Here is a 144,179-nt window from a genome sequence, read left to right on the forward strand (position 1 = left end):
ACATCATGAAAGGCTTTTACAACCGCAAGGGTTCTGTCTATGTGGATAATCTTTGACCCTTTATGTGTTACATCAGGCAAAGGAAATCAGTTAAAAACAGTTGTAGGCGAAGGCAGAGTGTGGCCATTAAGAAGTGCATGTTTCTCTATAGCTCAATAACTTCTCTTGGATTGGAGGTGAGAATAATGAGTGCAGCCAATCAGAACAAAAGCAGGTCGGCAAGAAACCAATGGGAACAGCTTTTGCTTTGGTATCAGTTGGTGGTCCTGACCCTGGCGAACAGCACAACTCAGCGCAACTGAGCCCTGTTCTTTGGGATTTTGAAAGGCTGCGTTTTGATTTCAACTCTGAGCCAGTTTAGGCTTGGAAGAACACACCTCTGGGGAAGAACTTGGTCTTAAGGTCATTAACATGGGAACTAGGGCTTGGAGATAAGGACCGGAAGAGCTACTTGAGGGGTGGGGAGTGACTTGAAGATGTAATGGCTACCTCCTTCTTTATATTAGAATCTTTGCGACCGGTAGCAAAGAAGTATAAAGCAGGGGGCAAAGGATAAAGTCTGTTCCCGAGGCTATCTCAGACTTCAGGAAGTCTTAGGTTAAGGCTAGCTATAAGGAAAAGCGAAAATAACTCAAGTCCTTCCCAGGACCATCCCATACATTTATGTAGGCTACGCCTCACACAGGACACCAATTCAGTGGGGCTTCAGGAACGGAAGTCCAGCCTGTTGTTATGACAAGCCACGTGCCTGTTGCCAGGCTTCATGGCCCCAGGAAGAGGTACTTTTTCCTAATTCAGTCAAAGACATCACACGATCAAACCTCAAATCTTTTCAAGTCTTAAATATATATATATATATGGTTTACCCCGTCCTCACTCCAAACTGATATGATGCAATTTTCCTCAGTCTCTGAGAGAGAGAAAATAAATGAGTTTTGAAGCCGGGGTAATGGAGTGGAATCCCAGAGGGATTTGCACTTGTGGGAACTGAGGAGTGTGATGTTTGTCTTTGCTTCTTTCCTCTTAAAGATTCCACTCCACCCGCAGTGTATGATGCGCTTGTCTTGTGCCCCAGACTGTGTTTACAACCTGAATGGAAATCAAATTCTCAGGCTGGAGAGATGATGGCTCAGCGGTTAAGAGCACTGACTGTTCTTCTGAAGGTCCTGAGTTCAAATCCCAGCAACCACATGGTGGCTCACAACCATCCATAATGAGATCTGACGCCCCCTTCTGGTGTGTCTAAAAACAGCAACAGTGCCGGGCAGTGGTGGCATATGCCTTTAATCCCAGCACTTGGGAGGCAGAGGCAGGCAGATTTCTGAGTTCGAGACCAGCCTGCCTGGTTTACAGAGTGAGTTCCAGGACAGCCAGGGCTATACAGAGAAACCCTGTCTCAAAAAACAAAATCAAACAAATGAAAGAGAGAGAGAAAGAAAGAAAAGAAAAGAAAAGAAGAAAAGAAAAGAAAAGAAAAGAAAAAAAAAGAAAGTCAAAATTTCAGTCTTAGCCTTTGATCAGACACACACATGATCAGATCATCTCACCACAAGAGCAATACAATCACTGTCCACTCCTTCCTGTGTGTAGGTAGCACCATGAGGATAAGACACCAACATAAGTGTCCCTGTAAATATTCCTGGAGCATGAGGGAGAAGGAGAGGCATTGATGTGCTCAGAGTTGAGCGTGCTACCCACCTTAGATAGGTGGGGTGTAGATGAACCGGATCCCTGCAGGTCTCATGGTCTTTTTTTTCTTTTCTTTTTTTCCTTGTTCTTCCATGTCACAACAGAATAGTCTGCCATAGTGCAAGGCAGCCCTGGAAAAGCAATGTCAAACAACAGTTTTTCTTTTTGGGCAACAAAAAGTGGCAGCAAGCCTGACTTACTCTGTGGGAGGCCAGCGGATTACTTTGTGGTCCAGAAGCACTTCATAATTCTCATATGTGCCACGATTGTTTTGGGAGGTAAGTCGCTAGGCTAGCCTCTCCTCTGTCCTTAGAACCTTTTCTTATTGTAGGAGGTCACAGCGTCATCCAAAGAGTAGCCAGTGGAACCTCAAGATGGGAACGAAGGCCGTCCGCACAGCTTCATTTTTAAGGAGCTCTTGTGCATATACCCATTGCTTTACTCAGTTACACTGGCTGAGCATGAGAGGCTGGCTAGTACATTAAGAAGCACGAGACTGGCTGCCATCATGGAGCTCCTTCAGGGGGGAGGTTGGCAAACAAATAATCATGAGGCAATGTAGTGCTAAGTGTACACAGAGAGAGAATGACTGTTAGGATTCTCCAGTAACTGATGCTGCCTACATGACCAGGCCTACCCTGATCAAACTATCTGAGATAAGGGGAGACAGCTCGTCGAACAGACAAAGAAGACAAACAAACAATCCACAGTTTACGTACTCAATGTCAGTAATCTTGCGAATTATGGCTTCTTTAGCTTTCATCCTTTAATGCCAGCATTTGGGAGTCAGAGGCAGGCAGATCTCTGTTTGAGGCCAGACAGAGCGAGTTCCAAGATACCCAGGGTTATACAGAAACACCCTGCCTCAAAAAACAATTCCATTTTACTATATGTATTGGAATGTTTTTCCTGCATGTATGTCTGTGTACCATGCACATGCAGTGCCCACAGTGCCAGTAGAGGGTATGAGAGTTCCTAGAACTGTGTAGTTATGGCTACTTCTGAGTTGCAACAACTGCCAGTGCTGGGGACTGAACCTGGGTCCTCTGGGAAATCAAGTATGCTCAACCATACTTGGGATGGCTGGAGCTATCCCTCTAGCCGCCATTATGGCTTTTGGTGGGATTTCTCTTTACTCCACCCACTTTGCCTGCCTAGAAAAAAAAATTAAAGAAGGTTTTGTAAATAAAGGCCTCTGGAACATTGATCACAGATTCAGCAGGTGTACCGAATGGTATTCATAGAGATAAAGTAGCCCAGTCAATGACATTCCTATGATGAGAGTTTCTAGGTCTCTGGAAAAGAAAATTTACTTGGGAAGAACTCAAGCTGGTCTCAAAACTTTTCTGGACTCAGGAAAACTACCAAGGACTAAATATTGAAACGAATGCACGTAAAGAGTATCTTCATCTTAATATTCATCAGGGAGTGGAACTGCTTTGTCTGGGGACTTTTAACACTCAGTAATGATGTTGGTTCCTGTCAGTACCCACAGCAATCGGATGACCATGAGCTTTGATAACTCTAGATACACCCAGAGGGTGTAAAGAAATGTGGCCAAGGGCATTGCAGAAATAGTGTGAAAAACCTTCTCATCACCCAGACTTAAGCATAAGAAATATTCAATAATTCTTTACTGATTTGGTTCAAGCTCAGTCTGAGAGGCAGGAAGTACTGAATCTAGGCTGTCAGTGAGTCTTACTTTCTGTCATCGGTAGATGCTGGTAGAGTGATTCTAATATGTTCCTGGGTGCATAACTGTGAGGCGGGTGAAGCCTCAGTATTGTCCATAGACTTCTGTGAGGGATGCCCATCATATATGTACCTTATACTTCACAAACTGCATCTGTGGGCCAGTGAGCTTCAGGAAGTGAAAGCACACGACACACAAGCCTGTCCCAGAGCCCACATAAGGCATGTAGAGTCCTTGAATTTCTACACACAGACACACATCCAAATACATTTGTAATAGATAGTATTAACTCTTCACACACACTATGACTCAGAAAAAGTTGAAAATTAAATAACCAGGCTGAATGTTAATGACATTCTTTTGAAAATGTAAATAAACATCTCTTTCAGTAAGATAGATGCACACACACACAAACACACACACATACATATGTAATGGGTTACAGTATAGGTTGACACAGGTATACAATGTATACTGATTGAATAGGGGAATTACTATTTTGAAACTATAAATTATATTTTTATTTTTTAGGGTTTTCAAGGATGGTTTTAAAGAATTCTGAGGTCTTTGTCTTGATGATTCTCTCTGTGTCGGGATTTGTGACAGGGCGACTGGCTTACCATTTTGTTGAGGTATTGTATACATAATACATTAGAGAGTAAGTCAAAGGTCAAACACCTCAAAGGAGGTCCAATCCCAATATGCAAGTTTTTCTTTTTCTTTAGTCCTGGGGATCAAACTCAGGACCACACACATGCTGGGCAGAAGGACTCTATCAATTACAATCATCCCCAACCCTATGGAATTAAAAACATGTGAACAGATGTTAAAACAATTTCATACAGTGCTGAGCAATTTTGCAAAGAAAGACACGTAAGTTAGGAAAGCTTCAAATGTCTTGGAAGTGAGACAGGTCATGTGCACTGGCAGCTTCCTTGTCATTCTTCTCTAACCCTTACCCTTTCTGTCTTGTGACTCCATCTGAGCTCCTGTTCCTTTCCTTTGTGGATGTTCACTTTAAACATCTAGAGGCTTGATACAAAAGGCAGCACCTCTTTCCTCTTAAGATTTCTTTTATGTGTACGGGGTGTTTTGCCTTCATGTCTGTAGGTGCATTGCGTGCATACCTAGTACCCGTGAAAGCCCAAAGAGAGTGCCAGGTCCCCTGAAACTGAGGTTACAGACTCCAGTTAACACACAGTTAGCCTCTGTGCGTGTGTGCAGGGAACTTCACCTGGTCCTCAGTAAGAGCAGCAAGTGATCTAACTACAAGGCAATTTTTCCAGCCCCCATAGCAGTTATTTTCATGGTAAAGCATGTTTTCCTCTCTCTTCTCTCAGATTAAATATGATACATCTACCACATACAACATAGCCACAAGAAAAATACTCCTTCATTGTCTCAACTTATTAATGCCTGGTCTTAACAGCAATGCAATGTGCATTCACAATTTGTCTCCACTCAGTGTTTCAGTTTTTAAAGATGGGAGATAATAGCTATAGATATTTATCTAGGGCTGTGAAAAACCTATCAGTCTCCCCAGGTCTCACCACCCCCACTAGCTAGCATCATTTGAGAGTTTACTGTGTGCCACACATATCTTTAAGTGCTCTGTAGTAATGACTTTACCAACTCAACAATCCTTGAGTTGGACCATTCACTCTTGCAAGGTAATGATAGTGCCCACTTTACAGGTGAGGAACAGAGGCACTGAGAAGTTAAATCCTGCAGTTGTTAGATTGGAATGGTCTAGAAAACACTTTCAGAGGAGAATAATTACAGCACTTCACACCACTGCATTTTCTATTACTTTATGTACACCGTTCACCATCCATGCTCTATATAGATTATATCACTATCTAAGCATCATATATCTTTACTGACTAACTGGGGTTTTTTTTTTTTAATTTAAGCATATCTCTGCAAATCTACAATTACCTGGGCAAGAATATTTAATAGACATATTAAACTAAATATCTAATAGCCTAATTAAAATACTTTTCTGTGGATTGGATAACATTGTCTCAGGTGACACCAACGGTAAGGGATATAATTTCTACAAATGCCAATTATAGGTTATAATAATATATGTACATAATATATATGCAATGTTCATGTCAAATAACATATCAGAGAAGATCAGTTTGAAAGGAGGAAAGAATAGAAAAGAAGGGGCTGGAGAGATGGCTCAGTGGTTAAGAGCACTTGCTGCTCTTGCAGAGGGACTAGGTTCAGTTCCCAACATGGTGACTCTCAACCCTTTGTAATTCCAGTTCTAGGGGGGATCTGACACTTTCCCCTGGCCTCCTGGGGGGTACTGAAGGCATGTAGTGCATATGTACAGATGCAGCCATAACATTGGTACCTATAAAACTAAAGGAAAAGTTCTTCAAAAGGAGAGAAGATGTATTTGGGCTCCTGGTTTCATACTTTCCGGTCCTTGGTTGGTCAGCTCCACGGCTGTGGTTTGTGGGGAGATGGAGCATCATCACCATGGTGGAGGATGGGGCAGAGCAAGGCTGCTCACCTCATGACAGAGAGAGTTAGAAAGAAATGGGTCAGGACAAGATACGCACTAGAATACCACCTTAATGACCTTCCATTCAGCACCCATACCGGAAAAGCCCAAGGCCAGTATTTGCATTCTCATGATCCAAGCATCTCTCAACAGCGCCACCTGCTGGAAGCAAGCCCTCAAACAAACCTTTTCAGGGCGGGGCCCACGCTTCAAAACCACCGCAGTAACAGACTAATTTTTCCTTGCATTTGTTACTTTAGGTGCACCAAATTGTCTACCCTCTTCTAAAAACACCAAGCTTTTCACTGTATTGTTATTTTTTACCTTTAATTGTATTTATGGCTGCTTTGGATGTGGACTTTTATATAGTCAAGAACGTGTTCTGGCAGGTAAGAAAACATTTTAAAACAGCCAACCATTTCTGCTCTGTAGAACTACTAATTTGAAAGAGTTGCAGGGTGGGGCAGGGCAGGGCAGGGATGGGACTAATGTTTGCTGAGGCACCCGCCAAGTTTAAGATCCAAGTAAATGGCATCTCAGTTTTGCCTGTGAGCCACTGAGGCAGAGTTTACCGAGGGTCGGGAAACACTTGGGTCTGGGTTCTGGTCCTAACCCAGTTTCATCTTGACTGTGTCTTCTTTTCGTTGACGGGATGGTTGTTAATTACCTTTTCTCTTTTTCCTTAATTACACTTGTTGCACTATTTTATTTCTGTTTTCAGAGAACGTTTCCCCCCATTTTTGGTTTAACTGTTCTTTCTAGCATCTTGAATTAAAATCAATTGAATTGTAGCGTTTTAATGGTACTTTGCCTACGCAGGGTGTAATTTTCACCCCCTTTACCTGACCTCATGTTTTATCTTTTAGTGTTTTAATTATTACTGAATTCTAATTTTTAAAAAGCTTTTTGGGGGCGGGGACACATTCATTCTTTTGTAGTTATGTAGCCTTGGCTGACCCTGACCTTGATATGTAGACCAGTTGACCTTGAATATACAAGGTTCTGCCTGTTGGGGTAAGGCATGAGCCACCATGCCTGCAGAGTACAGGTAGTGGTGCAGTAACTAGAGACAGGCAAGTAACCTGTGGAATGCTGATTTAGAGACCTTTGGGTGCTTTGTATCCATAAACCTTGTACAATTCTATGTCACATTAAAAATGATAAAGTAATGGCGAGAGCATGACCCAGTCGGTAAGAGACTGGCTGCTCTTCCCGAGAACCTGGATTTGGTTCTCAGCACCCACACGACAGCTCACAACCATCTGTAACTTCAGTTTCAGGGGATCTGATGCCCATTTTTGGTCTTTGTAGGACCCGGTATACAGGTAGTATAAATGCCACAGATATACATACAGGTAGAACGCCTAGTCTGCAACATAAAGAAAAAAAAAAAAAAAACAAAGTTAAAAAGAATAAAATGGTGACTATGACCAACATACATTGTGTATACGTGTGAAATTCTCAATGAGCAAATTTTGAAAAAAATGTTATATTATTAAAAATAACACAGTAAAAGAAATCTGTAATACCAGATATGGGTCTTAACGCAGTCAGGTTCTCTTTGGATAGACGTAACACGGTGTGGTGACTTGGTTCACAGGTCTTGCTCACAGGACTGATTAGTTTTGGCACGGCGTTCGCCATCATTTCCTACGTGGTTCTGAAGCTCAACGGGCACTCGTGGGATTTCCAGTGCTGCATGCTCTTCAGCATCACTCTGTGCATCATAGACCCTCTTCACTCGGTGAACACGCTCAAGACGATCGGTACGCCAGGCCCCTCCCCTCGCTTTGAAGATGGGAGGCTATGCCATTTCCTCTGGGTTAGACTCTCCTTGCCTGGTTTGCGGATTCAGCAGAGTAGGGCTGAGTGCTTTATTTTCTCAAGGAGTATCAGACTCTGAGTACGCTGGTATCGAACCCTGTCCCTCAGAGGTCATGTGGGGTGGGGGAGGCATCCTAGGACTTTACATCCAGATTAAAAACCATTAAAAAAAACCAATTTCCCTTAAAACAAAAATTATAACTGTACTACCTTAGGAATAGCAATAACAGTAATAGTGATGATAAGAATAGCTCAACTGTATATTTTCAATTAATATTGTTTTAAGACCCCAAGGTAAAAAAATTAGCCAGGTCCAGGTTTTTAATAATGATGATGATGATGACGACGATGTCAGTTAATATGATCATTTTGGGTCCCCCCCCCCCCAGTGTTTATATTAAACAGCCACACTTATTTTATTCTTGAGACAGGGTTTCCCTATGTAGCTTTGGCTTACCTGAAGTTCACCATATAGACCAGGCTAGCCTTGAACTCAGAGAGCTGTCTGTTTTGGCCTTCTGAATGTGGCCTAGCAGTTGCTTTTTAGAATACAGGGTTATGAAATCCTGTCAATTTGTGTTTGTATTAGGCTGCATAGTACACCACCATAGATCATAGCTTCTGAAGTTTGGGGTCCATGCGTCTAAGTGAAAGAAGCCTAGGGGTGGTAGGCACACCACAAACTCATCAAGGCTCACTGTTCTAGAGCAACAGGAGCTCGAGTAGTTACCTTCTGAAGAAACTAAAAAACAAAACCAAAAGCAAAACTGGGCAGAGGACAAAATACAAGACAAAGAGAGTTATCCAATAGTGGACATCAGACAGTGTAGGTCAGTGGGTCTCGAGAGATGGGGAGAGGGAGGAGAGAAGGAGAGAGAGGGAAGGGAGGGAGAGACAGAGACAGACAAAGAGACACACAGAGAGACAGAAACAGAGACAGTCAGACAGACAGACAGACAGGCAGGCAGGCAGGCAGGCAGACAGACAGCATAGCCCTTGCTTTAGCTTCTCATCTGGAGAGTCTTTGGTCCTGAGATGGAGAGAACACTTAAGGTGGAGCCTGGAGGTCTCCTGAGAGTTGAGCAGCTAGCTCCAGGGCAGGAAATCTGAGAGGGGTAGGGATATCCATGTGGAGATGGGGGTAGGGAGGAGGTATGGGATGTGGAAAAGTGGGAGGGTGGACGGGAGCGGGGGAGGGGATAAAATATGGAGTGTAAAAAATAATTTAAAAAAAGAAATGATAAATACTTATGGGGATAGGTTTATTAAATTGATTTATATATTCCATAATTTTTAAAAAGGCCTGTATAGTTAAAAAAAATCCAAAAATACCACTGGGTCCCTGTTGTGTTTGTGGGTTGTTTTGTCTTCTACTGCTGGGCATGGGGTCTGTCCTTAAGTAGGGTTTGCATATCTAGTGAGACTCTCTTGGAGAAAACAAACTTTTTCCCCTTTGAAAATAGTTGGAGATAGTTTTCAAAGGAAAGGTTTGGAGTGAGGGTTCTGTCTACTTCCCCTCTCAGTGCTGGGGTTCCTTTTGGTTTAGACCTGTGGAGGTCCTGTGAATGTTGCCACCGTCTCCGTGAGTCATGGGCATGCTGGCCTTGTGTCTAGAAGGCCTTGTTTCCTTGGTGTCCTCCACCCCCGCTGACTCTTTCTCTCTTCTGCCTCTTCTTCCACAAAGTTCCCTGAGTCTGGAGGATCTGATGGTGACATCCCATTTAGGACTGAGGGCAAAGCGATTTCCAGACAGTCTAATATTGGCTCTGTCACATGGTCATCAATAATCACTCTTTCGAGGGCTTAAATGAAAGAGAACAAGCAGAGCAAAAAGAAATAAGAAATGTACAGTTTGGGGGGGGGGGAGAAGCTAGGAAATGTAATCTTGGAGCCCAGGCTTGTGCTGAAGCAGAGGCCTGATGAGAAAAGAGAGTGGAGGCCTCAGGGTGAGACCCCCATACACACACACACACCGCAGCTAATCCTGCAGTTTGTGAAAATAAAAAGTTAGAGGGATTTTTATGGTCCTAAAAGCAATGAGGAATTAAAAGCTTATGCAAGATGTAATTCAAGGAAGAGGCCAGGCTCTATTCTAACCAGGCAGCTGAAACTTGGCAGTGTTGGCCATGTGTTTCTGACTTTAGAGCCATGAAGGATACATAACTAAATGGGTTCTGGAATTGTCCTCCAAGATTAAGGAAAGCCGGGCTGGTGAGATGGCTCAGTGGGTAAGAGCACCCGACTGCTCTTCCAAAGGTCCAGAGTTCAAATCCCAGCAATCACATGGTGGCTAACAACCATCCGTAAGGAGATCTGGCGCCCCCTTCTGGAGTGTCTGAAGACAGCTACAGTGTACTTACATATAATAAAAAAAAAAAAAAAAAAAAAAAAGATTAAGGAAAGCCATGGAGGATAGGCAAGTGGCAGGGGACTCCCTGCTTGGAGTCCCTGAGAGATCTGTTGTTGGAGTCCCCAAAGTGTAAGAGGTCCCAGAGCTGTGGAATACTTGCCAAGGAGAGCTATATACAGGGAGTGGAACCAACCCAAGAGAGCAAGTGTGCTGCAGTCAGCAGTGGTGGTTCCATCTAAGCCCTTTGACATCGAGGATGGAGCTATAGGTTTCGGAGTTTGCCCTGCCAAGGTTTGGTCTGAATTTGGTCCAGTATTTCCACACTATGCCTCCATTCTGCCCTTTTGGTAATATGTAGTCGGTGTCATTGTGTGTTGGAAGCACATAATTTATGTTTATATTTTATAGGGGGTTACAATTAAGAGATTGTTTTGCATCTCAGCAGAGACCTTGGATGTTGGATATTAAACTGTGTTGAGACTGCAAAAGACTGTGGGGACTTTTGAAGTTGGACTCAAAGCAATTTTAAAAAAAATTTTGAGATGGCCATAGTATATTGGGGCCAGGGTGTGGAATGTGGTGATTTGGATGAGAAACGTCCCCTTAGGCTCATTTATTTGAATATTTGGTCCTCAGTTAGTTGGACAGTTTGGGAAGGATTAGGAGGTGTGGCTTTGTTGCAAAAGGTGTGTCACTGAGGGGAGGGTTTTGAGATTTTAAAAGCCCATGCCTTTCCCAATTATCTCTCTGCCTTGTATTTGAGGGTCAGGTGTAAGCTCTTAGTTACTGCTCCAGCCCCATGCCTGCCTGCCTGCTGCCATGCTCCCTGCCATGATGGTCATGGACTCTAACCCTCTGAAACTGTAAACCCAAGATAAACTCTTTCTTCTATAAATAGCCGTAGCCGTGTTGTCTTATCACAGCAGTAGAACAGTAACGAAGATACAGACTGACTAGAAAGGGGGAAAGGAGAAGGCCAGTTGAACATTAGCATTTATTTTTCTCTGCTTCTTGACTCAGAACAGGAAGCCCCATATAGCCCTGCTATGAATTCCTCATTGTGATGGATAATATCCTCAAACTGTGAACCATATTAACCTTTCTTTCCTTGATTCTCTTCTTTCTTTCTCTTTTTAATATGTGTGTTGGAGTGTGTGAGTATATGCATATGTAGCAAGTGTGTGCAAGTGCCTTAGGAGGCCAAGAGAAGGCTTCAGCAACTCTGAAACTGCAGCTATAGGTAGTTGTGAGCTATCCAATTTGGGTGCTGGGAAGCAAATCCAGAGAGTTACAGACAGTTGTGAGCTTCCATGTGGGTGCATTTTGAACCTGGGTCCTCTGTATGAGTGGTCAATGATCTTAACCACTGAGCCATCTCTCCAGCCTCCTTAAGTTGTTTCTTATCAGGTATTTTCAAACAACAGTGAGAAAAGTTACTGATTAAATTAATTAAAAGTGCTCCATTGTCTGGCTCTGAGCTTACCCTGTTATTCCAAAGAGCCTCATGGAACCCCTAGAGTGTCCTGCTTCCCTGTGAAGGCCTTCAGGGGACACCAGGAAAGGCCAGCTTGGAACTCACCCCTACCAATCCCTTGCCAATTGGGTCCACCTGGGGCACAGGCAGCAGTGGTGAGCTGAGTGCTACCTTCTCACTTCTATTGTCTGGATCATGCCTTCCTGAGAAGTCCTGATAGCACCAGGATCATCCAGCCCATACCGGGGCCAGCCAGATAGCTACAGAACAGTATGAGAACACAAGCCACAAGAGCCAGGCACCACCAGCCCTGGGTATACCAGGCTACAGCAAGCCCTGGGTATACTAACACAGTCAAAGCACGAGAAGATGACCTTCAATCCAAACTTACAAAGATGATAGAGGCCTTTAATTAATACATCCCTCAAAAAAGTACAGGAAAATACAATCAAACAGGTGAAGAAAATAAATAAAATTGTCCAAGAACTGAAAATGGAAATAGAAACAATAAAGAAAACATAAATTGAGGCAATCCTGGACAAGGACAACCTAGGAAAGAGAACAGGAACTACAGATGCAAACACTGTAGTATTCCAACAGAATACAGGAGATGGAAGAATCTCAGACATAGAAGATACCATAGGAATAAGTGATACATTGTTCAAAGAAAATGAAAACTAAAAAGTTCATGGTAGCCGGGCATGGTGGCGCACACCTTTAATCCCATCACTTGGGAGGCAGAGGCAGGCGGATTTCTGAGTTCGAGGCCAGCCTGGTATACAAAGTGAGTTCCAGGACAGCCAAGGCTACACAGAGAAACCCTGTCTCGGAAAAAAAAGAAAAAAGTTCATGGCACAAAGCATCCTGGAAAATTGGAAAACTATGAAAAGGCCAAACCTAAGAATAATAGAAATAGAAGGAGAAAATTCCCAGATCAAAAGCTCAGAAAATATCTTTAACAAAAATCATAGAAAACTCCAATGAAAGGGAGTAACCACACTCAAGAAAACACAAGAAATAGATAAGTCCACACCAGCAAAATCAAAAGAAGAACACACACACACACACACACACATAGTACTACCACCAACATCAGGATAACAGGAACTAACAACCATTGGTCGTGAATATCTCTTATCATCAATGGACTCAATTCCCCCAATAAAAAGACACAGGCTATCCGAGTGGATGTGTAAACAGGATCCATCACTCTGCTGCATACAAGAAACACACCTCAGCAACAAAGCTAGACATTTCCTCAGAGTAAATGGCTGGAAAAAGGTTTTCCAAGCAAGTAAACCCAAGAAATAAGCTGGAGTAGCCATTCTAATACCTAATAAAATAGACTTTCAGCTAAAATTAATCAAAAGCGATTCAGAGGGACACTTCATACTCATCAAAGGAAAAATCCAGCAAGAGGCCATCTCAATCCTGAGCATCTATGCCCCAAATGCAAGGACACCCACATTCATAAAAGAAACATTACTAAAGCTTAAATCACACATTAATAGTGGGAGACTTTGACACCCTACTCTCATCAAATGTGAGGTCACTGAGACAGAAACTGGAGAAATCTCATGCTAGCAAAGTAACAGCACAAAAGCAAAACAACAACAACAAAACCTCTGGAACAAAAAGAAGGAAACACACCCAAGAGGAGTAGATGACAGAAAATAATCAAACTCAGAGCTGGAATCAATAAATTAGAAAAAAAGAGAACAATCAAAGAATCAACAAAAATGAGAGTTGGCTCTTTGAGAAAAATCAACAAGACAGACAAATACTGGGCCAAATGAACTAAAAGGCATACAGACAGCATCCAAATGAACAAAATCAGAAATGAAAAAAGGGACATAACAACAGACCCTGAGGAAATTCAAAGAACCATATGTCTTACTTCAAAAGCCTGTACTCCACAAAATTGGAAAATCTAAATGAAATGGGTGATTTTTCTAGGCAGATATCATGTACCAAAGTTAAATTAAGGTAAGATAAAGTATATAAGTTGTCTCTAAAAAATTAGAAGCAGTCATTAAAGTCTCCCCCCCACAAAAGCTTAGGGCCAGATGGCTTTAGCATGGAATTCTACCAGACTTTCAAAGAAGAGTTAACACCAATTCTCTTCAAACTATTCCACAAAATAGAAACAGAAGGAACACTGCCAAACTCATCCTATGAGGCTACAGTCACCCTGATAGCTAAACTACACCAAAAAAAAAAGTCAACAAAGAAAGAGAATTTCAGACCAGTTTCCCTTATGAATATTGATGCAAAAATACTCAGTGAAACACTCACAAACCCAGCCCAAGAACCCATCAAAGACATCATCCAGTATGATCAAGTAGGCTTCATCCCAGGGATGCAGGAGTGGTCCAATACATGACAATCTACCAATGCAATTCACCACATAAACAAACTGAAAGGAAAAGGAAAGATGAGCAAGCCAGCGGCTCAGGCAGTAAGAGCCTGCCTCCACGGCCTGTGCTTCAGGTCCTGCTTGAGTTCCTGATCTGACTTCCCTCCATGATGGATTGTGATACTGAAATGTAAGCCAGAGGAACCTCTTCTCTCCAAATTGCTTGTAATGGCAATAGAAATCAGATCTGGACAGTAGCTTTAAATCAGCGCGTTTACACATGGCAAACCCTGCAAATTAGACTTTTTCTTTTTCTGTTTTTTTTAAAAAGAAGATCTAGAAACCTAGCCCTAACATATGCCAGACAAGAGCTCTACTTCTTAGCTACATCTCCAGCCCAGATGAGGTCCTTGTTCGTTTTGGGGAGCTGGAGTACTGACATACCATTGGACATGGGGAATACAAGAGGCTCAACTCAAACTTCGAGAAATGCAAACCACAGGGTTAGTGGAGAAACGATTTCTATGCAAAGAAATGGCCAAAGCACTTGAAGACACAACAGTGGGAACTATCCAAAAGTAATGAGAGAAAGAGACTGGGAAAAAACAAACTTTAATAAACTGTGGGACAAACACAGGGGATCCAATACATGAGTCCCTAAAGGTGGTAGACAGAGCAAAGGGGATATACATTTGAATAAATATAAAATTCTAAATTTTGTAAAAACCCCAAGGTTCAAATATCTCGAAAAATTCCCAAGCCCAAGAAAAACAAAGCTATACCACAGCAAATCAAAATAGAATCCTTTAAAATAAACTATCCAGTAAAAACAAACAGACAAACAAACCTCAATAGCCCCCAGAGGAAATGTACAGATATTTACTATATAATGTGAGTACAAGGATTAGAGAAAACTCGTTAGAAACATAAAGATGCCACCCAGAAGGCAGCACAGCAACATTTTTTTTTTTTTTTAGTGCATTAGAAGAAAAAAAAAAAACAACAAAAACCCAAACCTGTTAGGTTAGACTTGTACCTCGGAGTATTTTGAAGTGAAGATGAAATACAGGTTTTCTTAAATACTTGGAAGTTGAATGGCTTTCTCATTTGCCGACATACACCATAGAAAATGCTAAAAGAACCCGCCAGGCAGAAAGACTGTGTCAGGTGGAAGTTTAGATGTGGAATTTGATCTACCAAAGCCTCTGGCAACCGCTAACCTATTTTTGATGTCCGTGTCTGTGGGTTTGTCTGCTCTGGACATCACGTAAGTCAAACCATACAATGCAACAGTCATTCTTTATCCATTGTTAGATCCAAGTTCCTTAGCACGTGCCTGAAACTACACATAATATGGAGTCCTAGACATCCTGCTTTGCCTCATAGCTCCACATCTATGATAAAACTTAATTCATAACATAGCCTCATTAAGAAGATAAAAAGAGTGTCTAATGACAAACAAGAAAAGTATAACAATATGTTCTAATTAGTTACTTAAATCTTATGAGTTGTTTATTTCTGCAGTCTTTCATTTTCTACATTGGGATCGCAGTTGGCCTCAGAGGACTAGACCGATGGAGAGTGGGGTCACAGTTACCACAGGACAGTGTGCGTGGCTTTTGTGACTGGCTTCTTCCACTTATAAGGTTCTCAAGGTCCTTCTTGCTGTAATTAGAGCAGCATTTAGTTCCTTTCTGGGGGCAGGGGAATAGTGTCCTGCTAGACTAGGGGAGCAACCTCCTGCATACATGTACTCATTAGCTGACAAGCACCTACTTGTGAACAACTCTGAACATTCATGAACAAACATCCACGGAATATACTCCCTGGGTTATAGTTTACATCTCTCTCTGTCTCTCTGTCTCTGTCTCTTTCTCCCTTGAGATAGGGTTTCTCTATGTAGTTCTGAGTATTCTGGAACTCACTGTGTAGACCAGGCTGGCCTCACATTCACAGTGATCCTCCTGCCTCTGCTTCCCAGTTCTGGGATTCAAGGCATGCATGCCAGTGTCCGGCTATTTTGCACTTTTCTAAAATGAGCTTCTTCTGGACTCTGCTGTTTCTTCAAGCTAAATGCGGTGTCTTGAGCTTTGTCTCATTCAGAAGCTTTAAAATGTTTATGGCAGGGTGGATAGATGGCTCAGCAGCTAAAGCATTTGTGTAATGTCAATAGTTCTGATCCTGCAGCACCTACTTCAAAGCCAGGTAGACTTGGTGGGTTACCTACAATCCTAGTGTGGTGGCAGCAGAGACAAAGACTCCCTGGAGCCAGCTGACGAGCCAGACGAGCCCAAACAGCGATGCTTTGGGATCAGCGAGAGACCTAAGTGATGGGGAGCGTGACTGAGGAAAGTAGTTAATATCAACCCCATGCCTCCCTCACATGTGTGACTGCATAAAGGCAACCAGACACAGGTATATGCAAGCATAAGGTAAAAGGAAAGGAGCAAACATTTGAGGCAGTGGGTATCAAAAGGTTGGCTTTAGTTGTCATCTCAATGATTGCCTACATAAATGAATTGATAGAGCAAAACTCAGCTAGATGGTGCTGACCCACTATAATAGTTGCCACTGTGGGCGGCACTATTCCCTAGGCAGGGAATCTTGGCCTGTGTAAGTTTAGAGAGAGAGCTGAGTACAAGTAAGTCTGAACTCGTGGATTTCTCTCTGCCTTTGATAGTGTATGTGAAGTGACTAGCTGTTCTAAATGCCTAGTGTCTCAGCATCCCTGCTAGGATGGACTATAACCCGGAACTGTGAACCAAAGAAAACCCTTTTTCTGGTAATTTGCTTTTATCATATAAGTTTTTGGTTTTTGTTTTTGTTTTTTTTTTCATAGCAGCAGAAGTGAAAGCAGGACAGGGCAGTACCAGGGTGCTTCTGTTATATCCTTTGCCACTGAAAAGTCAGAAGGCAGAATAGGAAACTTAAAAAGTGTTAGCTGGCTCCTCCTTCCTCCTCCTCCTTCCTCCTCCTCCTCCTCCTCCTCCTCCTCCTCCTCCTCCTCCTCCTCCTCCTCCTCCTCCTCCTCCTCCTCCTTCTTCTTCTTCTTCTTCTTCTTCTTCTTCTTCTTCTTCTTCTTCTTCTTCTTCTTCCAGGGTTTCTCTGTGTAGCCCTGGCTGTCCTGGAACTGGAACTCACTCTGTAGATCAGGGTGACCTCGAACTCATAAATCTGCCAGCTTTTGCCTCCCAAGTGCTGGGATTAGAGGCGTACGCTACCACTGCCTGGCTGGAAGTGCATTATTACAGGAGAAGAGGGTGCATAACCAAAACCAAGCAGAGTTCCAGGCTACTGGATCAGTCCCTGCACTTGACTGCTTCAGCAGCAGTCCCAGCTCCAAATGCTTCAGCAATCAGAAGGGATACGCTAGAAGCATGAGAAAGAAAGAAAGAAGAATATAAGCTTCATACTGTTGAGCAAGTCCCAAAATAAACATGAATAAACTGTCATACACGAGTTTTAAATACAGAGAAGCCTAGAGTGCGGTCTTGGAAGTTGGATTCAGATGTACGGGAGGGCTGGATAGCAATGGCTGAGGGTGAATGGGCAGTGCATGTGAGTCAGTTGGGAGAGTGATTGCCTAATATGTGCAAAGCCTTGAGTTCAACTCCCAGCACTGGATAAACCTGTCCTGGTTTTGCACACCTGTAGCCTCCCCCAGCCTTGAGGCTGATTCAGACCTCGCTGTCAGAGTATGAGACCACCTGGGGTGGAGCCTTCCGACCTAGATGGCTCTATTGTTCTGTCACCTGCAGCTGCTCTTCTCCAAGATACTGCTACCTGCTGAGAGGTCCTGAGACATTCTGGAGACAGCATCAGGCAGATCGCCTACAGACTGGCAGATAGATCACCTACAGGCTGGCGACAGGCATCAAGAATGGATTGGCGGGGGCCTCCCCCCTTTATAAGCACAGACTCTTAGAAAACTTGGGGGCCTTGAACAGAAACATGGCTTGGCCTTCATTATTTCTCTCGTCATTCTCTTCCATACAGCTCCTGCCTCCCACTCAGGAACCCAGTTAGTGTGGCCACAGGTGGCTACACACACCCAGTAGGAGAATTAGAAGTTCAAGGTCATCTGAGTTACATACTACAGCCAGGGATGGCCTCCATGGACTGTCTACCTACCTGGAAGAACTCGAGACTGGGGAACTGAAGAAATTCAAATTATTCCTGGGGATTGCAGAGGACCCGAGCCATGACAAGATTCCCTGGGGACGAATGGAGAAGGCTGGTCCTCTGGAAATGGCTCAGCTGATGGTGGCCCACATGGGGACAAGGGAGGCTTGGCTTCTGGCTCTCAGCACCTTTCAGAGGATCCACAGGAAGGACCTGTGGGAGCGAGGACAGGGAGAAGACCTGTCACTCCAAATAATGGTCTATGCCTTTTCGAGAGCCAATCAGCGTGCCCTTTGGATGTCTCTCCCGATGCTCCAAGAAAAGATCTCCAGACAACCTACAAAGACTATGTCCGAAGGAAATTCCGGCTAATGGAAGACCGCAATGCACGATTAGGCGAATGTGTGAACCTGAGCAATCGTTACACTCGGCTTCTCCTAGTAAAGGAACACTCAAATCCTATCTGGACACAGCAGAAATTTGTAGATATAGAGTGGGAACGCTCCAGAACCAGGCGTTACCAGACTAGTCCTATCCAAATGGAGACCCTCTTTGAGCCAGACGAAGAACGCCCCGAGCCACCACACACAGTGGTATTACAAGGGGCAGCGGGGATGGGGAAGTCCATGCTGGCCCACAAAGTGATGTTGGACTGGGCCGATGGGAGGCTCTTCCAAGGCCGGTTTGATTATGTCTTCTATATCAGCTGCAGGGAGTTGAATAGAAGCCACACCCAGTGCAGTGTACAAGACCTCATCTCCAGCTGCTGGCCGGAGCATGGTATATCCCTTGAAGACCTCATGCAGGCTCCTGACCGTCTCCTATTCATCATTGATGGCTTCGATAAACTCCATCCTTCTTTCCATGATGCTCGGGGTCCCTGGTGCCTCTGCTGGGAGGAGAAACAACCTACCGAACTCCTCCTCGGAAGTCTGATTCGGAGGTTGCTTCTGCCCCAGGTCTCTCTGCTCATCACCACACGACCCTGTGCACTGGAGAAGCTGCACGGCTTGCTAGAACACCCTAGGCACGTGGAGATCCTGGGCTTCTCCGAGGCAGCTAGGAAGGAATATTTCTACAGATATTTCCACAACACTGGACAAGCAAGCCGGGTGTTAAGCTTCTTGATGGACTATGAGCCCCTCTTTACCATGTGTTTTGTTCCCATGGTGTCCTGGGTGGTCTGCACCTGCCTAAAGCAGCAGCTGGAAAGTGGGGAGCTTTTAAGACAAACACCTAGGACCACCACAGCGGTTTATATGTTCTACCTTTTGAGCCTGATGCAGCCCAAGCCAGGGACTCCAACCTTCAAAGTCCCAGCCAACCAGAGAGGCCTGGTCTCTCTGGCTGCAGAGGGCCTCTGGAACCAGAAGATTCTATTTGATGAACAGGATCTTGGGAAACACGGCCTAGATGGAGCAGATGTGTCCACTTTCCTCAACGTGAACATATTCCAGAAGGGTATCAAATGTGAGAAATTCTACAGCTTCATCCACCTGAGTTTCCAGGAATTCTTCGCAGCCATGTACTGTGCACTGCATGGCAGAGAGGCGGTGAGGAGAACGCTGGCTGAGTATGGCTTCTCGGAAAGGAACTTCTTGGCCCTCACGGTCCACTTTCTGTTTGGCCTCCTCAACGAAGAGATGAGATGCTACCTTGAGAGGAATCTCGGCTGGAGCATCTCCCCTCAGGTGAAGGAGGAAGTGTTGGCATGGATCCAAAACAAGGCTGGAAGCGAAGGCTCCACCCTGCAGCATGGCTCCCTGGAGCTACTCAGTTGCTTGTATGAGATCCAGGAGGGGGACTTCATCCAGCAGGCCCTGAGCTACTTTCAAGTGGTTGTAGTCAGAAACATCTCAACAAAGATGGAGCACATGGTCTGCTTGTTTTGTGCACGGCACTGCAGCAGTACAGAGGTGCTTCATTTGTATGGGAGCGCTTATAGTACAGGCATGGAGGATGGCCCACCAGACCCTTCAGGAGTCCAGACTCAGTCCACATGCTTGGGTTGGAGAGGTGGCTCAGCGATTAAGAGCACTGACTGCTCTTCCAGAGGTCATGAGTTCAATTCCCATCAACCACATGGTGACTCACAACCATGTAGGAGATCTGACGCCCTCTTCAGGCAGGCACAGGTATATGCAGCAGAGCACTCAGACATGAAATAAATACAATTTTAAAAAAAGAAAAAAAAGAAAGTGTTAGCTGGAATTGTCTCAGACCCATGCCCGTTACAATGGTCTTCTTTTTCTGTTTTTTCCCCCCGTCACGTTCTATCTCTTCTCTGCTTTCTACGTGAGAGCATCATTTCCACGCTCGACATTAAATGACATCCTGTTTTTCCTTTCTCAGGTATTTCTAAGATGTACACGGATATCATCAGAGGGGAGTCGTTGATCATTTGTAGTTTCACATGCATTTTCTTTGGAATTTTTCGAGGTCACTCAACTGACACGTCCATGTTCAGAGGTAAGATCATTGGTGTTCTGTCTGTATACTTCCTAAGATTACTGTTGAAACGAAAGTGCATTTGTCTCTTCATCTTTCTCTATACATTGCTCTCTGATCAATTAAAATGAGAAGTGAGGTAAACAAGAAAATATAACCATATTTGCATTTTAGTGATTGCTGAAATGCCAAGTGTGTGTTGGATTGATCTGTAATAGGCAAGCTGGGGTATATGGGAGGGATGGAAAGAGGAAAGGGAAGGAGGAAATGATATAATTTTACAATCTCAAAAGAAAAAGAAAGAAAAGAAATAATTAAAAAGACCCATCTCTTGTCCCTCAGCATGCATACACACATGGACAATTGCATCATCCAGTCCAGGTTATCCCTCTAGCTGGGATCAGCATGTATCTCAGTTGGTGGATGCTAAGAGTTGTGCGTGGTCTTAGATCTGAGGGTGAAGGCAAACAACTAATGCAGTATTGGTAAAACAATCCTAGAGGGACAACAGCCAGATTTGTGTGGCTAATGGTGCCTGGGATGCAGAATACATTCCCCTGACGGGTTTCTAGATGTTTCGTTAGTAGCTAGAGAAGAATGGCAGGAATCAGCACAGCGTGAGGGGGAGACATGAGCCCTGGGGACACATTTGCGGTAGCTGCAAGAGGGGGTAGGGAGAACCAAAAGCATAAGGAAGTGTTGGTGGAAATCGGGTAGATAATTTTAAAATGGCTTATTAGCACACATTCATCATGTAACGGGCTTTGTTATGCTTTCATGATGTGTTTCAATCGTATCCACTTCTGTTAGTCTCTCCTGTCTCTTTCCCCACACTCCTTGTTCATCTCTGCAGTCAGCCCTCCTGTCTAATGCCTTTCTGTGTGTGACCTAAGGAGTTTCATTGGGATTGTTTACCAGAGTGTAAATGGGGGCTCGCTTACATCCCTGGGGAAGTCTACATTAAGTAGATTTATCAGACTCTCACAGGGCACTCTGCCTGGGGAAGAATAGGCCCCCTGTTTACAAACCAAAGTGCAGTCAGTAAAAAACCAAAACAACACAGACAAGCCAAAACCCAGATGGTTAACTCACGTTTTTCTTTCTCCCTTTTCTCTCCTTTCTTTTATGTTTAGAGTTACACATAATCATCGGACTCAGCTTTGATATCTTTGGAAGCACCGTATGTGGCTATTGGTGTACGAGAGTCATTCAGATTATATTGACCGACCTGTTTAGCAACACACTGACGAACGTTGTTCTCTGTTTCTCACTGGTGTACATGACGTTTTACCTTGGTAAGGCAAACAAACACAAGAACTGCCATCCTACTGGAGAGCCTGGCAGTCCTGGTTTGCCCTGCTCCTTTTCCCTGCTTCATGTCTTCCTCCTCTCTGTTACCACCCCCGCCCCTTTGTGTTTTGCCATATCACCTCTCTGTCAGATCTAGTTCTCTCCTGGCCTCTTATTATAACCTCTTGTCTTTGCGCTCCTATGTCTGGGTACTCTTAGCCCTTTGAGTACCCTTTCTCTAACCCTACAGTAAGTCCATGGCAGTGCCCTAGAAGCGGAATTGACATGGAGTTGTTTCTGTTTGGACTCTTGAGCTGCTCACCCCATAAAATGGGAAAAGTTGGCGAAGAAGTTCCCGAGGGCTTTCCAAGCTCGTCATCCTTCACTCACTAAACTAAAAGGTCCTTTCAAATAGCGATCTTTTCTTGAATCTAGAAGGTGGGAAACGAGAGTGGGGAGATCAAGAGTGCTTGTGTCTGGAAGAGAAGCTGGGGCATCGGGTAAATTGCAGGAGTAACTGTACCCAGCCCCAGTGGGCCTTCCGTTAGTTCAGTTTTGTAAAATTGGGTCTTGAGGTGTTTCAGTTCCCAGGAACCATATTAACTATGACCAAACTGCTTTTGCTCCCCTCATACAGTGGAGCAAAATGAAGATCTCAGCTGTCTTTTACACCTCTAGCTATGGAAAGGCAGTTTTCTTTTTCCTGTAGATATATCGCCACCTAGTGGTTGCTTACTGCCCTGAGCCAGTCAAACTAGCGAAAACGTTCACGGAATGCGCGTTTCCTTCAGCGTTATTTCTTTGCTCCTTTGTGAAAGTTTTGTGGATGCCTTACTTCATTCTTTCCACCTCCCGACCAGACTGTGAGTCTCTTGAGTATGAGTGGTGCTCATAGTCAGCTCTTCACTCGATTAGTTTTTCCTCCTTTCAGCCAAGCTTAGAGTTGGTCAAATCCCCGACAGTAATTTAATACGTGCTGATGGAATGAACCAACATTCCCTCTCAGTGTGTTTTTGAGTAGACAGAATCCAGATATACTCCGTCAATCAGCAACGTTGGGAAATACTTAGCTTCTCTAAGCTTGTCTCTTCTTCTATACAATCGGTCTAATAATACTCCATTTGTGTAAGGCACTGCATGCATTAATGAAGCTTGCTATGCTTGTGAGCCCCTTGTGTACACAGCTCCTCCCACCTCCTTCTGAGTGACAGTTGTTCCTGGAGGGGGGCGGGGCGTGTCTTTCTCCCCAATCCCAGACACTTGTTTTTGAGCCTTTGCCAGCTCCCTACTGGGTTCAAGACAGGGTGGCTCATGAATGCTGGTTCATTTCTTCTTCCTAATAGGAATGGAGGTGTTTGCAGCCAATGCTTGGTGCCCCCTTAGACAGATTAAATGGATGATAGCCGGGGGCAGAGTGCCAGGACCGGGTCGCAGCAGAAGGCGTTTCAGCCTCCCTTTCACGTTAGAGGATTCCCATCCCCCACACACACACACGTTTTCAAGTTGGGATGGGACTCTCACATAATTAACAATACAAGTTCCTTATTTTCACTTATCAATATAACCAAAAATGTTCCGTCAGTTTGGTTCAAGTCATTGAAACACAAACATTTGATAAAAATGTGTGAAACACAAACATTTGATTAAAACGTGTTTAAAACTCAGCAAGAATATATATGATAATATATAAACCAAGATTATATATATCAGACAAAAATAAGAACTAGCATGTACTTACTCATTATAAAAAGAAACTGGAAATAAGAGTTTGACAGTTGTCCCCTATCAAAACATAAAGCAAAACTATTAGCTTTACTCGACTTGATTGTTGAAGTTAAATTAGATAGGAAAGTGCATATATATATAAAGTCCAAAGTGAAGTTAAGTGAATAAATAAATGAAAAGAATTTTGATAAGCGGTAGACCAGTGGATTAAAATCAGTACTATAGTAGTCACAACAGTGGTTAATACTGGAATCACAAGAGTGGCCATCCACTGCCATGCAAATATGCCGAGGAACATATCATCTAAGTTAATGCTTGCAATAAGGATGTGAGGTGCTATTCATCTCACTTAACACCTGCTTTGCAGATTTGGGGGACATTAATGGAGAAAGGGGAGGTCACCTCCCATAAGCAGCGTGCTGTGCCCTGTTTGAAAGCTCTTCCACTGCTTGCTTGGATGTTCTTTCTCTTCCTTTCTGTCTACTGTCACCCTGGGCTCCTTGGAGACTCTGTAGCCCGGCACCTTTAGTATTTTTGTGTTCTAACATTCTCCCTAGACTATGTTTCAACATTTAGAGCCCAGTGAATTGCCAATTTAGTCTGGGAGGGAAGGGCAAATGCTCCAGGAAGCAGCAACTCCTGGCCCACGCAGCACAATGTCCCAAGGTGCTGAGCGGAGATTACGTCATTTCTTTTCCCACTCGCCCTAGCCTCAGTGATGATGTAGGATTGGCAAACTGGGTCAAATCTGCTCTGAGCTAAAAACAGCTTTATGAAAAGAGCAGAATCAAAGAATAAAATCTCATGGAGATGAAGATTATTTGAAGTCTAAAGTCTGTAGTATTTTATTGGCTAGCCAACCGTCTGCATGTTACCTCCGGCTTCTTGCAGCATCATAGCTGAGGAAGGTCCCATGGCTCACAAAGGCTGGGTGTTTATTCTATTGCCCATCTCAGAAGAAGCACTGCTATTCCCTGAGCTACAGCATTAGGCCAATCCCTTGAAGCAACTTTCTAAATAAGAAACGCTACTTTCACCTTTCCTACTCTTTCTTTCCTCAGGGCGCATCAGTGTATAGATTTAATCACATTTAAATTTATTTCACTTTCTTCTCTCCCCAGTGGAATATTTCGGAATGTCGGGCATTGTTGCTTTGGTCACGGTAGGCCTGAATTTGGATTCTTTAAGCTTTAAACCGAGGATGGAGTTCATCATTACTAAGTGAGTTTCCTGATGTGCATTCAGTCTAGATTTCAGAGAATTTTAATACTTGGCCGATCTTGTCTTTGAGGAGGCTAATACAATTCTATTTATTTACATATTTCTATCTTTAACGTTTCAATGTGCCATCAGTGATCAGCATTATCGATGTTGTCATTCTGAAGAAAGAATTGGTGGTTCAGAGACAATAGTGCCTTCTCTACGTCACTCCGATAGACTTATACTATGAATTGTTGGGTTTTTTTTTTTTTCCCCTTCACATCCACACTTGGGTGACGCCATCGTAATGTGTGAAGGAAGGAAGAAGGAAGGAGGTCAGAGCGAGATGCATCACCAGCAAAACTCTTACCTACCCTTCCCACCTGGTGTTGGGGGTTGGGGTGGAGGTGGGTGTGGGGTTGGGGGTTGGGGTAGGTGTGGGTGTTGGAGTGGGGGTGGGGGTTGGGGTGGGTGTGGGTGTTGGAGTGGGGGTTGGGGTGGGTGTGGGTGTTGGAGTGGGGGTGGGGGTGGAGGTGAGGGTGGGGGGTGGATCAGTGTCTTCTCAGACCAATGGATTAGGCCTCCTCTCAGAAACCATGCAAAATCACAGACAGTAAGTCGAAATCTGCCAAAGAAATTCTCATCTCAAATGAAAGCAGATGTGGACAATAAGCCTTCACTCTAACTTTTCCCATTAAAAGTTGTTCAGTGTAAAGGCTGTTCTGAAATAATTGTTTTAAGCATTTAAATTATCCTGTAAAGAATAAATACCTGTGATGGAGGATGGCACCTTTTTTTTTTTTTTCTTTTGGTTTTGCAAGATGAAACAAATTTGGCACCTATAACTTTTGTTCCTTTGTTCCTTTGATGTGTTTGTGAACGAAGCTTGGGACTAACTGGTTTATAAGGCTTGCGGATTAGTGTAGCAACTGCACTTGGTTGTTGGTAGTGCTGCCTTTCAGTAATTACTCATTACTTACTGTAATTGGTCATTCCACTTGTTTGGTCTTTTAAAAAAGATTTATTTGTTTATTTAATATGTATGAGTACACTATAGCTGTCTTCACACACACCAGAAGAGGGTATCAGATCCCATTACAGATGGTTGTAAGCCACCAGGTGGTTGCTGGGAATCGAACTCAGGACCTCTGGAAGAACAGTCAGTGCTCTTGACCACTGAGCCATCTCTCTAACCCTTGTTTGCTCTTTCACTTACGCCACTATCTTTTCCTGCCTGCTATGTCCTGACTGTTGAATTTGAAGCTGGTGGCAATTCGAATAAGATATTTCCAAGCCAAAACCAAAACCAAAACCAAAACCCAATAACAACAAAACCCAAAAGCATGCTATTGTTAAATGGTATACCTGCTTATATTAAAAACAAACAAAAAACAAACAAACAAACAAACAAACAACTTACTAGGCATTCTAAACTTACGTATTTTTGGATCCTACTATTTGCAAAGGGATTGTTGGACCCTATGGAGATATTTTTAAAATCCTTCAATTCCTCAGTTATTCTATGACAGTTGAGAGGTAAGAGTTGGGACCTTAGCCGGGCGTGGTGGCTCACGCCTTTAATCCCAGCACTTGGGAGTCAGAGGCAGGAGGATTTCTGAGTTCCAGGCCAGCCTAGTCTACAAAGTGAGTTCCAGGACAGCCAGAGCTATACAGAGAAACCCTGTCTCGAAAAACCAAAAAAAAAAAAAAAAAAAAAAAAAAGAGTTGGGACCTCAGGGCCTCCACTCCTTTCTTTCTTCATAGGAGCTCTGAGTGGCTTGAATCCGGAAATTGAAATAACTTGGAGAGTCACACCATGTGCTGATTATATCAGATAATGCTTTATCACAGCTAGAACAGGGCTTTGTAATGCTCCTTCCCTAGGGTAGATTTTGAGAGCCATTTTTGAGGAGACAGGCTTTGGGGCTGAACAGCTTACTTCACCAGTTTAAAGGGGAAGTCCTACGAGAGGGAATCGAGAGGAGGCGGGGTTTGAGATCTGTCTGTTGATGAAGGATCTGGCTCCTCCGACTCAAGCCAGCATGGAGAGCATCATAGATTTTTCCCAGAAGCAATCCAAGAAAAATCGATTGCTTTTCCTTGCTTTACTGTGCTGGGATAGCATTTCAGGAACACAGAAGAGGTCATGTCTAACCAGAGTGCGTTGGATGGAGAACACAGGAAAAGAACCGGGTTTCCAAGACTTGTAGGCATTCAGCAGATTGAAAATCAGACAAGAGAGATTTTTCAAACTAAGGGGAGGAGCATGTGCCAGTTCCAGCAGGAGAGGTGGCAAGGAAGTATTGGGTCATTATCACCCATCAGGTACCCCGGGGCCTCTTTGCAGCCCACCCTTGGTCTGGGCTTTGCAATGTCAGCTCCAGTACTAGGTAAACTGCAGGCTAACCCCAGAGAAACTGGTACATCGCCAGCTTGGGGAGAGCTTTTAATTCTCCGCTTTGCTCTTTTGTTGTGTTTTGAGAGGCATCCCATGGGTTTTGGTATAATGAAGATAATGATCTGAGTATCTCAGCCTGACAAAACACCTTTTCATGTTGACCGTAACTGTTACGGAGACCACAGCTTCCACTGAGATAGCGGTGATAGGTGTAAAATGGGTGCTTTCATGTGAAAAAGAATAGATCTTAAAGTCCATTGATTATAATGTGTTTTCCTTTTCATCCCTCCTAGGTTCTTAATAATGTGCTCATCTGTATATGAACACTTAATATACGCTTTCTTTGGCATTGTCATTGGCTGTGGAGAAATCAAGTATTTCAAATTTAACTCCGTAGTTTTCACTGTGACTTTATTCGTAACAGTGAATTTTGTAAGGTAATGATTCTATTTTAGTTTCTTTTGCTGGGCTTAGATTATTGTTTTTGTGTCTATGTGCATGTATGTATTTGTGTGTGTGTGTGTGCATGTTTGATTTTATTTTGTTGAAGACTCATTTGTTTCAAGTGATCTGAGACACAATATACATATTCTGTTGGCAAAGATCCCCTGAAGGTAGATTCTGAGGGGCTGGAAAGATGGCCCGGGGGTGTAGAGCACCCACTGCTCTTTCAGGGGACCTGGATTTATTTCTCAGCACCTATAAAGCAACTCATAACAGACTGTAACTCCAGTTCCAGGGGGATCTAATGCCTTCTTCTGGCTTCTGACGTCAGTAGTAATGCATGTGATACACAGACATACATGCAGGCAAAACATCCATGCACATAATAAAATAATGAAGAAAAAGAAAGGTTATATTCTGAATTTTGTCATAAGATCCTATTGAAAAGTGACTATAAAATAAGGAGAAACACATTGAAGTAAGTATAGAATTCTTTTCTGGTTCTCTCTCTCTCTCTCTCTCTGTATATGTAGTGCATGTATGTATGTATGTTTTATATGTGTGGGGGTGTATAGGTATGGGGTGATGGGGTGTGCATGCACACACATGTGTGGGAAGGCTGAGGTTGATTTTGAGGCTCATCTCTGACTCCACCTTGCTTACTGAAGCAGTGTCTCTGAATGAAGGCCAGGGCTCATTGAGACATCTATTCCCGTAGCCAACCCTGGGAATTTCCTGTCTCTGCCTCCTAAGGCTGGAGTCACTGGTCGCCCCCCACACCCACCTGACATTTACTTGATTTGGGGGGATCTGAACTCCAGTCCTCATATTTATTTGGCAAGTAATTTTACCACTGAACAACCCCCCTCCCCAGACCTAGTGTGTGATTCTGTAGGCGCTAAAGAAAATTTTGTTTGGTTAAGTTTTTTAGCATGTCTATAATAATTTTTATTTTGGTCTGATCAGCTCCTCTTCCAGCTTCTCAGTCATTTTATTATTTCGCACAATAGATAAATTTGTCAATATGCTTTGAAGAAATGTCCCTCCAGGAACTTACTCCCTAACCATACACTATAATATACACCAGAATATTAGCGATAAATTTTTATTCGTGTGTAGAACCTCTCCCACTGTACAGATCCTATACTGTACACAAAACTGGGATTAGCCCGGTGGTTTATTGATAACTATGCTGTCTTCTCATTCCTGGAGACTTTTTTTTTTTTTACATTCTATGCCTATTTTTTTTATTAGATATTTTCTTTATATACATTTCAAATGCTAGCCCGAAAGTTCCCTATACCCTTCCTCCACCCTCCTACCCTACCCATCCACTCCTGATTCTTGGCCCTGGCATTCCCCTGTACTGGGGCATATAAAGTTTGCAATACCAAGGGGTCTCTCTTCCCAGTGATGGCCGACTAGGCCATCTTCTGCTACGTATGCAGCTAGAGATATGGGCTCTGGGGATACTGGTTAGTTCATATTGTTGTTCCACCTATAGGGTTGCAGACCCCTTCAGCTTCTTGGGTGCTTTCTCTAGCTTCTCCATTGGTGGCCCTGTGTTCCATCTTATAGATGACTGTGAGCATCCACTTCTGTATTTGCCAGGCACTGGCATAGCCTCATATGAGACAGCTATAACAGGGCCCCTTCAGCAAAATCTTTCTGGCATATGCAATAGTGTCTGGGTTTGGTGGATGATTATGGGATGGATCCCTGGGTGGGGTAGTCTCTGGATAGTCTATCCTTTTGTCTTAGCTCCAAACTTTGTCTCTGTAACTCCTTTCATGGGTATTTTGTTCCCTATTCTAAGGAGGAATGAAGTATCCACCTGTTGGTCTTCCCTCTTCTTGATTTTCTTCTGTTTTGCAAATTGTATCTTGGGTGTTCTATGTTTCTGGGCTAATATCCACTTATCAGTGAGTGCATATCTAATGACTTCTTTTGTGATTGGGTTACCTCACTAAGGATGATATCCTCCAGATACATCCATTTGTCCAAGAATTTCATAAATTCCTGGAGACTTTTAAGTGACAGCTAGTGCTGAGTACATGATTTTAACCACAGACGACATTCCTGTATGAAGTGCGTTCATTTGTTTGTACTGTTTCCTGCCCACAGGCTGCTTACTATCATTTTAGTGAGCCCAATTTTGATGCATTCAAGTTATGAGTATGACTGGCGTTGGGGATTCGTCATCGCATGGTCTGGGATCAGAGGCGTTTTCAGCTTACTCTTGGCTCCCGATATTTACAATATTTCTCGATTTAAATTACCAGCACCACATATGGTAGGGAAGATAATCATGCGTTATGATTATTTTATTTACTCATTATTACTTATTTTGTAGCACACTGTACCCAATCTTAAAGTTAACCAACTTTGAGTTAGATTTAAAAAAAAAAAAAGATGCACTCTTTCCATTGCAAAAGTGCCTTGTCAGAAAAGTGCTTATGTTGACAGTGATGAGGGGCCAGCGTTCACATAGCAATTATTATTAGGGCGACTTGGAGACGTGATTTTCAACCCTGCCTTCATCATTCACTGAGCCTCAGCTTTATTTATTTATTTATTTATTTATTTATTTATTTATTTATTTATTTATTTATTATATGTAAGTACGCTGTAGCTGTCCTCAGATACTCCAGAAGAGGGCATCAGATTTCGTTATGGATGGTAGTGAGCCACCATGTGGTTGCTGGGATTTGAACTCTGGACCTTCAGAAGAGCAGTCCGCGCTCTTAACCATTGAGCCATCTCGCCAGCCCGAGCCTCAGCTTTTAATGAGGATCAAGACGATGCTCTGTAAAACAGCTGATGCTTAATAAATGCCCTGTGAGTTTTACTGAGCACACAAATGCCACCTTTTCCCCAATAGCTATCAGAAAGTGTGACAATAAAATGCCCCGGTGTAGAACATTCAAATCTCTGTGTAGCTGCTAGAACAAAACCTGAGGTGCTAGGTAAGTGTACCCAGGAAAGGACGAGTCTATACATTGTTGCATAAAAGACATCCTTTAGTCTTCTGACTCATTTAAAAATGTTTGACTGTAGCCGATATAATGACACATGACTTTGACCCCAGCAGTTGGGAATCAGAGACAGGTAGATCCCTGTGAGTTTGGGGCTAGCCTGGTTTACATAGCAAGTTCCATGACAGCCATAGCTTTGTAGAGCGACTGTAACAAAACAAAACAAAACAAAACAAAACAAAACAAAACAAAACAAAACAAAACAAAACAAAACAAGCCTGGCTGAAGATATTGTGATCTGCAGTGGAAAACAATACTTGGTTTCCTCTCTTCTTCCAAATCGTGGACAAGCCGGTGGATAAGTCTTGTGACATATAGTGCTGTAGCAGACACCCTAGGCATGGGCTGGCAGCCTTAGGGGCACTTCATTATTTGTTCATTTGCTTCTGCAGCGCTGGGGCTCAAACCTAGGACCTCGCATATACTAAGCAAATGTATTACCAATACCCTAGTCTCTGGACCTCAGTATTTATGACAGTGTGGAATGAGATAGAAAAGTTTCTAGACTTCTCCAGGGCCAATTTTCCACAATATACCCATGGAATATACTTCAATTTTTTCTTGGAGGGAACAAACCGCCACCGTAGCCACCTTCTCATTTGCTGAGGGGTCTGGAAGTGAGTGTCAACAGTCCCTGATGTCTCAATGGCTCAGTGCTGGCCTGGGATTTTTTTTCTCTTCATTGCTATTTTGTTCCTGCACCCAGAGGTCCATAGAGAAGACATATATATGTATTTTTTTTTGAGATTAACTGTCAACCCTTTTCATTTTGAACGTGGGGAAATCAAAGTAAAGAAGATGGAAAACTGTATTCCTCCCCTAGGCCTTTTGTAAGACTTTAATCTGTGGCCTCGGCCTGGGAATTAATTTGGTGTTGAAGAAAGTCTGAGTTTCGCAAAGACATACTAACCAAGAACTTACCCTCCTGGATTCTCGTCTGTGAAATGAGTTGGCCTCAAGTGTGAACTTTTAACTAACCTCTGGGCATCATTTTTACAGTGTTTTCTAAGTCTGCACGATATTAGGAATCCCCTGAGTTGCACTCCAAGCCTACAGTCATGATATAGTCATGATAGGTCTGGGAGTCAGAGGTTTGACAAGCACCTCACATGTTTCATTAGTTTGGGGAAATGTTTTGGAGGGGATCTCGTTATTAACTTCATTTCCTAGTAAAGAGTCCTAAGCTATGCTCATAGGGGTTACCTGGCTCCAGGGCTCATGGCTAACAGATGACAAAGCTAAGCCGACAGATGTGTTTGTCTTTTTGTTTGCTGTGGCGTTTTTTCCCCCACCATGCAAGTGGCCACAGCCTTGCTGACTAGTGTCCTTATTCTAGAATACACATCATTTTTCTTTTTTTTCCTCATTCAAACAAAAAGCTAATTTCTGCCCTAGTGTACTATGACCAAACAGTGTCCACAAAATGACCCCTTTGTTTTTAGCTTGTTGGAAACAAAATGTAGGACTATAGATTGAGTTAGAATTTTGCAGGTGGGTAAATGAACATTGTTCTTTCCTGGAAAAAGTATTTGATATTTTGGCTATAATATCTGTATGTTTTGTTTTTAGTTTATCTTCTATATACAAGTACTATCATTATTGACAACAGGAATAAATTCACATATGATGCTTCGTTCAGCCAATACGTTAGGTAAAGTATATGTGTTATTCAGAGGTTTACTGGGAAAAATGCAAATAGAATATTAATGCAGGGTTGTGTAGAGGTTGCTTATAGATCTCAGGAATTGACTTAAAATGAGTTATTTTCGTTAATGGATTGTATATTGATCATTAATTGTAATATTGGTTCATATAATTTAGTAGAAACCAAGTGAATAGAGCCTTTAAAAAAGGATGGGTCTTTTCCTTCCACCAAGGCGTCTAGACTAATGGGATGTGGGGACTGGAGGATAAGCAGCTTGTCTTTAAGGACACACCCATCATTCCTGTGCATCCGCCAGCGGTTAGAGCTTAAATACATGAGACACATGAGTGACAATACCTGGATGGTTTTAGTTTTCCGACCTGGCCATCTTTTTAGTCAAAGTCAGGGATTCCATTGGCAGAAGAGGAAAGGAGAGAATGGTGTTGGGAGATACTTCACAAGTTCTACTAAAGCTGCCTAACTCCAAAAGGAATTGAATCTGCAGACAAAAATATACTGTGTTAGATAAAATCACAAATGGAAACATTTAATAATGTCTAAGTGGAATTTGAAACTATTTAGAATACAATACATAAGAGCAGTGACATAATAAATAAACATGTCAGGTAGAGAAATTCAGAATAAGCTCATTGGTCAAGGGGAGGAGAAGGAAGCCAAGGTGGGTACTCTGCTAAGGCCTTCACTACTTTTTTTTTTTTTTTAAACCACAGGTTTGTGTGCTCTCTCCCTCCCAAGACAAATGGCTGTTCGAAATGCCATTGAACACATTCAGGAGACTATACGGAACACAATAACTTTATTTAAGACAGAAAAAATTTTGACAAACGTTAACTGGAACGTAGTAGAAGAAAAAGCAAAAATCGAATACAATCCTGTGAGTTGATAGTCTCACATTCCCTCTCTGGGTCTTCCTGTCTGTCATGACTCAATATTAAAAAACATGATTCTGGGACTGGGGAGATAGCTCAGTGGGTAGAGTGCTTGTCACACAAGCATGGGGACCTGAGTTTAATTCTCAGAACATACATAGAAAAGCCTGATGTGGTGGTGCCTGCTTGTGGCCCCAGTGCTTCGAGGTTCACAGGACAGCCACGTAGCCTACGCTGTGGGTTCCTGCTTCCATTGATAGACACTGCATCAAGAGTTGAATGTATATAATTGTCAAAGAACAAAAATCCCCTTAAAAGTCAAACATAAGCAAAAAAACTAAAAGAAGGTGAACGGCTATTCTGAGGAAGGACATCTGACCTTTAACCTCCACACTCATGAGCACACATGTGCACACACGCAAACATCTCTGTACATGCACATACACACAGTCCTGATTCCAGTTACTGTTTGGTTTTGGACCCCGGGACAAGGGACTGAGGTGCATATTTTAGATTCCAAAGCAGTCCTGGCTTCCAGGTTCTCCCAGCATCCCTCAGTCCCCACCTGGCACACCTTGACCCCAACCTTGAATTTTCTAGCCCAGGGGCTGGGCTGCCCTTCCTCCAGGTGTTCCTCCCTATATAATCCAGACATTTTGGTCTCTCTCTCTCCTTCTCTTCTCTCTGTGCACTCTCCCTTTCTCTTTCTCCTCTTTCCCTAATCCTTCCCCATGGCAACTCCTCTGACCTCCATCCCTGGGGCCAGTGAACTCGCCTGAGAGCAGCTTCCCAATAAACCTGCCTTTAGTATAATCTAATCTCGCCTTGAACTGGCCCATTTCACCGGTGGCATAGGAATAACCTATCACTAACTAAACGCTGTAAAACATGTACTAGCTTTGCTGTCCTGGTGAGGCAACTTCAATTTCCTCCCTAAAAAGAAAGTCGTTATGATTGATTGTCCTTTCTATCAGATCCAAGAAGAATGGACATTTCTTAAAATGAATTGCAAACAATGATCTTGGCCAAGATAATACTTCAAACTGGTTAAGATCCTGAGAGAACTTCCCTGTGTGTTATAAAATGCAGAAAACACTGGCTGATGTATAGAATAGTGGAGTATAGATGGGTTTGGAGGATAGGTGGAATACTGAAAACAGCAGTGTCGTAGAGAAGCATATCACCCAAGTTACACGTCGCTCGCCAGTGCAGCGGTTCTGAGTCGGTTACCGAAAGCGTCTTTAAGTACAGTGTTTGCCCTGTCTTTACCAGTTTTACTTATTTTTGACTTTGTTTCTTCAGATTTTAAAACAGACTCACGTTCAAGTTTCCCACAGTCCCCTCAGTCCAAAAGAGGAGTCCCCAACCGATGAAGTTTTAATAGAAGAGGCCAGATTGCATGTAGCTATAATACAAATGGTTGGTATCATTCTAACAGTCTTAATTACATTTATTTTTGTCTTACATGCCTTTAATCTTTAGGGTTTTGAGGCGATTAGAAAACCCTTTTGTCTCCTTATATAGTCGATTGACACAATTAATGTTTGAGCTACAGAAATTTATTTATTTATTTATTTGATGTGTGTGCATGCATGCGTGCACATGTGAGTGTGTGTGTGTATGTGCGCTCACGCGAGTGCGTGTGTGTGTGTGTGTGTGTGTGTGTGTGTGTGTGTGTAAAGGCCGGAAGTTGATAATGGGTGTCTGTCTCAGTTGCTCTCCAACCTTACTTTTGGAGACAGTGTCTCTTACTGAATCTGAACTCACTGTTTTGACCAGGATGAGAGCTGGCAAGCTAGCTGCTCAGTGAGTACAGGCACATGTCACCTAGCCGGGAGATCTGAGTTCTAGTCCCCGGTCCGCTTAGTGGAAGGAGAGAGCCAGTTCCCACACATTGTCCTCTGACCTCCTTGTGCTCACACAAGCAATAAATAAATGTAAAAATAACTAAATAAAACTGTGAAAAGAAGCATATGTTATATGTATGCTTTGTTTTTTTGTTTTGTTTTGTTTTTTTCTTTTGAGGCAGCCCAGGCAGGCCTGGCACTCATGACAATCCTCCTGCCTCTCAACTGCTGGGATTACAGGTGTGAGCCACAGTTCTCCGCCATTCCATTTGTCTTGATCCTTTGTAATTTCTATTTAAATATAAGTGTATAAATATATGTAAGTATGTATAAATATGAAATGCTAAAATATAAAACCTGTTTTAGAGTAGCTTTGAAAAGCAGTGTAACGATGGTACCCTTGGAGTAGAGGCAGCTCGAATATTAATCGGTGCCACCAAAAGTTACTGCCCCATCCACGGAAAGTAAGTGAGACACTTCTTTAATTGATATTTCCCAAATGGAATGAATGTATCACTATGGAAAAACCGAGAACTGAATGTCTGGATTAACCAAGCTGTCATTTCTGCTATCTGTATCTGACCTTCTGTTCACCCACCCATTCACTCATTTACCCAATAACAATTTTTCTTCTTCTCCCTCCAGCTCCTTTTCTTTCCCCTTCTTCCTTCCACCTTCTCTCCCTCCCTTCCTCTATCTATTCCCCTCTCCCTTTCTTTCTTTCTTTTTTTTATGCTGGGCCTTGAGCATGCTGGGTAAACTCTCACCACGGTCTGTATCCCTACCCTACACTCGTCTTGTTTGAATGGCCTCTTTCCATCCTGCCTCCCCTCTTCATTCGTCTTATAACTTTGGAGATGAATCTGGCTTAATTAAGAGACAAGAGAATCCATGGATGAGAATCTACATAGCTTTGCTTGCTCTTATGATTATTTTGCTTTTATATCATATTCACTTTATTAGAAAAGGTACAGAAGCCTTGTTCTCGGACTGCTCTCCGGGGATGGCGTGAGCTCTGGAATACTTGGCCTAAATGACGCAGTACAGTCTGGTGGGAAAGGTTCAGCATCTTAGACATGTACCAGTATCTGGTCCCCATCCTGACAAGCAGTGATGAATGGACACTCTGAGACAAACCTGTGAGACAGTGGTGACAAGAACAGCCAGGGGACATTACTATTTCAACAATCTGGTGCTTTCTGAGGGAGATCTACCATTGGCCCAGGATTGCATTTGGGAAAGTTGGGACATTCAGTTGCTTTAGGGTTGGGCAACATGAAACAACAAGAAACTTAGTTCCAGAACTCCAAAGGGGACAGTCTGGAGCGGCTTTAATTACGTTCTGTCTCAGGTCAGGATAGATCTAGGAACAAGGACACAGGCGTGTCAGGCTAAAAATGTCACTGAAACGTGACCATGGTGGACAGGTGAATAGGTGCAGCAGCTAAGGGCTGAGTAGGCTCACATTGAATTTGCATATCTTTCCCCCTTTTAGTGTCCCAACTGAAACATATTTTTAATAATATTTATGTGCATTTTTCTTAGATTCATGAGTATTTCTGATGTTTCAACTTATGTGAGAGCTAGGAGTTGGCTTATAAAGTTTAAAAACATGTTAACTTACTTGGAATATCACAAAGAAAGGATACTTTTCACTGTACCCGGGTAAGTATTAAGAACCTTTAGTAGTGACATACACAACATTTTAGAGTAGAACACCCCTCCCTTAAAACTAAGTTTATATCAGATATTTACAGGTTAAGTGTTGACTGAACAGTGTGTTTGCCTTTTCTATTCTGTCTTAGCAACTTCATTGATACCCTTGTTAAAGAAACTGCTAGCATCTTAGGGCTCGCTTATATACCATGTTGTGTACAGTATTCATCCTGGTAGAGGACTGAGCCAGGGTGAGTGATATCCACGATGGGCTAAATTTAGCTCTGTGTAACTTCATCAATAGAATAGTGTAGTCTGTTTTAATAATATAGCATTGATGTCTAAAATTAAGGAAACATTAATTAACACTACCTTAAGAATGCCTGTTACTGATTTTCCAAAATGTTATAAAATACCCACTTTTCTTAGCTTGGGTAGATTTTTCTCTTTCCTATGTAGACTGTGAACTTATATATAATTTTCAGAGCAGGAAAACAACCTTTTTTCCTCCCCAACAGTAGATTTCAAAACAAGAACATACTGGGAATAGTTTTTGCTTTCATCCATTGAATACATTGAAAGAGAACATTAAAAAACAAATCAAACTCCTAGCATCGTGACACATGTTCAGGAACACTTACCACTTTTCTTGTCTCTGTGAGGGGACACTGGACATGAAGCAACTCAAGGGAGAATAATTTTGGCTCAAGGTTTGAGGAGGCATAGGTCACCATGGCAGAGGAAGGATGGCATTGGGAGAGTAAATCTGTTTGCTCATACCTAGGTAGAGATGATTGTCTGTCTATCTGTCTGTCTGTCTGTCGTTTCCCTCCTTCTCTCCCTCCTCCTCTCCCTCCTTCCTGCAGTGTGTTTATGATTGCAACAGCCACATCATATCCTGAAGCTAACTCTCTACTACACTCTTCTTCCTTTGGTTCCCACAACCCTTGCACCCCTCTTCCGACGTGCTCCCTGGGCCTCAGAGGCAGTGACATAAATGTCCCCTTTGAGGCCAAGCACTCAGCTGTGCCTGAATCTAACCATTGTGACCAGTTGTGAGTCCCTGCTTTGAGTGTGGCCTGCTGTAAAAGACGTACCCCTGACGGGAGTTCGCTGTGCTAGTATATGGGTATACGCTTATATATTTGGAAGCCAGTTTTACTGTCCATCTGACAAAACTTCAGCTGACAAAAGTTCCGCCATAAGAATTGTGTGCTCCTCAGCCATGGGCGTTTGGCCCAGCTCCACTTTGGCAGGTATATATTGATTTATTACATACATTGATGGAACCATCCTCTTGTGCTCCTCTATTATAATCTCTATATAAAGCATGCCTGTTGTTGCTATTGTTTCAGTTATTCTGAGACAGGGTTTCTCTGTGTAGCTCTGCCTGTCCCGGAACTCACGGTACAGACCAGGCTGGCCTTGAGCTCTGTTATCTAGCGCCTCTGCCTCCTAAGTGCTGGGACTAACAGTGTATACCACCATGCCCTGATGTATGTTTGTTATTTTTACTTATCTTCTCCATATTATTTCTAGTTTAATTTGTTTAGACAGATGTTGGACTTCTCTCCTTACTGGTTATACTTTAAATGATCTGGTATTTTATTTGGTCTTTTTCTTTTCCAGGAATAATAAATTTCTGATTTTTGTCTATCACATTATAATTTCAGAAGAATTTGAATATGCAACATATGTTGTAACAATAATGTATATTTTCCCCATGATCATACATTTGTGGCCAATTGCAAGAGAGTTAAATGTATCGGCACTGACATCCATAAACTACTATTTTATGTTTTTATATACATTAGAATCAGCACTGAAGGTACTGTGGAAAATAGAAATACGTTGTATAAAAAGAATACTTCAGATATTTTTGAATCCACTTTTGCTACTTTATTATACTTGATACCAGAAACTGTTTGTTATTACAGCTGGTGGGATCCTGGGATGTTAACACCCTTAGTCTGAGCCTTGGACATCAACTAAGTCTCATAAAAGTAGAGAGACTTTCAAGGAGTAGGTGAAAAAAAAATCTCAGATATAGATACCTCCCTTAAATTCTTCCTGAAATAATGCAGAACATCCCCATAATGCATTGTATAAACAAATACAGATGAGCTGGCTTGAGAGCCACATGTCAGACCAGATAGCTCGGTGTGACCATAGTTTATCATGCCTCATTATTAATATAGTCTTACAGCAAACTTGTTTATTGCTTTTAAAATTTTGAATCACATTCAATGTTATGATGTGGAAAATTAATAGTTTAGGGGGATTCCAGACAAATAGCTTAAAATTCAGCTTTTATTATACAGCTCATGGGGCTGGAGAGATGGCTCAGTGGTTAAGAATGGGCACTACTCTTGTTCAGGGTCCAGGTTCAGTTCCCAGAGTCCACACCGAGTGGCTCACAATTACTCCTAACTCTAACTCCAGATCCAGAGCGCCTGGTTCTCTCTTCTGGGCTCCCTGGGCACTTGCACACATGTGGTACACACAAACACACACTCAGGTGAACATACACACACACACAAAGAAAATAGCATTTAGAGAATAACTCATTTCTAGTTGACTTACAGTTTTAAGTCTTTCCTTCTCCCCTCTGACAATACATAGCTGTGACGGAGTAATAGATACTCTTTGTTTTTTTAAACAGGTACTAATTTTAAAAAGGAAATATTTTCTTCAGAATTGGAATACTTTGGACTTTTTTATCATAGTCATGGGAATCACGGATATACTGTGCATGTACTTCGTCAAGCTGAGACCAGACAGCTTGATTCTCATCCAGTTTACGGTGGTGATAGGATATTTAAGAGTGATTAGGTTTCTTCCCATCTTCAAGGTAAGGCTTCTTATACTGAAATGCTGTTTCCCTGCATGGTTTGCTAGGCGATTTACTAAGTTTCACTGCTTTGAGAGACACAAGAGAGGGGGAGTTGCTTCTTCCAGAATGTTCTTTGAATAGCCACCTGCTCGTTTGCCCCTCTCACTCTTTCTGCCGTTACTTACTTCTTGCCTTCACAGAGGGTTTTCCAGTCACAGCAGAGACTGAGCGGAGACTGGAGCTCTACGCCCCAGTTTTACACCTCATCCTTTTTGCTCTCTTTCATCAGCCTAGTTTTTTTTTTTTTAATTTTCCTTCTATTTATTAGTGATGCCCATTTAGTGTTCATCAGAAATGCTCTGCAGAGTTGTATATGTAAAATCCACTTAAAGGGATAATTTCGATGCTATGGTATTTGCCTTTGGGGTTGAGCTGAGAGCTCACAAACATTACACAAACTACTAGACATAAAGAGGAGTAGTGAGGCTAACACAGCTTGGTAGAACTTATAGGGACAATCAGTTTTTATGTAGATGTCTTGTGCACATAAATGCACAAGAGAGGGTTTCTCTGTGTAGCGCTGGCTGTACTGGAACTTGCTCTGTAGACCAGGCTGGCGTTGAACTTGGAGATTCCACTGCCTCTACCTCCCAAGTGCTGGATTAAAAGTATGAGCCACCTCGCCCAGTGCAAGATAATTATTTTAGAAGTAATATTCTATGAAAAAAAATTAAAGATGGAAAAGGTTTTAATGGTGTTTTGTTGTTTGTTTTTAAGATTTATTTAATGTGAGTGCTCTATCTGCATGTACACTTGCATGCCAGAAGAGGGCACCAGATCACATTATAGGTGGCTGTGGGCCACCATGTGATTGCTGGGACTTGAGCTCTGGCACTCTGGAGGAGCAGCCAGTGCTGAGTCATCTCTCTGGCCCCTTGGTAGGGTGTTTTTATGTAAGCCAAATTGTTGTGTGACTTTTGGGGAGAGATGTTAAAAGAAATCGTCTGTACATTTCAGATCGGGAATCCATGACAGGCCAAAGCAGTGATTTCAAGTGCCCCTTGGCAAACCTATGAGTTTTGGGGGTTTATTTAACAGTAATGTGGGCAAAGGGTTTCTTACAGAGATGTGGGTGAATCAGAGGAGGCAGGTCCGTTTCCTTTCCCTAGCATTCCTTACTGTTATATAATTTTGGGAAGAGGCCTTGTGACCCTTGTAAGTTTCAAGGACTTTCTGATTCTTGTGAGTGGTTTACGTCCTGAGTCTTAAAGAGAACTTCCTCCCGAATAGAATGTTTCACTTTAGGGGAGATTGTTAAACAACAGAAATCTATTGAGAATGCGTCCAGCAATTCTCTATCAGTTAGCCCTGTGTCTTGTACTACCTGACCAAAATCTTAACAAAGAGTATTTAAGAAATTAACATTATTATTATATATTTGGATTTTTTTTTAATTAAGCATTCCCTCTTTGCCAGGAACTGGGGGAAACACTTTATATAACTTATCCAGGTAAGCTCCTTGTGAAGTAGATATGACTTCTACATAAAGTTTGGTACCCTAAAAATTAGACTCAGCCCAATGTGACTTTGAAAGGAAATATACCTGCTTCATCAAAGACTGAGAATATTGGAGATCTTTATTTTAGATGCCTTAGGAGTCAATGGTCAGCTCAGTGGGTTGTCAGTGTATCTATCACAGAGGAAAGCTTTGAAAACATTTTCTTTAAACAAGATCCCTTTACCTACAAAAGGCAGCTAATAAAGTCTGACTCCGTTCCTTTAATTCTTTCACTATGGTACTATTTTCTTGTTACTTTTTCTCCTCCTAATATTGAGTCTTTCACCAAGCACCGCTGTGCTCTGACCCAGCATGGTCTCTGTGGGAAGCCCCCTTAGTCACATGCTTGACGGTGTGCTTCGGAGCAATGGCTTCACTGGATTTCCAGGCTTTATTTAATACACTCATTTTGTACAAGAGGGAATAGAGTCCTCAGAGCCACGGGGAACCTGCTGGAGGTCACAACCCCATTCTCTTAAGTCCCCACACTGACTAGTTGACCTCCGCCTAAAGTAGATAAATGTAGACTGTGGATGGAAAGTGGCCTGCGAGGTGTATTCTTCACAGCTGTTACTCAGGGTTTTGGGGCACGACTTTTGCTTTCTGAAATTGAAGTGTAGAGAGACTGAGGGACAGGGGCATGCTAGAGACTCCACCTAAAGCTACAGAGTTACTTATTAAGCTTTAACTTCTTTAGGGTGTGACTGCAAACCCAAATGTCCGTGGATTCAGGCAGAGGCCTTTTGGAAACAGGTCTTGCTAGATCACACCGTACGGTGCCTGACATTGTAATGAGAGACAGACCCAAACTCTACATTTCAGAGAAGTTCCTGGACATGTTTTTGGTGGCCTATAGATGACACTCTGAGAGCCTCTGCTGGGGACGATGCTTTTTATATTCTTTCTTTTACTTCCTTTCCTATTTCTTCCTTCCTTCCTTCCTTCCTTCCTTCCTTCCTTCCTTCCTTCCTTCCTTCCTTCCTTCCTTCCTTCCTTCCTTCCTCCCTCCCTCCCTCCCTCCCTCCCTCTCTCTCTCTCTCTCTCTCTCTCTCTCTCTTTCTCTCCCTCCCTTCTTTCTTTCTCTAGTTAAAAAATAAATTAACATACACTAATTAGGTTTCATTATGGGATTTTCAAATGAAGTTAGATTTTTTTAAATTAGTTTTCTATCTCCCCCTCTTCTCTCCTGTCCTGCTGCCTCTTCTTGTAGCATACCCCACCCCCTGCACCCGCCTCCTTTCTTTTTTGATGTCCCGTGTGCTGCTGCCCTCCCTGCCTTGGTCAGCTCCTTTTATTCCCTCCTTTGATCTCCATCCTTGTTTTGTAGCCTGTACCCACACTTCCCCCATCTATGTACAAACACATACCATTGTAAACTAGATCCTCGAGCGAGAGAAAGCACTTAATGAGATGTATGATTTCCCTGCCCTCCCCTGTCATTCCAGATTATAATACCAATACTAATAAATATGGCAGACGTTCAGATCAAAAAGAGCCTCAGCTTGATGTACAGTATTACAAAAGGCTATGTCAAAAGCCAGGAAGATGCCAAGCTTTTGATAAGGCAAATTTCTGGACGTGAATCAATCTATCGGGTAAGAATCAGGCATTGGTCGGTTTTTTTTGGAGGTGGTGATGTGGGTGGGGATGACCTTTCGTAAGAGAGTCCATGCTTGTAAGATCAGCTTGTCATGTATTTGACCAACAGACAGAGTTCAGTAGTCAAATGGGTTCTAATATTTGTTATATGAGGTGCTTCAGAAAACAGCCTGAACTCTCTCTCTCTCTCTCTCTCTCTCTCTCTCTCTCTGTGTGTGTGTGTGTGTGTGTGTGTGTGTGTGTGTGTGTGTGTGTGTGGGGTTGCATGTGTGTGGATACATTTGGGTGTGCATATGAGACTCTATTTCAAACAAAACAGGGCTAGACACAACACAACAAAACAAAACCACCCACCCCCATAAAATTCAAACCAAACCAAACCAAACCAAACCAAACCAAACCAAACCAAACCAAACCAAACCAAACCACCAGAAAGAGAATTGAAAATCCCAAAGAAAGCCAAATTTGAACTGGATAGTGGTGGAGCCTCAGGTGAGGTTTATGGTTGTAGAGTCACTGCGAGTGATGAGGTAAGCACAAAAAGGTCAATGAGTTGAAGAGGAGCCACTGGTCCAAGAAGAGTTGACAAGTAAACTGTCCCCTATGTGACTCAGCTTGCTCCTCCAGGCCTTGTCTGAGACCTGTTTTCCATAGTCATTTAAATCACATATGTATGAATGATTTGTTTATCATCCATATGGCTTAGTCCTTGTCTTAGAGTTTTACTGCTGTGAAGAGACACCATGACCAAGGCAACTCTTACAAAGGAAAACATCTAATTGGGACTGGCCTACAGTTTCGGAGGTTCAGTCCATAATCATCATGGTGGGAAGCAAGGCACAGTGCAGGCAGACATGGTACTGGAGGAGTCAAGAGTTCTACATCTTGATTTGCAGGGACCCAAGAGAGGATTGTCTTCCTCAGGCAGTCAGGAGGAGTGTCTGTTCCACACAGAGCACAGCTTGAGCAGAGGAGCCTCAAAACCCCACTCCCAGAGTGACACAATTCCTTAATAAGACTGCACCTCTTAATTAAGTGCCACTTCCCATGGGCCAAGCATATTTAAACAACCACAGTCCTTGCTTCAGTTTTTCTCACAACTTCCAACTTTCTCTCCCTTTGCCATGAGGACTCTTTGGTGTGATTTTCAGTCCAGCCCTCTGTTGTGTGCCTTCTGCTCTTTTGTGGACCCATTAAACCACACACACACACACACATACACACAATATACACACACACATATATATGTACACACACAGATATACACACATATATACACACATATATATACACATACACATATATACACACATACATATATATGTATGTATGTATATGTACAGATATATACATACATATGTATGTATGTATATACACACACACACACATATATATATAATTTTGACAATCACATTCTTATCTTTAAAAACCAAGATTCCTTCCTTCTCCAAGCAATAATTTCTGTCTTCTAAAATGAATAGTCTCTTGAATCTCTTATTTTAAAAGTTTCTCTGCTTCCTGGATGAATTCTGCTTTCTTGAAGTCCCATTTCATATATGTTGTATTTGTTTCTTATCTTTCATTCTTTCTCTCTCTCACCCCAATGCTTCTTGATTTCAGTGTAAATCAAGGTCTAAACTAAGTGGTGTAATAGTTGAGAGGCACTTTCTCAGCTCAAATAAAACTTCCGATTTAGATACAACAGTGAGTTTAAATCCTAAGCGTTAAATCCCTAATACAGCAATTTCAGTGGGCTTTGTAAGTAGCCAGAGGGTTGGAGGTTATGTCTTCTGCTTGCAGTGCATGCCTTGAGCAGTGACTGTTAGTGGCCTCAGGCCTGTGACCAGGAAAGAGATTACAAACTTACCTATCTTCTTTATGGGATCAACATCGATATGCAACAGAATTGTATTCTGATGATTTATCATCACAAACGGAGAATGAAATTAAGGCAGATACTGAAAGGCTGGGCTATTACACCGTAGTTTAGAAAGACAAGAGAGAAGCTAGCGTTGTGGTTCATGACTGTCATTTCAACAGATGGGAGGCCAAAGTCATTGTAGGCCATGCTGGACTACATAGTGAGCTTCAGGCCAGTCAAGGCTACACAATAAGACCCTGTCCCTCCTCCACCACAGTCCTCCCAAAACCAAAGCAAATAAACAGAGAACATGGAGAAGTTCCTAGGAGAGAAGGCTTTAGAAGAAGACAAACAGGACCCGGGGAGGGAGCTAAGAGCAGTTAGAAACATTTAGGAGAGGACAGAGTGATCTGGAAGCAGTCACCTTGGTAACAGGTACAAAACAAACCTTCAATGGGCCCTTTAAATGGGGTGGGAAGGGGGAGGACTCTAGGGAGCTTGAGAGATAACCCAGCGGTTAAGGGGACTGGCTGTTCTTTCAGAGGATCTAGGTTCAGGTCTCAGCACCCACGTGGCGGCTAGCAACTGTCTGTATCTCCAACTTCAGGGGATTGGGTGCCCTCCCCATCTAGTCCTCACAGGTACCAGGCGTGCATATGGTACAGACATACATTCAGACAAAACACCCCTACACATTAGAGGAAATAAAAATCAAGAAACAGAAGACTTCAGTAAGGACTAATGGCTTTGTGAGATGTGCATTAGATAGGGGCATCTTCAGAAGCGACCTGGTGCTTCTGGAACCTGGCCCATGGCTGTTTACCTGCAGAGAAGTAACAGACATTGCCTTCCTAGCAGCAGGTGGGAGTGACTATTGTCCTGAGTCTCCATGTGAATATAATCCAGTTCTGCATGAAAATGGCACAATGCAAAAAGGGCCAATGACAATTATAATACTAAACTGTTTCATAAAAACGCATATCTCGTTTGCATATTCAAAATTAGGGCCCTACTACATATAAGTTAAAAAGCCCAAACAAACAAACAAAGAAGAAGAAGAAAACTCCAAAAAAATTGTTTTGCTTAAGCTTTGGACAGCAGACGAGTCAGTCGTCCCGTGGCTTGCAGTATCTGACTATCTTGCAGGTACTCGTATGTGACAACCCAGGGAAATGTTCAGTGCCTGCCTCAGAGCTGTTGGCATGGCTTAGAATATGCTCCAGAAAGGCTCGAAGCCAGGTTAAGCTTTATGAGGAAGGGCCTGGGACCTACTGAGCATCCCACAGTATCTGTTGTGTGACTGGAAAAAAGCAACCACGCCATCTGTTGGTCTCCATGGGAAGTTACTTCTTCAGCTATATAAGGAGTGGCCTTTGGGGAGCATGAACTCATTACAGGACGTGCTCACATCATTGCACTTGTTTCTGAGCTCTCAGCAGAACAGATTCCCAAATAGCTCTTCCCTCCACACAGCCCCAAGTTGGTATCTCAGTGGTGCACAGTAGGGTGCCAAGTACTCTTCCTTCCTTCCTTCCTTCCTTCCTTCCTTCCTTCCTTCCTTCCTTCCTTCCTTCCTAGCCAATAATAGTCACAGTGAAGCGTGACACTTATGCAAAATATCACCCATGCAACACTGTGCAATTTGAGTCCCGGGAGAATTGCACTGGAACTCCCCAAATGACAAACGCTCCCCAAATCACGCTGAGAATTTCTCTGTATTCCTGCTTCTCTAACTTTTACTCAGGCGATAAAGTCAAGATTGTACTTGGTGTAACGAGAACCATTTCTTAATTTCTTACAGAAATTATATGACATTTTAGAAAAAAACAAGCGAGAGGCTATTAGAGAACTAGGTAAGTGGTTAGAGCATTTGGTTTTCTGCTTTGTTTTTGCATAATTCTTTGGTTTTGTTTTCTTGTGGTTCTGACAGCCAGAATCCTAGATGATAGTGCTGTCAAGGTTGACTTCTGCTAAAGACTGGCTTCTTGCCGGGCAAACATGGCTGCTTGATTACTGTGACCCCGGTCTGACCTTTCCTGAACACACAGAGGGACTGCAGTGCCAATTTCTCTAGTGAGGGCCATCCTCACAAGCTGGAGACCCACCCTTATGACATCATTTAAGCCCATCATCTCTGTAAAGGCCCTTTTTCTAAATATGGTCACTGTGGATTCGAACCTCAGCGTGTGACAGTGACAGGTCCATGGCAGAGGGAAAAGATCTGGCAAGAAAAAGTCCCCCAAATCCGTAGAAATATCCATAGAACCTAACCACACATGGGTATTCTCTCCTTCATATGTGTGTATATAGTCTATGATGTCAGTTCTCCAGCTCTCTGCAGTGAGCATTTGTTCTTTTGTAATTGGGACGTTTGCGCTGAGAGGCAACACCTGTCCCCCTGCCATGAGCCTTTTCCTGACAGATATTCCTTAGGGCTCTGTTGCTCTGGGGTCATCACTGCAGAACATGGGGGAGGGGGGAGGGCTATGGTAGTGTAGGGAAGGCTCAAAGCAGGGGTGCCTGCTAAGATAGCAAGGTCAGACTGGAAGCAGGGGTGTGTGTTTAGATGGCCAGGAAGGAGTCCTTATAGTTTTTAGGAAAGGGCACATGACAAGAAGTTGTTCTGCCTCGTTTTTTATCCAGTAGACTCCAGAAAGTAGGGACTCCCACCCCACTCTATCCCCTCCCACCCCACTCTATCCCTCCCTCTTTAGTAGGACTGTCCCCGACTGTAGGACTACAGGAAAGGCTACTTTTGTTTGAGCATCTACGTTCAGTTCACTTTACTTGAAGGATGTTATGCTGAGCATCTTGGGTGTTCTTTCCTCATGTGATTGTTTCAGTGGGCATCGGGCCATGGCTCTGGCCTAAGGTAGACCATTAATAAATGGAAGTCACTAGAAAAGGGATAAAGGCCACTTTCAACTCATAGTCACACTGTAAGATGCCATATGGACTTAACGGTGACACACTTTCCCGATCCCGGTGGAAAGAACAGTCTAAGGGCTGTCTGATAGGATAAACCAAAAGATTCTGACGCTGTTTCAGTAAACTGAAAACCCATTGTTGCCATCTGCTTAGCGGAAGGTTTTTATTTTTTTTGCTCTTACAGTGCAGGGCCCTAGGACCTATGTAGCATGATGCTGCATCTTAGATGATATGGAATATTATGAAGTTTCCTCAGCTTTGTCCTGATTGATGGAGTGTCTGTTTCCACATGGTTCCTGTGAGTGGTTATGGAATGGGAATGTCAGCAGGAGCTAGAGAGTGATAAATATATATATATGTGTATGTATATATATACATATATTAATTTCCTCATTTAATTCTTATAATCACTACTTCTATGGCTATGGTCTTTATTATCGGTGTTTGGATCTGGTGCTTAGTGTGGTTATCTTGCCTAAGGCCACAAGATTTAAGAAGTGGCAATCAGATCTCTAGCACGGATAGATCTGGTACTAAAACCTATGCTCTAGACCATGGCTACCCTTTATTTTACTGATCAATTCATTTTAGTGGAAAAAAAAAGTGTAAGTACTTTCCATCCATCCATCAGACATTGTGCTCAGTGTAAAGATGACAGCGTGAGTCTAATTCCTGACTCCCTGTGTTTATTAAAAGGGAAAGTATTCTACTTGATCTCATCCATTTAAGTCTTTCGAATGAAAGTCTTTCTGTCATCCAACCAACAAAAGATATATGGAGGACGATGAGGCAGAGACATCAAACCCAAACTTTAGAGAAATGAGTTTTGGTGTAGACATCGTCAGAGATGCCATGGGAAAAAGGCAGAGTGGGTTAGCTGTGGGGGAAGCTAGCTTTTAGCTTTTTTATCCATCCAGTGGGGATGCAAATTCGTCCTACCAGCTTCATGGGTCAAGCTAGAACAAATGGCTATTCTACAAATACTTTGGATATTCTAATGCACTATTAGTTATTATAATCGTGGTTATTGCATAGGTTGCTCATCAAGTTTGATTCTTCTCAGGACTTATAGAGCATGAAGGCCGTGATGTTGTCATAGCTCTGAAGACGAAGCAGACAATCCGCAACGTGATTGCCAAAGCCCTGAAAAACCTCACCTTTCTTTGGTCAAGAGGCATTATTGACAAGCACGAGGGTATTGAGATGAACAAGGTAAGGATGCAGTACCCATCTTGTTTGGTTCGGTCAGCTCAGATGCCCCAGGATACAACGAGAAAAGCTGAGGAACCTGTGGAGCCACAGGTGCTGCGTGTGTAATGCCACCCACCCACCCCCGCCCCCACAGCATTTTTAATGCCTGTGGCCATCAAAGCCAGTGCTTCCTGACCATGCTCCAGCAGTTAGAACAACCTGACTGCAAGGGACAGAAACCAGCTGCAGTGAAGTTCAGTGAAGAAGTCAGCCTGGTAGTTAAAAAAAAAAAAAAGACACAGGAAGGACTGGCAGGGTGTGTGGTCAGGCCTCTAGAAGGGACTTAAAGAAAGATCTAGAAAGTTTTTCATATTTCCTTAGTTCTTATCAGGATTGCATCTGTGAAATCCTCCTCTGGCTTGTTTTCTGGACTTGGTAGATGTGTTAATTTATTTTTCTGCCTCTTTATCTATTGGTGGAGTTTGTACTGCCTAGTTTCCTGGCTTTGCTTTCCTCAGAGACAGTAACAGAGTAAAGGGAGTGTTTGTGTGTGTGTGTGTGTGTGTGCGAGTGTCTGTGTGTATGTATGTCTGTGTGTGTGTGTCTGTGTGTGTCTGTGTGTGTCTGTGCCTGTGTGTGTGTGTGTGTGTGTGTAAGACAGGGTAGGATGTCATGATTGAATTATAAAGATGGTAAGTTGGATCTGATTTAATAAGTGAAAACAGGAAGAAGACAATAGGGACACAAGAGGGGAGAAACTGAGTCACAACAGAAATTTATTTAGATTTCCTTGGTTTTGGTTTCAAGTCCATGCCCTATCACAACAGCAATCACTGTAATTTTGAATGTTCATTTTTAGGTTCTTCTTACAAAAATAAAAGCCTTGAATAACTTTCCAATGGCGATCCCACCTCCTACCCCTGACAAATACCTTCCCAACATCGTTTGGATGGAAAATAAGGATGTTCTCATTGAGTTCTTCAAGGTAATGATAATATCTTCTGTTCTGGCTCAGTCTTGTGGTAAACATTTTCCCTGGCCCCAACCAATGACTAAATAAAAGCATATCAAAAACAGAAATTTAGTTAAATTCAGCTCTTTTCTTTATGGGGTTGAAGGCATCAGAAACATAATTTAAACAAAAGAGAAAGAGTTCTGAAGAATCGGGGTTGCTGTTACAGCCCAAGCTCCAGAGAGGGATACAAACTTTCTTATTTGTTCATTTGCTCAGTCATCCCCCAAACATTTACAAGGTGTTAGCATTATTTATTATATAAGTACAAATTACAAAGTCTTTGTGCTTCTACTTTTATTTCTCAAAGTTGTTGTGTTATGTCTCTATAGGATAACTAACAACCAGAGAATACGTTTTCTGTGTTTATGTGACTTGAAAAGTATTTTTAAGTTTAACATTTTAATTCTGTTTAGACAAGGGGTCTATGACATTTTAGGGCTTAACTCTGTCCCCGTTTTATTTTATTTTTCCGCTCAGGAAAGAACGAAACTCACCTACTTTGACTATGGGGATATCATTTGTAGAGAAGGTGAAATGTCTCAAGGAATCTTCTTAATTATTTCAGGAATGGCAAGTGTAAGAAGAACGGGCTTTTAAATTTTTGTAATGCATTTTGAATATTATAGTTGTAATGTAGGGGTAAGTTTTGGAGCTGTAAAGTTTGGAATTTTGAGTCTCTCCCCCATGAAGCCATTTCTGCAAGGGTTAAGTGTGACAGCTGAGACAGAATGTTACACTTCATACTTGACCGAGTTTCCCCATTTTACAAAGCACTCTCAGAGTTACTTACTCTTCACAACAAAGTAGAGCAATTCATGGTTTGAAGATGTTCTGACATTGGAACACGCATGCATTTGGACTCATTTAGCTGAATGAGAACTCAGGCAAAGGGCTTGGCTGCAACTCAGAGCCTCACAGAGGTCAAGTTGGATGAAGATCAAAATACAACTTGGCAGTTGATCGATGTGAGGCTTCTGTTTAAATGGTGGGGGCGGGGGGGGGGAAGGGAGGAGTGAGAAAGGGAATATGAATTCAGTAGTGGGATGGGGCAAGAATCCTCTGTCTCAAGCAGCTACTACAGCGGTCAGCTTGGCCTATTTACTGATCAATTCCTAATTCCAAGCTGATGCTCTTATGTGACAAAGCTTTATCCTAGGGGGAAAAATATATTTGACTTCCAAATTTTAATATGAGTATTTCAGACCTTTTACTATTGAGAAAATAAAGTACTGTGATGAATATAATATAAAGACAATGAATTTGATTCTAGACAGTTTTGTTCATTGATTGAACAGCTATGTTACTTTGTTACTCTCATGAGCAAGCACTGCTCATTCTAGGTACAGGACTGACAAAACTGAAAAAAAAAATCTTGGCTCATTTGGAACTTAATCTCCAGTGGAAGAATAAAAGGAGAGGGCATAATATACAAAATAAGTTAAATGTATACATTGTAAATGAACTTTATTCACAGGATGTAATTGTTGTCTTGGAGGCTTACTGCTGAATAAGCTCACCCTTTCTTTTCTTTCTGAGCTCTGGCTGGCTGGTTCGAGTCGGCTGTTCCAGTTCAAACTCCTTTCCAAGCTGACTAATTCAATCTGGCTTCTCTCAGTTTCTCACTGAATTGTTCCACTTGGCCTCGTACTAACTTTGACAATATGTTCTAATCTCCTGGCTCCTTTACATTCTCTGGTTCATTCTGTCTTCACCCATGTCCTGTCTCTGTAAAACTGCCTCTCTCTCTCTCTCTCTCTCTCTCTCTCTCTCTCTCTCTCTCTCTCTCTCCCTCTCTCTGTCTCTGTCTCTCTGAGTGTGTGCATGCTGTTCTCTTAACTCACCTCTCTTTCCTGGGATATTCTCTTAAGTAGCCTCTTTTCGTCTGCTGTTCTCTTGAGAGTTGGGTGTGTCCTATCTCTGACTCTTTCTCTGATTTGTCACTTTGTCTGTCCATCAATTACACTTTCAAACATGGCTTCTTTCTTCTACAAATGAAATTTACCTTTATTATTAAGGATTAAAGGTGTGTACTAAAGGTGTGTCTATATTCCAGCCAGATCATACTGTAATCCAGAGTGTGTCTATATTCCAGTTGGATCACATAGACCTAGAAGGGATTTAGATGTGGTCTGTTCTCAGAGCAGCCATGTAGTGGGATTTAAAATTCCTCTACAATATACATTTAGTATAGTAAAAGAGGTGTCCTAGGAATTAGGATTCTCTAGAAAAACTTCATTCTTGGAATGAAGATGTGCCACCCATAGTACCTCTGATGTGGAGTGAACAAACACACCATTCCTTGCTTATGTTCACCAGCCTTTTTTCATTCTTGCATGGTTCAGGTTTCATTCTTGCCCTAGGGAATGGTGCTACCCATACTGGCTTGGTCAATAAACAAGATAATCCTTCACACATGCCCACAGATGAGCCTGATTTAGATAATTTCTCAGTTGAGACTCATCTCACGTGATTCTATGATGAGAAATTGTCATTTCAATCCAGTCAGGCTTTCTGTGGGTAGAAGCCCTGGTAACAAAACTAGTGGCCATGAAGGGATAATATTTTGAGTCCTTTGGATATGGCACTCCTAGGATTTCACCTGAGGCTATATGGTCCTGAGGAATTTGTTTGTTTGTTTTGTTTCTTGAGACAGTGTTTCTGTGTGTAGCCCTGGATGTTCTGGAATTTGCTTTGTAGACCAGGCTGGCCTTGAGCCTCTGCCTTCTGAGTGCTGAGATTAAAGGCATGCACATCTCCCTCTTCCCCCTCCTTCCTCCCCTCCCCCCTTTCTTTCTCCTTTCACAGTATTGATGTGTCTCTCACTGCCTATGAAGAAAACAACATAGCATAAAGAATGGGAAAATTAATTTATTTACAGCTCTGTCCATAAATGGGTAGAGGAAAATTCTTAATCTGTTTGGGCATTTCTCATAAAGATGAGCAGAGCTTAAAGAAAAGCCAGGAAATATGCACATGGTCGTAGCTTTTACCTTGCAAAGTGAGTCTTCTGATATCAGGGATCCAGTGGCTGCCTCATCCTTGCACTCAGCATGGAAATCCCAATTTCTAACCCCCTGTTGCAGCAGAACTCATCAGTGATAACTCAAGCAGAATCTGGTCTAGAATGAAATCTCTTTGTTGTAATGTTCGACTCTAAACACCAAATTAAATTTTGTTTCTTGTATGCCTTGTGTGTACCCTTAAAGACAATTTTATACAGTATTATTATTTTTTTTTTGCACCTATATTTTGACTGTGACCCATCACATAAGATCAAGTGTAGAATTTTCTACCAGTGGTGTTATTTCAGCCTTCAGAAAATTTCAGATTTTGGAACATTTTAGATTTCAGCATAGGGCCCTCCAGTCAGCGGTATGTAAAAAGTACTGCAGGTGTAAAGAACTTAGTTTTAATTTTTATAAAAGTAGTCAAGCAAGGCAGTGTGTTTTTGTTATTTAATCCTTATAAGTGTCTGGGGGCTTTTGTTTCTTTTGCTGGGTTATTGTTTTGTTTTTCGGTGCTAAGGATTGAACTTTACAGCCTTAAGCATGTTAGGCAAGTGCAGTATCATTGAGCTACACTCCCAGCCCAAGGGTCGTACTTTTCATATAAGTAAATCCTTTGCCTTGAGATGTTGAAATACAAAATAAACCATGACTTTCGTGGAAGTTAACACTTTCCAGACACGTTTCATTAAAGAATCTTTGACTTCCTCTGGAACAGTCATAAGAAAGGGTGGAGCTATAGTGTATTCAAAGGACTTAACTTTTTTTTTTTTTATTTCCCTTTTCATAATTTCTCTCCCAAAAGTTACATAGCTCATCTCCCACCTTTGGGATAGACTCAACCCAGAGGACTGACAGACAGTTCAAGACTATGTATACAGAGTACTGTACCAGTGGGGATGTACTTGGTGAACTAAGCTGTTTGCTTAAGCGTGAAATTGAATATACGGCCATCTGTGAAACTACGTTGCAGGTACAGAATAGCTCTGTTGTAGGCTATCAGTTAATCCTTGCTAAGAAAAGCCAGTGTCTTTCCTTGGGTTTGGGTTTTGATATTTTTTTTTGATCACCTGGTGCCAGCAGTGTAGAAGAGCGTAGAGAAGTTAAATCTCTCACATATGAGGCTCTGCTGCATCCTGCGTGGGTGAGCTATTTAATCTCAGTGAGTGTTGCTTTTCTTATTAAGTAGAGAGGATGCCTGTCCTTTGATGTTATGCAGATTAGAAAAATGTTTATGGTGCTCTTCTATTTGAAATGGTCACTGTTCTGAAAGCAAAGTGTTCTGTCAAAATACTCGCTTGTTTTTAAAACTCCCGTTCTTTCTTTTTTCACTTGCCGAGTAACAAGTTACTTGTTCAACATGTAAGTAACCTGAAATCCCATTTGGTGTGGACAATCGCAACAAAAGGGAGCTAAAGTTCCTACTATGAATTGTTCTCAGTCTTTGAGGCCGATAGAAGGAACGGAATAAAACACAGACTCTTAGAGGCATTGTGGAACAACAGAAAGGAATGGTGTTTCATTGAATGATACTACGTTGTTTCTGGACGAGGAGAGAAAGTGTGTATTTAGTCACATGTTTGAATGAACAATTCATTTAGCTTGAATTCTGACAGAGTACGCGAAGTTTGCCTCGGGAAAGGGGCGCCGCCGTAAGTAGGGGACAATGTGGAGTCATGACTGTGAGAGCTCAGTTTCCGAATCTCGGGCTTGGGAGCCAAAACTTCAACGTGACTGTTGAGTGATAAATTATCTGGGTATTTTAAAAGGCCTTTTAAGACATTTTTAAATTATATGTAGGTGTGTGTGTGTGTGTGTGCATGTGTGTGTGCATGTCTAAGCGTGCATGTGTGCCTGTAGGTATTTATGCCAGGAGAGGCCAGAGGCAGTAGATCCCTAGGAACTGGGCTTACAGATGATTGTGAGCCACCTGACATGGGTACTGGGAACCAAACCTGGGTCCTCTGGAGAAAAGCCAGCTCTTAACTGCTAATCCATCTCTATAGACCCTCTGGGGCTACTTTTTAAAGTTTATAACTTTCACTAGACTGCAGATTTTTATCTTCTTATATAACCTTTCCACAATGCCAATTAGAGTATTACATTAGTACTAGAGCAGCATAGAGTTGGAAGTTGGTTTTCTGAGAGATGGTGACCATCTTGTGAAAGAAAGATGAAATTTCAATACCTGTAAGTCATATAAAGTACTCAGAAATTGTTGGTTGTTTGTGAGCCTAGAGGCTGCCTGGGGCTGAGAAAAGAGAAAAACAAACCTGGGTATGCCCTGTACGTAGTTAAAACATTCCTGGGAACAGCTTGACCATAAGATAAATGGGAATGTGAAGACATAACAGGGCTATTTAAACTGAGTCAACAACTCACAGAACTCTGACACCCTGCACATACATGTAATTTTTCTGCTGATGTTTGAATAAGCCAATAGTGTGTCGCTATGCTGAATTCCACACCCCTAAGCCCCTTACCCCATAAAAATCCCTAGCTTTTGAGCCTCGTGGCCGACATCCGTTATCTCCTGTGTGGGATGCATGTCGGTCCGGAGCTCCGTTATTAAACGTCCTCATGTAATTACATCAAGAGATGGTCCTTTGTGATTTTTTGGGTGCACGCCGAATCGGGAATTGGGTGGGGGTTTCCCCACTAGGTCTAACACTTGCTTAATGATGGATTGTAATTTAGCTGTCTGTAGCCTGGCACCTTGCTATTTCAGGCCTTCTTCATCTCCTTGGAGGATTTATATGAAGGTTTTGATGTCTTCTGGCCATCTCTAGAATATAAAATGTGGCTCAAGCTTGCTCTTAGTATTGCAAATCAGTATTTTGAACCAAATATTGCTGGTGAGGTAAGTTATATGAAGAGAATATAAATGAATGGTATGTACCAAAGTTTTGATTTAGTAGATCTCATATTTTTCATACAAAGATAGAAAGGAAGGTGGTGACTTAGTTTGGGTTTTACCTCTGTGAATAGACACCATGACCAAGGCAACTCTTATTAAGGACAACATTTGATTGGGGCTGGCTTTCAAGTTCAGAAGTTCAGTCCATTATCATCAATGCAAGAGCATGGCAGCATCTAGGCAGACATGACACTGGAAGAGTTGAAAATTTTCCATCTTACTCCAAAGGCAAACAGAAGACTGATTTCCAGGCAGCTAGGATAAGGGTCTTAAAGCCACGCCCAGTATGACACCTTCCTCCCCACACCTCCTAATAGTACCGCTTTCTGGGCCAAGCATATCCAAACCCACAGGTGGTGTCGACTCTATTAAATGAGTTTTAACTATTAGAATTTTAACTACTGTCTCATCCTGAATCCCTGTGTCACTAACAGTCTTGCCAGGAAGATCCTCCAAAGCAAAGCATGTCATTAGTTAGAACACCTTGCTGAGGTGACTAAGTCCTGTTTATGAATTTTTCTTTCAAAGAGTAGTGATTCAAGTCTGTCCCCAGACCAGCATCTGTAGTCTTGGATTTGTATGTCACTCGGTATTTATACTCACCCCATGACTCAGAAGCTGAGGATGTGACAGACCCAAAGTGCAGTGATTTTCACTGGTTAACTATAAACCTTGGGTTAAAAAGACTATGTCCTCCAAGCCAGCCAGGGTTCATTTACAATACGACAATAATAACTCTCAGGAAAATTTTGGAGTAAGGAGACTAAGATTCATGGCCTTTTATATTGTCTCTCCAAGGAGTAAGACAATTACGAGTGTAAAATGAGCCTCCAGAGAGGAAAGTTAAAGCCAGGGGGTTGGACTTTCTCGGCAGCAGGGCAAATGTCCTTCATAATCATGCTTTGATTCACCAGCCATGCAAATTCATGATGCAAATGAGAATGGTCAGAAATAAAATGTTAAGGGCAATAATGTTTATGCACAATCCACTTAATTTTGCTGTTGCTGAGATAAAACACTCTGACATTTGCAACCTAATGGTTAGTTCGTGGTTCAAAGTAAAGTCCATTATGGAAGAGGAGTCAAGGCAGCAGGAACTTGAAGCAGCCGGACACATGACACCCGCAGGCTGCTCAGAAAGGAATGGATGCTCAGGCTCCCTTCGCTACTCAGTGCTGGTTTGGGATCCCTGCCCACAAGGAAGATTAATTAATTAATAAAGATTATATTAATTAACATAATCAAGGCAATCCCTCACAGGCATGCCCAGAGAGCCACCTCCCTAGATTCTTTCCAGTTGATAGCACTAACCATTACCTTCCTAGTCTTTCTCCTCAAGGAATAGCTATTAGATCTTCCATAACCGCCTGGATAAGTTCAGAATCTAATTTTCCCCAATAACCGAATGACTTTAAGAAGGGGAGGAGAGACTGTTCCAGATCAAGGAATGTAAATACAGAAAAAAGTTAGCACTTTGGGTCTTAAATCATATTTTATACAACTTGGGAAACTTGATTGTGGTATGACTATTAGCTGATACCAAGGAGTTCAAAATTATTTATTAGGTACTTAATGGCATCATGGTTAAGTAAGCAATGCTTTAAAAACCTCATTTTCAACTAAGGGTAGGAAAATTGAGGCAAGAGGATCAAGAGCAACAACAGGCTAACCCCGATTACAGACTGATACTCTGTCTGAAAACAAAACCAGAAATAAAACAAACACAAATATTTTTAGGTGTGAAAAACTGAAATGAGAAGAAAGTAGGATTTGTTTTAAAATACAACAACAACCACCAACCAACGTATAGAGCAATAGTGAGAAGGTTTTAGGAACTATTTCCTTCTGAGAATCCCATGAAAGAGATAATCAATGATTTTTGGCACCCCAGACATGCATTAGATAATATTCCCACCCATCCACCTCTATGTCGATCAACATGCATGTATTCTCAAACTTAAATATCACATTTTAAATGTCCACCCCCTTGTTGCAAAATCTTAGATAAAAATGTTTGCTAATTTTCTTATGTTTGCTGGTGCCCCCCGCCCCGAAAATAACCACAGTTGCCAGTGACTGACAACTGAGGGCTGCCCTGAAAGCAATGCTGGCTCCTGCCAAAAGGGAATGTCTACTCTAGGCTTTTCTCCTTGGGTTGTACCTGGACGCTTTTACCTTCACACGGTGTCCTGCCTGTATCCAAGTTTGTCTGCAACTTTCTCCCACTCCCACACAGTCTCATCACCAACTGCATCTCCGTAGCCCTACTTCCAAACTAAGTCATATTCTGAGATGTTGAAGGTCAGAACGACAAGTAAGACCTTTAGGAAAGGGCACTCAATTCCACCCACAAAGCAGATTCTGTTCAGTTCCAAAGTCTGTGATTCAGAGCCATCATCACATGTGGCTCAGGTGAAGTAAGTACCCTGACTGCTCTGGCTTCTGCTTTGTGTCATTATTGCTTATTCAGTTGTCACACGGGACATTTGCTTATGGCCAGAAGAAACCCATGAGTCTGAAGCCTGGTTAAGCCTAGAAATCCAATACCACATAGCTGATCACATGGATCACATGGTGAAGCTGAAGGCTCCTTCATCAGGCAGGGCAACCAAATTCAAAGTCATTTGCAGAAGCCAGGCTAAACTAAGTTCTGTTGACTCCGGGATCTATGTGCAATCTGACCTCCTCAAGTAACCCAGACCAGCGCAACTGTTTCCTTCTTGATATCACGTGTCCTTTTGTTAGACTTATACAGTGTAATTTCCTGGTAGGATTTAAAGTTTCACAAGTGTGTGTTGTACAATCACGCATATGTGGAGACTCTGTCAAGCTATAACGAGATGACTCTTAATCACGTGATCATGAAACTCATTATTCTGGTGTATGGCATTGTGATCAATAGCAAGACGGAAGAAACATTTGTGGCGCCCAGCATCATCCCTAAGTCTTGTGAGCAGGTAAGAAGCACAATTTCTAAAGAGCCCATGTGCTTTGCACGGTGCTCCACGAGCGGTTTTAAAGCTCAGCTGATGACAGCTAACTGTGTATTTCATTGAAATTTAAATTTGGAGTCCGGATGTAACAACTGGCTGGCACCTACTGGATGCAGGAATCAAACAAGCCACTTAGCTGTTCTGACCTTTAGTTTGCTACTTAATGCAAGGAGGATGCTGGCAGCAGCCCTGTTGCTAGGCTAATATGAGGACCAAATGAAGAGATGCTAGCCTAGCTTAATCACTGTTCTTCTGCTCCTTGCATCCCGGGAGGCCGGTGCGCAGGCTGCTCTTAAGTAGTGATCTTCAGTATAGTGTAAAGGTAATCCAAGGCTTGCTAGCTGTGCCCGTCTCTCCAGATGGGGGTGTTCTAGTCCAGTTACGAGTAAGGAGTAGACGTTTTTCCTTTGGATTCCACAAACACGCAAAAGACAATTTTCTGGCCTGGTACAGGGCCAGGGTGGTAAATGCTGGAGTCCCAGCAGTTTGTCAGGGAGAGATGCTAGCAAGTTGGAGGCCAGCCAGGACTAAGTCATGAGTTCCTGCCCCAGAACACAAGAAAACAGACAGACAGACATGCATACATGCATGCACATGGCTTAGGTTGGAGATCTAGCGATGTTTCAGCTTGTTTCTTGCAGCCTTTACAAAGACTGGCGAGCAGCCACTTAGGGATCAGATATCTGCTCTTTTGACCGGTTTTTATTTCTTTTGCCTGTAGATCCAGGGGATTTCGGATGTAAGCAAGCTCCTCATAATCCCGACATCTGAGCCTGCCAAAAACGATGCGACCTCCCATGCCATGGGTAAGGGATGATAGACAGCTTTTTAGTGGCAAGACAACTATTGTGAACCATTTCAATGAATGCAAATTTCTTTTAATTCTGGAAGGGCCCCACTCTGGGGCCCACACTGGATGTCACTTTGCCTTTGGGAGGTCACCTATCAAAGACTAAGATCCAGACTCTAAAATCCATGTGGCTCTTGCCTCTCCTCTGTCCCTCCTCCCTTTTGATAGCTGACAACAAGACCTGTTAAACTGAGCCACAAAGTGATTTTGGGGTGCTGTTGATGTGGGGAGAGGGGAGACTCCCACAGTGGGGTCAGGCAGAGGTGGGAAGCTGGTCTGTTCCTGGTAACTGAAGGGAATATGAAGCCTGACCCACCCTGCTTGAACATTACAAGCTACAGTCATAGGCACAAGTCCAATGGCTTGCATAGGAACACTTTGAAGGTCAGTAAGTAATTGCAGTCAGTAGATGCAGTTTTCAATCCTTAATCATGCTTCTGAGCACTGATTATAGAGAAAACAGTAGGTAGGAAGGCTTTGATCTAGAGAAAATAAACTCAGGGGCTTCATTCTGTACTCATTGTCCTTGCCTTGCTGGGTTCAATCACAACACCATCCCATCTGTCCCAGCTTGAGTACAGAGTCGGCTTGGGTGTTATGGTAGATGAGACCATGCAAATCTTTTTTTTTTTTTTTAATGTATACGAGTGCTCAGTCTTTCTGTATGGCTGCATGATAGACGAGGGCATCAGATCCCACTACAGATGGTTCTGAGTGACCATACAGTTGCTGGGAATTGAACTCAGGACCTCTGGAAGAACAACCAGTGCTCTTGACCACTGAGCCATGCAATTCTTAATGAGCTGCTAGTTTGAGAGGAAACCTCTCTTTCATCGGGCCCTTTGGCAAGATACTAGGTCAAAGGAAGCATTAGTTCTATGGGAGGCGTGAGATAAAACTCAAAAATGTTAAGACTAGTCCCTTGAGTTTGGACCCTGACACATATTTTTCTTTGAAAAATTTCAATAGGTTGTCATGGGAAAAAAATAATAGAAAAGTGAGCTGGTTTGGCAGTATGCAGCCCTCATTCCCATACGTGGCAACAATGAGTAAGATATCAACTGACTTGTGTAGTGGGAGCACACTGTAGTCCACACTGTACCCTCTTGCCTGGACACAGTCTGCTTTGTTTGTGGGACCTGCTTGCCCGTATGGTAGACCTTTAGGAGCTAATTTACAGAACTCCAAGGGAAGAAAGTAAAGAGTGTGTTTGGAAAGGGGAAGGAGAAGAGAAGACTTGGGTGGAGAGAGCAGACTGATATTCCAAACCTCCTGCTGCCTTTCTCAAATATTCCTTTTTTTTTTTTCCCTCTTCGCCTCAGTCAGCACTGGTCTTCGAACGACCAAGAAAGACTATAACTGGAAGAGAAAAGATGAGGTAATAAACTGGGCAATTGGGATAGGTTTTCCTTCTTGTGACTATTAACATACATAGCTACAAATAGATTGCGTAAGTCAGGTGCGGGGGCACACGCCTATAATCCCAGCACTTGAGAGGACCTGCTGGAGGACCTGGAGCTTCAGGTCATTCTTAGCTACCTAGCAAGTCTGAGGGCAGCCCAAGCTGTGTGAGACCCTGTTTCTAAATAAATATACAAATAAATAGTGAGATGAGGGAGCAAAATGCAGTGAGGAAAGACGACTTGTTACAACTCACTGGATTGGCCTAACTGAGGCAAAGCTAATCTGTATTGCTTAAAAACTAAAATTAGGGAACATTGTTTCGAATCGTGTAACTTTGAGGGCTGGGGAAATGGCTCGGTGGCTAGTGTGTTTCCTCTACAAGCTTTGAGGACCCTAAGTTTGGATACCCCATCTTCATGGAAAAGCTGGGCATGGCAGCAAGCACACTGCTGTGGCTTGTGACTAGGGAGGAGAGGTGGATTGTGGGGTCCCCTAGCCAGCCAGTCTAAAAACTGTCCCAGGCTCAATAAAAGACCTTGCCTCAAAAATAAAATAAAGAAAAAAAAATGGAGGCACGATAGGGGAGCTATCTGAGTATGCCATCCTCTGCTCGCCTTCTGGGCACAGGCATGGCGGCATGCTCACATACGCATATACAACATGGACACACCCAGTTTTTCTCTCCTCATTCTTTCTTGATCCTTACTTCAGAAAGTAAGGATCTGTGAGGAGAGGAGGGACACCCAGCAAGCTCAGACCCAAGCAGGGGGCTGTCCAAGCATTCATGCTTCTCCCTTTTAGGGTGTGCTACTGGGGAGGCCGGACAGCCAGGCCTCTAAAGTCACAGACAGATTGTGGACGTCTTCCTAGAGTATCATCCAAATGAACTGCTAGCTTCCTTAAACTAACAGTTTCATAGTCAACATTATTGAGTAGGATGGCAAGCTTATTTGGATTTTTAAAGATAAAGACGGAACCTTTAAAAAGTATTAGTTTATTTAATTAAAATATTATTGCATCATTTCTCCCTCCCTCTTTGTTCTCTAACTCCTCTCATGTTCCCCCTCAAATTTATGGCGTCTTATTTTTTAAATTATTGTTGTTACACTCGTGTGTGTGTGTGTGAATAAATATAAAACTCTATTTGGGCAAAGAAAAGCAAACAAAACAGAACCAACCTCATTCTATAGAAAGAGAAGGGTTCTCAGCACCCCCATTGGTAGCTCACAACCATCTCTTCAATTCAGGGGATCCAGGTACTGCAGACATACATACATACATGCAGGGAAACACCCAGGCACATAAAATAAAAATAAATTATTAAATAAAAATTAGAAATATACATGTTAATCATAGTGTAACTCAGAGCCCTTAGTATGTAAGCTCTTTTAAGGGTAAATGTGCCAGATAATGAAATAGAAACCTTTCCTTAACTTTTGATTCCATTTAACTGGTAAGAAGCCTTTTGTGAAGTGCTCATAGTCTAATATCTTTGACTTTCTTTTGCAGTTTGAAAGTGGACACCTCTTTAGAAAGGCATTTTAATGAGACAGCTCTGGTGTGTGGAGTCAGGTAAAGGCAGATCTGATGGCGTAGCACAAATGACACCAACTTAGAAACTGCTAGCTTCCTTAAACTAACAGTTTCATAGTCAACATTATTGAGTAGGATGGCAAGCTCCAACTGCTCCAACTGTTCACTGCTGCATTTATTTCATAAGCTATTCATAGACTGCCGTGAACACCTCAGATCTTCAGTAACTGCATTACACTTGAGATACTCATAATTCTCCAGGATAGTATAAAATCCTTTAAAACTTAGTGATGGGACTCTTCCTCTGGCTGAGCACAAGCCGTAAACAGTAAGCTGGCAAATGAAACGTAGGTACAGTTAATGCGGTGGTCTAAACCACCATACCTGCAGATTTTACCCGTGAAGTTGTCATACTTTGTGACTCTCTGACACTCTGTATCTTCCCTCTCTAGCTTACGGTGCGGAGGCTGGGGAAACGCTCCAGTCTTGGTTACTGGGAACAGAGTTTGGGAGGAGTCTGCATTCTCACACTGCGCAGTCCTGTCTGATGGAACTTCCTGCTTTATTTTTCAAAGTCAAATAAAGGTAAATGCTATGGTTAATGAATAACTGTTCAGAATCCGTTATTCCTTCTCACTTCGACCAGATGGAGAATATATGATAGTTTCAAGGAAACAAGGATAGATGTAAATAAATAAATAAATAAATAAATAAATAAAATAATATGGGAGAGAAAGCAGAAGCTTGTAACCCTTCTCAGGGCGGGTCCTGCGTGGCCTTCGGTGTGTCAGGAAATATGAGGTGTGGCTGCACACTGCTGAAACCTGACTGTACTTGAGAGCTTCATTTCTTCTGATCTGGTATGTCCAGTGCTGTCGCTTTCTTGTGCCTCACCCACACTCATCCTTGGCCTTGGCCTCTCGAGTCCATGAAACACCTGTATCGCCGGGTGCCCCACTTGCTTTTCAGGAATGGTGTAAAGAGCTTTCAAACAAGGTGGAGGGCTGCTTAGTTTTGATGTCAGTTTGCCACAACAGAGACTTGAGGAGAGAGCCTCAGTTGAGGAATTTACCTAGATGGAGTGGGCCTGCGGTGAATTTTGTGGTGGGGGTTGTCTTGACTGTTAACTGATGTAGGAGGATCCTGTCTCTTGGGGGTGGTACCACTTCAAGGGTGGGGCCCTGAACCGTTTAAGGGTGAAAAAAATAGAAGCATCAAGCACAGACACATTTACTCTTCTTTGCTCTTGTGGATGTGGTATGACCAGCTCTTGCCCAAAATGACGGCCTAGAACCGTAAATGAGATAAGCCCTTCTCCACCTGTTATTTCTGGTCAGGGTGTTTTATCACTACTGTAGAGAAACAAAACCAGGTACCTTTGCCTTTGAGAGCGGAACAGACACTGGTGAGCGACACCAGTTTGCTCGGCCTGCCACTAGTACCTGGACTCTATGTATGTATGGTTCTGTGGTCCCAGTCTCTGGGCTCTTCATTTTAATGGACCGCTCAGTATATTTAGTGCATACATAACCTTGCACTCAAGTATAGGTGGGATAGATGGACTAGAAAAAGGCATAAGGTTTATGGTCTTGCTTAGGAGGCATATTAGCACGTAGCTGAAATGATTAGAAGACAGTACTTGCCTCGGTGTATACAGAACGTGTTGTGCTTCAGATGACTAGAAAACAAATAGGACAGTTTCCTGAGAGTAGAAATGATCAAAGACTAGGTTTTCTCTCTCTGCTCCGTTACTCACTTGTTCAGTCTCATACTGTGGTGGTGTGTGTTTTAAATCACATCCAGTAACAGAAAAAAAACCAATCCCTCCCACCACCAAAAAAACAACAATTAAAAAAAAAACCCGCCTCAGCTTTGGGGCTGGAGAGATGGCTCAGCGCTTAAGAGCAATGACTGCTCTCCCAGAGGTCCTGAGTTCAATTCCCAGCAACCACATGGTGGCTCACAACCATCTATAATGAGATCCGATGCCCTCTTCTGGTGTGTATGAAGACAGCTACAGTGTACTCACATACATGAAAAAAAAAATCTTAAAAAAAACCAAAAAACAAAAAAAACCCAAAACCCTGCCAGGAACCCCGTTCCCCCGAATCCTGCTAACTAGCTAAAGAATTACTTTAGAAGCCCAGCATGGAGGCTCACACCTAGAATCCTAGCACTTGGGAAGTAAAATTAGATCAAAAGTTCAAGGCCAGCCTATACTGCTAGGAATCTTCTATTTGTGTCTCATAGGCAAGAAGTGATTACACACAGGGGTTTCTAAACCTGTCAGTCAGAAGAGGATGGTAATGACTTAAAAAAAAATTAATTTATGTGTATGCATCCAGGTGGAGGTAGAGGACAGCCTTAGGTGTCCTTCAGGAGCTGACCACTGTATCTTCAAACAGGATCTCTCAGTGGGACCTGGGACTTGCAGAGTAGAGCTTGGGTTGGTTGGACAGGGAGACCCAGAGATACAGCTGTCTCTTGACTCCTCAGCGGCGGGATTACAAGCATGCCAGCACCATACGTGGCGTTTTATGTAGGCACTGGAGACTGTATGGCAAGCACTTCACAACTTGCATGGTTTTAAACAAGAAGGGACAATGAGGGAGGCCATACCTGGGTGCTGCTTGTAGGACCTGACAGCTCAACTCGATCATTTAGACAGTCATCTCTCCTGCTGACCTCTTTCTGAGAATGGAGATGAAACCAGCTTTGACAAAACCAGAGTTCAGCTTGTCACTGTGATCTTCTTAGAAGGCTATACTATGCTCGAACCTAAAGCATTTAATGCTGTAAGAGCCATATGAACTAATTCCAATTCTTCCTTTCTAGGGCTAGGGTCAGTGGCACACACACCTTTAATCCCAGCTGTTGGAAGGCAGGGGCAAGTGAGCCTCTGAGAATTTGAGGCTAGATTGGGCTATATAGTGAGCTCCTGTTTCAAATCAAATTTTAAAAAGCAAATTCCTTGTTTCATACAGGCATAATTCCATTTTGAAAAACCAAAATACCAAAACTGTTTAGTGAAAAGTACCAGAATTCAATTATCCCCATCCCCCCCATCCCCCCCGACAGGGTTTCTCTGTATAGCCCTGGCTGTCCTGGAACACACTTTGTAGACCAGGCTGGCCTCCAACTCAGAAATCCGCCTGCCTCTGCCTCCCAAGTGCTGGGATTAAAGGCATGTGCCACCACCACCCGGCTCAATTTAAAAAAAAAAAAAAAAAAAAAAAAAAGCATTTTTATGCTGACATCAATGTGAGTAAAATAGTCAAAATACCAAGATTTAGGAGTTTGAGTGAGGATGAGCAACAATATTTGTGGGGATGAGGGAGAAAATGATGAGTTTGCTAAATCAATGGCACAGTCCATTGGTCAGTCAACACAAGACTCACGTTTGCGTGATCAACAATGGCGGTTTAGATTTTGAACTTTTGTCATCAAAGCTGATGGCATAGGGCATGATGGTGACATTTGTAATCTGAACCCCTGGGGAGCTGTGGCAGCAGGAAGGATTTCAGGTCTAGCTTGGGCTACATACAAAACAAGCCAGTATCATAAACACACAAAAACCAGAAACGCCTCAACAGGAACTGGAAGCCAGACTTCCCATTAAAAGCAAGGACCAAAGTAATTACGTGTTAATGGAAAAGAGCAAGCAGTGAGGTGCCTCCTAGGAGGGAGATGACCCAGGACCCACCACTGCCTTGACTTTAACTCTCCAGCTTGACACCTAGAAATAAACATCCCATGCTCAAGCCAGGCATCTTTGTTACAACCTAGACTAAGACTCACAATGACCTTCTACTTGGACTAATAGCACTGTATCTAAGTTGGAATGAAACCATTCAGTTCAGAGTAGAAAAACAAAATATACCACTATCTCAGAGCTTATTTTAAGCCCCATTACACTGCTAAGACACTAATTAGGCCAGGCTACCTAACCATTAGTAGTTCTCAACCTTCCTAATGCTGTGGTGACCCCTAAACATAAAATTATTTTTGTTTCTGCTTCCTAACTGTAAATTTGCTATTGTTATGAACTGTAATGTAAATATTTTCCATTGGTCCTTGGTGACTAAAGAGGTTATGAGCCACAAGTTGAGAACCTCTGAGAAGGTGCATACCTGTTCACAAGACTTAGGTGAACAGGAACCAAGGAATTAGCCTAACATACATGTAGGAATTCATCCTTCAGTGGCTTCCAGTTCACACGGAGACTCATGTTGGAGAAACATACCCATGCCAATCCCAGCAAGAAGGAAGCATGCCTGTGCATTAGAGTGTGAGTCTAAGATAGTAGTACTTTAAAACATGACAACAGTTTTCTGATCAGGATTTTATTTGTTGAACCTCAAAAAGCAGAATTCAGAAATGGCCACCCACTACTAGGACATTTGAGTGATAAAACACTGTCACCGCCCGTCTTTTATAAGGTGCGTTCACAGGCAGACATCACCAGAGAGCAGATGTGGAAACTCTAGGAGGTACATGCGCACTCTTGGGAGGCGAAAGGCTTTCTGAGCCCACTTCGATAGAAACTTACAATAGATTCCCTGTAAGAATTCTCCCGGCTGTCCCCGCTTTATTTACTAGAAATACAGAATCGAAGGCTTCTTCCCATGTCAGTGCTCTCCAAAACGGGTAACAGAAGATTCAGTTCGGAAAGCTACAAAAGGTGTTTCATCATCCTAGCACGGAGCCCACACTGACACTACCTTGCTTGCTGATCAAAGACCCTGCAGAGACCTAAGGAATCTTCAATACATAATTCGTTTCAAAGAGAGCCAGTCAGTAGGGCACTGTGACAGGCAGAGGGGCAGAATGCTGTCGAAGGCACAGAGTAAAGAATCCCGAGAAGGCTTTGGTGCCATTTCCATTTAATGACCCAGTAGTATAGCGAGCGATCTACAGGACCGGCTGTGATCATGCCACGATCTTTCTACGGACCTGCTGCAAGGACCCACGGTTGCCGGCTGACATCCTCAGGTCCCAGTGCTGGGCGTGCAGATGCAGCCCCGATTTCCGCAAAGACTTAAGGCTGGGGTGTATAACGGAGGTATTTTTTGCCAGACGGGAGCTCTTTGGTGAAGACTCCTTTAGGGAAACATTGTTTGGCTTCCTCTTCGGAGAGGGTGGGAACTACCATCACGCTCTCTCCCTTCTGTTGGGAGACATTAAGAATGGTGCAACTCAACCTTACAGTAACGGTAAAAGGTCTAGAAGAATTAACTATGGAAAAGTGGTAAATGAACATATTCTTTACTCTCTCTTCTTTGAGGAATCGTTTTACAAATTGACTTTTCTCCATCGTAAGTAGGAACAGTCTTATATTAAATTCCATCATAGCTGGCCACTACTCCTTAAAGTTTAACTTAAAATCCCCCAGTTTACAGATATTATTGGATTGTGTCAGGCTAGATTGCCTCTCACCTCCCATCCCCTACCCCCAGTTGCCAAAAATGTAGATGACTTGCCAGACAGAAAAATCAAAACCCAATACTCAACACCCAGCAGACAGCAGCACTTAAAGACTCTCTTGGTGCACTATCTTGTCCTATTTATCTATCTGCAGAGATCTTGCTTAGGTATATTACGAGTTTATAAACCATCTGAGGGTAGTAGCGTACGTCTGTCACCTCAGCACACCAGAGCCTGAGGCAGATTAAGAGTCCAAGGCCAGCCTCCGTGGAGATAGAGTCAGAAGGTAGAGTAATTGTCTGGTATGCATGAAGCCCTAGGTTTAGTTCCCAGGATTATTTATAACTGGTCATGGTGACATATGCTCGACATCTAGCACTTGATGCAGAAACAAAATGGTCAATTTTGAGGCCAACCTGGGTTACATGAGACCATCACACACACACACACACACACACACACACACACACACACTCTCTCTCTCTCTCTCTCTCACACACACACACACACACACACACACACACACACACACTACGTTTCTAAGCAAGTTTCAAAGACTATATATGTTTAAAAGGTTGGCACTTAAGAGAAAAATGCTACACCATCAGTACACCAAGTTACAGTTAGTTACACAGCTGCTGGGACAGAGGCCAATCAAACTTTGCTTCCCTCCTGATTTTTGAGACAGGACCTTGCTATGTAACTTAGGCTGAATTTGAGCTTATCCTCCAGCTGTGGCCTCTGGAATGCAAGGACCACAAGTTCCACCAAACAAGGAATATTTTGCTCATCAGGTAATATCGATGTAAGGCTTTTTAAAATTCTGTCTATGTTAAAGTATTCTGTATCTGAAAAGGAAATGTTTCATATGTGGGCATTTTTTGGGATATGGAGTGTATGTGCACTTCCCAGTTGAACATTCCTAACCTCCAAAAACTGAAATGTGTCATGTATCATGTCCAAGAAGTCTTGGATTTTGGAGCACTGTGGAGCTGGGATTTTGGGGTTACGAATGTTTAACTTCTGGGGTCACTGTGACCTATATATGTTGGAATTATGTAGGGTTAGCAAAAACCACAGTTTGTGTTTTATACAAAACAGTGTGAATGAACTCTTAAACAAATCCTCCTGGGACACTCTACTGGGACAATAGAAAAAGGCCCAAGAAACCCACATCCTGAACGTGGCCATGAGAGACTGTCCTTTGGATCTTTCTGGCAAGCTGGGCATCCAGTTCGTAAGAGCAGTTTTACCTTCCAGTCAACTGGGGTGGCCACCGGCTTTGTGCCTGTCAGCTGGAGAGAGTCAACCACTCTGAGAATCTCATCAAAGTTCCTGCCCGTGGTGGCAGGGTAGAGGATAGACAGCTTCAGTTTCTTGTCAGGGCCAAAAATGAACACCTGTAAAGCACACAGGAGGCCTTCTTTAGTACATGACGGTAAAGCTGCTTCTGGACACTCAGGGTCATGAGCTCTAGCACCTCTTTTCCCCTTAGTCCAGGGAAGAAAACAGAACTGGCAGAGGAAATGGAGTTCATTACTAGGTAGCCAAATGAGGGAGGGAAAGACTCCTCCTAGTCTGTCCACCCTTCCTCTAACACAGAGGGGTTCTCAACCTTCCAATGCTGCGACCCTCATAATTCCCCCAAGTTATTTTGTTGCCACTTCATAACTGTAATTTTGCTACTGTTATGAATCATGATGTAAATACTGATAGGAAGAATATGCTGTGACTCCTGTGAAAAGGTTGTTTGACCCTCCCCCAAAGGGGTCATGACCCCAAAGGCTGAGAACCACTGCTCTAATATGCACAACTGTACATATTCCTCTTGTATTGGCTCAAGCATTCACACAGCCTTCCGACTCACCACACGGGCCGTCACAGGCATGTTGTTAGCATCCTTCTCGACTGGATCCAACATGCCCAAAAGGATGGCAAGGTCCCTGCCCTTATCATCAATGATGGGAAATGGCAACTTTTCCGTGGGTGTTTCACCATTGTAAGCATTGATGTCCTGAAACAAGAGAAAAGGGGAGTGAGCCTCTTAAACCTGACACGGGTCTCTGCATCTCACCAGGCTGAGAATCATCACTCAGCAAGCCAAGGAATCACCATCATAAGCACGCCCTCGAAGGAATCTTAATAAGATGCGTGAACGGATACTCCTCGCCTCAAGCAGTTACTCACTCAAAGGAATATTAGCAGAAGGTAAGTAGGAGAGTGTAGGAAGTGGGACTAAAGTTAGAAAGAGGTGAGTTTATTGTTCACGTGAAGCTCAGAGTGGATACCGATTGACAGGATGGCAGCAGATTCAAAGCAGTTGGGACTGTTGTGCATTCCTCTAAAGATGAGAGGAAATACAAACCTCTCTGGAATGGCTAGCATATTTAGTTTTACTGTCCGAAGCCACCCTTTGTGGTGGGTCACTGGCTACATGTTATTTAGTCACCAGCCAAATTAGAACCATTAGTTTCCTGACAGCACACCTAGAGCTTCCCTATGTAATCAGTTATAGATCAAAGCTGGGCACTGCCTTTGGACATTTGAATTTAGTTTCCATTCCAGAAGAGCACACGTTTGGAAACTTCTAAGAAGGCAGAAGAAAGGAGTCCAGGCATGCTCCTACTTAGATGTGTTTCGTAATGACGACAATGACGACGAGCTCTGAACTCCTCTGTGATTTATTTACATTTTGATGCTGACAGACATTATTGAGTATTGATACATTAACTCCGGACCTCGTCACTTGTTTAATTGACAGCACATCACACTCAGAGACACCAAAGAAGCACGTTATTTACTTTGTCTTTATTTTACTCTTAGTTAGGACAATTTCGCCCTTTGCCATCTAACACAGAGAGAACATTGAGGTTTAGATCCTTTTCAACTGGGTGAGCTTGAGCAAGTCATTCCAATCATCACTGGCTTATAGCAAAGGGCCTTGCCAGAATCTAATGAGAAACTGCCCACGAGGAAGGGGGGGGAAGTGCCAGTCACCCATTGCCAAGGAATGCAGAATGAAAAAAAAAAAAAAACCACCTCAGGGAAGATGACAACCCTGCTTGATCTCCTACGAGTCACCCCTTTGATCCTAGACATTTAGGATTAATCGGTGTGAAATGGTAATGGGCTATAGCCCAATGCCCACACCGATATGCTATCTTTTATTCAACTTCATGTGACTGAAAGTGTTCATTACATACATACAAATGGGAGGTATTGTGTGGTATATTGGAGCAAAGCTGATTAAAATATCCTGTCCAAATACTTGTAAATACTTTTTTGCCCAAAGCAGACAATTTCAATCCATTTATCCAACAAATCCTGACTGTCACCTATCCTGAGAACTTTTCTAGCAGTGAACTAGTTTATTTCTGCTGGGCCCTACACTCCCAAGGGGGGAAAAATAGTGACCAGACAAGCAATATGCAGAGATTCAGACAAGGGCTAAAGAGGAGATATGAAGTATGATCAGGTGTTATAAGGTGCCATTTGAGGTAAAATAACAAAGCAGTATAGTACAGGTAAGGTGGGGGGATGCATTCAATACGGGGAGCCAATGAGTGGGTGTGGATAAAACAGACAGGGCTAGAGTTGAGAAAACACGAAGAGTTAAGAACGACCCTGGAGTTTCAACTTAGCAACTCCAAAATGTAGCAGCTATTAGCTGGGATGAATCAAATCTCGGAATAGACAATGGCGTCCACTTTCATACATGTTGGATTCAACATGTCTGCATGGCCAAGGGAGGTGCCAAGGAGGCCATGTTTTACTACCTGGGGACCAGGAGAGTCCTGACAGATGGGACTTGGAGAAGCAGTTCCTGGATGTTATCATTAGTTTATCTTGGTGAGTGGAAGAGCTCTCACCAAGGCGGAAAGAGAGTCCATGAATGGAATAAACTCAGGCAAACTTCAGCACCAATTAGGGACTGGGAGACAATGAAGAGCAATTATTCTAAGTATGGACAGCTGGAGGTAGCATCCTGAAAAGCCAGAGGCAAGGTTTAGAGAGATGAACTGGGCTGAATTCTGACAACCGGGAAAGACGGTGTCTGAGAAGCTATTGTTGGATACAACAACACAGAGATCACTCCAAAGTTGAAGTCTGACTTTCAGTTAACTAGTGACCCCTGCACCCGAGGTTTACATACACTTTCATCTCAGAAATCAAGTTCCATTCTACGAAACTTCAGACTTATAGCACATGCCATTCAATGCCTTCAGATACAGAGGAGGGGAAAGCAGAGTGGTTTTTCCTATTCTCTTACCAAGGAACACAAAGACTTCCCTGACCTCTCTGGTCATCGGCAAGTGTACAGGCATTTCCCCATCCAATAACCAATCAGTTCTACATGTATACACCACCACTGAGTCTTCAATACAACTCAACCTGGACATTATCTACCTACAGAGATAGCAGATTCCACAGAAGGGTCAGATCAGGACGATCACCCCCAGCTGTTGATACCAAACACAAGTTCCAAGCTGACTAAACATTTGGGACTCTCAGGATCCTTTCTTTGGGACTGGTTAACTTGTTGGAACTTACAGAATTTAGGGACATGCATCTACAAAGGAGGCAGATGAATAGATTAGATGTTCAAATCCAGGATGGAGCCTCTATGCCCCAGGTATACCTAACTTTCCAGGAAAGCCCGCTCATTTAGCAATCCAGATCATGCAACTCTCTTAGGATTCGTATGGAATCTTCATTGCATAGGCACAGTGGGTTAAATCATCAACTACTGATGCACACAGTTCAACCTTCAGCGGCTTCTCCCCCTAATCCTGCCTGGTTCTGTTCAAAGCTGTGGCTAATCAATCAATCTTCATTAGCATATAATAAAAAGACACTGCATCTCGGAAGTCATAAAGTCTATTAGGAATGTATGGGAGGCAACAAGAAAGGAGGAATATATATCACACACACACATATATACCTCAGATCATAGAACTATACCTTGCTCCAGGCAAGATGGTCCTCAACACTGTCTATTGAAAGAGCAATCAACTTAACATTCCTCTTGGCAAACTCTGGCGCCAGCTTTGCAGCTCTGCCAAGTTCTGTGGTGCACACTGGGGTAAAGTCCCGTGGGTGGGAAAAGAGAATGCCCCATCTGCAATGAAGAAGAAAGTCACAACTGAATGGACAGTCACCATCACCATGCAGAATAACTCAGTATTTGCACTTAAAAACGTCTGCATAATGAAGACATTTAAACCTTTGAGTTCCAACCTTGTCTCCAAAGAAGCCCAAGTTGACAGCTCAAATATCTATCAATAGATAAAACTTTATACACCAAGTATATAAGATTCAAGATAAATGGTTCAAAAGGATTCATTTTAGGGCATCACTTTAGAAAAACAGAACAACAACAAAAAAAAGCCCTGCAGATCAGGCTGGCCTTGAACTCAGATCAGCCTCTGCCTCCCAGAGTGCTTGAGACTAAAGGTATGGATCACCACACCCAGCCACACACTGTGACTCCTTTTCAGTCAATAAAATTTGTGCTATTCAAGTCAAGCACCCTATTGAAATACTCCTTATGCCGCTTTTTTTTTCTAGCACAGTCCTTGAAATTCATCACCTACTAAGCCCCAAATTCAAACAGATGCCTGATTATAGTAATAAACAGATTATGTAACCCGGAGCAGATAGAGCTTTAGCCTCAGACTTGTAGGTAACTAAAAGTCAGGTTGGCATGGGCTGGAGAGATGGCTCAGCAGCTAAGAGCACTGACTGCTCTTCCAAAGGTCCTGAGTTCAATTCCCAGCAACCACATGATAACTCACAACCATCTGTAATGGGATCCGATACCCTCTTCTGGTGTGTCTGTAGACAGCAACAATGTACTCACATACATCAAATAAAAAAAAAAAAAAAAGTCAGGTTGGCACTTGGCTTTCTGGAAGCAGGCAGATAGAAAATCTTTCATAAAGCCACTCGACTGACCTAACCTGTAAAACAAGGCGCTCGCTCATATTTGCACCACGACAAAATACGTCTTAAGACTTGCAGTTTCTGACTTTAGACCAAGCAGGTAGAAAACACAGATACCCTACAATGTACCCCCCCCCCATCTACAGTACTTAGGTGAAGATTACAATTGAATCCATATCTAAGGTTAATACTCTACAGATTTTGAGGATGATTCAAACTGAGTTCCCAAGGAACTTCCAGAGTACAACTCCTTCTCCTTGGCAACAGCTCTTTTGAGCTCAAAGGAAAACTCGGCACGAAGAAGTCCTCTACAATCCCACTGTTGGAGCTGGGCAGGGCCAAGGTCCCAAACTAGAAGATTACTCAATGTGGCCTAGATGCAGGGCTTCCGGCAAACCTTGCTGAGCACGAAGAACACAGCAGACAAAGCTACTGCCTTCCACCTAACCTGCCACTCAACTCAAGGTGGCAAGGCCTAAAAGAATGGGAGGCCCTGAGGTAATGCTTGAAGATTGTGGAGATGTGTGATGGCTAGGTGTTTTTGGGTTTTGTTTTTTTAATATGGGGCAGGAAGAGCAACTCACATCTTTAATCTAGCTGTCATATTTAGGCCTTAGGTTCTATGGAAAAGGACCAATGGTGGTCAGATGAGACTTAAGAGAAAGGCTCCATAAGTTGCAGGGAAAAAAAAAAAAAGGAACAGCATTTCTTTATGTACTGTTCTAGGAGTGATGAATTAGAATTTTATTTTATTTTGTTAATTGTGAGGCAATGAGTTTTGCCGAGTCATGCTGCTGAACTGCATTTCTGCCTCTTCACACACAGAGCGGATCGGATCTCAGGGTATTCCAAGAATGTCTGCGCTCCCTACCCTTTGGAGAAATTCAATGGCATTATGCCATTTCCTTCCTCATTTTCAAAAGACAAAAGGTTTCCTCCTTCTAACAGAACGGTCTCTCCTACCAGAAAACCTGTGGCGCAGGTGTTTTGATTAGTGAGGAACCCTGGGATAGATAAGATGCTCTTCCACACCCACAGACCATACAAACCTACTCAACCCCCACCCCCAGTCCACCCCCCGGCTCCCCAAACCTTCAGCTGTTTCTAATTATCGGGGGTTAAGTAATGCTTAAAGTTCATTTTCCTTTTCTCCTCCAAAGGATATTTGAGTCTGTCAGGGGCAAACTGACTTGCGATCATCTACAGAACAGAGTTTGGAAAAACGAGTCAAATCCCTTGTATTACGAATGACACACAGGGTGGAAACATCTTTCTCGGTTATTGCAGGCGTATCATGACTCACTGGTGCTAAGCACACTGTTATGTTTGTTCATAAATTTACCTCATCTTAAGATGCCACTTCATCTGCTTATTTTGTTGCTATTTAGGGACAGAGCCTCACTAAGTTGGCTTGGCCTTGAAGTTAGGATCTTCCCAACTGTCTCCTTAGCAGCTGGAATAAAACAGTTGCATCCAAGCCGGGTGTGGTGGCGCTCGCCTTTAATCCCAGCACTCGGGAGGCAGAGACAGGTGGATTTCTGAGTTCGAGGCCCGCCTGGTCTACAGAGTGAGTTCCAGGACAGCCAGGGCTACACAGAGAAACCCTGTCTCGAAAAACCAAAAAAAAAAAAAAAAAAAAAACAAAAAAACAGTTGCATCCAGATCTAGATCAATCAACAATCACTAAGATTCCCACCCCCGACTCTAGCGTGGCCATCTTCACAGCACATGCGCTTTAGATTCATACTTATCTCTCGTCCTTACAGAAGAAGCGCTCCAGCAAGCCCTCACATTTGCTGGGGGTGTGGGCTGCAGACAGGAATGGGAAGGAACACTGTGTAAATCGTGGGCAGTCTTGGATAAATATTAACACTAGATTTTGAGTGGTGAGTCTGGCTGGCATGCTTATTTCTAGACTTTTCTCCTGCAAGGCCTGAGGGATCCATTTGCTACTTCTTCAAGTCTACCTTTCTCTTTTAAAAGCTCTTCTTCCCCTTAGTCAGTAGGAGCCAAACTCACCTCAGGAAAGATTCTCTAATGTTTCCTTTCCTGCCTGGTCACGGAGTAGTTTCATAAACTGCTCTGTCCTCACCATACATACATACATACATACATACATACATACATACTAGATACGAAAAAGACACAGACAGACCCAAGAGTTTGTTCATTTAGTGTCACTGGGCACTGAAACTTCAGAACCACAACACAGCCTGACGCGTGTGCAAAACGCGGACTGAAACTAAGCATCTTACAATGTGTGCATTCAGGAGCTGTAAAACTAAGACAAAATCGGTGCATACCTAGCCACTGTGGCCACCACTGTTGCTATCAGCAGCAAGGCCAGGCGCTGTTGCAAAGCGGAGGGGGAGGGGACCAGTGGGAAACAAAAGAGTCTCAAAGTGGGGAGGCACACGTGTCCTAGCCTTGGAATGGCCTAGAGTGGCAAAATGGTTGCAGCCTTTCCCTCAAAGCATTGCTTCTTCTAGAATCACGGCCACACCTACAGAGCGTTCCTGGGTGCTCCCAAAGCTGTTACATATAATCTTATTTTTGACCTCTGAAGGAGGCGCTGGACAAAAAGTCTTTTGGTTACTTACTTGGCACCGTAGTTTTTTGGTTTTTTGTTTTTTCAAACCCAGAAGTCCGCAAATAACACTCCCCGAAGTTAAGAGGACCCCAGATAACGTCGGGCCAGCCCTTAATTTGTGGCCGTGTGCTCTAACTTTGACCTTAGGCATCCACCTTCCGCAAGGTACAAATTCTAGAGCGGCGGGAGGGCGGGCAGTGCGATCCTGGGCAAGCGTCCCGGGAAATGACCTCAAACACCGAGCAACCCTGCCCCACCTCCCCTGGGCTTTCAGAACGACCCCGACACAAACCCAGTACTGTTTACAAAACCAGGTTAAACAGACAACAAACCGTCCTCGGCACGGACCGCCTTCCCAATGCCAGCCCAGCCACGCTGGGTCAGGGAAGGATCCGCTGATCGGCGTAGGGCCGGCCAGAGGTCGCAGGTCCCTAGCAATGCCCCGTGATGCTCGGCAGGACCCAGGCGGCGGGCACGTGCGGGAACCGGTGAGGGGCTAAGCCAGAGACCCGCCGCGGCCGAGCGCAACACGGAAAGAAGCGAGGCAGGTAGCTCTGGGTACCCGTCACCTGGCAGGGCAACGCGGTGGCCACTTACGAATCTCCCAGGAAATCGTGGAAGCGGATACGGCCGATGGTGGTATTGGCCTCAAAGTTGGGGGCTTCGTCCCCGAGCAGCAACCCTCCGGGCATGGCGGCAGTGGTGACGCTGAGAACAAGGAGGCGCAGCCGCAGCAGTGAGCAGCGGGCGGGCTCCTGCGGAGACCTAGATCAGTGCTGGCCGAGTGGGCGGGGCTGGGGCGGGGCGGGGCGGGGCTGGGGCGGGGCGGGGCGGGGCGACCGCGAGTCTGGCGGCTGCGGTTCTTCACGTGGAGCTTACAGGCAAGTGAGATTCTGGAGCTAAAGAAGGCCACGTGCAATAGGAAGGAAGCGTAAGACCGAGAATTGCGGGGACTTGTAGATCTGGCGGCTCTGCAAAGATGCACTAGGAGAAGGTGGAATTAGCGCAAATCTTCTGACATTCTCACCCCTGTCGGACTTACAATTTAGATCTCTTGGGGTAAAGCCCTCTTTTACTATGAGCATCTAGTAGTTGGACTCAGCCAACCTGGGTTTCAGAAGTTTCTCAGGATGTGGCAAGAACCAGACTTGTGGCGTGGGCTAAGTCAGAGGAAGTGGCTTTCTTATTGCAGCAAAAATTCTGTACCAATGTCAATAAGAGGGCAATGGGAAGAACCTTTTTTATTTTGCCTCCCCATTCCTGGAGTTCCTTATAAAATGCTCAACACACTAATTCTAAAGTTTAAATATAGGTTTCAGAACAGGCTTCTTGAGATCGAGTGTATGCAAGTCAATTTCCACCTGAAGAAATGGGACATTTTGATCCACTTACTTCCTATTTCCTAAGCACAAAGTGGAGAAAGATGCCTGCCCTTATTAGAGACAGATGGCAGACATTCTGCACAGAAACCAGAATCTGTTAGAAGCTCAGCCTGGTGATCGCAAACCAGAGACCCCAACTACTCTGGAGAAAGGAGAAGGATTGTAAATTCTGAGCTACAGAGGAAGTTCAAAGCCAACCTGGGGAACTTAGAGTCTGTCTCAAAATAAAGGGGAATGAGGAAGCAGGTCTGTGGCAGAATGCTTGCCTGAGTGTGGGAGGCCCCAGGTCCAATCGCCAGTGCTAGGGTGTGGTGGAGAACAATATAGAAAGCCCCGAGTCCTAGCTGGAGAAACTAAAGCGAGCTTATGTAAGTTAAGTGAGGCTAACTGGAGGTCAGCTTCAGATTGTGTGGCCCAGCCTGGGGAAGCCTGCAGGACAGTAGACTACTTAGAACATGGCAAGTGCTCTCAGAGTGGTAGCTTTTATTTAGATGACATGATTTACGCAGTAACTCTCACTTTCCTTATTGCTAGCTAGACACCGTGCGAGGCCTGATGTGAGACATAGTCCCAGCTCTTACAGGAAAAGTGCAGTCATGATATCATGTAAGGTGATATGGACAGGGGAGCTGTGAGTGTTTGGGGTTCGGTGTGAGGAATCCTCTGGAACAGACTTAAGGGATTTAAAGGAAAGCTTGTGGCGGTGCTGAGTGCAGCGACCCACTGTGCCCTGTGTTTTCATCATGGTGATAAGCCCTGTCTTTGTGTCTGCATGCATACTGGTCATGCCTACTTCACAGAGATTACTGCCATGCGTTTTAAAGTTAAGGTAACTTCATGTCTAGCTTGACTCCACCCTTCTGTTTTGAAAGCACGTATCTTCACTTTATTTATTTATGTATTTTCACAGTAGGGAAGCAGGGTAGCTTGACCTTAAGGAACTAAGAGCAGTGTTGCAAAGATGGGCTAAAAAATCAGATACACCACAATAAAGAGACTGGATGCAGACTCACAGTGGCTGATCTCTATCAAAGGCATAATTACATAACCACCACTTTAAACTAAGCGAGTATAGTAAGATAAACACCTATTCCAATCTATAGTGCCAGAAGTAGCATGCTGGTGACGATTTAGTAACCATGCTCTAGCCTTGGCAAAAATCGGAATTCTTTAAAGGTAGAGATTAACGTGTCTGTTTGCTTGATTGTTTTTCAAGACAGGATTTCTTTGTGTATCACTGGCTGTTCTGGAATATGATCTGTAAACCGGGCTGGTCTCCAGCTCACAGAGCTCTGCCTCCCTGTGTGATCAAAGGTGTTCGCGCACTGCCCAGTTGAGATTAACATTTTTGACAACACAGTTTATTTCACAAGACACTTGAATTTCTGTCTTCTGAGAAGTTCACAGATCTAGCAGCAGAAGGCTATAGGCCCACTTGGAAACAGTGGTTACAAAATAGCCTTTTCTTTTCGTGACTTTTTCTTTTCCTTTATTACTGTTTCTTCATTCTGTTCCTCATAATGTGAACATGAAAGATGAAGGCGATTTTATTCAAGGCAAAAGCCTGGTATAGTATATGTCCCTGTGAAAGCAAAGAACGTTCTCACGTATTTAGTATGTGAATAAAGTTACAAGGCCACTGTGTTTGGCCCTTGTAGGTAAGTGAGTTTGACCTTGCCTTATATGTAAGGAACCAGGACACTGCAGGAGGACAGTGAAGACCATTTTCTCAAGGACAAGTGAGAAGCACAGTGGGAAAGGGAAGGGCTCGCTGTGGGAGAGGCCAGAACGTGGGAAGGAAACAGGCTAAGGGAACCCTTTGCTATGAAGGACTAAAGGTTCTGCTGTCAGGAGGAAGTGCTTTCAAACAGCCTAATGGCTGGAGAGAACACCATGGTCCTTAGAATTATCTCCTGAGGGCTAACAAGGAAGTGCAGGAACTTCCAGTGGGATGGTGTCTGACTCACACAACCTGCCCTGTTCTAACTGCTTCAAAATATCAAAATCTCTGTCTCTCTCTGTCTCTGTCTGTGTCTGTGTCTGTCTCTGTCTCTCTCTGTCTATGGACTTTTAGGAAGAGGAGAGGAAGGAAAAGTGGGGTAGGGAGAAAATCAACAAGAACAAAGTATATATTGAAACCCAGCACTTTGTGTGTTAATGAAAACATTAAAAAAATGTTGGTTTAAACTGTATGTACATTTACCAAAAAGATTATACTAGAATATTCTTAAGAGCAATGTCATAAGGACAGCATAACTATTCACATCACCCATGCATGTTACAAAGGAAATGAATTGTTGGTAGCGATGCTGTAAAGGTAAACTATTGGACAGCCAGCAGAATGGAGCCTCCCTAGCTCGCGCTCTCTCTTTCTCTCTCTCTCTCTCTCTCATTCTCTCTCTCTTCCTCACATGCCCCCAGAGGCCTCTTCTCTTCCTCTTTCCTTCTCTTTCTGTCCTTTTCTGTCTCCCTTTCCTGCCTCTACCCCTTTCCAGGTTCCTGCTCTACTCCTTGGCTCCCTTCCCCCAGTAAACTTCTTTTTGTCCTAGGCCTGTCTTTCAGGGGACTCCTTGGCAGGGCCCACTGAAGTTTTTCTCCTGCATTGTTATGTAATTATTATGTGTTTTATAAAACACTACGGGTGAATACATAAAAAGAGTGTTTTGCATTCTCAGGACTCAATAGCCACTTTACAACTCTTGATAAGAGTGTTAACTGGGCTGGAGAGATGACAGTACTGTCTGCTCTTCCAGAGGTCCTGAATTCAATTCCCAGCAAGCACATGGTGGTTTACAACCATTTGTAATGGGATCCGATGCCCTCTTCTGGTGTGTCTAAAGACAGCAACAGTGTACTCACATATATAAAATAAATAAGTGGGTTTTTTTTTGGGTTTTTTTTTTTTTTTTTTTTTTTTTTTGGTTTTTCGAGACAGGGTTTCTCTGATAGCCCTGGCTGTCCTGGAACTCACTTTGTAGACCAGGCTGGCCTCGAACTCAGAAATCCACCTGCCTCTGCCTCCTGAGTGCTGGGATTAAAGGCGTGCGCCACCACGCCTGGCAATAAGTCTTAAAAAAAAAAAAGTGTTAACAACTCACTCTTAATGCTTTTTTATTTTAAAAAGTTCTTCCTGGGCTGGAGAGATGGCTCAGCAGTTGAGAGCACTGACTGCTCTTGTGAAACTCCTGAGTTCAATTCCCAGCAACCACATGGTGGTTCATGACCATCCGTAATGAGATCTGACGCCCTCTACTGGGGAGCCTGAAGACAGCAACAGTGTACTTACATATAATAAATAAATAAATAAATAAATAAATAAATAAATAAATAAATAAATCTTTTTTAAAAAGTTCTTCCTGCTCTTTTCTGTTCATCTCTCTTTTCTTTCATACCTTGGATCACATCTTGTTAAATCCAGTGGACGCTTTTCTTCACTTTTCTTCACTTTCTCTGTGTTGCGCAGAGTTGACTACTTTATTGTTTTGGAACCACTTCTTTTCAGCTTCCGCAGCACCAAACTCTCCTGTGTTCCCTCCTTTCTTACGGACAGGTCTTTCTCCTTTCCCTTTCTTCCAAGTGTTAGTTCTTCCCAGAGCGTTCTCTCTCTCTCTCTTTCTACAGTATCTTTTATTCCCATTAATTGATTAATTTACTTTGCATGCCTATGAAGCTTCCCCTCCCTCCTCTCTTTCTAATCCCACCCTCTCACCTCCCCTTCCCTCACTCTCTTCCTTCCCCTTCAGAGAAGGGGAGGCCTCCCACAGATATCAACCCACCTTGGCATATCAAGTTGTAGTAGGGACTAGGCACGTCTTCTCCTACTGAGGCTGGAAGACAGCCTGCTTAGGGGAAAGGGATCCAAAGGCAGGCAGTGTTGTCAGAGACAGCCCCTGTTCTTGCTCTTAGGGGACCCACACAAAGCGAGCTGCACATTTGTGTCATATGTGTAGGGGGCCTAGGTCTGTCCCATGCATGTTCCTCAGAGCACATTCTTCAAAACTAAAAACGTATAGTTTTTCTGTAGGTGATATAACTAGACCTGTGGCTTTAAATTACACTTATATGCTGAAAATGTTCATTTTTATCTTGAGAAAAGCTCAAGGCTTGTATATCCATCTGCTCATTTGACATCTGACCAATATGTAATTCTTAATCCTCACTGCCCTCCACCCCACACTTATTTGCCCTGTGCTGTCTCATCAGTGACTTCTTTTATGCTTGCTGCAAAGCATATCTTTGTCTTACCCTTCGCCTCTTTATGGAGGTACATTCCTTCCTAGCTGCACAATTGCCTTTCATTGTCCTAGTTGCGGGATCAGAACTGTTCAAGTTACACGCCCCCTCCTCTGATAGACAGCCTGCTGTCTGTTGGGATCTGTCCATTGGAGTACAGTGTGTCCTTATCTTTTTCTGTTCTGTTTTCCTCCCTTCATGTGATAGAGAACCGATCAGCCCACAGCCAGCCTTGATGGAACAGATCACGAGGATAGCTTTCCCTCGGTGTTATGTAGATGGGAGTTAAACACTGTTAATTATTGCCCAGTGTGTTCATGTCACGGTAGGTCTTTATTGGTAGCAGTTTTTGAATATGCTGTCAGGAGTGACATTTGACTTTTTGATTGACAGCTGTGGGACCTTTCCCTTGTGCCCGGCTATCTTAAGTGGTGGCCTGACAATCAAGGAGGCTGTTTTCTTATTTGACAATCAGTCCGGTGGTCGTCATGGTTGCTTAGAACCCCTCTCAGATGCCCTGAGAAAAAGCCACACCGGCCATGAAAACCAGTGCCATCAGAAGCCACAAGTGCTTTAGGGGACTTGCTCCAGTCATGACTGCTCTAGACACCACCCAACAACGTCTAGAGCTTTCTTTTGACTGTGATCTTATTGTAGTTGTTCAGAGTAGCCCCACCTGTCTTCCAGCTATTATTCAGGAGCAAAAAGGCTATGGCTGGCAGAAGGAAACTGCACATTAAAAGCTTGTGACTGGTAAAACTGGAAGCAGGATACAAGCATACCATTCCCCCTTTTCTGGACAAATGAGCATCCTGCTTCTCTCCTCGGATCAGGCTTCCCTCCTATATACCATGCGTCTGGTAACAGAAGGCCCTAATAAAGCCTCCCAATAGCTCTCTATTGGTTGCTTAGTGCCTTTTTTTTTTTTTTTTTTTTTTTTTTTTTTTTTTTACAAGTAGAGTAGTTGAGCCGGTTGCACTTAGAGCAGATAAAACCCTGGCCCTTCCAGACTAGGCCCTTAGTAGGTATTTCAAAGCATCACTTACAAGGTGGTTGGAGGGCGATGTGAGAGTCCAGAGGCCCTGGGAAACTCCTGAGGCCACACACTCTTGGCTAACTCAGAAGCGAGGAAGCCACCAAAGAGTTCCAGAGAAGAGTTGGGGACTGAGACCGAATGACTGTGGAAGTGCTACAAGGGAAGCTCTCTGAGGAGAGCTGAGAAGGTGGAAGGTAAAAGACTGCAAACAGCCAAGTGAAGGGCGTGTAGACCCTAGCCGCTGGGAAAGTTCTAGAGAATCTCCAAAGGTTAAGTGCTGAGGGGCGTGGTCACAAGCTTGGCGTTAGCCATACAAGGCCACTCGCCTTTAAAGTCTGTGACTTGAGTACTGAGGGCTCTATGTCTCTGGCTTTGAAAGCCTAGGGCCTTAAGCCTCTGGTTCTCAAGGCCCACTGCCAAAAGCCTCAGTCTCTCAAAGCTCAGGGCAATAAACTTCTGGTTTTTCAAAGCCTTGGGCCACAAGTCTGATTCTCAGGGTCTAGAGCTATAAGTCTCAGAGTTGAAAAGCCTTTGGACATTGAACTCCCAAAATTAAAGGAGTTATTCCTTGCTGTTTACAATTCCACCTGAATAGAGAAAAAGAATACTGTGTGTGTGTGTGTGTGTGTATGTGTGTGTATGAATGTGAGTGTGTGTTCCTCTGCCAGTGTTCTCTAGGCAATAGACTGCTACTACAGCCCCATCAAAGGCCATGGAGATTGTGTTTTTATCCTAGTAGGGTGACATTTGTACAATTGAGGCACTTTCTAAAAGGACTGAATCTTGTTCCTTGTGGCCCTTTTCTACATTCCTAGTCTTAGTTAGGGTTTTACTGCTGTGAACAGACACCATGACCAAGGCAAGTCTTATAAAAATCAACATTTAATTGGGGCTGGTTTACAGGTTCAGAGGTTCAGTCCATTATCGTCAAGGTGAGAGCATGTCAGTATCCAGGCAGGCATGGCACAGGAAGAGCTGAGAGTTCTATGTCTTCATCCAAAGGCTGCTAGTGGAAGACTGACTTCCAGGCAACTAGGGTGAGGATCTTATACCCACACCCACAGTGACACACCCATTCCAACCAGGTCACATCTATTCCAACAAGGCCACACCTTCAGATGGTGCCACTCCCTGGTCCAAGGATATACACAAACCATCACACTAAGTATGCCTCTGTTTGCTTGTTCCTTAGTCTAAGAAGTGCTGTTCCACAGTTTGTGAGTACATGACTTTTATATCATACTTAAAAAAAATTTCTGTTGGGGCTAGAGAGATGGCTCAGCGGTCAAGAGCACTGATTGTTCTTCCAGAGGTCCTGAGTTCATTTCCCAGCAACCACATGGTGGCTCACAACCATCTGTAATAAGATCTGATGCCCTCTCCTGGTGTGTCTGAAGACAGTGACAGCGACAGGACAGTGTACTCACATACATAAATAAATAAATAAATCTTAAAATATTCCTTTTTTAGCACTGAGCTATCCTTTGTCAAGGTTAGCAGCTCTTTACAGTTGCAATTGTGTTATTTCAATGACTGTGTGGTTTTTGCCTCCTGACAAAGTGCATACTAAGAGTGGTCCTGGTAGAGACACTCTCCTCTCTAATAGACACAACGTTATCGGTTAGGCTTGAGCCCACTGTTAATGGAACACGTAAGCCTCATAACCCATAGCCCTCAATGGCATCAAAATCAAATGATCACCTGTGTTTGACTGTGATGAAGTGCATGTGCTAAGGGGTCAAGCAGCGGCTGTGTGTGACCCTGAAGGCAGCAATGGTCCCGGTGAGGAACGTGCATGCTGTGGTAGCCGATTTCTGAGTGGAGTGGAGTGTTTGCAGACATAAGGAAAAGCTAAGGTCCTTAAACTCATGGTTCAATTCTTTGCCCAATGATGAGAGAGCTTCCATGGTAGCCCTAACATATTCCTAGACATGATTTTTTTTCCCTCCCACAGATTTGATACTGTTAAAAAAATCAATGGAAATCACAGCTTGGCCAATTTTCTCATATGGAAGTTAGGTCTTGGGCTGGAGAGAAGGCTCAGTGATTAAAAGCACTGACCGCTCTTGCAAAGGTCCTGAGTTCAAATCCCAGCATCCACATTGTGGCTCACAACCATCTGCAATGAGATTTGATGGCCTCTTCTTCAAATCTTTCTTTCTTTCTTTCTTTTTTTTTTAAAGGAAGTTAGGCCTTTGATCCTGGAAAGAAGGACCTCAAACTTAAAATAGGGTCATATAGTTGGGCTGAAGTGAATGGACGACTTGAATCCCGAGTTACTCTGATTCTCCTCAGCCAGTGGCCGGAGCTTGTCTTTCTTCAAAGAGCCTGGAGCAGGTGCCCCACAGAAAGGAAAGGTTGCCTACTTTCCTTCAAACCAACCTCCAAGCCTTCTTATTGTCATGATGCACACCACAAGGCTCAAGTTGCAATGAGTGTCACTCTGGGGCTGAGTTCAGATTCCCAGATTTGTCTTCTTTGAGGAGTCTCTGGTCTTCACTGCAGGGGAGTGTGGGCCAAGACAACCTGACAAACAGCAGGCTCCAGATCCTTAAACACAATGGTTTTGTTTAAGAATGTACTTAAGGGGCTGGTGAGATGGCTCAGTGGGTAAGAACACCCGACTGCTCTTCCGAAGGTCCTGAGTTCAAATCCCAGCAACCACATGGTGGCTCACAACCATCCGTAATGAGATGTGATGCCTTGTCTGGAGTGTCTGAAGACAGCTACAGTGTACATACATATAAACACACACACACACACACACACACACACACACACACACTACATGGATAACTGTTGACTTGGGATGGTGATGTAGGTGTTATACAGACTTTCAGCTTTTCAGTCTATTTGACATTTTAAAAAAAATGTACTTAAGTGTGTCCTGTATTTAATGTCAACAGGTAATGTGATGACTATTAACTAGAAGACTTTACTGCTGTGAAACACATCCATGGTGACAGTTGTCCAACTCAGGGCTTATCAGCACTGCCCCATTGCACTGCCAGTGGCAAATTAAACACACTACATCCCTGGTATTCTGGTACTTCAGTGTCATGAAAGCCTTGGGCAGAAGAAGCAGGACATTGGGCACAGGCTGTCTAGAGATTTGTTCTCAGTGTGCTGACTGCTGAGTCACTTTGATCAAATGCCTAGGATGGAGCTATTGTTCCGAGGAGAAGTGTGGATTTGCCCTAGTCCTTGACTACTGAATGTAAGCACTGCTAACGTAAACTTTCTTTTTTTACAGAGGGATAAACAGGATTGTGTAAGCAGAATATTTACAAATGCTATTTGTCATCAACCCTCTTTCCCAAGAGTGTTGGCCAGGTAGGGTTATTTCACAATTAACAATAGAATTCTTTGTAAGATTTTGCCTGGTGGATTGATAGCTCAGAACTTATTTCTCCCCCCGCCCCGTTAGGTTCTACTTTTGTATACCTAAGTGTGTAGTTGGTTCTCAGTAATAAGCATCCGGTTTCATTTTCATCTCATCTTAGTTGAGAAACAAACAAACCAACAAACAAACCAAACCAAAGGTGCAGGTCTCATGCAGACATAGATTCTGCCCTGCTGTATGCCAGGCTCATCTCTGTGATCAATATCCTTGCAAAAAGGTAACTGGGTAGGGTAGGTGTTTGGTTCATAGACAAACATGTCCAGTGAAGGACAGACAATGGAAAGTACATGCTTCCGTTTAAAGGCCTGAGAGGGAGTGTCAGTGGTATTGAATTCTTATGTACAGATAGATTTGTTTAATATTTCAGCAGAGTTTCTGGATAATTTGACATATAAACTATTTACAAAGCTAAAAAATTCAAATACTTTATTTACAAATTCATCTATGTATCTGTCCAATAATCAGAGATCTCTATTTCTCCTCCTTTAACTTATTCTCTCTCTCTCTCTCTTTCTTCCTTTTTCTTTCTCTCTCTCTCTCTCTCTCTCTCTCTCTCTCTCTCTCTCTCTCTCTCTCTCTCTCTCTCTTTCTTTCTTGAACCTGGGTCCTCTGGAAGAACAGCCAGTGCTTGTAACCACCGAGCAGCACCTCCCCCTTAAAATTTTATTTATTTACTTATTTTATGAGTATTTGTGAATGCCTTTATGCTTGTCTATGCACAGGTGCCTGGTGCCTGCCAGGTGCAGACAGTTCTGAGATGTCACGTGGGTGCTGTGGATCGATTGACCCTTTGAACTCTGGGAGAGCAGCCAGTGCCCTTCACCTCTAAGCCATATGCAGTTTCCCCAAAACTTAGATATGCTTTCAGACTCTCTTTTCTGTTTCTCTTTCTCTCTCCTAGTACCACACTACTAGCAGAACTTACAGGAAGTTTTGGTATTTAGTAGGAAGCAGCCTGCCTGAAGGAAATTTCTTTTCTATAAATGATTCATTGCCCTATGTTCTTCCTTATGACTTATTTTCATCCATACATCTCTGCCATTAACCACAGAACGGACAACCAACACCCAAACTGATCAGAATAATATCACAGTCTCATGGACTTTATCAGTTAATTCAGAGGAAGGCTTAGGTATTTTAAACAGCAAACATTTTAGAGACTCCATAGGTCTTTTTCATTTTTGTTAAGACGAATATATTTTTATACATAAAAATATATAAAAATATATGCCCAAGAATTGCGTGTTTTAGTTCAGCAGTGGTGGCGCACGTTTTTAATTCCAGCACCCGGGAGGCAGAGGCAGGCGGATTTCTGAGTTCCAGCCCGGTCTACAGAGTGAGTTCTAGGACAACCAGGGCTACACAGAGAAACCCTGTCTCGAAAAACCAAAACCGACCAAACAAACAAACAAAAACCCCAAGAATTGTGTGTTTTGTGATTTACTCTATATTGATTTCTTTTTAAAGCTGCTTAAAGGATGTGTTCCCATTGCATTTTTGGCTGGCTATTTCTCTTCTACCAGAATCCATTTATGTGTGTATACTTAGCTAGCACAGTAAAATTTCTTTTTGGTCTTCCTCTATTTTTCTCTTCCTTCCTTCCTTCCTTCCTTCCTTCCTTCCTTCCTTCCTTCCTTCCTTCCTTCCTCCCTCCCTCCCTCCCTTCCTTCCTTCCTTCCTCTCCCCCCTCCCTCCTTCTCTCTCTCCCGCCTTCCCTTCTTTCCTTCCCTTTTTCCTTCCTTCCTTCCTTCCTTCCTCTTCCCCCTCCCTCCTTTTCTCTCTCCCACCTTCCCTTCTTTCCTTCCCCTCTTCCTTCTTTCCTTTCTTCCCTCCTTTCTGTTTTTGAGACAGGGTTTCATGTAGCCTAGGCTGGCTTCAACCTCACTATGTGGCTGGGGATGATTGGACTTTCTGAGTTTTCTGCTTCTACCTCTCTGTGCTAAGATGACAGAGTGTGCCACCATGATTATTTTTTGTTTGTTTGTTTGTTTTGTTTTCTTAAATGTGGTCCTGGGGATTGAATTCAGCCTACCCAGCTATATTCCCTGCTCATCCATGCCTTCCTGAAACATTACAGTGAACCTTTCCCCATGGCTTCCCCCTGGAGCCTTCTGGTCCTTGCCTGCTCCTGGTATCTCCCTATATGAACCTGGATGGCACAGTACACTCTCTTTTCTTGAGAGCTGAAAGTATCTTCTCATTGCCAATCATTTTTTGACTTGTTCTATCAAAATCTCAGGTACATGAAGAGATACATTTAGTTGGTTCTTTGGTGAGAAATGTAAAGCTGAGAGAGGAGCATTAAGTGAAGGAGACACTGGATGGGGCTTAGAAGCTGAGTAAGCAGTAGGAATGAAGGGATAATACTGGATGAAAATCAGCCCTGGCATAATCCTCTTCTTTATTTGTGATCAGTTGAGAAATTGATAATTAGCTCAGAGTAAAGCCAGGAATACAAGCTGCCAAGACCTTTGTCACATTTCCTTTCTCAGAGAAGAGACGTCTTTCATGCCAGAAGGTGTTCACTGAGCAATTAGTATCTAAGACCAAAAGAGCCGGGGCTAGAGTTAGGTGCAGATAAACAAATGGAGGCAGTAGAAGCTGTAAACCCATGTTATACTTGGATCTTGAGGGTAACCTGCAACTTCCTAAAGACCAGAGTGTTAAAAGCTTTGGTCTCCAGGACAACGTTGCTGGGAGGTATTCAAATCTTACAAAGAGCAGGGCCCAGTGGGGGATGTCTTTAGATCACTGCGCATGTGCGTGCGTGCGTGCGTGCGTGCGTGCGTGCGTGCGTGTGTGTGTGTGTGTGTGTGTGTGTGTGTGTGTGTGTGGTGTGGTGTGGTGTGTGTTTGTGTGGAGTGCCCTCTGGAAAGAGGCAGTGGTACTTTAGTTTTTTTTTTCTTCTGGCTACAGAGGAGTAGTTTTGCTTCCCTGCTCACCCTGCCATATATGTGCTACCTCATCACAGCTACTTAAGAACACGGCTTAAGCCATTTTGGATAAAGCAGAAGTTACTGGTGGAGTTGTAAGGTGTTCACTGTGTCAAGAGCAATAGCCCAGGGAGGTAAAGGATGGTAGCTATGGTCTTCAGTGTGTCACAGACACCAAGGGAATCATTTTCCAGCTTTAAAGGTGCAATCTTTGTACAGAAATTCAGTTCAAGCAGGTTCCAGATGGTTCAGTCAAAGGAATACAATTCTAGAGTAGAGAGCACTCTTTCTTTCAGAATCTGCTAACCTTCAGGGGACCGTCATGAATAATGTAGGCACCAACATACATCTTTGGATGTCCACAACCATGTACTTTTTATTTGTAGCTCTGCTGTCCTAGACCAGACTCTACTGTGTAGACCAGACTCACAAACTCTCAAACTCACAGATATCCACCTTGCCTCTGCACCACCACATCTGGCTTCATGTACTTTTTATTAGATCAGAAAACCAGGAAAAACTCAAAGCACCAATGATTAAAGTGAAAGTTTAAGGTTCTCAAAGCACAGAATAACTATTTTGGAGTTTTTAATGCTAATGAGAAGGTACAAAGCAGTGGAGGGAGCGAGGAGGAGGTGAAAAATGGGGAAAGACAAGAGAGGGGAGAGGAAAAGGAAAGATGGGATGCTTTGAATGAAAATGCCCCCCGCCCCGCGCCCCGGGCTCATAGGGAGTGGCACTATTAGGAGGTGTGGCCTTGTTGGAGTGGGTAATGACTTTGTTGGAGGAAGTGGGGGAAGGTAGGGGGGACGGGGTAAGGTGGTGGTGGAGTGGGGTGCTTTGAGGTCTCAGATGCTCAAGCCAGGCCCAGTGTGGCAATCTCTTCATGCTGCCTGTTGACCCAGATGTAGAACTCTCTGCTACCTCTCCAGCACCATGTCTGCCTGCATGTCACTGTGCTTTCTGCTATAAAGATAATGGACTAAACCTTTGAACTATAAGACAGCCCCAGTTAAATGCTTTCCTTTACGAGAGCTGCTATGGTCACGGAGTTATTTCACAGCAATGGGATGCTGGCTTAAGTAGATGAGAAAGAGGAAAAGGGTTAGAAATTAAAAAAAAAAAAAAAAGAAAGAAAAAAGAAATACCCAGGGAAGAAAGATCTGCTGTGTGGACTGAGCAGCAAGGAGCCTGCTGGGTAGAGGGATGATGCGGTGGCTCGAATGCCTCGGGGTTTCCTTGGGAAAAGGAAAGGAAAGGAGGTCACCTCTGTCCCACTCAGAACTCTGTGGAACCACGCTCTTGAGAAGTAGCCTTCATTTTCCATCTTTACCATTTGTTTTCAGTAATCAGTGAATTTTCTTATGAGGTTTTGAATATCTCTACCTTTGACACAGTTACATATACCTGAAGATTTGGTAATTTTTATTAGATTATACAAATATAACCTGTATTTTGCTTTGGTAGACTTAAAATCTGATCTGATTGTTATTATTATTATTATTATTATTATTATTATTATTTTCATCATCCCAAGCCCACGTTGGTATCAGTCTTGATAGTCAAGGATGACTTTGAATGTGTGATTCTCCTATCTCTATCTCCTTTTTGGGTTTCAAGTCATTTTATGCAGCACTGGTGATGAGACCCACAGGAAGGCAAGCACTCACGCTAGGCAAACACTACCAATTAAGCTTAATTCTCTCAAAAACTCATCTGAGGATGCTACACTTCACGATGTTTTATAGATTTCACTTGAAGACAATATTTTAAGAAAATAGATTTGTTTTCAGTTTCTTTAGCACAAGACATATAACAAGAAAAACAAGACAAGAAAATAACGTGAGAATGGTCACTTCAGAGGAAAATATGTACGTGTTGCTTATTAAAGAGCTCTGAATAAAACACCTGCCTCTTACTTATGCCAGAGGTAGGGAACAAGACCTAGTGGTCTTCGAGGAAGACAATGACATCTGTTTTGAAGCTTATGTTGTTGGACAGTGCTGTCTCGTGTAGTCCCTAAGGATGACATCATCTTCAAACAAGACGGAATCAAGAACAGATACACTTTGTTCCTTACCGAGGAGTTGGGCTAATGTCATGGTTAGAAGTTACACATTTGATGCTGGCAGCTGGAAAGGGGTCATGATACACACACACACACACACACACACACACACACACACACACACACACATATATATATATATATATATATATATATATATATATATATATATATGTATATGTATATATATAATCGTAAGCCAAAGGATATATCATTTAGTAGCTTTTCTGTTTGGTGGAACCTATCCCACTCCACTCATGAAGCCTCCTGTTGAAGTGAAGCCACATCCAGGATTGCATGATGGTCTTTAATTTCTCATAACACAGAACTTTAGTTTCTTCTTTCTTTCTATTGCTCCTTCTTGCTTGACTCATAGGCATAGTGGCAGAATGGTGGCCATAGGATACGACTGAGAGCATTCAGGAGAACTGCCAGGTCACTAGGAGTTGAACTTTGTAGGTTAGAAACTGGCAGAATAGAAGAACCAAGAGGAAGCAACACCAACTATGGACAAGTTCCGTTGCTGTCCCGTAAAGCAACCACATACACATCATGCTGTTTCCTCGAAAAGAGGTTCTTTGTTCTGAAACTGTCTTTGACAATGAAAGTCAAGGAGATGTGTTTTCCTGGTGCATGGGGAATTCAGTCCGTTCCTCTATATTGAAAAATCTCAGAACAGAGCCTACGGAGCTCAGGTTCATCTTCTGTCACAGGTTGTCCTGACGGTCTTCACGTTTTTCCTCTCAGTTGATTACTTGAGTTTGTTCTGATGGGTTGGAACAGGCTCAGATTGTTTTGTGGGTATACTTGTCTGTGTTAGGTCAAGAATTATGTTTTATATTTCCTTTGAAATTCCTACTTATTTGCACAAAAGTACATGCTAAGTGGGTCCTTTTAATGGATGTTGCTTTCTTGCAGCATTGAGAATAGCATTGAGGCCTTGCACATGAGTAGAACCAAGAACTTGGAGCCAAGTGACTGAGACTTGAATCCTGTTCTGTACTTTTTAAGACCAGAAACTTGAACTAAACTTTTACCTTTCAGCTTCCTTGTATCCACCCAGAAAATAGTGAGTAATTCCTCCTCTTTATTGGGTCAATTTAAGAAAGCATGGACAATATGATCTACTCTTTGTGAGCTATAACTGCTATAGAAATGTAATCCACGTGGTGTTTAATACACTTAAGGTGTTTACACACTTGTCACTTGTACAATGAACTTCCCCATTCTTCACCTGGGTCAGGAGAAAGGGCAAGCAGTGTGACTAGGGACCAAGTCTGGACTCGCCTCTGCTGTGTCTCCACCCTGTTCTGTACAGGAGCTACGTGCAGAGTCTTCCTGTTTTCCTCAACACAGATTTTTATGACAGGCTTTGAGAGATCTGTACAGTAAAGGGCATAGAGTATTGACCTTTGCTAGCTACTTCTTTTGAGTACATTTTTTTTTTCAGAGAATTGTGTTAGATGCTTAAGCATCAGAAATTATTGGTTTTTTTGTTTTTTTTTTTTTAAAGCTTCAGTCTGGTGAGGGAGATAGAACACACACACACACATACACGTAGACAGATGGTAAGTTGTGATAAGTGCTAACATGTATACAAATCAGTTGTGATGGAAGATAATGTGGGTGGAAGACTTATTTAGGCAGTTTGAGGCTTCCATTAGCAGAGACCAGAGAAAAGCCAGTCACGCAGAGATCTGAGATAAGAACTTTCTAGGCATAGAGAACTTTGTGTGGGAAGGTCCTGGGGCTCAGGGACCTTTTCTAGTATCGAGCTGAAAGGTGACTAAAATGGAGAGGACAGTGGTCCAGGTGAGTTGGGATGGGTGGACTGAGGCCAGGACTGAAAGCTGGGGAGTGTGGGAGTTCAAGAATCACCTTCCTGTCTCTGTCTCAACGTCAAAATATTACCCCAGAATATTTGACTTTCTCATCAAAACATGGGATATAGCCTTATCTCGTTCATCTCCCTAAATACTGGACTTCGTGTCTAGTCAACAGATACCACTAGCCTACTGGTACCACTTTCAAATATCTTTGTAAATCTATTCTTTGTAAACCTCATTGCTGTCACCATAGATAAAGTCATTGACCCCCTTGCCCTAGATTCTCTAGAAGCTGCCTGTGTAGCAGTATGCTGGTAAAAGCCCTCATGGTGACCTTGTTGGGGAACGCCTAACTAGTAGCAGTTGCAAGTTTCCTTGGTATCCATATGCATCCCCTGGTCTGTCTGTCTACCAACATGGTGCTGTTAAACATGGCATCAGAGAGATATTTTCAAGGTGACCTTCTGTCACCCTAACAAACTGGTGACACTATGTCACTGCCTAGTGTGTCTGTTGCTTCTTCTACTACACACCCACAATAATCTTTTCTTTTATTATCTCAAATATTTTAATAGTTGAAGACTTAGGAATATCTATTAAATTTTTAGATTTTTTTTATAGTTGAAGGATGCAGCATTTTTTTCCAACAGTATTCATTTTTTAAATGTTATTTTTAAAAACTGTTTTATTTATTTACATTTCAAATGTTGCCTGCCTTCTTAGTCCACCCCCCCCAAGAGTTCTTTTTTTCTCTTTCCTCTCTCCTTTGCCTCTAAGAGGATACTCTCCTACCCCTACCCTCACCCATGTACCCACCCCCAGATTATCATCCCCTCATTCCCCTTCTCTGGGGCATCAAGTTTCCACAGGATTAGGCACATCCTCTCCTACTGAGGCCAAACAAGGTAGTCTTCTGCTATATATATGCTGGGGTCCATGGACCAGCCCATGTATGCAACTTGGTTGGTGGCTCAGTCTCTGAGGTCTCTCAGGGGTCTGGGTTAGTTAACACTGTTGTTCTTCTTATGGGGTTGCCATCCCCTTCAGCTTCTTCAATCCTTCCCCTAACTCTTCCATAGGGGCTCCTGACCTCAGTCCAGTGGTTGGCTGTGTCTTCATCTGTCTCAGTCAGCTGCTGGTATTGTTTCTCACAGGACAGTCACAAGCTGTGTTTGGATTATTCATCTTCAATACCCTCTATGCACTGTTTTGACTTTTGACTTCATGGGTAGAGACATCATGAAATGTCAGGTTAGCTTTGGTCTTGGGTACCTGCTGAGAATTTTGGACTAAAGCCTGAATCCACAGCCAACGCTGAGTCTGAGGCTTTGATTAAGCAATGCCTAGGTGGGCAAAAGAGCTCCATTGCCACTCTGTGTGTGCATACCAGCTTTCCAGTACTGTGACAGACACCTGAGGCAATCAACTTATAGAGAGAAAGGGTTTATTTTGTGTCACAGTTTTGGAAATCTGACTCCATGATCAGGCAGGCCCACTAGTTTCAGGGCTCTTGAGAGGGACAGATGGCAATAGCAAGGCACTCCTGGGAGAACAAAACTGCTCACTTCGTGGTTGGGAAGCAAGTGGAAAACAGACAAGAGAAACTGGTTCCTACAATTCTCTTTGACATCATGTCCCAATAACCCAAACACCTCTCACTCAGCTCCACTCTGAAAAGTTCCATCGTCTCTCAGGAACACTAAAATGGGCCTCAAGCTTTTTAACAAGGAGACATTTAGAGAATGCTTAAGATCCAAACTACAGGGCTGGCGAGATGGCTCAGCGGGTAAGAGCACTGACTGTTCTTCCGATGGTTCTGAGGTCAATTCCCAGCAACCACATGGTGGCTCACAACCACCCATAATGAGAGCTGACCCCCTCTTCTGGTGAGTCTGAAGACAGCTACAGTGTACTTATGTATAATAATAAATAAATCTTTGGGCTAGAGTTAGCAGGGACTGAGCAAGCGGAGTCGACCGGAGTGGAGTTGACCGGAGTGAGCAGAGGTCCTAAACTACAGTTCCCAACAACCACATGAAGGCTAACAACCATCTGTACAGTTACAGTGTATTCATATACATAAAAGTAGATAAATAAATCCTAAAAAAAAAGGATATGAACTGCAGCAGCCGGTGTAGGACTGATGGATCACGATGATGCATCATTAGTTGTAGCTACTTACATTTTGTACTAAATTAGGAAAAAAGTGTGTTTTGTTAATTATTGATAAAGTTTTAAAAAGTTTTCATTTTAATTGTATTGAGTTGTGATTCTTAACTGAAAATGTTTCCAAGTGTCTTGTATTACACACAGTTTTAATTTGAAATATATACAAATGTATATTTGAAATATCTACAAACATAGATGATGGTTAAGTTTAAGGTAATCTTATAGGCATATTTGTCTTCTACATTTGGGATTTAACAGAAGGAGATGGCCTGACAAAAATGAAGGAGAAATGGAAAGGCACCGCAGGAGAACAAAAGGACTGAATGCATTTTTTTTTTTTTTTTTTTTTTTGTCATCTAAAGAATGTGGACACCAGACGGATTACAAAAACAGATCTTTGAGTCAGTGAAACCTTTGAATTATTGTGCAAGAATGAGATCGACTCCACCCAGTTACGTGCAATATCCTCCCCCACCCCTGCTTAACTCTGCCCAAGAGTAGAAATGCAGCTAACGCTTCCACACGTTGCTGATCTCTGCTGAAAGCCGGTTTGTCAGAAGCCTCAAGATCATGGTCTAAGTGGAAGATTAGAATAAAGAGGTGCCAAGGCCTGTATTCACATATCTCAATTATGTATCAGAACCTTTCAGCATTCGATACACGTAGCTGAAATAGTGGCACCCCTGCCCCCAGTCAGCGCTCAATTCCGTTACCTCCCAATGGATTTAATTTAAAGTCTCTGTGTGTGTGTGTGTCTGTGTGTGTGTGCGCATCCTGATAGTGTTTCTCTATGTAAGGACAGCTGGTACCAAGTCTCCCTTTGAGCAAGTGAAGTGGGAAGTAGAACATTATTTTTTACGCGTGTGCGTGCGCACACAGACACACACACACTTAATTGTTACCAATGTTTGAATAGTGCTTCATAGATTATGTTAAGATATTCAGACCAATTTCCTCTCTTAGTTGTTACAACAATCCTATAAAATTATCCTCTGTTGTAGGAAAGGGAACTAAAACTCACAAGGGAAACCATTGGTGACAGAACAAGGATAGCAGTATGCTTTATAGCACTGACAATTCCGGAAGCCGCTTCTCCCACTCCGCATCTTTGCCACGTGGCTAGCACGGAGCTAGAAATCTCGTATCAGGCCTGCCAGACACATTGGGGTGATCTGAGTTTCATATTCCTCCCAGCTTGAGCAACTGTCTGCTGAGAACGTGAAACTCGTGACTTTGTCCCTTTGGGGGATTGATCCATCAATGTGGATTGTAACAACCCACTTTTACAATGGGGCTGGGTAAAGAACATGTTTAACCCTTTGCAGACTCACAAATGACATTAGCAGACTGAGGTACTTACCATCCTTTAAACTAAAATGTATTTTGTCTGATACTCTAATGTGTTGATTTATAAAAAGAACAGTTTTGGTTTTAGGGGTTTCAGTCTGTAACCAACTGACCGTGTAGCTTTGGTGTGTGATGACGAAGCACAATGTGCAGGAATGAGTGGAATAAGCAAGTCATTCACTTTATCTCTGGATGAGAGAGAGAGAGAGAGAGAGAGAGAGAGAGAGAGAGAGAGAGAGAGAGAGAAAGAGAGAGAGAGGAGAGAGAGAGAGATGGGGGAAGAGGCAGCCTTCTTTCAGAGCAATTTTTCATGGGCTTGACACTCCTAATTCCCTCTCAGAGACTCCACCTCTCCCAGTAGTGCCAAGCTGGTAAATAAGCTTTGTCACATGGGCCTTTAAAGGACATTCCAGATCTCAACTACAGCAACTGGTAAGAGGTCTTCAGCTGTAATTACTGAAAAGTTCTTTCAGAAAGAGAACATTCTGTCACTCTTCTCTTAACGCAATGTGCCAAGAACTTGCTTAGTAAACCAAATAGTCTTGGCCTAGAAAAAGAAATCTCTAAACAAGTGACCAGGGTTCAGCAGAGAGGCAAAGCAGGCAACCTTCAACATTGGAAACAAATCCAATTTTTTAGACCATAAACCTATATAAATCCCACAGGAGTTAGGGAATTAGAATTAGATGTGAAATATAAAACAAATAGAAGAACACAAATCAATAGAAGGAAGCACACTAGAAAATTATTTGGTATGTTGGTAGCCTTCCTAAGTATAAAGATCATTAAAGAAATCTCACACACACACACACACACACACACACACACACACACACACACCACACACACACCACACACACACACACACCACACACACACACACACACACACCACACACACACACACACACATCACACACACACACACACACACACCACACACACACACATCACACACACACACCACACACACACACCACACACACCACACACACACCAGATTTTAAAGTAAGAAAAAATTTAAATCTGCATATCAGAAAACATAAACAAAATTAAGATACAAGTAATAAATGAAGCAAAATATATCTATAGTAAAATGTCACTCCTTTTGCTTCAGACAAGGTCTCACTGTGAAGCCCTGGGTGGCCTGGAATTTGCTAAATATACTAGGCTGGCTTCCGCCTCACCTGTCTCTGCTTCTAAAGTGCTGGAATTAAAAGTGATGCAGATCCAGGCGTGGTGGCGAACGCCTTTAATCCCAGCACTCGGGTGGCAGAGGCAGGCAGATTTCTGAGTTCGAGGCCAGCCTGGTCTACAGAATGAGTTCCAGGACAGCCAGGGCTACACAGAGAAACCTTGTCTCAAAAAACAAAACAAAACAAAAAAAGTGTTGGAGAACCAGGGTCAGCTTGCAGGCTTCTCTCAGCCTCAGGGGTTCTGAGAGAAGGGGTGTTTGACAGCAGGGAAATAAGTGACTCAAAGTCAAATCATGGGCCAAAGCTGGTGGTCTATGTTCTGCTTGAGATGGCTTCCTAGACAGCTCTCTGTAGATTGCTTGAGACAGCTTTTCAGATAGCTCTCCCTCTGTGCTCTACTCTGCTCTACACAGCTTTGTCTTGCTATTCTAAAAACCTCTCTGGTTGAGAAAGCTAGCTTTCTGCTCAAGACAGCTCTCTCTCTCTCTCTCTCTCTCTCTCTCTCTCTCTCTGCTAGTAAAAATTCGAAAAGCTCTCTGGATAACTCATGGGTTTTCTGACAAAAGTCAGAAAAGCTACTATAGAAAATTCTTGGATCTTCCGACCAAGTTAGAAATCCTGTTAGAAAAATTCTAAAAGTAGTTCTTGGGTTTTCTGATCACAATCAGAAAGCCAGAAAAAATTCTACAAGAGCTGCGTTTGCTCTTCAGACAGCCTTCTCTGGCTAGCTGCTAGAGAACATTCTAGAAGAGCTATGTCAGCAACCTAAGGAACTCCTGACCAAGGTCAGAAATCCTGTTAGAAAAAATTCTTGAAGAGCTGTGTTTGCTCTCCAGAGGTCTCTAGAAAGCTCAGTTCTAGCTAGGAAAAAAAAAAAAATTCTAAAAAAGTACTGTTATGTCTTTCTGCTAGCTCATCTCATGCAGACCAAAAGCCCAGTTTTTCATTTATGTATCAATTCAGTTATTTATTCTAGGTTCCCTCTTGACCCTCCTACGAGTCAACATTCTGTGACCTTAGCCCCTTGGCTTTTAGGAAGAGACAGTAAACAGGAGCACAGACAATAAGAGAGCAGGGTGGGACCCCCGCCCTGGAATTACCATTCCCACCATACCTCAACCTAAATTCTCTCTGTCCCAGGCTGACCCTGAACTCAGGAATCTGCCTGCATTTGTATCTGCCTGTCTTTGTATCTTTCTAACAAGCTGGCTCATAGTGCTGCTGCCTCTGTTCCTTTAGATCTGTGAAGCTCCTTATATACTTCATATTGCATCCTTACATTTTTGCATAGTTGGGAAATTATATATCTTCGAACTCATGCTTTTAGAGTTCTTTTCTTCAGCCTTCAGGGCTGCCCTGAAGGGCATTAGCCACACCTCCACCTCCCAGAGTCATGCTGTCTCTGATTATCAGGAAGTCATTAACATTAACAGGGAGGACATTCCTCAGAGGAATGTGAAAATATGCACATTATTATACACACAAGCCTTATGCCCACTGAGCAGCCCTTGCCACTCATGGAGGCTGATGCCCTCCCTGTTGGCCTTGTCCCAGGGGCAGAAGCCATGTCAAACCCACTCCCACCAAGGCCATGCCAGACTTGGCATGCCACCATACCCAACTTTTATTATTTGTTTTTCAATACTTAGTTATTTATGTGTGTGTGTATGTGACTATATGTGCATGGATAGGTGTCTGTGTGTGTGTCTGTGTGTGTGTGCTCTATGTGTCTGTGGGATGCCCGGGCTTCTGTGTGGGTGCTGGAATCCAAACTCTGCTCCTTAAGACTGTGCAGCAATCACCCTTAACCATTCATCTTCAGCTCTCTGCAAAGGATACAGTACACAAGGAAAAGTCTGTAAGCTTCTGCTACGTACACTTGGAAATACCACCAAATGTGCAGATACAACTCACGGCGATACTCTTTACCTGCTCAGACTTGTTGGGGCATACTTAATGTTTTATGATGCGGGCATAAGGGGAAATTTCCTGAAGATTAAAAAATGTTTATTTCCTTGAGCTTAGCTGGACCTATATGAAGAATATGAACTATTAAAATGTTTATTTTTCTTCTTAGGGCGTGGGACATGCCCTTAAACTTTCCATTTATTATAGTTGTTGTGTTTTATAAAAAGATAAAGAAGGAAGGAATATGTTTTGGTGGATGTGGATGTGTAGTCAGGTATGGGGGAAAGGGGTGCCTCCTCGAGCTCATGCTGAGGCATCCCTTCCCCTTGAGGGACAGCCACATGACGGTATAATATATTATACAGTTTATTCGGGGCATGGGGAGGGGAGTTGAAAGGGTAATAGAGACAGAGAAAGACGGGGGGGGGGGGGGAAGAGAGCATGAACACATGGAGAGAGGGAGAGAGAAAGGGGAGGGAAATGGAGTGAGACAGGGGACGGGTGAGAGAACAGAGCAGGACAGTTTTGGTGGTGGGGGAGTCCCATTCAGGCAATGTTTATGGGGCAAGGCTTTATAGAAAGCAGCAAGCAGGGAGTACAAGCATCTAAGTGGAAAGTTACTTTGGCCTTTAAAAGCATTGGCTGGTGCTGGGAGTCATAACTTAACTTCTGCTCTCCTCTGCATTGGTGGTCCTTAGGCAAGGGATGAGCTTGTAACCTGGGGCGGGGGGGGGGGCAGGTTTGTTGGGGGAATAACCTCATTGTTGAGGTTGTAACCTGAAACACTGGTCTTGTTGGGGATTAGCCTAGAGACTGGGTTTTGTTGGGGGGCAACTTGGAAACTAATACTAGGTATTACCTGAATTCAAATTTTGGTCAAGTTCTCTAAAATGGAGTCTAAATTTAAAAGATTTAGCATCTCATTATGTTCTGAGTTAAGAAATTTCTTAGGTTGCATAAAATTTTATGATGGAAGATTGAAATAGAATTAACAGGTAGCAAATATGCATACAATGGGACATTCATTTGTATTATTAACATGCATGTGTATACACACACACACACACACACACACACACACACACACACACACAGAGTTCCAGATGGAGTATTCAAATGGGGCAGACAGAGTGAAACTTGTATATTTAAAAGAATATAGTTTGTGATAAAAATAAATAAAAAAGTATTTAAAAGATGATGATCTTGGATTGTTTGATAACCTGGGAAATAGTAAGAAGGGATTTAAAAACAACCAAAACCCTAAATAGCACTTAACAAAACAAATCTCAAGTGGAATCAATAAGTATGGAGAAATGACACATTGGTGGAACCAATTATATAGTTGCTTAATACAACTAACTCTCTCTCTCTCTCTCTCTCTCTCTCTCAAAAGTAATATTATTTAGGACCTTTAAAGCAATTTTCTTCCTTTTAGTCACATAAGGGGAAAATTGGGTGCTGAGTGGGCAAATCCCAGTAGGAGCCCAACTCATTAAGGCAGATGAATGGACCTCTTGTAGCTGAGGCCCAGAAAAGGCACAAGGAAGCAGTGTTTCTTCCCTGGGCAGGAGCTCCCCTTCCAGGCACTGTGACCAAGAGCTGCTCCAGTGAACTCAAAGCACAGGCCATTGCCCAGCAACTTATTAAAGAATGGGTAGCAAAGGCTTTTAAGGTCCTTAGCTTGAAAGGAGCTGCAGAACATTCATTTTCAAACCCAACCTGATGGTTATTATTTGAGGAAAAGGACACATTTTCTTAAAGAAATGACTGCCATCATCTAAGAGTATTTTCCAAAGAGAGCCGTAGACTTAACTATATTGATTCACTCATTTTATGTTGGTAAAAACAAAACATTAATTTAGAAATATGAGTGATGTACTAGATAGAAATATGAGAAATACTAACATACTAAGAACATTCAAAATTCAAATTCGAATTTGGAATTAGGTTTACACTGTAAATTGATTCTTTATTTTACAAAAAGCTTCTGGGTAAGGCTAGATTTGAATCTCAATTATTCTAATCCCAGCGGGGCTTTGAGAACAGTAGGAAGTACTTCAGGACCTTGGGGCATTGAGCAAGTGCATTATCTTAGATTTTCCTAGGATTCAAATGCAGGTTCTGAGTTACAGTGGACACGCATAAGACAAATTACATAACAGTTGGGGTTCTGCATGTCACTTAATGCAACCAGGAGTTCTATGCCTGTGACTACATATAAATATCCTGGAGAGGTCAGTTCATTACTAGTGTCCCACTGACAGAGGTACAGGTCCCAGTAGTTAGATTAATCCTCAAAGCAATTTCCTTCCTTTCAATCACATGCAGGGAAAATCAGGGTGGACTATCAATCCCAAAGAAGGGGCCCAAGGGAGTGGCTTCATAAGTCATTGGGAAAGTGACAGGAGTTGGGTTCCCATACCACAGAATCCAAAGAGCTTAAGTGAGTTTCTCTAAGGAGCTGGTAAAGTGGTTAGCTAGCTTTTCAAATCCATGAGTACAAATCCTTCATAAGCCTGTCTCCCTGAGAAGGGTTCTCAATTCCTTAAGACACACACACACACACACACACACACACAGACACACACACACACAGACATACAGAGAGAGAGAGAGAGAGAGAGAGAGAGAGAGAGAGAGAGAGAGAGAGAGAAAGAGAGAAAGAGAGAAAGAGAGAAAGAGAGAGAGAGAGAGACCAGTACAGGTTGGATCCATTAGCATTCAGGCTATGTCTTTCCTGATCTAGTGCCATCTCTACATATGTGACTCAACGATGGTACAATTGACCTCTTCCAAAGAGACCTTATAGCTCCTTATGGTTAGGACTTTTTTTTTTTTTTTTTTTTTTTTTTTTAGATTTATTTATTTATTATATGTAAGTACACTGTAGCTGTCCTCAGACACTCCAGAAGAGGGCACCAGATCTTGTTACGGATGGTTGTTAGCCACCATGTGGTTGCTGGGATTTGAACTCTGGACCTTTGGAAGAGCAGTCGGGTGCTCTTACCCACTGAGCCATCTCACCAGCCCCATGGTTAGGACTTTAAGAGGGCCTTGGTTTTCTGAGAGACTTCCTCTTCTGTTCATCCACAAAGGAACCTCCTACATATTGGAGTGCCGCAGACCCTCTGGGTCCTGTGCCTGCGTAAAACGGTTCTCTAGAGTAGATGGGCAAAGATTAGGACGTGACAGACAGACAAACACACAAGAGAGGTGTTGAATCTGAATGTAATTTTCTGGTCGAGCTTAGACTAATTATATTACAGCGAATATCATAAATTGTAAAACATAACAGATACGGTACATTGAAGTTTCCCAGGTGCAAGAGGAGTGACTACAAAAAGAATTTGCAGGAACCAGATAAATGTTTAGGTTAGAGATAAGTATCTCTCCAGATGCAAGAGGAGTGACTACAAAAGGACTATGTTTACTTAGAGATTAGCACCTGTTTCGGATTCACACTTTAGCGTTAATTGGGCTAGGGGGGTATAAACTCTTGCCTGGCTTCAGGAATAAAGTAGTGTCATGAACCTTGGAATTCTTAGGCCTTGTTAATTCTTATCTATGTCTGGAGAATTCCCATTTATCAGTATAGTATATTAATTTGCTCTTGGCATGGAATGTAGTCTGTAATAAGGATTTTTATCTCAGTGAGAATTTCAGACTCTTTCTGCAGACAACTGAATTAATGGCTAGTGCTTAATTGTTTTATGGTAGTGCTCAATCAGTTACTGAATAGGTTAAACTCCTTGCTACTATCTGGAATCTAAGAACACTGGAAAAAGGCTTTAGCTATGTTAGAATACAATCTTAAAAGGCATTACATTAAGGTAATATTAAATAGAGTGCACATGAATCTATACAGTAGGCTAATGTGGGGAGTGGAGAATTGATATTATGGTTTATAAGGATTATGGGAGAAAAATGCCAGACCCTAGGAAGAAAGTTTCTTTGAAACCCATTGCTTCATCGGTCAGCTTCCCAGCTTTCGCTATGCCAAACTGACCCAACTAAAGTACGTGGCATTGGAAGAGAAAGGGGTGTGTGCCTGACCAATCAAGGAGATCTTGGGCTAAGGCTAGTCCAAATAAATGGTGGCTTTCTCTGAATCCTTGAGATAAAACAGTTTGACCATGGCAGCTCCTAAAAGGAAAACATTTCATTGGGGCTGGCTTCCAGTTTCAGAGGTTTAGTCATTTATTGCCATGACAGGAAGCATGGTGGCATGCAGATAGACAAGGTGCTGGAGAAGGAGCTGAGAGTTCTTCATCCAGATCAGCATCTTCATCCAGATCAGCATCTTCTTCATCCAGATCAGCATCTTCTTCATCCAGATCAGCAGGCAAAGGAAGACAAAGTCACACTAGGCCTCTCTTGAGCATCTTAGACCTCAAAGTCCACCTCCAAGTGACACACTTCCTCCAAAAGGCCACACTTCCAAATAGTGCCACCCCCTATGAGCCTATTTGGCCATTTTCATTCAAACTATCACACAGTCCAAGTGACCTGTCTGGACTCATGAGATGGATCTTCAGATGCAAAGAGGTTTAATTATTGGGGCATGGTATATACAAAAGAAGGTATTAATTTTTTTCCTTTTCTCTTTTTACTTATTCTTCTCTCATACAATATATTCCAACTGCAGCCTTCACTCCCTCGATGCCTCTCAATTCCCTCCCCCTCTCCCCCAAATCTACTGCTGCTTCATTTGGAAAAGAGCAGTCCTCCCAGGGATATCAACTGAGCACAGTGTAACAGGATACTATAAGACTAGGCACAACCTCATGTCAAAGGTTGTACTTGGCAACCCAGAAGGGAAAAAAGGACCCTAAGAATAGGCAAACGATTCAGAGAACCCCCCACCCCAACTGTTAGGAGTCCCACAAAAACACCAAGCTAACAGCCATAACATGTAGAAAATATTTAATCTCAAATTGGAGATTTCTACCTCGCCTTTGATCATTCAGCTCACAGAAAAAAGACACACAGCCTTTATAATTACAATAAGCCTTAATCAGCATTAAAACTAGTCAGAGGTCTACCCTCTAAGCTATTAGAATTTACTTCCCCATCAATAAGCCTGAGTTATAACATGCTATATTCTATCTGAGCAGCTCTTAACTTCAATTGGTCAGCCATCATGGTGGCCATGTTCTCATGATTTCTACCCCATCTCATCTTAACCTCTCTTTATCTTCCTTTCTCCTTCCTCATTGTCTCCTGCCTCTGACCCCAAGCCTGGGAACAACAACAACAATGAAAAGAGTCTGTCCTCTAGACAGCTACAGGCTGTAGGCATCTTTATTCACCAATCAGAGATAGCTTGGGAGCTAAGGTTATACAGTGTCACTTGGGTTTTTGTGTGGATTCTCTCATCTCTGAGGCAACCAGGCTTTGGGATCCAATATTTAGCACTGCAATACATAGCAAAGGACCAAACCTCAACAATAACACATATGCAAAGGGCCTAGTGCAGACCCAGGCAGTCTCCCTAGTTGCTGCCTTAGTTTTTTTGAGCCCTTATGAGCTCTGCATAGTGGGTTCTGTGGGCCGCGTTCTTGTGGTTTCCTCAACCCCTCTGGCTCCTACAATTCATCATCCCTCTATTCTGCAGAGATCTATGTAATATTTGACAGTAGATCTGCTCCCATTAGTTGCTGAAGGAAGCCTCTCTGATGACAATTGTGCTAGACACTGATCTGAGTATAGCAGAATATCGTAAGAATCATTTCATTGACGTTTTTTGTCAGTTGTGTTTGGTTCTACCATAGGTCAAGAAGGCATTTTTGAAGTCTAGAATGGACTAGTAAGTTGTCCCAGAAAATTGTATAATTATTGGATACCAAGGGATAATGGGGAACCATAACTTCATGGATTAATTTGAGGTATTGTACCAATCTCCATTTACTAGGTCCTTTGTGAATTCCCAGTATAAATGAGGTATAAGAGCTGGAACATTTTCTCAAGAGTCTGTGTCTTTTAAGGGGCAGAAAAATGGGTTTGAGCCCATTTATAGTTTCAGGGTCAAGCAGGCACTGCATCTTGTGGGGGAAATAGGTGAGGTCATTCAAATGTACTATAATCAGTGACACAGTTTAGCTTAGCCCACCATTTCCCCATCCATTCATACCACAGGGTCTACATTAGTCTCTAATATAGGTAAACAGATTTTTTTCAGACAGTAGGTGTACTGGCTGGTTTTGTGTGTTAACTTGACAAAGGCTGAAGTTATCACAGAGAAAGGAGCTTCAGTTGGGGAAATGCCTTCATGAGATACAGCTGTAAGGCATTTTCTCAACTAGTGATCAAGGGGAGAGGGCCCCTTGTTGGTGGGACCATCTCTGGGCTGGTAGTCTTGGATTCTATAAGAGAGCAGGCTGAGCAAGCCAGGGGAAGCAAGCCAGTAAGTAACATCCCTCCATGGCCTCTGCATCAGCTCCTGCTTTCTGACCTGCTTGAGTTCCAGTCCTGACATCCTTTGGTGATCAACAGCAATGTGGAAGTGTAAGCTGATTAAACCCTTTCTTCCCCAAATTGCTTCTTGGTCATGATGTTTGTGCAGGAATAGAAACCTTGACTAAGACAGTAGGATAAATCCTACCTAGCAACAGGAAAGGCTATCTTTTTCTAATAGAAGGGTTAGTGTCTCTGGTACGAAAGCAGTGATAGAAGAGAGTCCTCCCTAAGCACACAAGAGGTTCAGTAAAGTACCTTCTTAGTAGCCGGCCCTATAAGATCTTGAAGACAGCTGTGTGATTTGATCTAGGGCCCGGAGAGAATGGGAGCCTGGAAAATCAAGAATGCAAGGTACTTGGATCACCTCTAAGGTTAGCTGGAGCTTCTCAAGTTGGGTTGATATCATGGGAGCCTTTAGGGATGGCCCCAGAACCCATCACTATTCTGCAGAAGGAGCTAGCTTGGGGCCTCTTGGATTCATGGGGAATCTTACCTTCCTATGATCGCCTTGATGGTTAAGGCAGGGTGCAGAGAGAGTCAAGGTATGACTCTCTCCTAACTGGGGCATTCCTTCTTGAAATGTCCCTTTTACCCACAGAGGAAGCATGCTCTGGAAGGACCTCTCAGGGTGGTCCCCCACCCCCACCCCCAGGTCACCTCCATAATATCTGGGGTTTCATGGTGTCTTTCTCTTTCTCTCTTTTCCTTTCCTTCTTCATGCCTTGACTGTAATAGGCTGATGAAGTGGTCTAAAGTCTTGCCTGGGTCATTTGAAGCAGCTTCTGTATTTCAGAGTCTACAGATGTCTGATGCCAATTGCGTGGTAAACTTGTCCTTTGGAAGGACTTCCTCATCCATGAATTCTGAAGTGTGTTTTCATGTTGTCTCTTTTACACTCTTAGAAAAGTGATGGAAGGCTCATGATTCTCCCAATTACGCTTAGATAGTTAAGCATAGTGGGAGAACTTTATTCTAACCCTAAGAGTTGCAGAGATAGGGAGAGCCTCTGAGGCTGAGGAGGGAGCGGGAAGAAAGGAAGATGGAGGCGGATGTGAATCAGCGTGGCTATGACCAGCTACAGGTTGTTATGATATCATAAAGGTTAGGTTATTGGGATAATTTGTCTAATCTAGGTGGGCAGCTTTTATCATTATCAGCTGGTTCTGCAAGAATAGGGGCCACAGCAGCTGCAGTGGGAAACAAGCCCTTCCTCTTTAGGAATTTCCATTCAGGCAAAAGTCAGGATCCTTGGATTTACCGTTAAAAAATAAAAAGCACAAGGATATCAGGTTTGAGCCAGTATGAAGCAGCATAGGAATTTGTTAAAGGACATCCCAAAGATTTATAAGGGACATTTATAGATCAGGATTATAGATCACAGTTTATTTATTGTCTTTATGTGTGGTTTTTTTTTTTTGTTTTTTTTTTTGTTTGTTTGTTTTTGAGACATCTTTGGGAACACACACATTGTTTCTGTAGGCAAGTTTGGCTTTATTAGTGATGCCTGAGGTTTTCTGACTGTCAGCTATGGAGAGCTTTGGGGGTCACTTCGAGAAACTTGGCAGGAATTTGACATAGGGCCTGGACAAGGAAGTAGGCTTCAGTCAGGAATCTGATAATGGGCCAGGACAAGGAAGTAAGCTCGGGTTGGAATCGGATTTGGGGCTAGAACAAAGAAGTAGGCTTCTGGCAAGAGTTGGACTTTGGACTAAGACAGAGGGAAGTAGGCTCAGATATCTTGGTCATCCTGATAAGCCCCTCCCACAGTGACCGGACTGTTTTATTGCCTTGCTTGTTCCTTGACTCTTTGTGTTTATTGTCTTGCTTATTCCTTAACCTAGAACTGACGCTACTCGCATGTAATTACAATGATATAAAAGCAGACTGGGAAAAAAGAAACCTGCCTCAGCCTCATACCTGGCTGGGGTCATGCTACTGTGTTGTCTAATTGTTTATTTTTCTTTTTAATCCTTGCTCCTGCCCTGGAGAACCTGTTGACTGGCTGAGATGGCTCGGTCAGCCAGCCAGATAGGCAAACCAGATCCCTGGATAATCTCACGCCTCTTTTCCTTCCAGTCTCCTTCCTTTTCTATCTTTTTTTTTTTTTTTTCATACTTTAATTTGTTCACAGTGCCCAGACTTGGCCTCCTGGAGACTAGTTCATAGGGTCACCTGGGACACCAAGGAAGGCTGTGTGTACATTCATGTCTCTTTAATGGATTGAATTTACAACTGCCTGGTGTCTCTTTCTGTCTAGCTGCGCTGTTCCTGGCTCTGAGATTGACACAGATGGAGCCCCCGGCTTCCCTTTCTAACCAGTCCCTCACCTCTTCTCCACTTAGTTGTGTTCCTTGCCTTATTGTCTTCCTAGAGGCAGAGTTCAACTGCATCTTTTCCTTCATAAATACTTGCTGGAGCCTGGAGATCTTGTTTCCATACACACTTTAAGATTCCCAGGGCCATTCTTTTATCTTAGACTCTTTGCTTGTATTATGAAATAGCCTTCCCAAATTACCTCTGCTCAGCCTCCATGGTTCCAGTGTCAATGGTAATTCCGTAATTTTAACAGAATGGTCTGTGCATGTAATCTTTGTATCCACTCTGAGCTAAGCTAATTCAAGAAGCAGGCCAGACAGCCGGGCATGGTGGCGCACGCCTTTAATCCCAGCACTTGGGAGGCAGAGGCAGGCGGATTTCTGAGTTCGAGGCCAGCCTGGTCTACAGAGTGAGTTCCAGGACAGCCAGGACTACACAGAGAAACCCTGTCTTGAAAAACCAAAAAAAAAAGAAGCAGGCCAGAAGCCAGAAGTGAAAGAAGACGCCATTAGTAATGAAATTTAACACGAATCCCTGTTGAAGTGTCTGTACCAAGTATAAAAAAGGGACACACTCAGATTACTAGATTAAATACACGATAGTATTCGGTTGAGTGGAACACTGAACTTCTTTGAAATGGTACAGGAAAGCCTGGGAATTGTTACCTGGGGATGAGCCCCTCTCCCCTCAAAACTGTTGAATAAAAACTCGGGCATCCGATCAAAGGGTACTTTATGTGTACCTGAAGGCTGACTATGTGATCTTATCTTTCAGTTGAGGCATCTGAGGCTCAGGTTTAAGTAAATTACAGAGTCCCATAGGAAGTCAGTGGTAGACTCAGAATTCTCTCTTAGGAACCCAAAGTTCCATATGTTTTTTTCCACGTGATGATTTGTTGTCATCCATGTTAAAAACATAATTTTCAACTCTTTTTTTTTTTTTAAAGATTTATTTATTTGTTATATGTAAGTACACTGTAGCTGTCTTCAGACACTCCAGAAGAGGGCGCCAGATCTCGTTACGGATGGTTGTGAGCCACCATGTGGTTGCTGGGATTTGAACTCTGGACCTTCGGAAGAGCAGTCGGGTGCTCTTACCCACTGAGCCATCTCACCAGCCCAATTTTCAAGTCTTTTCTCTGTCTCAATGTTGTAATAAAACTTAACTTTACAGTCTTTTGGACCTTGAACTTCTCCACAAATTTGTCTTTTTATCTATGGTTATTCCTGCTTGGAATGGCCTGGACTCCATCTTGATCTTTGAAAATCTCATCCTGGAAAGCCTGGAAGTAACACTATAGCTTCCAGAAAGCCATTAAGGATTCCCCTGTAGGCTTAGATTTTTCAAAACTTACTTTAATAAGGGTTCTCAAATGCTTTGACCCCACCCCCTTCTAGCCCACTGTCCAAAGGTAGGGCAGAAAAGATGGTAAATAGGATAAGGGGATATGAACTTGTTTAGAAGTAGTTCTTTGGGGAGGGGGGGATTCCAGTTTCCATTTGTCAGAATACTAACAGTCCAGTTCAAAAGTATCATTACACACAAGTCAGCAATGGTGGCACGGTCCAGCAGAAGCCACCAGGCTCTGCTGAATCAGCATGAGTCAGTGGGTGAGACCAGAACCAGCCAGAATTCCAGGTGTTCTCTGCTGTGCCTCTCTCAATGAAATGAAGGCCAGGGAAGACACAAGACCAACGTTGCAGAGCTAGCTATGCAAGTATCGCATCACTGTCTGTTGAGACTCAGTTATAATCTCTCCAAACATCACATGACCTCCTACAGGTTTTACCTTAGCAAAACACCATGTGAGTCTGCATCACATGACACAACCAGAAACTTCTGCTTCCTCACCCCTCCCCCATTTGCATTTGTCTCATAGCTCCAGGAACAGTTTATCCACTGTTCATGGTTCTTTCCACTTTAAAAGTTTCATTCTTGCCACTTGTATATGTTTTCCTAGTGAGCTTGTGAACTTTATTCCATTCATCATTGTGCCTCCCAAATTGCCTTGTTAATAGGAGACATTGAAAATATATGTGTAGCATAAAATATAAGTCCACAATCAGAATCTCTTTCCACAAATTCTTATATTTAAATTTAATCACCAATGTGACAATGTTAAGAAGGTAGGCACATTTATTACCATATCACCTTGAATGTGTCCAATCTCACTCTATTACAGATGATAAACTGAGTGGTACCTGCTTAGTACTTGGATGGGAGAGGTGATCACACCTTGAGTTTGGAGTTCTCATGGATTAGATTAGAGCCCCTAGACAAGGCTGGTGGGAGTGAATTTCTTCTGTTGTCTTCTGCCATGTGTAAATAGCAGCGATCACAGCTGCTAGTGTCTAGACCTTGGGTCTTTGTCAGAGTCTTACCACTGTGAACAGACCATGATCAAGGCAACTCTTATAAGGACAACATATATTGGGGGCTGACTTATAGGTTCAGAGATACTGTCCAGTATCATCAAGGTGGGAGCATAACAGCATCTAGGCAGGCAAGGTTCAGGCAGAGCTGAGAGTTCTACATCTTCATGTGAAGGTCGCTAGTGGAACACTGACTTCCAGGAAACTAGGACAAAGCCCACACCTACAGGAACATAACTACTCTAACAAGGCCACACCTATTCCACAGGGCCACTCCCTGAGTCAAGCATATACAAACCATCACAGTGTTCATCAGTCCTCCAAACTGCAAGAAATCAAATTTCTTTATTTATAAATTATCTAGGCTTAGATATTTTGCAATAGTGGCACAAGTGGACTATACACTTTATAAATGATGTTGGCCGTTGTGATGTTGACACACACCATGTAGCAATGTTTTGGTTGATGGTAGACCATACATACCACAATTGTCCCATAAGATTATAGTGATGCTGAAAAGCCTTCATGCTTTAATAGTAGCAATCATAATGTCAGAGATGAAGTACATTAGTCACGTGCCTGTGATGACCGAGTGTAAGTAACCCATTGCGTTGACAGGTAAAAGTCTAGCAACATAATTATATATATGCACTTTATAATGATGTTAAATCTCGTTACTAGATTATATATTTACTTTGCTGTACTTTTATCAGAATTTTAGGGCACACACCTATTGTAAAGAAAGGGTTATTATGAAACAATATGCATTTAAGAAAAGGAAGCAGCCTTGTATATTCATCTTTAGCATTTCTCTTGATTGCTTCAATAGGAGGTGTCCATGAGTGACCCATATCATCTGGGTTTAGGAGAGTACAATGTGTGATGTTTACACAAGAGAATTGCCCAATGTTAAAGTTCTTAGAGCGTCTCCTGTCATTCAAGTGACACACGCCTGAGTGAAAGCCGAAGACAGGGAAGGGAGGTGACCAAGCCTTTGTACAAATTGTATCTTGCTCACTGTGCATGAACCATTCTCTTTTCCTATCCCATGTTTCCACCAGTTAAAGGTTGCTAATTTCTTCAAGACCTGGATCAATGTCCATTCTTTCCTAGAGTTAGTTCTTCCTTATGGGTCTAGATGACTGTGACTCCTTTACACGGTGGACGCAGGTGCCCACAAAGGTTCATTACCTATTATCAAGGTGCCACTGAGTGCCTGCTAGATCAAAGGCTCCATACCTTGTACTGTGAGGGAGTCTTGGAAAAGCTTTGCAGAAGTGTGGAATTTGGGGTATCGATGTAATAAAATATGAGATAAAAGTTTACTTTGATTAAAGTGGTGGGAAGGAAGAGAGGATAAAATAACTCCTGACAAATAGGTTGATTCTTCCGTTTCTTGTTATTGCATATGGCATCTTGAGAAAAATCATTCAGTTGCCTTGCAAATCAGCTTCCACATACATTACATGGAATTAATGAGACCTGTGTGGTAGTGTGGTTATGAAGACTGTGAAAGCTCATATACTGACTAGAGGCTGTCATTGCAGTGATGCTACTGACATTAATTAGGCTGTTATAGCATCTTCAGTGGTCCACATACAAAGACTCCTCTTTCTTTTTTTTTTTTTTTTTGGTTTTTTCGAGACAGGGTTTCTCTGTATAGCCCTGGCTGTCCTGGAACTCACTTTGTAGACCAGGCTGGCCTCGAACTCAGAAATCCGCCTGCCTCTGCCTCCCAAGTGCTGGGATTAAAGGCGTGCGCCACCACGCCCGGCCGACTCCTCTTTCTATGTCTCTTGTCTTGTGATGTCATCTTGTCTGTTGAAGATGGAAGAACTTTTCCCTTTGGTCTTCCTTCTGCAGGGTGCTACAGATGGTGTTCCGTTATTACCGAAACTGTAGATTGCTCAGTCTTGGCTTTCCAAGAGAGAGAGCTAACAAATTGTTTCTTTCTCCTACACACACACACACACACACACACACACACACACACACACACTATGGTGTCTTATTCCTGTACTGTTGCCTTTAAGGGGCTCTTCTATCTGGAAGGTGCCTTCTCAGCCTGACCAGCAGTTACTGTCCCAGGGAGCATCCAGCTGGAATATCTATCACTCTAGAAGTTTCTCTGACTGGCTTAGGTTCCCTTTGCCTTTCCATGATGTAGTAGGCATTGTTTCTCCATCACGGAATTGTCGCACTGCATTAGACTCCTCAGACCTTCAGAACTGGTGCATAGTACTTGCTCATGGTGTGACTGTGAACAGCTGTGTAGTCTTTCTCCATTGTTTCCCAGTCTTATCTTTTTTTTTTTTTTTTTTTTAAACTCTGGACCCTAACTCTCCATTCTGCACTCTTTATGGTAGTTAGGTATGAAGCTCCTTCAAGTATTAACAAAAAGTTCCCAAGTGTTAGTAAAAACGGTAACAATAACTCACATCTACAGACACTATCCCGAACACTTATATACAGTCTTTTCTATGTTCCTTTCTTCTCCTTCCTCCTCTTCCTCCTCCCCCTCCTCTTCTTCTTCTCCTCCTTCTTCTTCCCTTTTGCTAGGGACTAACCTTAACCTTGGGAAAAGGGAAAACTATCCCCCTACAGTCCTTTCTTAGTGCTCAAAATCCTTTAACAAAATCCAAGTTGGCGGAAACAACTATAAAGTCCACTAAGTATCCGATATCTTTATAGCATTGAAACACAACAGTTTTATTTTGTTCTCTTTAATGTTCTGTTTAAATTACATTATTGAGTTTCAGGTAATTTAAGCCACAGGACCAAGTCATGAGGGACTATTGTGTTAAAATCTCATTTTTCTGAAGTGAGCCTTAAAAGGAGTTATAGAAACATGAATATCAGGGTAGACAATATAAACAAAGGTTTGGGGGAGGTTTTCACTGTGTTTCCGAAAAAACAAAAGCTATCAAGGAGGAAAGCATCATGGGAGTGCATTACTCGGTGAGTCCTCTGCCAGGAAGAAGCTTTTCTTTTCTAGTAACCTGGGAACTATGGCCAGGGTTAGTTCACCTGAGATGGGAACAGCTGACTGGTGGGACCTTCCCACACAGCAAGGAGAGGGCAGCATGGTCTGGAGGGCAGGCGTTGCCAGGAGCCTGGGGTTCGGAGCTGGGGATACTGCTTGCTTTCCAGCTGCTATTTAGGTCAAGTTCCTGCTTTCCCACCAAGGGACACTTTGCTTATACTGGAGATACCGACTGGTCTAGCTTTCCCATTTAATCCAGTTAGATTTGAGTTTTGGTGAAACAATATTTTCAAATACGTTTATTTGCCTTCCATGCAGTGTGTTCTGAAGCTTGCATGAACGGTACACACGACTATTATTTTTTGTGTATTTGAAATTCAAACTTAACCAGCCACCCTATGCTTTCCCCAGAACTCCTAAGTGGGGCGTGTTTGTGCTAAGTTTAATTATCTCGTAGGGCTGTTGTGGTGATGAAGTAGTGTCACATTTACTACCACTTGGAAAGTTTTTAACTTGTATATAGGAAAACCAATGGATTCTATTAGAATTTTCTAATAATTAGTCTGAGTAAATTAATGCTGGAATATTAATGCACATGCTGGAGATCAGACAGTAGGCTTCTCCGTTACTCCATAGTGTATAAACCAGCAACTTTCAGGCTGTGCCTTGCCCTGCGTGATTCTATTCTACCAGGAAGCCTTTGGCTTTGTCTCCAGTGCAGACACAGAGGAGCAGTGACAACGGCACACTTCATGCACACAGACATAAGCCCCTGCCCACCACCAACCGTGAGGCACAGATCAGAAACTTACTCCACAAAGTAAAAACCTACCACCTGTAAACTTACTGAAGTTAGATCAGGACATATGAGCACCTGGGAACATTAACACCATGTCAGAAAAGATGTTATCAAAACCACCAGACCAAGGCCACATCCTTGAAGAGAGCACAGTACACTTTTGAAGATCCCGTTTAATGTGAACACACAGTGTATGTTTCCAGGAGGGGTGCAGAGAACTCTTTTATTTAATTTAAATTAATTAATTAATTAATTAATTAATTAAGTTTTTCGAGGCAGGGTTTCTCTACATAGCCCCGGCTGTCCTGGAACTTACTCTGTAGACCAGGCTGGCCTTGAACTCAGAAATCCACTTGCTTCTGCCTCCCAAGTGGTGGGATTAAAGGCATGTGCCACCACCGCCCGGCTACAGAAAACTCCTAACTGTCTTGGAGACTTCAGATCAGCTCAGATTTCACTTCTAGCTGCCATTCCTTCTCACTCTGTCAGTCCATCTATTTGTCTGTCAGTGCCTGGTTCTGCACCTTGCTTACATTATTCTGTGCCTTTGTAGCTGGGCCAACACTGAGGCTGCACTCAACCTTGAGACCTGCAGCCTAGCTCTTTTTGAGCCCCCAGAAGCTCTTCAACTGGGTTCATAAATATCTTATACCCTGTGTAGTGACTCTGTCTGTACCTGTGCCACTCCTTTGCCTCTGACTCCAGTAAGGTCTCTGGATGTCTTGCACTCTGCTCTCTTTGACCTTTTAGTAGTCATCCTGTAAAACACACACACACACACACACACACACACACACACACACACACACACACACACACACACACACAGTACTGTGTAATGTGTGAGATCTGAGAGTTAATATTAGTAATTAAGATCAGAATGAAAGGAAACATATTTGCCAATGGCCAGCTATTAAGGAGAATTGGGATTACTCAAGTTTGCAGTTGACATAACTTATAATTTATTTTGTTCAATAAGTTCTTATATGTTGGAAATACACGAGCATGTCTGTTTTTTTCAAGACAGTGTAATATTAATGAAGATCTTTAAATGGCAAAACAGAAGCCCTTGGGGGAAAGTGTCTGAGTGTAGACTGGGAGAAGATGAATTGTAACTGATTTTGACATGTTTGTGGCTTAGGTGTTTATTCTCTTTGTTTTGTTTTGACATTAAGGGAAAATTTACTATATCCTAAGAACCCTGGCTATGTTAAAACAGGTAGTACGGTCTCTGGCAAAGAAAAGGGCCTTTACTGCCCCCTGGTGTGCATAATCTCTAATTGCAGCATGAACAAGAGTACGCATAGAGAGCCAGCCAAGACCATAAGATCCACAATCATTATGTCTTTGCTATGGTATCTTTTCTCATAAGCTCAAGGCTTGGGGACTTGCAGCTGGCTAAGGAAACTGTAGCATGCAGAATGGTGACATCACCCATGCCCTCCTCCTTGGGACTGAATATATGAAGTATAGAGGCAATCAGGTCGCGAGTGCTTAGCATTGAGTTAGGGGCAGGTGCTGTTAAAGGCCAAGACAAGGGTCTTTTTGTTTAGTGGTTAAGAGTGGCTAGAATATCTGTGGTATTGCTTAGGTTTTATCCAATGTGCTGGGACAGGGCAAATTCAGAAAATGGGGCTAAAGGGACAAAGGAAAGATGTAAAATAAGATCTGGGTTTGTAGCCGGTTGTACACAGCTTATTCAGCAGACATGTTTAAAATATATAAATATTGAATGAGACGAAAATCAGGGTAGAAAGCAGTACACAGAAGTTGGCAAATAACATTTTGACTGCATTTTAACCATGTCATCTCTTTTAATAAATGAACCAAATAAGGCTAAGATCAGGGAAGCAGACAGCCAGGGATGTGGCTCCTTACCAGAGCTCCTGTCTAGTTCATGTCAGGCTCTGGGGTCTAACCCAGCTCTGCAAAGTCAGAGCAGGATGGATCCAGGGTAAAGTCACCGGTTGAATTTATATTAAATTTCCATTAAAAATCATAAACTTGTCACAAAGTCCTCAGTCTACTGCAACATACATGCAAGGGGAGTCTGGTTCTGGCTTGTTTGCTCTGACTCTCCACCCCCTTGCCCAAAGCCTTTTCTTCTGTTTTTTTTGAGGTTGTTTTTTGTTGTTGTTGTTTGTTTTGTTTTGTTTTTGTTTTTCGAGACAGGGTTTCTCTGTGTAGCCCTGGCTGTCCTGGAACTCACTTTGTAGACCAGGCTGGCCTCGAACTCAGAAATCTGCCTGCCTCTGCCTCCCGAGTGCTGGGATTAAAGGCGTGCGCCACCACACCGGGCTCTTTTTTGTGTTTTTTTTTTTTTTCAACCCCACAGGGATGGAGTAGGGGTACTGACTCCATAAGTGCCTCTTTCCTAGCTTCTCACTCTTCTGCTATTTCTCTCTTCTGTAGCCACCATATGGGTTCAGTACTATCTGAAATTTCAGGCCTCCGTTGGGAGTCTTTAAAATATATGCCCCATAAGTTAAAGAGTGGAGAATACTGAGGATCTGAAAAGTAATTTACATATTTTGTTGTTGTTTTATAGACTGGTTCTCATGTAGCCTAGGGACTTCTCAAATGTTACCTTGAACTTCTGAGCCTCTTGTTCTACCTTCCAAATTCTGTGATTCTAATTCTGCATCATTACAGTTTATGTGGCCCTGGAGATCCAGTCCAGAGCTTTTTCATGCTTAGAGAAGCTCTCTACCAACGGAGCTACACCTCAAGCCCTAATTCACACGTCTTAATTAGCTTAGTTTTCTTTCCTTCTCTTCTGGGATTTTTAGGTATACAATGTCTTTGTCATCAGACATCATGATATGGAAAACACAGCAATGATACAGTTACTCACTGTGCTTAGACTTTATTTCCTGTGTTGTAAGAAACAGTCTTCACAAACTAGTATAAGCCAAAAAGGGAGAATTATGACTGAGTAGTCAGCTGGCTTAGAGTTACCATTGCTGTGATGAAACACCAGGACCAAAACCAACTTGGGGTGGAGGAAATGTAAATGTAACTTTCACTTGCCAGACATAATTGTTGTCTCAGAGGCTTACTGCTGAATAAGCTCACCCTCTCTAGCTCTTCTGAATTCTGGCTGGCTGGTTCAACTCAGCTGCTCTGGATCAAACTCCTCTCCAAACTAACTGATTTAAACTGGCTTCCCTTGGCTTCTGACTGAATTGCTCTGCTTGGCCAAACTGACTCTGAAATCTGTTTTTAATTGTTGAGGCCAGTTCCTTTTTTTTTTTTTTTTTTTTTGGTTTTTCGAGACAGGGTTTCTCTGTGTAGTCCTGGCTGTCCTGGCACTCACTTTGTAGACCAGGCTGGCCTCGAACTCAGAAATCCGCCTGCCTCTGCCTCCCAAGTGCTGGGATTAAAGGCGTGCGCCACCACGCCCAGCGAGGCCAGTTCCTTTTAACAAAAGTGTAGCCATTTTGTATTTAGTCTTTATTTTGCTCATAAGGTAAAATTAAGTTCAGGTTCTCAGATTCTATTTCCCAGAAGTAACAATCAGTAGCTGACAGTGAAGAATACTACTAACAAGACAAAAAGTTATGGTTGAATTACTTGTACCCTGTTATCTCAACAGTCTGAAATTCCCCTGCTTACCATCTGTCACTACCCTTCTTACCTCACTCCAATCTGGTTAAAGGGTAGGTTTTTCCTCCTTGTACTTCTGGACATCCAGTATCATGGTGTGCATTTCATAAACTATTCTTGCTTCACTGAGATTGGTGTACATATGGTTTATGTGGCAATTCCCAGACCACAACACTAAACTTCTGGCTCCATCTCATTCTCTGGCTTGTTCTTAACTCTGTCTTCACCTGTGTCCTGTGTAAAGTTGTCCTAGTAAAACTGCCTGCCTCCCCACCCCTTTCCTCTTAACTCTTCTTTCTTTCCTGTCTGCTCTTGTGAGAGTCGGGCATACCCTATTCTGTCAAGTCTTTCTCTGATTTATCACTTTGTCTGACACCCAATTAGACATCACTTTCAAACATGGCTGCTCCCTTTTACAAACTAACTTTGCCTTCATCGTTTGGGATTAAAGGTGAGCACCAGGGATGTGTCTGTATTCCAACCAGAAGGATTAAAGATGTGTGGTGTGTCTGCATTTCAGCCAGATCACACAGACCTGGGTCTTTGGATTTGATCCCTTGTCAGAGCAGCCATGTTGCTGGCTTAAAATTCCTCTTCATGAAAGGGTTTATTTGGTTTTCTATTCCATATCATTTCTCATACTGGAAGGAAGTCAGGACAGGAGCTCAAGCAGGGTAGAAACATGGAGGCACGAGCTGATGCAGAGGCCATAGAGGGGTGCTGCTTACTGGCTTTTTGGTTTGCTCAACCTCTTTTCTTATAGAACACAAAACCACCAGTCCAGGAATCATTCTACCCACAATGGATTGTGCCCTCCCCCATTGATCACTAATTAAGAAAATGCCTTACAAGGTTCCCTAAAGCCATCTTATGGAGACATTTTCTTTTTAAAAAAGATTATTTATTTTATTTGTATGAGTACACTGTAGTTGTTTTCAGACACAACAGAAGAGGGCATCGGATCTTATTACAGATGGTTGTGAGCCACCATGTGGTTGCTGGGAATTGAACTTAGGACCTCTGGAAGGGCAGTCGGTGCTCTTAACCGCTGAGCCATCTCTGTGCCATCTCTCCAGTCCTGGAGGTATTTTTTTTAATTGAGGTTTTCTCCTTTCAGAAGAATTTAGCCTGTGCCAAGTTGACATAACTACCCAACCCATTGGCTTTCTGTTACTGTAGCAAATACCCAAGATAATGTGAAAAAGAGAAGAGGTTTATTTTGGTTCACATTTATGTAGGTTTCTGACCTGGTTGGGCAAACCCACTGCTTTTGGACCTGTGGTAAGGCAATAAATCCTGTAAAGAGCTAGCTCATGGTGGCTAGGAAGGAGAAACAGAAGGAAAAGGAAGGGGTGGGCTCAGAGCACAACTCCAATGACCTAAAAGACCTCCCAGTAGGCCTCATTTAATGTTTGTCCGGTCTCTAGAGCTTTAAGATGGTGAGAAAGGCAGCACATGGACCTTTGTGGGAAGATTCAAGAGCTAAGTGATAGCAGTGCTGTTACCTGTAGAGTACCTGGTTCAAGCACACAAATTAACTCCCGTTAATTTAGGCTCAAACGGAACTGTTGAAAATATATAGAATTATAGAGAGACTCTCTTGTGCAATGTATGGAAGCTTCACCTATCAATAAAAAAGCATGTGGACAACAAGCTGAGGCAGAATTAGAAAGTGTGACATCCATCAGAGAGAGAGAGAGAGAGAGAGAGAGAGAGAGAGAGAGAGAGAGAGAGAGATAGGAATTCATTGAGAGAGACTGGTGTGGGAAAAGTAGATTCACACCAGACACAGAAGAAGATGGTTGTGTGAAATGGAGGACCAGGTAACCAACAATGTGGCATTCACAGAATAGGATATATGGGGCATTAAAAGAAGTCTCAGAGTCATTATTTCGGGGAACTTGGGCGTGGGTGTCAAAGCATGAAGTTACATAGAATAAAGCACAGGATTGTCAGGAAGTCAGAGATCAGGGTGAGGACTTCATAGCTGCATAAACGGCCAGATATCACAGAATGGTGCCTGTGAGCTGCAGGCCACAGCAATGGTCACCCTCTGTCATTTTCTCCTCTGACACTAAGAGCCTGGGGGTATCAGAACTACTGGGTTGGATTATCCCACACAAATGCTCCTGTGATACTTAAGACTCTGGAGCAATGCCAGCTCCTTGGCAGAGCCCAGGTATCCATCTGTATCCATGCTGCAGAGCAGGCAAGGAAGGAAGGGACCAGTATTCAGTACTGGCAGTGAGAGCTGATTGTCTCTCATTAAGATTCAAGAGGTAGGGGATTTCCAGAACAGCTCAAAATGCCAGGCAGCCAAAAAGGATTAGTTTCCCTCAAATTCAGGGGAATCTTCCAGAGATTCCAGATGAGAGGTGGAACCTTAACCACAGGTGTGAAAGCCTGCAGTGAAAGCCAGCAAGGGCCTTACTACATCTTCCTGTCTCTTTCTTTATGCCTCTCTGCTGTTTTCTGGCCTTCTCTGGTTTTCACTGTAGGAACCCAGCTGTTCGTCTGCTATAGACTATCTGTTTCCTCTTCTGCCAGACATGCATCCCCATCCTGCCTGAGGGATTCCCCAGGGCCTTGTCTTTGGTTCAGTGTACAGTCCTGGTTGGCCTAGAACTTGTTATGTAGACCAGTCTGGCCTTGGACTCAGCAATCTGATAACCTCTTCCTTCTGAGTGCTGAGATGGAAGGTGTGAGCCATCGCACAGAGGCTTGAGAAATGCTCATAAGTGGTTCTGTTCTCAAAATCTCTAGTCACTTAGATATTGAGCCAGTTAATGACTTTTGGGGAGAGATGGCTCCCTCTTTCTGTTGCATGAGAGGTTTCAAGGTAGTGAGGCCGAGAAATGGAGGCAGAGGACCAGCAAGATGGCTCAGGGATAAAGGTGCATACTGCCAACCCTGAAGTCCTGAGTCTCATCCCTCGGCCCCATGGGGTGGAAGGAAAGAACCGACCCCTGAAGGTTGCCTCTGACTTCTACACTTGCACTGTGGTTTGTACGTGTGCACACACGTACACTAAAGAAATAATAAGCATGTAACAGGGAAAAGAAATGAAGCCATACAGCAGAAAGATTCACAGGGCTGGCTTTGAGGTGGGCTGCTGCCACAGCAAGGCACTCGTGAGCTGACTAGGAGAGGATGTGACATGTGGCAGTTAACCTCTGGGGAGATTCTTTTCAGTATCTTTTGGTCAAGTGTTTACCGAGAGTTTGTTCTCATGACTCAATTCTCCAGAACTTTGGAAATTATTTTAAAAGACCCTTTAATATTGTACATTAAAAGAAGCCACGATGAGACACTAGAGAGAATGCTCTGTGAGCAAGAGCACTTGTTGCTTTTGGAGAGAACCCAAATTCAGTTCTCAGCACCCATGTCAAGTAGCTCACAACCACATTCCTGCTTACACTCCAGATCCAGGGGATCCAAGTCCCTAATAACCCCTGTGATAACCTGCACACATAGGGCACATGAACAGATATACACACACATGCACATAAATAAAATACAATAGAAAACTTTAAAAACAAAAGCCAAAGTGATTAATAATTTGTTTGTCAGCCCATGTGCACACCACAACTGAACCATTGCCACACTTCTGGAGTGAACCCCACCCCTCTGTCTACCAGGGAACAGAACACAGGAGACCTGAGGGGAAGTGGTGAGGGATGACACCTGTCTCTCAGACTGTTTACAGAATACACCTGCCTTAGGTAGGTGGCAGTTTTTCTCTCTTCTTTTGATGCTGGGCAAAGTGAAATATCCTGACCTGTGGTGGCAGACCAAAAAGCCCACACTGGCCAAGGGTCAAACCAGACCAGTATCAGCAGGGGGAAAATTAGAGGGACTTCCCCAAATCCTTCCTGTCAAAAGAGAAAGCATGAGAGACCTTCATGAAGGACCAACAAAAATCAAAGCAGAACAAATACCCACTCCCCAAACAAAATACCACTTGGACACTCACTCATGGTGGGGTATGTTATTCTGTAGTGGACTGGTACACCTGGGCTTTACACAACATCCTGAGTCACTTCTGGGAAGCTGGCATTTAAAACTGGATACATGCTATCAAGTCCCAGACCCAGGCTCAGATCAAAGAGCTTCAGGGTCTTCTCACTGGCAGAGGAAATGACAGACATTTGTAGGAGCGCCTGGAGACCAATGACAGAGGGAGGCAAGCTGTGGGAACCAGTTCTTTGGAGACTCCTGTTAATGCAGTCTCAGGGTCTCCACACCCTCGAAAGCCCCCTCACATTGTAAGAGGAAGAAAGCACATCTGGCAGTGGTTACTGAGTTCAGATGGGTGGTGTGGTGCGAGGCTGTGTAAGAACCTCCCTTGTAGCATTCGGCCAAAGGCTGGGAATCTTCCCTTCAACAAGCCTCATAGGTGACCGCAAGCAAGAGTCTGAGAACGCATCTTGCCACTTAGAGCCTGCGCTCTGCAGACCGGGGTTTAAAGTTTGGCTCTGCTTTGCTACCTCACAATTCAATCCCCCCCCCCCCCCCCGCATATAGTTTGTCTTTTGAGCCTACAGTTTTCTTGTCTATAAAACAGGGATGATAGTAAATCCTTCACAGCGTGGTATGCAGAGTGAGCAGAACGGGACAGAATTGAGTCTGTAAAGCCAAAGCCATGCTTCACCCAGTGGATCATAAAAACACCAGCCACTATTCCCGTCGTCATGTCTCCTTCACGGTCCTTTTCCACTGTTCTGGCTTCTTGTCAGAGACCATCCCGTGAGAAAGCGAGCCCTTCACAATCTCCCTAACAGGCCAAATGGCCTCGTGCTAGGAGCTGGTTATCACCCCCTCCTCCCTATTCCTTTCCTGGCACCTGAGGCTGTAAAAGCTGAATTGTAGTCCCCTCTTCCCTATCTCTTCCTGAACTCCCATGACATCCAAGGACATGAGTTACGCCTGAGCCCAGCCTGACACCCAAGGCTGTCAAGGAGGATCTATGTTCCAGAGATAAGATGCAGAGTGCCCGCTGCCTGGCGCCTGACTTCGGCCCTCATGTCAGCAGATGCCCGCTTCTTTGTTTTTTGTAAAATTCCCCCTTGACCCCTCCCCTATTCCCCTCGATGTATGCTTTAAAACAAGGCACCTCAGCCTAATAAAGGAGACCTTGATAGGTACCATCTTCTTGGTCTCCTGTTTCTCTTTCTCTTCGTCCCATTTCCTTCCAGGTTTGCAGTCCCCCTTGCACCCATGAATAACTGAATCCAGCAGGATGGGATAGCTTCTGTTATGCATTACCTCTTAATACACTGTCTATAACATTACATATTACCATCGCTCAGTTATATAAACCCCCTAGTTAAGACAGGTGCATTTCCCCCCTCATTTTTCAAGTTTTATTGCAAGGATTCATTTCTTGTGAAACATACCAGAGGCTGAAATGGGAGACACATTTACTTTGTAAGACAAGGGTTTTGTTTTCTCACCACTAAAGCAAAGCCTGAGGTGGGTACTCTGGGGTCACATCTGTTTTCCCATCTTCTGCCTTGCTCACATTTTTTTTTCCCTCTGCCAAGTACCAGGGAACATGAACCTAGAGACAAGGAATAAAAACAGACCAACTTCCAAGGAGGCAAACAAATCTATTTTTCCCCTCTGTCAGGTCTGGGACAGCTCATTTTATAGTCCCAACCAATACTAGAGGGCTAGGTGAGCCAAAATGAGTAAGTTAGAATACATTACAGGGGAGTGGGTGTAGTTTTGTGCTGGTAGGGACACGTCTCTTTAACATGAAAAAGAGAGGAAGGGAAGGCAGGTTTGATCTCCAAAGACCACTGAGAGCCAGGGGTGGGGTAGTGGTGGTTCATGCCTTTAATCTCAGCACTTGGGAGGTAGAGGCAGACAGATTTCTGCGTTTGAGGGTAGTTTGGTGTCCAGAGTGAGTTCCAGGACAGCCAGGACTATATTGATAGAGAAACTCTGTCTCAAAAACCAAAACCAACCAACCAACCCAACCAACCAAACCAACCAACCAAACCAACCAACCAACCAACCAACCAACCAACCAACCAACCAACCCAACCAACCCAACCAACCCAACCAACCAACCAACCAACCAACCAACCAACCCAACCAACCAACCAACCAACCAACCAACCAACCAACCAACCAACCAATCAACTCAAGCAATAATGCAATTCAGGCCACTGAGATGAGAGTAAGAGCAGTTGGGACAGAAATCAGCTTTTCCTCCCTGTCAGAAACAGAGTAGAATTTGGAACAGAGGTTGGGGAGACACCCAAGGAGAGAAATTCTCTTTTCCTAGGATGAGGAAGGGCCAAGAAGAGGACATTCTCCACTCCTCTCTCCAACTGTTTCTAAGGCTAAGGATTTGGCCAGTGAGGTGCATGTTGAGAATGTAGTGGAGAAGCAGCAGATGATGGAAGCAGGGCAATCCAGCAGGAGCACCTCCTCAGCTTTAGAGGAGCACAAACAGATGATGCAGAGGGCAGCAGGGGCTGGAGGAGGGGTCAGCACTCACTGATCACCCTCTTCAAAGACATCAATCATTCTATGCAGGTATCATGTTCTCGAAACCAAAAGCTAAACCAACCCTGCAACTGCAAATACCTTTGGTGTCATTTCACGTTTTCTGCAAGTGTGTGGTGGTATCATAGGAGCAGGAGAAGAAAACATGGTTCTTGGAACCATTATCAGTGGGCTCAGACAAGTCACAGCTATAAACTTCTAGTCAGTGGGTTGAGGCAATTTCAATGGAGGCTCAGCCTCCTTTTCCAGTTCTTCAGTCTCTAGCAGTGGTGCTTGTGGTAGGATGGCAAGGGAGCCATGTTATGTGCATAGGAGGTCATGCACACATGGATGTCTGACTTCCTGTTGATCTCGTTCTGGGGCGTGGTTAGTTAGCAGAACATTACCTGTGTTCTTGATGGGGTGGCTGAAAACACAGATGTCTTGAGTAGCCTGGTTAGCCTTCTGCATATGGTGTGGGGTATAGGTGGCATTGCAGATCTTCCTTTGTTTCATGCTCAAGGCATTGCCATTCTTCATGATTATGTTCAACATCTTATAGATGGCACTCAACCTTGTACATCTCTGGAGTAGCTCACTCAAATGATAGCATGGATATAAATTTGCATGCTTGCTATTACCAGACAAGAGACTGGCTATACAATTTGATGAGGTTAATAGACTGGTCCAGGTATAACTGTGTAGTAGAACACCAAGGTGTGGCCAGTGAAGTCACTGACATCCTGTGCCAGGTCAACTTTTTGGTAGATATCACAAATGCTGTTAGTGGGGGTGGGGTAGTTGACTTTCATGAATGCCTCAGGGTTATTCTCACCAGAGTTTGCTGCAAACACTAGGAGGTTGGAGAAGTACCATTTTTATGCATGCCCATCATATTAGAAGCCAAAGTCTTACTCTCTTGTAGACAAAGCTGCCATATAACACTTTAAAGCTAAAGTATTGATCACTTCTGTATTCAAGAACACCTTTGCTATGTGACCTTTGGCCATGAAGAATTTGGGGATCAGCTCAATGTTCTAGTCTCAGCCTGGCCCATCAACTCAGGGGGCCCTTATGTCAACAGAAAGCTCTTAACTGGTTCTTCCAGGGATGTGATGGAGGGTTTCTCATCTGCACAGCAGGTGTTCCAGACCACATATAGAACAAAGCCGACCAGCCAAAATCCTACCATGAACAGGGGAGGGGCTTATGAAGTTCCATTCATATATGAAGAGATACTGGAAACTGATGGCTTCTGGGAGAAAGTCAGATTTCTTTAGGGATGCTGGCTCCTGAGAGACGATCCTTAGTTCAATAGATGATCCTGTATCTGTGCCTATGTGGGTAGCACTAAATGAACTCAATGAGTTTTAGAGAAAGAGAGAGAGAAGAGAGAGAAGAGAGAAGAGAGAGAGAGAGAGAGAGCATGTGAAGTTGGGAGGGGAATGTGGTTGGAGAATAAGAGAGGAACTGGAGAGGAGATGAGGGGAGATTTGATTCCAACCCTTCTATAAAAAGGGGAAGCAAATCAATGGACAAACAACTAGGATTTGGTGAGGCCCACTGTGAATAGCACTGACATCACCACCAGTAAGAAAGTTACAGTCTCCTGCCAAGTCTTATCTGAGCCCATGCTGCAACAAGACTACCAGGTTCGGTGTGAGGAGCACTAAGGAGGTCCTGCAGAGTCCTACCTAGGGAGCAGGGCTCCACAAACCTACATATCCATTCAGTGCTCTGCTCTGACAGAAAATTACCCCTGAGGAGGACTATGGCTGACCACACTTAGAGTTTTCATAGGAAGTACATTCCTGCCATTCCATCAAGCAGAATAGATGTGCTTTCTCTTCACCTGTATCCTTTGCAATACTAGCAACCAGCATTGCTTAGGTACCAGACCATGGGAACTCATATAGACATGACTGCAACTACTAAAGCATCATTGGGATGGCTACACTAACCAAGTTATCCTACCACACACATCTTTTGAATGTTGACATTTTTAAAGGAAGACTAATAATGAGATAGTAAAATTGCATCTTGAGAGCCACTTACAGTATTCACATGACAAGGTTACATGGAATACTGGATTTTTTTTTTCTATCTGGCATAACTTTAATTTACCAAAAATATTTTAAACCACTAAAAGCAAGTGCCCCTCAGGGAATATTCAGGAAGCAAACTCTGTAATTTGCAATGCAAATTCTGTCCGCTTTGGATATACCTGAAAAGTCTGAAGTTCTCAGTTGAATTTTGCCTTTATTTTTAAATACTTTCCAAAGTGAAGAAAACTTGAAAGGATGGTGTAATATTGTTTTTCATTTTTCCCCCCTGAGCCATTGGACTGAATGTTATCCAGATCACAAAGCTATCGCTAATGCTATCCAATAGGAAGAGAAGTATGCCTCAGGGAAGTCAGTACGGGAAGATGCCGTGCTCTTAACCACGTGTACTGAAATCACCTCGCCTTCCCAAATCTGACAAAAAATAATCCTGCACACCTGTCAGCCAGAGTCCTTCCGGGACCTTCAGAGCAGTCTGGCTATACTAAGAGGCCCAGAGTACAGAAATCTACAAAGCAGAAATTCTTTTTGTAAGGCAGAATACACAACATGTGACATCGTATTGTTTTCAGCAGGAGTGTGTGACATCAAATTTATTGGAACTCCAGTGTCTATAGGACACATAGGCAGCATGGCAGGTAAAGAGTATACTTACACATGAAGCTGGTGTTTTAGATGCACATCAGTGCATGACAGTCCATAGTGTAGTTGATAAGCTCAACCTGACCAAGTTTGGAGGTTCCATGTGAAACAACAGTGAGGTCACTCCTTAAATGGATATTTCTTTCTTCTTTTTTTTTTTTTTTCTGGTTTGATTTGCCATTTTATTTACATTTTCTTTTTTTTTTTAATTTTTTTATTAGGTATTTTCCTCAATTACATTTCCAATGCTATCCAAAAAGTCCCCAATACACTCCCCCCCCCCAGTCCCCCACCCACCCACCCCCACCCCTTGGCCCTGGCATTCCCCTGTACTGGGGCATATAAAGTTGGCAAGTCCAATGGGCCTCTCTTTCCAGTGATGGCCGACTAGGCCATCTTTTGATACATATGCAGCTAGAGACAAGAGCTCTGGGGTACTGGTTAGTTCATAATAATGATCCACCTATGGGGTTGCAGTTCCCTTTAGCTCCTTGGGTACTTTCTCTAGCTCCTCCATTGGGGGCCCTGTGATCCATCCAATAGCTGACTGTGAGCATCCACTTCTGTGTTTGCTAGGCCCCGGCATTGTCTCACAAGAGACAGCTATATCTGGGTCCTTTCAGCAAAATCTTGCTAGTGTATGCAATGGTGTCAGCGTTTGGAAGCTGATTATGGGATGGATCCCTGGATATGGCAGTCTTTAGATGGTCCATCCTTTCTTCACAGCTCCAAACTTTATCTCTGTAACTCTTTCCATGGGTGTTTTTTTCCCAATTCCAAGAAGGGGCACAGTGTCCACACTTTGGTCTTCGTTCTTCTTGAGTTTCATGCGTTTAACAAATTGTATCTTATATCTTGGGTATCCTAAGTTTTTGGGCTAATATCTACTTATCAGTGAGTACATATTGTGTGAGTTCCTTTGTGAATATGTTACCTCACTCAGAATGATGCCCTCCAGATCCATCCATTTGCCTAGGAATTTCATAAATTCATTCCTTTTAATAGCTGAGTAGTACTCCATTGTGTAAATGTACCACATTTTCTGTATCCATTCCTCTGTTGAGGGGCATCTGGGTTCTTTCCAGCTTCTGGCTATTATAAATAAGGCTGCTATGAACACAGTGGAGCATGTGTCCTTCTTACCGGTTGGGACATCTTCTGGATATATGCCCAGGAGAGGTATTGCTGGATCCTCTGGTAGTATTATGTCCAATTTTCTGAGGAACCGTCAAACTGATTTCCAGAGTGGTTGTACCAGCTTGCAATCCCACCAACAATGAAGGAGTGTTCCTCTTTCTCCACATCCTCGCCAGCATCTGCTGTCACCTGAATTTTTGATCTTAGCTATTCTGACTGGTGTGAGGTGGAATCTCAGGGTTGTTTTGAGTTGCATTTCCCTGATGATTAAGGATGTTGAACATTTTTTCAGGTGCTTCTCTGCCATTCGGTATTCCTCAGGTGAGAATTCTTTGTTCAGTTCTGAGCCCCATTTTTTAACGGGGTTATTTGATTTTCTGGAGTCCACCTTCTTGAGTTCCTTATATATATTGGATATTAGTCCCCTATCTGATTTAGGATAGGTAAAGATCCTTTCCCAATCTGTTGGTGGTCTTTTTGTCTTATTGGTGGTTAAATGGATATTTCGTTAGGAGGAAGAGATAGGTTTAAAGAGAGGAGAGAACAATCTTTCAACTTGTTTGATGATTACATTGATGAAGAGGAATCAAACCTATCAGCACATACTGAAAACAATGAAAATGTCTTGCTCATTTGACACAGAAGATGAACAGATAAAAACAAACTAGACAAACTCAGACCAACAACGTGCCATCGGAGATCACTGCTGACAAAGCAATGACCTTAGTTAAAAATCATCTATTCAAAATCTTGATGAACAGTAATGTAATATTAGACACTGTAGGAAATTTTTATATGACTTGAAATGTAAAGTTAACCATGAGGGGAAGAGGATGGAAAATTCTTTATACGACAGTAATCCTAAATATTTTGCACCTCATTTCTGGTAGTGGGTTGTGAAACAAAAAGCAACTTGTAGCTATCAATGGTTAGAATAATATATATGCATTATTACAACAAATTTGGTGGCTTCACACAACACAAATGCATTCTCCTGCAGTTCTGAAGGACAGAAGTCCAAGATGAGTTTTGAGGAACTAAAATCAGGGTGTCAGTAAGCCCGTGCTGTGTCAGGGTCTAGCTAGAGGCCATTCCTTTGTCTTATTTCCTGTCATCAGGAGTGGCCCGCATTCTTTAGTTCCTAACCTTCCACTATTATAACTTTTACTCCATCATCACAGACCCTTTCCTGGTGCTAACTGTCCTAGTTTCCTGAGATTACATTGGGCTTGTCAGAAGAATTTGAGATACTTTCCCCATATCAACATCTTTAATTTAATTGTATGAGAATGTGCAGGTTCTTGCAAACGTTAGGGTCTGCAGAGGAACAACCCATGAAAGGCAAGGAGGGAATCTGGTTCTGCATGACTTAGCAGGTTTTGCATGACTTAGCAGGTGCTGGTTCAGACTTCTAGAGTCTGACCCAAGCAGTTTATTGTAAGCATATTTAAGCACAGTACAATTTGGAAAAAAGTTTCCTGATGCAAGACAATCTCCTGTGGACAAAGAGGCACAAGTACATCAAAACTCAACTCAAAGTACAAGTTACTTCTTCAAAGAAGATGGTTCTAGAGATTGGCTACATGTGTTCTCTTAGGGGCCTAGTGAAGGATCTGGTGTGGCTTCAGTCATGTGGATAATATAAAGGTCACTTGGCAGCCTACCATATACATGTTATAGCCTCACCTTCTGTCTAGGGTGAGTTATTTATGTGTGTCAGGTGTGAAGCAGAGTGGTGTGAAGGATACTGGTTTGGAGTTGTCACACTGGCGAGTGACAGAGCTGTTTCTAGGTAGCTGTGAAGTCCTGGAAAAAGCATTTTAACTCTCTAGGCCTGCTGATTCTCATATTTTATATAACTCTGATACTCTTCTGAAAATATGAAGGGAATTAGGCCTGAAAAAACCCCTGCTCTGCCACCACAACCAGGACCTCATGGGCTATAATCCACACACCACCTTTTAGATTTATAACTGTTGCTTTATTTAAAACTTGTCCTCTTACAACCAAGCCTATGTTGATTTCCAGAAAGAGCTAGCTTGATGTTCCCATAAGCAGAGAGCATAGCCGTTACTCCTCTTATTTACTCCTGGGGCCACACATTAGAAACAGAATCTCTTAAAAGTAAGTTTCAAACAGACATGACCAGAAATGTGAAGCATGTTGCTGAGGGTACATGCAAAACCTTAAATACATGTAGCTGGGGCCATGGAAAAAAGGTTGTGTGACAGAATGTGAACCTTATTATTCTTGAAGGGGTGTCATATACAAAGCAAACAGCTGCACTTGAGTTCCTCACCGGGATCAAAGTTAGGTGCTAGACCAGAAAAACCTCAACTAGTCAAACAATCATACTGTTTATGACATATGATTTCTGGAAGGCATTATGAAAAATGAAAGAGCAATTTTTTTTTATTAAATCAGTGACACCCAATAAGCGTCTGCCTGGATGTGCTTGACTCTCAACTCTATTTTTGGGTTGTAAGATTTTCCATAGAGAAGATTTAATCTTTTCTTCTCATTTTAATAGCTTTTCTCGTCAAGGTGGAACTTGGGGTTGCTTCATATCGTAACCACAAGCCAGAAAAGATATATATTTTTTTCTTTTCAAGATCTGAGCTCCTCTTGAAATTCTTGGCACAGACAGTAACATGCAGTGCCCTACCACTGGATGCCTCAATTTGAAAGGCTGGGCATCTTTCTTTTACACTGAGCATCTTCCATCACAGAAGCCTGTCTCATTTTTTTTTCCTTAAAAAAATGCACAGAGCTAAATTATTTTATTTGCCTTTAAACTTGACGATCAAAGTGCTTTGGTTGATAAGTTGTGATGCTTGTTTTCTTTGGTCAGTACAGTGATAAGTATCAATTTTGAACGGAAATATCTTTAGTCAAGTAGATGTCCACCAGCCCAATAACCATCACCCCCTCCTCCGGTCTCACACTCTACATCACCACAGAGCTGAGTTCACTGCCAGACTTTTAGGCTTGGGAACTGTTACTTTGTAGCAGGTCTTATGCAGAGTCTATCTCTGAGACAGTGGAGTTGTTTCTATGCCCCAGGTCACACAACATGGGTATCCAGCAACCACACTCACCATGTTACAAAGTAAGAGCGGAGATTTTGTTTATGGTTTTTGTTAGTTTGTGGTGGGTCAAAGAAAGGAGCACTTCACTCTTTTATACGCTGACTTTCTCAAATGTAGGAAGAGTGAGGCACGGTGTATGCGGAGTTGAGAGGAAAATGGGTCAAGAGTGAGGAACCTCTTTGGGGGTGGCTCAGTGGTTAAGAGCACTTGCTACTCTTTCAGAAAATCTGAACTTGGTTCCCAGAACCCAAGTTAGATTGGTCATAACCAGCTGTAACTCTAGCTCCAAACTGAAGTAGGTAAGATGACAGATTATGATTTAAGAAGCTTTTCTATTCTATTTTTTTCTTCCTAGCATCTACTTACTATGTAAAATAATGGTTTTTATTAAGGTGGTTTCTCATGTGCATCTCACGTACCTCAATCATGTTCACCTCCCCCGCTTTCTTCCATGTTACCTTCTTCCTCTGAGTCCCATTCCTCTTCCCTGATAATCTCTGGGTACTTGCATGTCTTTCATTAGACATTTGGATTGCAGCTCTTAATTCATTTAAAACGTATTTCTTTAGTTCTGAAGCCTGCAAGCTATGTTTCTGACAAACATTCTAAAAGGTAGGAAAAAATTTAAATGTTGACTAGGTTCACTATTTAAAAAAACATTAAAACATTTATTTGACAATTTCATGCATTATGGCATGTATTTTGATCACCTTCATCTCCCTTTGCCTGTTCTTGTCTAATCAGTTCTTCCTGATAAGCCCTCATCCTCCTTTCATGTCCACATGAGATATCTCCATCTCATCTGTCGTTTGGGTTCAGAGATCCACATGGGAGATGGTGTGGAGAGATTATAAGAGATAGAAGTGGTGGATGATGTAAAGAAGACAGCATCTTCCAGATACAAGGGGGTGCGGGGGCAGAGACACATATAAATTACAGAGACTGTGACAGATACATAAGACCTACACAAGCTCAAATCGGACAAAATCCCAGTGTGGGGGAGGGGAAGTGAGCACAAAGTCCCATCCCTAGCTGGCCAAGAAGATATTCACAAATAATAGGTGCTTGGGGAGGGAAAAATAAGTTTTCTTTATTGGAGTGTCACCAAGTATATCAACCACTCTCCTTAGCAGGCCCCATGCTCAAGAAAAGTTGGCTAACACAAATTTGATCCATGCTATTAGTGGGTTTTTTTCTCTCTTCTTTTTTTCTGTTCCTTTTATGGGAGAGAAAGACTGTGAAGCTGGGTAGGGAGGCAGGGCGCAGGGGGAAGATCTGGGAAGAGTTGGGAAGTGGGAAAGAATATGATAAAAATATACTGTATGAAAATTTCAAAGAGTAAACAAACAAACAAACAAACAAAAATTGTTTGCATGAGCATGGGCAGAAGATTATTTATCGGAGTGTGGACATCTTGTTAGTGGCACCTCCTCTCCCAGAAACCATTAACTGTCAATAGATGGTCAAGGGAGTAATGCCTCAGGATCCCCTCCCCATCCTGATGGGATGCTGATGGGTCCAGTCTTAGAGGATAACTCCAGCTGCTGTGGGCTCATGAGTGCAGCCTGGCTGTCACGTTCAGAGAAGTGCTTCATGGCACTCTCCCCTGTTCTCAGGCTTTGCCTTTGTCTTCAAGCGGTTGATATAGATGCCTTGTGTAGTGTTCAGCCCTCACAACTCATTTATTCGGGCTGGAGAGATGGCTCAGTGGTTAAGAGCACTGACTGCTCTTCCAGAGGTCCTGAGTTCAATTCCCTGCAATCACATGTTTTCTTTATTGAAAATCAATAAAGCTCACAACCATCTTTAACGGGATCCGATTTCCTCTTCTGGTGTGTCTGAAGACAGCGACAGTGTACTCATATACATGAAATAAATAAATCTTAAAAAAAGGCAGTGAGAACCCAATACTCACGACCAGATGAGGACATGTCCATGACATATGATCATCAAGATGACAAAATTACAAAGGAAGAAGCTGTAAGGGAAAAGCATCAAATTATCTACAAACCCAACCCAGCAGAACAACATCTTATCGCTCACCACCAGCTCTAGATGTTGGGAAGACGTGAAATGATATGTATCAAGCCCAGAAGATATATATCTTCCAACCAAGATGGCGGTTTCCAGAAATCTATCTATCTATCTATCTATCTATCTATCTATCTATCTATCTATCTATCTATCTATCTAATCTATCTATCATTCATTATCCTCCCTCCCTCCGTCCCTCCCTCTGTCCCTCCCTCCCTCCCTCCCTTCCTTCCTTCCTTCCTTCCTTCCTTCCTTCCTTCCTTCCTTCCTTCCTTCCTTCCTTCCTTCCTTCCTTCCTTCTTCCTTCTTGTAGCCCTGGCTGTCCTAGAACTTGCTCTGTAGACCAGCCTGGCCTTGATCTCAGAGATCTACTGCTTGTCTCCTGAGTACTGGGATTAAAGGCATGTGTCACCACTGCTCAGAAGTCTATCTTTTAAAACTGAGGGCCTCTCATCCTCCTACCTCTAAAGGTTGCCTGCTTCCATTCTTTCTGCTGGCCCTCAGGGCTTCAGTTCTTCCTCCCCCCCGCCCCCCAGACCCAATATCTGATCATGTTCCCCTCTTACCCTCCCTGTCTCCTTTCCCACCCAGGTCCCTCCCTCTCTCCCCGCTCCTGTGATTGCTTTCATCTCTCTCCCAGTGGGACTGAGTGGCATCCTTACTTTGGCCCTTCAGTTTGTTAACTTTTTTGAGATTTGTAGATTGTATCCTGAATATTCTGTATTTTTTTGGTTAATATCTACTTATTAGTGAGTACATGCCATTAAGAGAACAGATAGTGACTGGAATGTAAAAAAATACAAGTAATAAAAAAAAAAAGAAAAAGCTATGATAGCTATAATTTTGTCATCAAGTTGCATCAATACTCTAATGCTTAAGCGTAGAGAGGAACAGAGAGTGGAAGGAAAATGTCTCCGTCTATGTACCGACATCTTAGTTATGTTGGAGAAGAAAATCCAATGGAGAAATAACTTCACTGACTTCACAAAATTGTTTTGCATTTTCACAGGTCATAAGATTGTTTCCCCCAGAAACATACAGGTTTCTAATACTGAGTTTCACTTTCAAATGTCGAAAAGTTTACTCCCTGGTATCTTTAATGGTACACTAATAACTCAAAAGTGATTTGGATAGTTTCTATAGTTTATCTTCTGTTGGTTTCCAGTGTCATTCCACCATGTAATGATAAAATAGAAATTATTTTCATTTTTTTGTATCTGCTAAAATTTCTTTGTTGAACCAAGCATGGTAGGCCACACCTTTAATTTGAGCAGATCTCTGTGAGTTTGAGGCCAGCCTGGTTTACAAAGCAAGCCCAGGACAACCAGGGCTATGACTCAGAGAAACCCTATCTTGAAAAACAAAACCAGAAACAAACAAACAAGAACAAAAATCAACAACAAAAAATTCTTTACTAGAATGTGATTTATGTTAGAAATGGCTTTATAGAGAATATGAGAATATGTACTATCTGTCAAATACAATAATAATAGATATCCATTAAGTCCTTTTAACCTACAGTGTAGTTCAACTGCAGGATCTTTGTTGTTTTTTTTTTCAATTTGATGACCTACCTAAAGACGATAGCAGGAAGTTGAAGCCACCCACTTGTGTTGTATCATGACCTGTCTGAGCTGCTGTGCCTATTTGTTTTCGTGTTAAGAGAATGGGAGCTCTAACAGTCAATGCACGTGTAATTGCCATTGCTATATCTTCTTAATAAGCATTCCCTATATTAATATGCAACATGCCTGCTTATCTCTTCTAGCTAACTTTGTTTTGAATTCTACTCCATCAAATAATAGAATAACTATATAACTAACAAAGCAGCTTGGTTTGGGCTTCTGTTTTCTTGATAACCTAGCTTCTATCCTTTGACCTACACTCTGTGGGCGTCTGTTCTAGTTAGCTGAGTTTTCTGGAACAAGTAGACAATTGGATTCTGCCTTTGAAGCCAGACAGTCATGTAGGACATGTGTCTTTATAGATAAGCTGGAGCCATTTACTTTTAAAGGGATTATTGAGAAAGGCTTACTGATTCCTGTCATCTTGCTGGTGGTTTTTATGGTTACTTAGATCATATTTGTTGTTTTTCTCTCCTCTACCATGTATTGGTGTTTTCCTCATTCACTGTGTTCGATGTGATAGACTCTTTTCCAGCTCTTGTTTGTTAATCTATTCCTTTCATCAGATTTCACTGCTTCCTTTGCTCTTATGAATGAAACTGTGCTGCTTCCTTCTCTGAATACAGAATCCCTTTGAGCCTCTTCTGTAGTGCTGGCGTGAACTAACTTGGTTTGTGCTTGTAGTAAACTGCTCTCTAAATATTTTATTGATACCCATAGATCTGTGGCACTCTACCCATGTCAGAGAAACTTCTTTTTGCAGTGTGAAGAAGTCGATTAGAGAATCACAAGTAGTAAAAAAAATAAAAAATGCTAAGAAGAATTGATTGTGAGTGCTTAGCCCTGAAGGGACACTTGACACACACACACACACACACACACACACACACACACACACACACACAGCCAAAGCTGTAGGATTGGAGTTGCTGTGAGATGCTTTCTGCTGGACATGACATGAGTCATGAAATGTCTTAGTCTGTGTTTGAAATGTTCTTACTTCTCCATCAGTGTTCAGTTTTCCTTTGGACAGCCTTCACATCTTGTAGTAGTCAGCCAACACAAAATAGATTCTGTGCATGCTCTTTATTATTTTCTGAGAGACAGAGAGAGAGAGAAAGAGAGAGAGAGAGAGAGAGAGAGAGAGAGAAGAGAGCCGAGAAAGATATATATCATGAAGTTGGGTGGGTAGGGAGGGAGTTTGGGAGGAGTTGTGAGACATAATATAATCAAAATATACTGTATGAAAAATTTAAAAAATAAAAAATTAAAACTTAAAAAGATTTTCTGGATACAGTAATCTTGTTTGTAGTTATTTACTTTCTAGGTTTGAAACACGTTATTCCTCTCTTTTCTTGTCTTCTACGTCTGATGATTTGTTTGTTGTTGTAGGTGAATTGGTATTTTTTCCCCTTTACAGCTTTTTTTTTTTAAAGATTTATTTATTTATTTTCTGTATGTGAGTGCACTGTAGCTCTACGGATGGTTGTGAGCCTTCATGTGGTTGTTGGGAATTGAATTTCTAGGACCTCTGCTTGCTCAGGTCAATCCTGCTCGCTCCAGTCAGCCCCCGCTCCAGCCCAAAGATTTATTTATTATTATACATAAGTACACTGTAGCTGTCTTCTAACACACCAGAAGAGGGCATCAGATCTCATTATGGGTCGTTGCTGGGATTTGAACTCAGGACCTTTGGAAGAGCAGTCAATGCTCTTACTGAGCCATCTCGATAGCCTCCCTTTACAGCTTTTAATATTGCTCTTGTGCTTCTTGTTTTTGACATCTTAACTATAACACATCATGGAGATGTTCTTCTCCAGTGATGTGTATTGCAGAGTTCTAAATACTCCTTGTGTTTTGAAATCCATTTTTCTCTTAATTTGAAAAAAATGTTTTATTGAATAGTTTTGTTATACCTTTAGTTTTTATACATTTCCTACTAACTGAGAATTTTTATAGTTGATCTCTTGATTGTATTTCAAACATTTTCATCATGTTTGTATACATGTATATGTATGTCTAGGAAATACTACAATCAAACATTAGTAAAGAAATGTATGTGTGCCTGTGTGTGTGTGTGCATGTGTTTGTGTATGTGTGTATGTGTATGTCTGCATCTATGTGTGTGTGTGCCTGTCTATGTGTATGTGTGCCTGAGTGTATGCATGTATATGTGTGTGCATGTGTGTACATGTGTACATTTGAATCTGTATGTGTGCATGTGTGTATATGTGTGTGTGTGGGTATGTATGTGTGTCTGTGTCTATGTGTGTGCATCTGTGTGAGTGTCTGTCTGCATCTATGTGTCTGTCTGCATCTATGTGTCTGTGTGTTAGTGTGTGTGAGTGAGTGTGTGTGTGTGTGTGTCTGTGTGTGTGTGTCTGTGTGTTTCCTTCAGACAGTGTCTTGCTTTGTAGCCCAGGATGGTCTGAAACTCAAGTTTTGGCCTTTCCTCCACTGTTCTGGAATTACTACGTGGATTTATACTACACCCAGATAAGAAAGTTGTTTTTAAGGAAGTGAATGTTTTTGACATTCAAAACTGCTGTTTGGGGTTTTGATGTGGTTTGCAGTGGTGCCCTGGTATGATTTGCTGCTTTACTGTTGTGGTGTCTAGGACACAGAAAGTCAGAGTCAGTGCATGAAATGAATCGGACTTTTAGTCAGTCTCCTGGCTGGGATGATTTCCTTTCTAAAGTCTGTTTTATATAAGCTACTCACCTTTTCACTTCCCTCTCGATGTTATCTGATACTGGTGTTCAGTTTTGTTATTGATTGACCACAAAAACCTGGTTCTTTCTTGTAATCATATTGAATCAGAAAGTCAAATAGTGAAGCGCTTCTGGAGAGATAACTCAGTGGTTAGGAGCACGCACCGCTCTTACAGAAGACCTGAGTCTGGTTCTTGGTACCATGTTCCATGGCTCATGGCTGTAGCTCTGGCTTTAGGGAATTCAACAGCTTGAGATTCCTAGGGCACTCAAATTCATGTGCATATACTCATATGCACACAGGTACATAGTTAAAAATAAAATAGTTCTTTAAAAAATTTTATTTTTAATTTAGACATACTTAAACCTACAATCATCAGTTATCACTGGGCAATAAAGAACGCCAAAATTAAAGCATGCTATGTTCTGCACTTTAATTACTCTAAGTATGGAAATAATAAATGAGATGAAGAAGGTAAGGAAAGAGGAAAAATGGAAGAAAAACAGGTTTAATGAACAAAAAGAAAAGGAACAACAACAACAAAACCCCAACATGGTAGGGAATAGAAAAGATCAAGAGGTCAGAAAAAAATTAAAAAAAGAAAACACAGAATCCCCCCAGTGCCAAGAAAAGATTGAGATCAAAATTAGACAAATGCCAGATAAGTAAAATATAAATCATGAGTTGTAAGATCAAGATACAATTATAGTTAAATATAGCGAGTATAAAGGAGAAAGGCAGTCTTAAAAGAAAAAGAAGAGAATAAGAGGTTGCACTCTAATGAAGAATAATGTGGGGATAAAATTAAGTGACTATGCTATGTGTATGAAGGGAATAAGAAATCAAATATAAACTTTTTTAAATACAACAAAGTAAAAATTCTACCAAACTTTTAGGGAAAGTTAAAAAAAAAAAAGAATCATGAAGTGGAAAAACAAACACATACGAAGAAAGAACGAAGAATGGGAAATAAAAAGATGGCGTGTTGTTTCAGGTCCTTGAAACCCGGAGTCTGGCTGCTACAGTCTCCGATGGGAGTGTAGTGGGTAGGCTGAATGCATCCACACTTGTTTTCCCTGTAGTTTCTGCTGGAGTCGTCCCTTCTTTGGGTAAGTATCCGCAATGGCCTCCCCAGCTGCCTTCACTTTAGTGGCTTTCCTGATGTGTGCACTTAGGGCCTGTGATGGTTACATTCAGTTCTTTACTTTGTGTGTCGGGCAGGTTCTCTTCCTTCTTATACTCCCCAGAGAAAAATTAATGAAAAATGTGTGAGACTATAGTTAAGTTAGTACGAATATTAGTGTTTAATAAACTCACACAATAATATATTAAAACTTTTTTATTAGTGTCAATTATTAATTAAAATTTAGTACTGACATTTAGGGATATGAAATGAAAATTATTTTTTTTATGTATATGAGTCTTTTTTGCCTGTACATACACTCACAGAGGTCAGAAGAAGGTATTGGATCCCCTGGAATCTGTAACTGGAGTTACAGATAGTTGTTAACCATTACATGGGTGTTGGGGACTGAACTCCAGTCTTCTAGGAGAGCAGCATGTACCCTTAACTACTAAGCCAATTCTCTAGCCCTGATATCTTTTGCTTTAGAGATAGGATTTTGATTTGTAGCCAAAGCTGGTCTGAATTTCACTCTGTAGCCCAGGCTGGCCTTGGCCCTTAGTAATCCTTTTGCCTCAGGCTCACTACTTCAGGGGATATAGTCACAAGACACCATCTTAGTCATTTTCCTGTTGCTTACACATTTTTCTGCTTCCTGTTGATAAAATACTATAACCAATTTGGGGGAGTAAAGGGTTTATATTAATTTATACTTTACAGCCCATCATCAAGGGAAGTTACCCCAGAAGCTCAAGGCAAGAACCTGGAGGCAAGAACCAAAGCAGAGACTACAGAGGAATGCTCCTTCCTGATGGCTCTCAGAAGCAGACTTACAACTAAGACTTATAATTTCATTTACACAGAGATGGTGAAGTGTCACAGGATCTTCCCTGTCCAATTACATTAGTACAGCAGGAGGCCTGTGATTGGACAAGGAAAAGGAGGCAGAGCAAAGAGTTGAAGAGACAGGGAACATCTCAAGGGAGAGGGAAGAGGCCAAAATGCAGGCAGATGTGAAGGAGAGTGGCTTTAACCAGCCACAGGTAGTATGTTATCATAAGGTTAGAATAACTGGGAGGGAAAAGCGAGCCAGAGCTGGGAACACAGCGATCCGACGCTGTGGGGGAATAACTGGAGAGAACTACAGGTGGCAGGAGCGCAGGAAGCCTGCTGGTCCAGCCCTGACTGGGAGATGGCAGGCTGAGAGAAGCAGGAGCATAGAGAGCTGGCTGGTTCATTTTTTATTATTTCCCAGAACAGTGCAGGGCACTGGGGGCAGTAGCATTGTCTTTTCAAAAATTACAGCTATATACTCATATGAAAAAGTGACAATTGACTACTATCTCCCATCATATACAGATACTAACCCCCAGAAGACTATTGATATAAGAGTGAAAAGCCTAGTAATAAAGATTCTAGATGATGAATTAGGAAACTATCTTCAAGATGCATGTAGAGGAAGGGTTCTTAATGAGACATGCATGCCTGTGTACAGAAAGGGGTGGTGAGAGAGGAAGAGGTGGAGTGGAGGGAGAGAAAAAGAAAGGACTAACCATTTGATAATTTAGTCTACATTCAAAGAACTTCTGCTTAGTTAAAAATTCATTAAACAACAGTAAAAGGTCAATAGCAGGTATCTGTGATATAAATAACACACAATGAGCTCATATCCAGTAGACAGAGACTTCACATTTCCCCCCAAAGGCAGAGTAATTAAAAATGCACAAGAGAGTTGAGCAGCACATTTAATTCAAGAGAATCTCCAAAGTTCAGAAACATACAATGTGCGGTCAAATTGAACTCAAATCGAGAACACAGTTAAGTGACATTTTATACTCATTAGAACAACTGAAGTTGAAGATATGAACAGTTCTTTCTCGGGAAGAATGGGGCACCATGAACAATATCAACCACAACCCATCAGAGTGTACAGCAGAGACTGGCACGTGGCTGTCTTCTGAAACAGAGCATGTGGTAGCTGGTGCTGAACACTTGTCAACCTGGGAGTTTATTTTGTATAAATTTGAGTTCTTATGTCTCAAGGAATATAAAAAAAGACTGCTCATGACACATGATAATCCCAAACAGCAGAAAACATTCAAATATTCATCATTGCTAGAATGGATAAGTACGATTTGGTATGCTAAAGCATTGACTGTAAGCAACAATCAACGGGAGCGAATGAATGTTATTTCTAACAACATGGGTGCAGGGTTAGGCAGAATAAATCTAGAAGGGGAAGGTGTCATGAAAACCAAACGTGTTTTGACATTTGACGTCTAGTGATAATCAGATTTTGTTGAAACACAGGATTCAATAACAGTAAACTAATGTTCCCATCTCCTGGGTCCAATCAGAGACAACTTCTCCATCTTGGTCCTAAAACCTGTGGACTTTGTTCTTCTCTGCTTATTGAGATTTAGTCTCCTACACAAACAGCATGGAAGCAGCTTACTGTGGAATTTAGTAGTGAAATAAAAGCAAGTCATTTCAAAGAGACTTTTAAAGTCTGCTTATCTGATATTGAGTTAACCAATCTTCTTGTCTTTAACTGTTGTTATTCCAGCTTTTAGGGTTCACCCATGGAGACAATTCATAAAAAAATTTTAGCCCAGGTGGCTTCTATATTTGCTCCTACTTTTTTATGCTACAAAGAGACAATATAGATAGATAAAAAGAATAAGGGATGTGTTAATGAACAGAATCTTAGCTGTTATCGCTAAGCCTTGTTTTCTTTTTAATAAAATGGGTGCCATCATACATACTTTCAGGTTTATAAAGAATATGAGATATAATTTCAGTCTTACAGAGGAGTTCATGTACCTTGCTCTGGTTCCCCCTTCCCTCCATCCCTCTCTCTCTCCCTTCCTCCCTTCATCCTTTCCTCCCTCTCTCTTCTTCTATTTTCTCACATCTCTCTCTGTGTGTGTTTATGTATTTCCTGAGCCATTTGAAAGTCTTAGGAATCGTGCCATTTTAGACTTAAATATTTTATATTTCTTATGAGCAAATTGTACTCTTCTATATGGCTGCTATATGTTATTAAACTGAAAGTTTTAACATGGGTTTATTTATATTTTCCATAGTAGAATTTTGTTCACAATCCAAGATCCAGTGCATATTTGTACATTGCACTTATTCAAATCATCTCATAAGTTTTGAAACAGTCTCTCAGCTTTTCATGGCACCCATGACATTGACATTGGGAAAATATAAGCCAGTCATTTTGGATGATGTCCCCGAACCTGGGATTGACTGCTGTTCCCCCATGATTAGATTCAGCTTATGCTTTAGCAAGTGTTGTAAGTTACTTGCCAGTATTGTGAGGCAAAAATAAGGAATGAGTTGATTTAACAACAAAAGCATAAAGTCCTCATATTTCATTTATAAAAGTGTTTGTCGAAAGTTGATGATAAAACCGGAACAGAAGCAAATTTGCTTATTAAGACTGATCATTTTAAGAAGAAATTAACGAGTTGTGTTCTGAAATTCAATGAGGATGTTTCTGAGTCATTCAGACAGTTTCTGGTCTTCTCTCTGGAGCTGGAGGGATGTGTAGCCTGGAATTTGCCTCAGACCTCTAAATTCCAAGGGTGACACTCAGTGGCCTGACACCTGCTGATCGAGCAGAATGAAGGAAGGTGGCTCTGTAGGAATCCATCATGACTTCTAGTATTTGGTGAAATGGTTGCTTGAATTTACCTGTGCTCCTGAAGGTCCAAAAGGAGGAAACTGTGCTTTGTTTTGTTTTGTTTGGGGGGGGGGCACAGATCATAAGATAGGGGAAGTTGGAAGTGGTCGTCTGGAGAGACTGGAAGCAAGAGATACCTAGTGATAGAAGTCATCTTTGAAGAAACAAACAAACAAACAAACAACACAAAATTACTCCAGAAAAAAACCCAAAAAACCAAAAAACAAAAAAGAACAGACATTTAGAACATCTATTGAAGAGAAGATACCTACACCAGAGTGTATGTGCTGAGGAGAATGGCTTTATTCACTTATCTTTCTTTGCCTGGGTCAGTCATTGGAAGGTTCCAGTGCACCAGACAGGGAGTGAGGGAAGAGGTGGATCAGGATAGACATGGCCTTTTATCACCCTTGCTGTTTCCAATTTTATGCTAATTTCAATTTAATGAGAATAATTTTAATTACTATACTTGACTATAGTCTTTAATACTCACAGAAAGAGATCACCAGATTTCACCTAGCACTATTTTATAAGATGTGTCATCTTATGTCATAAAAAACAAAAACCAGCCTACTACTTATGATTGTAAGATGTCATTGGGGCTTAGATTTTGAAGAGTATGTGTTAAAACAGAAAAACAATTTCACCTCAGAACAGCTGATATTTCTCTTTTCTTTTTTTTTTCTTTTCTTCTCTTTTCCTTTCTTCTCTTTTCTTTTCTTTATCAGAGAACAATTGGAAAAATAGTAAGATTTGTCTGAAATTTCCTCCGGGGAGAGTAAATAAATTAATACACATGCTTTAAAGGACCACAGTGACCGTAAAAATAGGACTGGTTCCTACTGGTATCTTATGATGACCACATTCGATAAATTGAGTAAGAAATGTAATCCTACAGTCAGATGAATAAGTAGTGGGAGCCAAACCTGCCTTTTTAAAATGTCTGGACAGAAAGAAAAGAGAGAAGCTGTCTGAGGGCTCATTTGAGGGTTCCCCTTCTCCAATGCACTTGCATCCAAGTTATTCAGAAAGGCCGAATACAAGATTTTCTTGGAAAGAAGCAAAAATTGGGATAAGAGAAATACTGAAATATTTAGGGATATCCACAATTTATGATGACTAATAGATAAAGTTTTTTCCCCCAAATTGTGATTCTCCCCATGTCACAGGATTTACCCTGTCCAATTACATTAGTGCAGAGGAGGCCTGTGATTGGACAGGGAAAAGAGGCAGAGCTGAGAGTTGCAGAGAGAGGGAGCGTCTCAGGGTAGAGGAGAAGGAAGACGGC

At 42.7% G+C, this 144,179-nt stretch overlaps 3 protein-coding genes across 3 annotated transcripts; 2 read left to right on the forward strand and 1 right to left on the reverse strand.

The window, feature by feature from the left end:
- Nucleotides 1-297: 297 nt before the first annotated feature.
- Slc9c2 (solute carrier family 9 member C2 (putative)) lies at nucleotides 298-62,852 on the forward strand. Its single transcript, XM_021177277.3, has 29 exons — nucleotides 298-402; nucleotides 1,794-1,967; nucleotides 3,914-4,014; nucleotides 6,161-6,289; nucleotides 7,501-7,666; nucleotides 20,379-20,495; nucleotides 21,608-21,769; nucleotides 24,611-24,710; nucleotides 27,381-27,524; nucleotides 29,656-29,824; nucleotides 32,136-32,217; nucleotides 32,943-33,106; nucleotides 34,404-34,520; nucleotides 35,315-35,412; nucleotides 36,494-36,613; nucleotides 38,234-38,432; nucleotides 39,267-39,455; nucleotides 42,441-42,590; nucleotides 46,257-46,308; nucleotides 48,447-48,595; nucleotides 49,434-49,559; nucleotides 50,067-50,165; nucleotides 53,400-53,567; nucleotides 55,323-55,454; nucleotides 58,283-58,468; nucleotides 59,226-59,310; nucleotides 60,677-60,732; nucleotides 62,268-62,330; nucleotides 62,744-62,852. The coding sequence occupies exons 2-28, from the start codon at nucleotides 1,832-1,834 to the stop codon at nucleotides 62,301-62,303; spliced, it is 3,432 nt and encodes a 1,143-aa protein (XP_021032936.1). The 5' UTR covers nucleotides 298-402; nucleotides 1,794-1,831; the 3' UTR covers nucleotides 62,304-62,330; nucleotides 62,744-62,852.
- On the forward strand, nucleotides 14,394-20,352 carry LOC147006179 (NACHT, LRR and PYD domains-containing protein 12-like). Its single transcript, XM_085844259.1, is given in 4 exon segments — nucleotides 14,394-14,482; nucleotides 17,942-18,264; nucleotides 18,267-20,033; nucleotides 20,327-20,352. Coding segments are annotated over 4 exon segments (2,205 nt in total).
- Nucleotides 62,853-66,618: 3,766 nt separating the features above from the next.
- Prdx6 (peroxiredoxin 6) lies at nucleotides 66,619-77,018 on the reverse strand. Its single transcript, XM_021165917.2, has 5 exons — nucleotides 76,846-77,018; nucleotides 72,678-72,834; nucleotides 69,583-69,729; nucleotides 68,969-69,115; nucleotides 66,619-67,458 (listed from the first exon to the last, which is right to left on the reverse strand). The coding sequence occupies exons 1-5, from the start codon at nucleotides 76,938-76,940 to the stop codon at nucleotides 67,330-67,332; spliced, it is 675 nt and encodes a 224-aa protein (XP_021021576.1). The 5' UTR covers nucleotides 76,941-77,018; the 3' UTR covers nucleotides 66,619-67,329.
- Nucleotides 77,019-144,179: the final 67,161 nt, after the last annotated feature.

This window comes from Mus caroli, unplaced genomic scaffold (assembly GCF_978045245.1).
Source record: "Mus caroli unplaced genomic scaffold, Mus_caroli_1 scaffold_1, whole genome shotgun sequence".
Taxonomy (NCBI): domain Eukaryota; kingdom Metazoa; phylum Chordata; class Mammalia; order Rodentia; family Muridae; genus Mus; species Mus caroli.

Excerpts from the sequence above, each read along its gene's own strand:
- Slc9c2 (XM_021177277.3), top strand. The coding sequence starts at position 1,832 with ATGTCAAACAACAGTTTTTCTTTTTGGGCAACAAAAAGTGGCAGCAAG. Across the intron at positions 6,290-7,500 it reads TCAAGAACGTGTTCTGGCAG|GTCTTGCTCACAGGACTGAT; the intron begins GTAAGAAAACAT and ends CTTGGTTCACAG. Across the intron at positions 32,218-32,942 it reads TCGTTCAGCCAATACGTTAG|GTTTGTGTGCTCTCTCCCTC; the intron begins GTAAAGTATATG and ends TTTAAACCACAG.
- Prdx6 (XM_021165917.2), bottom strand. The coding sequence starts at position 76,940 with ATGCCCGGAGGGTTGCTGCTCGGGGACGAAGCCCCCAACTTTGAGGCC. Across the intron at positions 69,730-72,677 it reads ACCATCTTGCCTGGAGCAAG|GACATCAATGCTTACAATGG; the intron begins GTATAGTTCTAT and ends CTCTTGTTTCAG. Across the intron at positions 69,116-69,582 it reads TGCCTGTGACGGCCCGTGTG|GTGTTCATTTTTGGCCCTGA; the intron begins GTGAGTCGGAAG and ends TGTGCTTTACAG.